Source organism: Clarias gariepinus, chromosome 17 (assembly GCF_024256425.1).
Source record: "Clarias gariepinus isolate MV-2021 ecotype Netherlands chromosome 17, CGAR_prim_01v2, whole genome shotgun sequence".
In the NCBI taxonomy this organism is placed as follows: Eukaryota; Metazoa; Chordata; class Actinopteri; order Siluriformes; family Clariidae; genus Clarias; species Clarias gariepinus.
The window spans coordinates 23,388,032-23,499,532 of NC_071116.1; the positions used below are offsets into that span (position 1 = coordinate 23,388,032).

Sequence of the window (111,501 nt, forward strand, 5' to 3'; positions counted from 1 at the left end):
AGTGAAGAAAAAAGCAGACAAGAGAAAAATTTGGTTTCTGGCAGCCTTTCCAGGGTTTAGTGTTAACCCCTTGGTCTTCTCCCTCTTCCCCTTCCCCAAAGTCTGAGGTGATAAGATTAACAGCGGAGAGGAACACAGCCCTCCTCTCAATCTTCTCTCTGGTTTTGGACTGATGGTCGACTACAGAAACAAACACAGGAAGTTTGGTTCTGATAAAGTTTGAATCAGTTTATCAGCTTAACATCTCTTACATTGTGTAGTGATATACATTAAGACATGCACTTACTGCATATGGTCTAGAGTTAAACTCGGCTATACATTTACAACTGAATCCAATGCTAGCAGTAGGCTACCTCAGGTTAACCTAGCTAGCATGCTAACGGTATAGGGGCTCAGTTAACTATTAACACACACATACTTAGAACAATGCCTTTAACACTGCATAGCAATACAATACAATAACTAGTTAGTTAACATAAAAATACATCTAATATTTCATGTTGTAAAATAATAAAAGTTTCCACTTACCACTTTACTGAATGAGGTGACAGGGACACTGGTCAGGTTTGGCTGTTGGAGTCCAACTCCACAACACACTCCCCTTCTACAGTAGTTTGTTCCGACAGTTTTCTTGGCTGATCTTTGACATGTCATCATGGTTTAATTCTGACATGCAGTGAATTTGTAACGTTTTATTAAAAATAAAGTCTATAGGAAAGTGATGTTCCATCCTGTCTGAGTCGCTCAGTTAATGCGCTGGCATTTTGGTCAGAGCGTGCAACTGTTAATGAACAAGAACCATCCCATGAATGTGCGGGCTACGCAACTGTATCACACGTTCCATAGTTCAAACTCTCACTGAGGATTATATGTGATGCTGCATATTAGTGCATATTTAAGCACTTCTCAATTTTACAATGGAAGAGTAAAAGGGGAAGACGTCCCTTCCATCTGTTTTCTCTTTGCCTGTGCCTGTAAATAAGTTAAAGCTAACACTGGCATTAATAAACCAAGAATTCAGAATCGCAAACTAAAGTTGAGCCACACATCACAACATTTTGATGAGATGGTAATAGGAAGAAACCTTAAAAGGAACCAGACTCAACAGGGAACCCATCCTCATCTGGGTGAAAACAGATAGCAGGGATTGATGTGCATAATAATATGCGGGACTGGAAGTTCAGTATAAGAGGAGATGTGTAAGATTAAAGTCCAGTTTGTTCCTGGAGGCTCAGGTAGACTGTGAGAAATTCCAGTCCTGAACTATTGAGCGACTGAAGTCACAGGTCCTTAGAGAACAGCTGTCTGCATCAGTCAAGGACAGGACCACCTTCATGGAAAAGTGGAACCAACCCCAGTCACCACTCGCATTCCAGGCAGACCACACGGGGGCATCCATGTGATGAAGTGTCCAACCAGAAACAGGACTCCAGGATTAGAGTTAGAGAGGTCCAGCGGGCAGAGGGGGTCTGGATCACTGGCAGCTCAGGAGCGACATGTATAGCTCGACAGAGAGATAGGTAGAGGAAAAAGGAGAGAGGGAGAGAAAGAGAGAGGAGAGAGCAGAAAAGGAGAGAGCAAAGAGATAGAAAAAATAACAGTTAGGTATGGTCACAGTCGAACAATGTAAAAAGTGAATGTATATTTAGTGCAGAGTGCAAGCAGAGACTCCGGCAGGACTAACTATGACAGCATAACTAAAAAGGGAGAGCCAGAAGGAAACACAAACATGAGGGCTTTCAGAGATGTAAAGCAACCAATCACCTCACCGTCAACAAACCTGAGTGATCAATGAGAGTGGGGAAGACAGCATCCAAACATACCAGTTCACCTAATACTCTATGTCCATAAGTCCCCCAGATCTGCTCCTTTACCTAAGGCAAATCTATGAATAAAAATGCTTGGCTAAATAAATAGGTTTTAGCCTGGACTTAAACACTGAGACTGTGTTTGAGTCCCGAACACTATTTGGAAGACTATTCCATAACTTTGGGGCTTTGTAAGAAAAAGCTCTGCCCCCTGCTGTAGTTTTAATAAAATGCGGTACTCACAAGCAGCCTGCATCCTTTGATCGAAGTAGGCGTGGTGGATTGTAAGACACTAGCAGTTCACTCAGATACTGCGGCGCGAGACCATTTAATGCTTTATACGTCAAGAGTAGTATTTTAAAATCGATGCGAAATTTCACAGGAAGCCAATGCAATGTAGATAAGATAGGGGTGATGTGCTCATATCTTCTGGTTCGAGTGAGGACTCTCGCTGCTGCATTCTGGACTAATTAAAGCTTGTTTAAGCACCTTCTTGAACAACCAGACAGTAAGGCGTTACAATAATCCAACCTAGACGTGATAAAAGCATGTACAAGTCTACCATACAGTAATATTACAATAACTTCAGTAAAAAAGTAAATAATAAAAACTGCTAATAACTGCTAATGTTGGTAGGCTGCTCCCATCAAGGGTTCGCCACAATGGAGCATCAATCTGCACAACAACGTGGCACAGGTTTTATACCGGATGCCCTTTCTGATGCAACCCCTCCATTTTATCTGGGCTTTGGACCAGCAGAGGCTGGGTATGGGGTGTGCCAACCCACCGACGGAGGCGCTCGAACCTGGATCCTCAGATCCCCACACCAACAAATAATAATAATAATAATAATAATAATAGAATAACCTAGTTAGGATAACAGCTATTTTAGCAATGAATTGTTCATTCATTAGCTTCATTAGTTCCTTAGCTAGCTTCTAGACAGTTTCTTCTTGTGATGTTCATCACTTAAAAAGAATTTTACTATGGTATGTACTCTAGCTTACTATGGTAAACTATAATACATACTGTACTCTAATCAGGGCTGCCAACTTTTCAAAAAGTCTTGGCATGAGATCCTGTAAATAAAGGCATACTCAGTCATTTCCTCTAAAACTAACCCTACACCTTACCCTGCATGGCTCAGGGTCTGGACATTTTAGTGTTGCATTGTTAAAGTTAAACAGGTGACTGTATTAATCAAGTCGTCAGTTACAACTGACATTTGAAATATTCACCCAAACTAATAAATGAAATATGTCCTACCCTAATCCATGTCTCTCACTTTTCTTTCCTGATCTAAAGGGGCCCTCATGTCATTGGGGCCGTTGGTAGTCAGGCCAAGGGAAAATCAAAAAATTATAAATTGTTGAATAGAAGAGAGAGAGAGAGAGAGAGAGAGCTCAGAATTATGTCACAAAATAAGAACAGAAATAAAAAGATAAAAAAATATATGCTTAACTGTGCAGTCAGAAATAAAATGAAACTAGTTATTTTACATTAGTTATGAAAACTCCTGAAAAAGAAGGAAAGTAAATGTATTATTATCATTAATAATAATAATAATAATAATAATAGCAACATAACTACTACTACTAATAATAATATTAATTGTAGAAAGTGCAGTCAAAACTCGAATTATTATTGATGCAAAAGATGGAGTGAAGAAGCGAAAAACTTTCCGAATATAAAGTTATCGCTGCATGTATGATTGTGATTTCTCTCTCTTTTTTTCGCCCACCCACAATTCTTTATTAATCATGTTTGTTAGCTTTTGAGTGTCTTATGAATATAAAAAGTGCTACATGATTAATCTTGATGCAAATATTTAAATGTTACTGTAAATATTGACATTTATTTCACTCTTTAGTTGTCTTTATACTCTGTTTCTCCTCTCAGTCACACTATAAACTTTGCTGCAGTCTGTAAATGCATTTAAATGTCAATTTATTTTATTAGCTTGTTGATCTGTTCAGCAATGTTATGATTATTATTATCTCTTCTTTTGTGTGTAATTGATGCCTTACGCAGCTAAAATGCGTGTTTATGTCAACTGGATTATTCCAATCACATGGAAAGAAAAATAGGGTTTTTTTTTCTCAGTGGCTCAGTGATACAGTAGGTGTTTTGCCTGCCATGTGGAAGGCAAGTGCCGGTCCGAAGCCCAGATAAAATTGGAGGGTTGCATCAGGCATGAAACCTGTGCCGAGCTCGTATGTGTGGGCGATGGTCCGCGGTGGTGACGCTTTGCCTGGAGCAACAAAATGTCCAACAACAAATATTAAGGCACTACAGCTTTTACTAGTGTGACTAACACACCAGTTCCTCTGAATCCGCTTAATCAATTTCTCAGCATTACAAGCGTGAAACCGAAACCTGCTCATACATACTGAGTAATTGTCTGGTTTATTTTAAAACATCTGGTAACTCTTTTCAGCCTTCAGCTGCAGTCTTCGATATTACAAAGCTTTGATAACGTGTGTGTGTGTGTGTGTGTGTTCCTGTTTTAACCTTCACTTTTTTATTTATTTGATTTCTGTGCAAGCCATTGCATGTCCAGGCAAAATGCCATGTGCAGTTTAGCAATTGTGAGATTTAAATCGAATTCCTTGAGGGTTTTGATTTATACAATCACTGAACTTGCTCCTTTATTCACATTTAGTCTTTCTTTTACTTATCGCCAGTGAGTGCATCATGCTGGTCGTGCTTTCAATCAATTTGCATCCTGTGCCGGGAAACCTGTGTGTGAAGTAGGAATTTACCCTGGACAGAAGCCCACCACTGGGAACCACCCGGAAGGAATTTAACCATGTTGTAGGTACTATGGTACTATGGTAGTATGGTAGTATGGTAGACAACTTTCAGCATTTGATTAAGATTTGTTCAAGCAAGCTGAGGCAAATGTTAGAAGGACGATAAGGAAGCCTTAACTGACACACTGGAGGGAGTTTTGTTATGGAATAGGGTATTCTACTGAGGTAGAAGAGTTATGGTGGATGATAAAGAGTGTGGGAAATTACAGCTGCACTGTTCTGGAGGATATGTATAAGAGTGCAATAACAACCAAAGAAAAGGAGGAAATGCTGGTCAAAAACTATATTAACCTAAAAGGTTCCAGTAATCTGAGTGAAGAGAAGGGAAAAGATAGAGATGGAATAAAGTCAGCAAAGATCGAGGGCCTGAGTGAAAAGGGAAGGATGCACGGTAAGCAAAATTCCCCATTTACAATAGAAAAATTAAAAAGGACACTGAGTAATCCAGGAAAGTCCTCTCCTGGTTATTGTATGATAAAGCATTAACATAAAGAAATTCTGGGTAAGTAGTTGTTGTTGTATTAGAGGATATGAGATGAGGGAAATTACCAGAACATTGGAAAGAGGCAATAATTATTTTAATAAGAAAACCAGGAAAAGATGCCAGTGTGCCAGGGAATTATAGACCAATGGTTTGTCACCACATGTCTGTGAACTGATGGAATGAAAAGTAATTAACAGGGAAGTTACTGGAGAAGAGAAGTTTAATGGTTGCATATTAAAATGGATTCAGAAAATGGTGGGACACCATGGACCCAGTAAACGGTGAGTTTCGAACAGATGAACTATTCTGGTGAAAATAGGCTCAGAAATATCAAGACAGTGTAAAATTCCAAATGGGACTCTCCAGGAAAAAATGTTAAGTCCAACTATATTCTCTATTATGATAAAATATATTTTTGAAAATATCTCCCCAGATATAGGTACTGTAAACAGCTTTTTTAATGATGATGGAGCATGTTGAAAAATGGGGAATAAAATGGGGATTTCGCATTTCAGTGAAAAAAACTACACAAGTATTGTACTTCATAAGAAAGAAAATTATGGTATATAATCTAATATGTATGGAAATAATCAAGGGGGGGGTGTATAGTATGTGTGTGTATATATATATATACAGTATATAAAACCCTCTTTATGTGCTCCCAAATAAGTCTCTGCATTGATTGTGTGAAGAAGAAGGGAGGACACCATGTGTAGCTGGATGGACAGCAGGGCAGCTCTCTCTCTCTTTATTTAGTTGATTTTCTCCACATCGGGCCTCCGTTGACAAACGCGCAATCTTCTCATAAAAATGAAACAACTGAGTCATTTTCTTTTTAATTAAACATAGAAATGTATAATGTATATATATGTAAAAGTATAACAAAATACCAAAATAAAATATTACAAATGCAACCACAGCTATATTAATTTAAATCCAACAATAAACTGTACATATCCCCAAAACAACTAATGAATTACTAAAACATACAATGTTTTCTATAATGTATAATAAAAAAAAGAAAACCCAAAATGACCAAAATAATACCACATCTCTTTCAATAAATTTTCCATAGAAAAAATAATTACTTCAAAAAATGTTGATGGTAAAATAACACAAATATACAGATTATATATCTAATATGTCAGGAAAAACAGAGCGGACACAAGTGCAGGTCTCCTTTAAGGTTTTTTTTATTTGTTGACGGGATACCTGGACTCAGACAAAGAGTAAATAAAAAAATTAATAAATAAAAAACTAAACAAAAAAAAGAAACAGACTGAACTGTTTTCCTCTGAGCCAAAGGCAGGAGCGCCAACGTCAAAAACAAACGAAACAAAAACCACTCCGTAGAGGGAAAAAGGGCCTAGACTGATGTGGCTGTAGTTCCTTTGGCAGACGGCAGAGGGCGACAGGGCCGAAGTCCGCTGGACTGCACGGCCGCGAAGAGGAGCGAGAGCAGGCCGGCCTCAGGACAGGAAACTGCGGAACAGCGCAAACAAAGGGAAAAAACAGGACCCGACCTGGATACGAGAGACAAAAACAAACACAGAGACAGAGGGAAAAATAGGGTGAAAAAATACCGGAGGATACTGACTCGGAGCCGAAAATAGGGAACAACATATACCGGGCTGGATAGTACGCGAAACGGGCAGACAGCTGGCAAACATGGAACAACGATCTGACACGGGACAACAGACCGGAGGGAATAAATAGGGTGAATGATTACAATGAAAACAAGAGGAAACAGGTGAGTGAGATTAACTTGATTGAATAGTAAAGAGGAAGTGGGAGGAATGGTGGTGATGTCACAGAGACGCAGGCACATGGCGAGGGATCAAAACAAACGCCATGTGCTTCAATAGATATGTAAACACGGAATACAAAGGGGGGGGGAAACCAAAAAGCAGAATAATTTTAGAGATCAGACTAGGGTTTGACAGTAGCCCCCCCCCCCCCTCCACTAGGCACCCCCAGGGAGGGGCTCACCTCGTCGTCGACGGAGGTCCTCGATCAGCGCCCGATCCAGAACATCCCGGGCCGGAATCCAACTCCTCTCCTCTGGGCCATAGCCCTCCCAGTCCACTAAGTACTGAAAACCCCGACCTCTGCGACGGACGTCCAGCAACCTCCTAACAGTGTATACTGGGGAGCCATCCACTAGACGAGGGGGAGGGGGCGTCGGGGCAGAAGGAACAAGAGGGGAGAAATACACAGGTTTTACCTTAGAGACATGAAATACTGGGTTTACCCGACCAAGCGTGGAGGGAAGCTTGAGCCGAATCGCCACTGGGTTCAAGACCTTTGTGATCCGGTACGGGCCACTGAACTTGGGAGCCAACTTGCGGGAGGCTACCCTGAGAGGCAAGTCCTTGGTAGAAAGCCATACTCTTTGACCACAAACATAGTTAGGGGCAGGAGTCCGGTGGCGATCGGCCGCGGCTTTGGTCCGTCTACTAGCCCGGGCCAAGGCCTCCTTAGCTGTTCTCCAAGTGCGCCGGCAACGTTGAACGAAAGCCAAGGCAGACGGGACCGCCGCTTCGGGTTCCTGTGAAGGGAACAAAGGAGGTTGGTAGCCAACAGAGCACTGAAATGGCGACATACCTGTGGCAGAAACTGGTAGAGTATTATGGACATACTCTACCCAGGACAGCTGTTGACACCAGGAAGTCGGATTATGGGATGCCAGGCAGCGGAGAGCACGTTCCAAATCCTGGTTAGCCCGCTCAGACTGCCCATTGGTCTGGGGATGGAATCCGGATGACAGACTCGTTGAGGCCCCGATCTGTCTGCAAAATTCCTTCCAAAATCTAGAGACAAACTGTGGGCCCCTATCGGAGACCACGTCAACCGGAAGACCATGAATCCGGAATACTTGGTCAACCACCACCTGAGCAGTCTCTTTGGCAGAGGGGAGCTTGGGGAGAGGGATGAAGTGGGCCGCTTTGGAGAATCGGTCCACCACCGTGAAAATGACGGTGTTGCCCCTCGACTCGGGAAGGCCAGTGACAAAATCAAGCGCTAGATGTGACCACGGGCGGGCGGGGATGGGTAAAGGCCGAAGCAGACCAACAGGAGGCGAAGATGAACTCTTGTTCTGGGCGCAAACTGAGCAAGCTGCCACGAACTGCCTGACATCCCTGGTCATGGAGGGCCACCAGAATCGCTGACGGATGGAGGCCAGCGATCTCCGAACTCCTGGGTGACAGACTAGTCTGGATGAGTGACCCGACTGGATGACCTTAGAGCGCAGTGTCAAGGGTACATACAGTTTGCCCGCTGGAACCCCTCTGCGTATGCGGCACTTACGCAGGGCCTCCTGAACCTCCCTCTCGACATCCCATAAGAGTGTGGCCACCACCATGCCTTTGGGCAGGATGGTGTCAGTAGAGGCCTCCCACTCGGGGGTCTCAAACAGGCGAGAAAGGGAGTCCGGCTTTGTGTTTTTAGACCCAGGCCTGTAGGAGAGGGTAAAGTTAAACCGGCTAAAGAAAAGGGACCAGCGGGCCTGTCTGGAATTTAGTCTCCTAGCCGAATTGATGTACTCTAGATTTTTGTCGTCGGTCCAGACCACGAATGGTTGAACTGCGCCCTCCAGCCAGTGACGCCACTCACCCAAAGCCAGTCTGACTGCCAACAGCTCCCGATTACCTATGTCATAGTTCCGCTCAGTGGGGCTCAGGCGGTGGGAGAAGAAGGCGCACGGATGCACCTTCCCATCCTGAAGAGAGTGTTGTGACAGGACCGCACCTACACCAACATCGGAAGCGTCCACCTCAACAAAAAACTGTCGTTCAGGATCTGAAGTAGACAAGACAGGAGCAGAGACGAACCGGGACTTTAAGTTGTCAAAGGCCTCCTGGGCCTCATTACCCCATTTGAACGGTACCTTAGGAGAGGTGAGCGCTGTTAAGGGTGCAGCCATCTGACTGAAGTTCCGGATGAAGCGCCGATAAAAGTTGGCGAACCCCAAGAACCGCTGCAGAGCCTTCCGAGAGTCAGGAGTGGGCCATTCCGCTACCGCCCTTATTTTAGCAGGGTCGGCTCTGATCTCACCCGCCGAAATCACGAACCCCAAGAACGAAACCGACCTAGCGTGGAAGACGCACTTCTCCGCTTTCACGAATAGTTGGTTCTCCAAAAGCCGTTGCAACACCTGGCGGACATGCTGAGTGTGTGCCTGCGAAGAGGGAGAAAATATTAGGATATCATCGAGGTACACAAAGACAAATCGGTTTACCATGTCTCTCAGCACATCATTGACCAGGGCCTGGAAGACAGCAGGGGCGTTGGTCAGACCAAACGGAAGGACTCGGTATTCAAAGTGTCCCGTGGGTGTGTTGAACGCTGTCTTCCACTCATCTCCCTCCCGAATACGGATAAGGTGGTAAGCATTGCGCAGGTCAAGCTTGGTGAAGACCTTGGCTCCCTGCAAAAGTTCGAAAGCTGAAGACATAAGAGGGAGGGGGTACCTATTCTTAACAGTAATGTCATTCAACCTACGATAATCAATACAAGGACGTAGGGAGCCATCTTTCTTCTTGACGAAGAAGAATCCTGCACCCGCAGGAGAGGAGGAGGGACGGATGAGGCCGGCTTTGAGGGACTCGTTAATATAGGTGTCCATGGCCTCTCTTTCCGGACCTAAAAGGGAATATAAGTGACCCTTGGGTGGAGAAGTGCCTGGAAGGAGCTCAATGGCACAGTCGTAAGGGCGGTGAGGAGGCAAGGACATGGCCCGGGACTTGCTGAAAACCAGACGCAGGTCGTGGTACTCCGCCGGAACCCCAGACAGATCCGCAATCTCCACCTGAAACACAGGACAAACAGAACCAGAAAAAGGGGCAGGCCCAGGACAAGAGGCAAGACATTTTTGGCTCCAAGACACGACAGAATTTCTAGACCAATCAACGTGAGGGCCATGTTGTACCAACCAGGGGTGTCCCAACAATATAGGCGCACTGGGAGACTCCAGGAGGTACAACGTGGTCTCCTCTCGGTGATTGCCTGAGACCACTAGGCTAACCTCGGAAGTCTAATGAGAGACATTAGTAATTAAAGTCCCGTTTAGGGATCGGGCAGGAATAGGTTCAGGCAGGGGAATGGCTGGAATGCCCAATCGTGCAGCTACTGAGCTGTCCATAAAATTACCCTCAGCCCCTGAATCGACCAAGGCCAAGCATGACTCTGAGGCCCCCCTGTACTGGACCAAAACAGATAGAAGGGTACGAGAGGAGGGGGATTGTGAAAAAGGAATAGTGCTCACCAGGATCCCCCGCTTCACTGGTGAGCCTTGGCTTTTGCTGGGCAGGCTGCGGCAAAGTGGCCTGGTTTTCCACAATAGAGGCACAGGCCCCTGGTCAGACGCAATTGTTTTTCCTGAGGCGTTAGACGGAGGCGTCCCACCTGCATTGGTTCAGGTTCTGGCAGGACAACAATTGGCAAGGGAGAGTGGGAACCCTCTACCCTGCTAGTGGATCGGACCATCTGGCGCTGGTGCCGGCGACAGAGACGAGCCTCGATGCGGAGTGCCAGGTCGATGAGGTCCTCCAGGTCGCGTGGCAAGTCATGAGTGGCCAGTTCATCTTGTATGTCCTCCTCAAGCCCGGCCCGGAACTTTGCCCGACAGGCCGCCTCGTTCCAGTCACAGGAGGCGGCTAAGGTCTTGAACTGGATGGCAAACTCCGTGACTGACCGACCTGCCTGACGAAGCCGTGCGAGCTTGTCCGCTGCCTCCTGTCCTTTGACAGACCGGTCAAAGAGCCTCATCATCTCCTGCCGAAGCTCGTCAAATGAGTCACAGCATGGGGCTCTGGACTCCCAGACAGATGTTCCCCATTCACGAGCTTTGCCCGTGAGGAGAGTCAGGACGAATGCCACCCTTGTCTCTTCTGCCGCGAACATGCATGGCTGGAGGGCAAACACTACCGAGCATTGTGTCAGGAAAGCTCGACAGAAGTTGGGGTCCCCATCATAGGGGGGTGGATTGTTGCAGCGGGGTTCCGGCTCATGACGTGAGAAAAGGTGGGCTGAACCTGCCTGGGGGCTCTCTCTCTGAAGTTCCTGGAGGCGAGCAGTAAGGTCTGCCACTTGGTTAGCGAGGAACTCGACCTCTCTCGTGGTGCTGGTCAACCGGGTCTCATGCTGGCCTAGAAGCACTCCCTGTTGAGCCACCGCTGATCTGATGGGGTCTGGGCCTGCTGCGTCCATGCTGGTCAGATCGTTCTGTCAGGAAAAACAGAGCGGACACAAGTGCAGGTCTCCTTCAAGGTTTTTTTTATTTGTTGACGGGATGCCTGGACTCAGACAAAGAGTAAATAAAAAAATTAATAAATAAAAAACTAAACAAAAAAAGAAACAGACTGAACTGTTTTCCTCTGAGCCAAAGGCAGGAGCGCCAACGTCAAAAACAAACGAAACAAAAACCACTTCGTAGAGGGAAAAAGGGCCTAGACTGATGTGGCTGTAGTTCCTTCAGCATACGGCAGAGGGCGACAGGGCCGAAGTCCGCTGGAAAAAACAGGACCCGACCTGGATACGAGAGACAAAAACAAACACAGAGACAGAGGGAAAAATAGAGTGAAAAATACCGGAGGATACTGACTCGGAGCCGAAAATAGGGAACAACATATACCGGGCTGAATAGTACGCGAAACGGGCAGACAGCTGGCAAACATGGAACAACGATCTGACACGGGACAACAGACCGAAGGGAATAAATAGGGTGAATGATTACAATGAAAACAAGAGGAAACAGGTGAGTGAGATTAACTTGATTTAATAGTAAAGAGGAAGTGGGAGGAATGGTGGTGATGTCACAGAGACGCAGGCACATGGCGAGGGATCAAAACAAACGCCATGTGCTTCAATAGATATGTAAACACGGAATACAAGGGGGACCAAAAAGCAATGTGTTGTCAGACCTGAAAGAGTATGTTTAGGAGCTGTTAGAACCTGCTCAGTGTGAGTTCTGAGATTCTGAGTTATCCAGGTAAGGTTATCTGGAAGTTGAGTCATAATATCAACTAGACTTCTTCCTAGACACTTTTAACTAAGAAGAAGTCCAGTTGACATGACTGAACTTTCAGATCTCTGGTTGAAGTGAGCTAAATGCCATTGTGGTTAAATATTAAATCAATCTAAGAGGGCATGAAAAAAACCACCCAGCTAAGAGAGTGCTAGAGTGTTGGGAGAAGGGGAAGGAAAGTTTTGCTTGGAAAGGAGATCAGCTGGCAATATAGATGGCTGTGGATGGTAAAGTCTTTGGTGCAACTATACTACAGTATAATGTGGCCTGTTAGACCCCTCTGTGTATTACACCCTAAAAAATACCACTGCTGGGTAAATATTGGACTAACTACATGCTGCGATAATTTAACCCAGCAAAATGGGTTATTTGTTTAACCCAGCAAAACCCAATGCTAGGTCATATTCAACTATTATGCTGGGTTAATTCTACCTTACAAATAGGTTATAATTATTTTCATGTTTTACAGTGAATCTGTAAAAAAAAACTACCCATGTATATTAAAGAGTTAAATTACAAAAAAACTTCCAAGTTTTGCAAGCCATACATACATGCAATTAACAACATCCTATTGAATTTTTAACGAAAAAACGTTTATTTTTCAAAAGCACAAGAGCAGATAATCAACAGGGCACTTACAAGGGCAGAATGTAGTAATAACACAAATAGGCTGAGGCAGCTTCTACAGAGCAAGATCTCTCAGTGACTTCAGATATCTTTTCTGCAGAACAAAACTATCCAGCCCTGGTCTCATTTTAACATACAGACACTGTCTATGACTTTTTTAAGTAGGCCTCGCTATTTTATAACAACATTACAAAAGGTTCAATAAAGGAGCACACTGCTTTGAATAGTTAATGTCAAAAATATAAAATGCCTTAAAGAAAGTAAAAATTTTGTTGAATAGCAAATATTAAACTGAATAAGACTATCAATTTAGTGTGTAGTAGTAAAAAATGACAAGGCTAGGGTATAGGTAACCTGAAACAAGGAGACAGCTAATAACAAAAATAAAACAGCAAAATAAGCTAGTTGATTTTGTGGTCTGCGTTGATTTTAAGCTAATTACTGAGAAAATGCATTGTCATAGCAGGTGACATACTGGCACATTACAATCACCCAAATATTAATACTTCCATCTATAGTTATCTGTACAGCTGTTGTACATTTTCTACATTACTAGCTAGTGAAAAACGGGAGGGTTAGCAGGTTTGCATATTTGTGAGAAGATTAGTGTTTTGTAACACCCCAGCATTTTATTCTCTCAAGCAGTGAGATCAATAAAGTTCTAATGTTAATGTGGTTGCTAACGCTAGCAAACTAACTAAATGACTGCGTCATGCTAGCACTACAGTTAACAGTTTAGCGTTCATTCATCACTTCACCATCTTCGTACACCCTGCAAACATTCTACAAAGAAAGCTAAAAAGCTCAGACATGTTAGCCATTTCTTTCATACACAGGTGGGGTTTTTGGCTAACTAGCAGCTATTATCAGCTAAATTATCATACCTCAGACCAGCCTAAAAGTTTAAATGTAACCTTAACACGGTAATAGTAATAAATGTTACATATAGTGATAATCATGTACCCTGTATCATGTATATAGTGATATGTGTTTTAGGTGAGTGAACATGTGTATACAGACCTTGTATTTAACTTCATTTTCCCTTAAATGTACAAGAAGGATGAACCGTCATCAGCGCTCAAAAGAGAAGACACGAAGCTGACAGCCGCTGAACACACCGGTGAACTTTGGTGGAGGGGCCAAGCAAACTTTAACCCAGCAGCTGGGTTACACAAAAACTACCCAACTCTCTGTAAATAACCCAGAAAAATGACCCAACAGAGGCAACCCAGCACTTGGATAGAAAAAACAACCCAGCGTTTTTAGTGTGTAGTAATGCTAAATGTTGATTTAGAAATATTAATGATCAAGCATGTTGATGGGACAACTGACCTGGCTAGTGGAGCAGTATGCATTACTGATGGAATTAGAATTGGCTCAAAAGGTAAATCACTGAAATGTAGCGATTTATAGTGACTCTTTCAGTTATAGTGACTATTTATAGTAGCAGCACTTACATGAATTAGTACAGGTACAACAAGAAGCCACCGGGATCTTGTGTATGAAATCTTGTTAGCTATCTTAAGAATAATTAGACTATCTCAATAAAAATGTTTTTCCTGTGGATCCCAGCCCATTCAGATGACCAGGGTAATGAGAGAGCAGACGAGAGCAGGGAAAAAGAATCAAACAAAAATCAACCAAGGTTAAGGTCAAAACAACAACACTGATTGGGATTAATGAACCAAACAAGAGGAAAAAAATCTGAGAAAGGAAGCATTAATTAACTGGGCTAAAAATTGGACCCAGCAACCTTATAGCACTCTATTTATATTATTAAACAACAAACGGAACTGTGTAAGGAATGCCAGGAAATTAAGATTATTGAGCATGTATTACATGGACAGGCTAGATATGGTGGCACAGCTCCAAGAACAAGGGAGAGTAAAAAGCAGTGTTAAGACACTTTTAGAATGGGGAGGTACTGATCAGGGACGTATGCATTTAATGTTGTTATTGAGGAAGACTGGAGGGAAAGTCAGCTGTAAAGGACAGGAAAGCTGAGGACAGAGAGATCTATAGGTCGTGGTGGTGTAGGCTACAGAATTTCAACTAAATGCTGAAAGGAACTGAGAGGGAAACTTGTCAAGAGAGTTCAAGACACAGAACAAGCCAAGACAAGATCAGCAAAGGACGCATTAGACATTTTAAAGAAGCCTGGTCTGGAAAATGAGGGAGAATGAGACCTACAGTTGGTGATAATGTAACCAAACTACTGGATTCCAGCTGCCGTTAAACAACAACAAAGAAGAAGAAGAAGAAGCAGAATTTATCATCGTAAACTATAATACATACAGTAACATAAGCAAATTTCTTACAGACACGCCCTTAATTACAGGTTAATGTAACTAATCCAGCAGCATGTTTTGGGAGATGAGAAAAACTAAGCCTCACAGAAAGGAAATTCGTTTGGATGCATTTAAAAGAATCATAACTCGGCACAAACAGAAACCTGAGATGAAACAGTGGAACCGGGAGCAACCAGGCTCCAAAGCTTTCCTCCAAGGCACCGCACCCCACAGCCCAAGTTTCTAAAATGTACACAAATTTCAACATATTCTTTTTCACGGCTTGCGATCCTATTCAGATTAAGCAGACCAGATATTGATCTTTACATCTGGTTGCAAATGAAAAGCTTTATCTCTGTATGTGTGTGTGACAGCTCTAAATCCCTTTGGCCGACAAGTTTGCTTACACTTTTCCCACTTTTCTCTGGAACGTGTCTGTTCTTTAAAAACTTTATGCATTACACTCAACTTTTACTACATTTACAATTAGTTTCCTTTAGCTATTTTTTTCATTCTTAACTTTTTGTTTTTTTCTTTGTTTATTCCCTTCCAATACTCATCTGTCACTAATTGAACATGTCATATACAGCATTAACTAATGCTATTTACAGTAAGTAACCAATATATAATAGCTAATGTAGAGGATTATATCAAAGCTCTGTCTGGGAACCTGGGTATCTTGGCATTCTCACTGTTGGAAGTTATAACACACACACATTCTGTCTAAGGGCTGTTTTCTCTGGTTCTTAATTAATTATGCAACTCTTGCTTCTTTCCCTGAGCAGTGCTTGACCACCATTACATGAGCTCCATTACCCATCCTACAGTACTGTAAGTTACTGAAAGTTGGCCAGAGTAATTTACACCCATGACCTGTGAATCACTTTGCATTTGCATTTTAAATGTACTAATTTTTTGGTATGTGAAAGTGTAAGTAACAAACTCTTTTCAGCCCCCACATGCCATTCCTTAATATTAGAAAGTGGAGATCAACATGCTTGTGTGTGTGTGTGTGTTCCCCTGTTTAAACCTTCACTTTTCATTTACTGCAAATTTGTGTACGAGCCTTTGCATGTCCAGGCAAAATTCAATGCGCAGCCAAGAAAGGAGAAAATTGGCCAGGGTAATCTACACCCATGACCTGTAAATCACTTTGCTTTTGAAGGGCTGGAGTGCTGGCATCTTGCATTCAGTGAAGGCCCTGGGGCAGGGGAAGTTTGGACAGAGGGCGAAGGCTCTCCAGGGCAGGTAGATGTGGGTCACCGCATTCTCTACTACTACACATTACAGTGAGTAAACTGTATTTACTCACTGTTCAAGATGAGGTCTAACACGGTTTTCGGGGAATGTACTGTAAGAGTGGTCCGCAAACAAAGTGCAACTTTATCAGACTTAGTGCCCCTCTGAATTGGATTTGGTGTCCCTTTTTAGTAAGATCAGTTAGTGGGTTGGTGATGTTCAAACAGTTCGGCACAAACCATTCGATAATAGCCAGCCAGCCCTGAAAATGTCAATCTTGGGTCAATCACTTTATAAATCTGTGGCTTCATCTGTGCATGATCCAAATGGAAGCCTCGATACCATTCTTTCACCCACCCAACTGCATGACCATTTGCAGGTGACCATCTCAAATATCTCAGAACAGCCTTTAGCTACTGTAGGTAATATGGGGGTGGAGAATTCTGCCTGGAATTTTGCTGGGACCACAACGATCTGAACAGAATGATAATAAATTGGTCTAATCTGAATCAGGTGAAAATTGAGTTTTTTTTTTTTTTTTGGAAATGGGAATCATGGGGATCTGGCCCTATCTCTTTGTGAGATCCAGTGTTGAGTAGCACTAAATCTAGACATCATTGTGTCCTGGCATAAATTCCCATAGTGGAGTGCCCCTGTGGTACTACACATCAAGCTTTGTAGTCCTTGTTGATGCTCTTGTTTGCTTTTTTTCCCAAATCTGGAAAAGGTGGTGCAAAGCCCCCTTTAGCAACATACCCAAAAAGCTGGATAAATGCGCCAGTGTTATCTTGTGACATACACATACACACCCATACTACACACCAAGGACCACATAATCTGCTAGTCTTCCACCTGTGCCTGCAGTAGGACCTGGAACTGCTCTTGATGCTGAGCACACAGTTGGTTCCTCATGTTGGCTCTGATGGATGTGTGTAGATAGGTGGGTTTACTGTGACTTGATTTAGCTTATTTTTTCATTTGCATTCATTGTACCTTTTTGTAAGTGGATCAGACAACATGCAAGCAGGAATTGTTGCTACGGTCTGAGCTCTGCTCTGCCCTGCTCTGCTCTCCCTCTCTCCCTCATTAGAGCAATAGCTCTCCCTTTATAGCCTTTGCACTCACTGCAAAAGACAGACACTAATAGCCACATTGTGGTCAGGTACCCGACTCTTGGCCCTGGTTTGAGAGTGGTACTTGACCAAATCCCTGCCACCACAATACTGCTTAGTCATACATGTGAACACAAGTGTGGTGTACAGTATGTGCTTTAGGGCTGTGTGAATTGACTCTCAAATTAAGATCAACAGTTTTTTATCCTAGTACTTTTCAGGGTCATGTTCGTTCATTGCTCATACAGTATGTGTCCCGTCATAGAGTCAGGGATTGAGTCACACAGGTTAGTAGTGCACTATCGCCAATAGAGTGCAAGTAAAATGTACTAAATCTATGAATAAATACCTTCCTAAGCCTTTAACAGAATTGAGAGTGTTTTAATCCTAAACATTGGTTTAAAACACTTACACCATCTAGGTTGGTTCATCCAAATGTAGTAGAAAAACATGCATTTTTTATATAATCTTCATAAATAGATTTCTCACTTTTTGATTTTATTCTTAATTGAATTGAATTGAATTTTTACCTTTTACATAAATGTCCATATATGGAGATGCAGTTTTTTATTTAAAGAAATGCTCCACGCGATGCTCGCTCTTGTAATATCAGTTCTGTGGAGCGGAACGCTGTTGGTTTATTAGATTAGGTGTTTAGTAACTGGCAGCATGAGTTTGTCATCTCAGAATCTGAGGCTGAAATGAATACAATAAGCCTGTGTCTGCTGCTTTCTACTTGTGTAAAAACCATGGCCAGGGCATAACTACCTGAAACTTTATATTCAGCGGTGTGTTTACAGAAGTTGGCTTGTGAATTTTGCATCTATATACTACGAACTAATCATCTCCTCTTGTGTTTAACACAGAATGTCATTGTAGTGGTTGCGGAACGAGTACTGCATGTGTGTGTGCGTGGATGTGTTTGTACATGGGTTTGGGATGTTTTAATGAACTAGAAATTACACAACAGTGACTCGCACATTAATGGGAATTTCAGAGCACCCTCGCTGCCAGGTCAAGCAACCCTTAGCACCAGCAAGGGATGAAAATCTCTGGCACAGCTCGGAATGAAGGCGTAACAGTCCCGCCTGGAACAGGTTATGTCAAACAGGCTTATCTTATCCCATCAACCTACTTTTGGAGGATGAAGGGAAACATCCACCTACCTAGAAACCTCTGTAGTACAACTAGGGAGCGTGGAGATCAATATTGATTAATGTTGTATTCATTCCTATTGACTGTGGTAGGACCTTCTGTCAACATTCACATATGCGTTCACACACTGCAGGCAATTTCTTGATGCCACTTAACGCAATCGGCAGGTTTTTGGATTGTGGGAGGAAACAAGAGTACCTGGAGAAAACCCACCAAGCATGGGAAGAACATGCAAACTCCATGCACACAAACCCAGGTTGGGAATCAAACCCAGTGCTAACCTCTACGCCATCGTGCCACCAGTATATTAACCTTTAATAAATGCTTAGCATGCTACTGGTCTTGGCTTTAGTCAAAGGTGTTTATTAAAGCCTTTTAGATTAGTTAGCCAGCTAACAAAATCAAGGAATAGATTTGGCTGCATATTAATTCGGTATCTAGTAAAATATATTGACTGGCCAATCAGTAATGATTATTATTTACAGGCCTGAACTGTTACTAGTTCAGTCTGTAAAAGAAGATTATGCTGTGACGCATTATAATAATCTTATAACCTAAAGCTTAGTGACACTGTTTTCTTATACAGACTCTGAACCTGTAGATTACTTTAGAACACAGTACATTATAAGTTCTTATACAGACTCTGAACCTGTTGATTATACTACAATACAGTACATTATTAGTTCTTATACAGACTCTGAACCTGTTGATTATTTTAGAATACAGTACATTATAAGTTCTTATACAGACTCTGAACCTGTTGATTATACTACAATACAGTACATTATTAGTTCTTATACAGACTCTGAACCTGTAGATTACTTTAGAATACAGTACATTATAAGTTCTTATATAGACTCTGAACCTGTAGATTATACTACAATACAGAACATTATAAGGTTTTATACAGACTCTGACTGCAGATCATACCCTATCACAGTATATTATTAGTTCTTATACAGACTCTGACACTGTAGATTATACTACAATACAGTACATTATTAGTTCTTATACAGACTCTGAACCTGTAGATTACTTTAGAACACAGTACATTATAAGTTCTTATACAGACTCGGAACCTGTTGATTATACTACAATACAGTATATTATTAGTTCTTATACAGACTCTGAACCTGTAGATTACTTTAGAACACAGTACATTATAAGTTCTTATACAGACTCGGAACCTGTTGATTATACTACAATACAGTACATTATTAGTTCTTATACAGACTCTGAACCTGTAGATTACTTTAGAATACAGTACATTATAAGTTCTTATACAGACTCTGAACCTGTTGATTATACTACAATACAGTACATTATTAGTTCTTATACAGACTCTGAACCTGTTGATTATTTTAGAATACAGTACATTATAAGTTCTTATACAGACTCTGAACCTGTTGATTATACTACAATACAGTACATTATTAGTTCTTATACAGACTCTGAACCTGTAGATTACTTTAGAATACAGTACATTATAAGTTCTTATATAGACTCTAAACCTGTAGATTATACTACAATACAGAACATTATAAGGTTTTATACAGACTCTGACTGCAGATCATACCCTATCACAGTATATTATTAGTTCTTATACAGACTCTGACACTGTAGATTATACTACAATACAGTACATTATTAGTTCTTATACAGACTCTGAACCTGTTGATTATTTTAGAATACAGTACATTATAAGTTCTTATACAGACTCTGAACCTGTTGATTATACTACAATACAGTACATTATTAGTTCTTATACAGACTCTGAACCTGTAGATTACTTTAAAATACAGTACATTATAAGTTCTTATATAGACTCTGAACCTGTAGATTATACTACAATACAGAACATTATAAGGTTTTATACAGACTCTGACTGCAGATCATACCCTATCACAGTATATTATTAGTTCTTATACAGACTCTGACACTGTAGATTATACTACAATACAGTACATTATTAGTTCTTATACAGACTCTGAACCTGTAGATTACTTTAGAACACAGTACATTATAAGTTCTTATACAGACTCGGAACCTGTTGATTATACTACAATACAGTATATTATTAGTTCTTATACAGACTCTGAACCTGTAGATTACTTTAGAACACAGTACATTATAAGTTCTTATACAGACTCGGAACCTGTTGATTATACTACAATACAGTACATTATTAGTTCTTATACAGACTCTGAACCTGTAGATTACTTTAGAATACAGTACATTATAAGTTCTTATACAGACTCTGAACCTGTTGATTATACTACAATACAGTACATTATTAGTTCTTATACAGACTCTGAACCTGTTGATTATTTTAGAATACAGTACATTATAAGTTCTTATACAGACTCTGAACCTGTTGATTATACTACAATACAGTACATTATTAGTTCTTATACAGACTCTGAACCTGTAGATTACTTTAGAATACAGTACATTATAAGTTCTTATATAGACTCTAAACCTGTAGATTATACTACAATACAGAACATTATAAGGTTTTATACAGACTCTGACTGCAGATCATACCCTATCACAGTATATTATTAGTTCTTATACAGACTCTGACACTGTAGATTATACTACAATACAGTACATTATTAGTTCTTATACAGACTCTGAACCTGTTGATTATTTTAGAATACAGTACATTATAAGTTCTTATACAGACTCTGAACCTGTTGATTATACTACAATACAGTACATTATTAGTTCTTATACAGACTCTGAACCTGTAGATTACTTTAGAATACAGTACATTATAAGTTCTTATATAGACTCTAAACCTGTAGATTATACTACAATACAGAACATTATAAGGTTTTATACAGACTCTGACTGCAGATCATACCCTATCACAGTATATTATTAGTTCTTATACAGACTCTGACACTGTAGATTATACTACAATACAGTACATTATTAGTTCTTATACAGACTCTGACACTGCAGATTATACTACAATACAGTAAATTATTAGTTCTTATACAGACTCTGACACTGTAGATTATACTACAATACAGTACATTATTAGTTCTTATACAGACTCTGAACCTGTAGATTACTTTAGAATACAGTACATTATAAGTTCTTATATAGACTCTGAACCTGTAGATTATACTACAATACAGAACATTATAAGGTTTTATACAGACTCTGACTGCAGATCATACCCTATCACAGTATATTATTAGTTCTTATACAGACTCTGACACTGTAGATTATACTACAATACAGTACATTATTAGTTCTTATACAGACTCTGACACTGCAGATTATACTACAATACAGTAAATTATTAGTTCTTATACAGACTCTGACACTGTAGATTATACTACAATACAGTACATTATTAGTTCTTATACAGACTCTGAACCTGTAGATTACTTTAGAACACAGTACATTATTAGTTCTTATACAGACTCTGAACCTGTAGATTACTTTAGAATACAGTACATTACAAGTTCTTACAGTATATAGACTCTGAACCTGTAGATTATATTACAATACAGAACATTGTAAGGTTTTATACAGACTCTGACTGCAGATCATACCCTATCACAGTATATTATTAGTTCTTATACAGACTCTGACACTGTAGATTATACTACAATACAGTACATTATTAGTTCTTATACAGACTCTGAACCTGTAGATTACTTTAGAATACAGTACATTATAAGTTCTTATATAGACTCTGAACCTGTAGATTATACTACAATACAGAACATTATAAGGTTTTATACAGACTCTGACTGCAGATCATACCCTATCACAGTATATTATTAGTTCTTATACAGACTCTGACACTGTAGATTATACTACAATACAGTACATTATTAGTTCTTATACAGACTCTGACACTGCAGATTATACTACAATACAGTAAATTATTAGTTCTTATACAGACTCTGACACTGTAGATTATACTACAATACAGTACATTATTAGTTCTTATACAGACTCTGAACCTGTAGATTACTTTAGAATACAGTACATTATAAGTTCTTATATAGACCCTGAACCTGTTGATTATACTACAATACAGTACATTATTAGTTCTTATACAGACTCTGAACCTGTAGATTACTTTAGAATACAGTACATTATAAGTTCTTACAGTATATAGACTCTGAACCTGTAGATTATATTACAATACAGAACATTGTAAGGTTTTATACAGACTCTGACTGCAGATCATACCCTAACACAGTATATTATTAGTTCTTATACAGACTCTGACACTGTAGATTATACTACAATACAGTACATTATTAGTTCTTATACAGACTCTGACACTGTAGATTATACTACAATACAGTAAATTATTAGTTCTTATACAGACTCTGACACTGTAGATTATACTACAATACAGTACATTATTAGTTCTTATACAGACTCTGAACCTGTAGATTACTTTAGAACACAGTACATTATTAGTTCTTATACAGACTCTGAACCTGTAGATTACTTTAGAATACAGTACATTATAAGTTCTTACAGTATATAGACTCTGAACCTGTAGATTATATTACAATACAGAACATTGTAAGGTTTTATACAGACTCTGACTGCAGATCATACCCTATCACAGTATATTATTAGTTCTTATACAGACTCTGACACTGTAGATTATACTACAATACAGTACATTATTAGTTCTTATACAGACTCTGAACCTGTAGATTACTTTAGAACACAGTACATTATTAGTTCTTATACAGACTCTGAACCTGTAGATTACTTTAGAATACAGTACATTATAAGTTCTTACAGTATATAGACTCTGAACCTGTAGATTATATTACAATACAGAACATTGTAAGGTTTTATACAGACTCTGACTGCAGATCATACCCTATCACAGTATATTATTAGTTCTTATACAGACTCTGACACTGTAGATTATACTACAATACAGTACATTATTAGTTCTTATACAGACTCTGAACCTGTAGATTACTTTAGAATACAGTACATTATAAGTTCTTATATAGACTCTGAACCTGTAGATTATACTACAATACAGAACATTATAAGGTTTTATACAGACTCTGACTGCAGATCATACCCTATCACAGTATATTATTAGTTCTTATACAGACTCTGACACTGTAGATTATACTACAATACAGTACATTATTAGTTCTTATACAGACTCTGACACTGTAGATTATACTACAATACAGTACATTATTAGTTCTTATACAGACTCTGAACCTGTAGATTACTTTAGAATACAGTACATTATAAGTTCTTATATAGACCCTGAACCTGTTGATTATACTACAATACAGTACATTATTAGTTCTTATACAGACTCTGAACCTGTAGATTACTTTAGAATACAGTACATTATAAGTTCTTACAGTATATAGACTCTGAACCTGTAGATTATATTACAATACAGAACATTGTAAGGTTTTATACAGACTCTGACTGCAGATCATACCCTAACACAGTATATTATTAGTTCTTATACAGACTCTGACACTGTAGATTATACTACAATACAGTACATTATTAGTTCTTATACAGACTCTGAACCTGTAGATTACTTTAGAATACAGTACATTATAAGTTCTTATACAGACTCTGACCCTGTAGATTATACTACAATACAGTACATTATTAGTTCTTTTTACGTCACACATGATATCCACTTGTATCCACTTTTTTCGCTCCGCATAGCTTTTAGAGTTACAGAAACGAAATGAAAGCAATAGGTTTAAACTTTATAACCTATGTAAAATAGGCATGTTCTTCCAACCAAGTCATGTTAAGTCATAATCTGACATAATAATAATAATAATAATAATAATATCAGCGCCGTTTTTGCGGTGCGCACTCACTGCGGGCATCATCACCCTTCAGTTGGCGGAGAGAGAGAGAGAGAGAGAGAGGTGCGGTTTAACCCCCCTCCCCCCCCGCCCCCCAAAACAATCATACAAACACCAGACTCCACATAGAGCGCGCGCATTTCGCCGTGCATCCTTCATCGTTTCTTCAGTGATGTCGAGGTCTTCATCGAGGCTCGCGTGCGTCTTGTGCGTGGCGCTGCTCTGCACGGCGGCGATCATCTGCGTGTGCGCGCTGCTGCTCGTGCGGATGCGCCGGTGCTGTGAGGAGGACGGGGAGTTTTCGCGCGCCGCCGTGGCCGCCGACTCTCTCATGTGTTCTAAGATGGGCAGGTAATTAATACATTCATACATTTTAACTCATTCATTAATTATTAGTAGTATTAGATTGGGATATTAGATGTTTTACATCCACTGTTTCTTACTGCTGTTTTATTATGCTTATGCAGTACACACACACACACACACACATAGCAGTGGTACTCAAATGGGTTGCCTGGTGACCCCATGGGAGTTCTTAAAGACAAGCCAGAATGACCATGTTAGATTTGTTGGAAAGTCCAACTTGCTATCATTAAAGCTGTAATGTTTATTACTGAGGTTTTTGAATTGATCTAGCACTTGAATTGCTTTAAATGTCTCTAAACTCATAAACTAATATCAGTGTATATGTATAAATATTTACCTAAATGTGTTCAATAGGCAAAAAGTTGAATAAAAAACACCTTCAAGTAATAAGCTTAAAATTTTAATAGAACAGACTGAAAAAAAAGTTTTGAGAACCTCTGATTAATTAATAAGTTCTTATAATCCTATAATAAATATGTATATTTAATATAATAAATATGTATATGTAATAAGTATAAGGTTGAATAATTTTTTCTTCTGTCCGAAAAGCAAAATCTAGTTAGGTTTATATGTTCGTACACATCTGGCTGGAAAGAACAAAATACAGTATACACAGTGCTGATTTAACACCTCGGGAGTTCAATTGTTTCCACATGGACATACAGTACCAATCACAACTCCATGGGTGTTCCTGATTTTAATTTCTGTCAACATTGTTAAGCAAAGCTGACGTCGTCCAAAATATGCACAATTTTTCGAATAGTCGATATTGAGATGAGCCTGCTACTGTACTTACTGTATACTCTTCATAAAGGCTCTAATGAGGTGCTGTTTGTTAATTGCTGATTTCTAAGGCTGGCGACTCTAAATGAACTTCTCCTCTGCAGCTGAGGTAAGTTTTGGTCTGGCTTTCCTGCGTCTTTATAAGAGCCAGTTTCATCATGGTGCTTGATGTGTCATGCAAAGGCACTTGACAATACTGTTCTCATAAGAACTGTTCCATAACAGCTGAGCTTTGTTGCTTAAAATAACATCTGCCTGAATGTTTGGGCTGTTGTTAATTAATAAAAAAATGCCATGTATGTTTTTTCAAAGCTTCGAAAATAAAAAAAATAAAAAACTTCTGTCCAAACTTTTGATTGATACGGTACAGTATATAAACATTGTTGTGTGTTAAGTCAACACTCTGGGTTTTAATTCAACAACAGGAATTTTGCTGTAGAGGTGAAATTTCAGTACTGCGGATTTTGCTTTGGACGGAAGTTTAATTTTACAGTGTTAAATTAACATTTATAGCTTTGAGCTGAAATAAGGCTCATTTATGCCCGTGGGGGTTAAAGCCTAGATCGTCTGGTCTAATCCCACAGAAAAAAACAATGCAGCAACAGTTGCAGAAAAAGAAAAGTTAATTCCGGCTATGATGTGCATCACAGCCTGTTGTGTATGATGACGAGCTGGCAAAAGTTCAAGGTTGTTGTCTTATCCACGTTGGCTTCACATCACAACCCGCAACACCCAAAGGATCATGGTGCCAGCCACCACAGCACACCCCAGAGGTCTTGTGGAGTCATGCAAGAGCTGCCCTGGTGAAATAACCTACACAATACAGGGCTTAATGTTTTGCATTTAATCAGTGTAGAGTAGCACCACATCCATAAAAATGTTTATTAAACATTGAACAAAAAGTTCACACAGTAGTTTTCATCTCATATTTCATTCACATCTTGAATGATTTTGTAATGTCTTGTTTTTCCCAACATAGCTTGTGAAAGAACAGCAACAATTAGGTCTTGTAATGTATTGTACTAGTCTGGAAACGGCTGAAAAGCTTCTGCTAAATCAAAACCAAACGGTTATCCGATAGGGATTTTCCGATTCCTTTTATACAGTAGTAGAGGCGAACTGCACAGTTTATTGTTCAGTCACTGTTTTAACTCAGTCAGGGTGGGGATGCATCCGGAGTCTTACCTGGGAACAATGAGTGTGACGTGGGACATCAGCCTGTCATAGTGCACCAATCAGAGACTTTACACCTGGTGACAGTGACAGTGCAGCGTAGGGGGGTGGGTCACCAAAGTCACCAAAACTTCTCGGAAGATGTTTGTTATAAAATGTGTAAACTCTCCCATGCTCCTATCTTCCTCTTGGTTCGGATATTAAGATGTTCACTCTCTTCCTCTTTGTCTCTCTCCCCCTTCCTTGAGCTAACAGTTCCTGATTTGCCTCTGGATGGACTTCAAAACAACTTCCACTCTTTGTTTTCCCAGATTTCACCAGGACATGTTTAAATAGCTTATTTTCTTTGAAGTAACAGATGTACATGACACCAGGCGTCTGTCCAAACATATAAAAACTCAGTCTTTTGCTGTTAATAAGTACAAAAACTTTCTGACCCCTTGCTGTGCTTGTGTGTTTGACCGCGTCTCTCCTGAAGTCAGTAAACTCATCGAAGCACAGTGGACACCTTTCTGTCAAAGTAGCTCCTCTGTGTGATCAAACAGGACAGGGTAGCCTTCACTCCCCAGCCACATCAGTGAGCTTTTGGTCGCAAAGCAGCTTTACAGAATCAAAAGAAATGAGTATGAAATGTGTAAGAAAATATGTATGCATCAAATACATTCTTGTCATAAGTTTGTGTCTCAAATTGTACGTTCATACGCTTCTAGACATTCATTGTGCACTAACACACTAACTTGTGTACCTGTCAGAGTTAGTGTCTAAATTTGAAAAAAAAAAAAAGTTTATTGTAGCCTTTAAAGCTAACAAAATACCTGTCTTGTGTAATCTTCTGAAATGTCTAATAGCTTGCGGTTTTAGATTTCAGACTCGGCTCATGACAACAGTAATGACGACAGCACAATGTTTTAGGAGAGACAGCTTGGCATTGCATTTCACATCGCTCTGCATGAAATTGCTAATCATTTAACAGTCCAGTGAACAAATTTAGCAGCATTTAATATTTAGGTCAGTGTGAACGCTAATGCAAGGTCGAGGGTTTGAGTTTTGCAGCGTGAGCATTCCATGAGTTGCATGTGTTCTCGCTCCTTGTGGATTGATTGTGTAGAAATCTGAAACCTTTCCATTTTTGTTTATTGACTTTGGTTGCACGTTATGGACAGGATAACCTCATAAAGCTATACATCTTCCCCAGTGCCCTATATGCATAGTGTGGAATGCCATTTAAAGCATCATAGTTTTTCTATTTTTACTTGAGCAATATCACATAAAGTGGAGTGTTGTTATACTGAATATCAGCATGGCAGTGATGTGATCGTGTGGACTCAGTACTGAAGATTTCGCAGCTCTGCACAAAAGCAGGACCTGGTGTGTGATATCGCTTTTAGACAGCAGTTCCACGAACACTGTTTACCATCAACAGATTATGATTTGTTTGTTTATTTAACCAGTTATTTAGCTACGCCAACACATATCCTTACGCGACACATATCCTTACGCGACACATATCCTCACGCGGCACATATCATCCTTACGTGACACGTATCCTTCCTAAAAAACAAACTTTTAAGTTGGGCTACCACTACGTGCAAGCACACAGGAGTGTGACACCTATTCATTTCAAATCAGTCACTCTCGATACACACCATCGCAAGCGCACAATCACGGCAACAGCACATGTTGATAATAGTGGAGTAATAGGAGTAACCAAGAGGTCAGTGAGCAGCTCGAGGGTAACAGTTTAACAATCGAGAACACACCTAGACTGTCAACACTCCGTGTAAGAGAGCTAGATAAAAAAACTGGCAGCTTCAATTGTTTCTTGAAGTTTGGGAGATAATTAAAGACTAGCGCTTTATACCCGAATCACAGTGTTTATCCAAATAGTTGGGTTTTTTTCGCCGCAAAAGAGATTGACACTGAAAAATTGCTGGTTATGATAAAGGGATTTTAAAAATACTTGATCAGGCTTGAAAGAAATTATTTTATAAATGCATTTGGCGCAAAGAATAAACGCCAGTGCTTGGGGACAAAAGGGGTTGGATATCTTATAAAAGCTAAATTCCAGCTCAAAACATTCTCTACGTTAGTTATGATATCAAATGTTGTGTTTTATGGTGCAATTGATCGGCTCTGAAAAAGTAAGGCACACCTGCATGTGCAAGTGAAAGTGGATGGGAATAATAATCCATGAATAATTAAATTTATGAGCTTAAACTTACTCAAGCAGAGCTGCAAATAAACTTGAAAGAGTCAGGTTATTTAATGTACAATGTTCTCAAATGCCCCGTTTCCCCCAGCATCATCTTAATCAGCCAAGATATGCTTGGCGTCTCACATGCTTGGGCTTGAGTTGTTCTGACACAGACTGATGTCATGGTTACTCAGCGTGTATGACTTAATGTGATAAGCTGATTACCAGTACACTAAACCTCAGCTCTTGGTCAGACAGTACTGATGAGAGGGTACACTCAGTGATATCCATTATTACGACTTCTCCTCCTGACCTCCAGGACACCTCCAACATGCCCAAACAGTGTTTTAAAGATCAGCTCGTCTGCAGCTGCCTTGTTAACTGTTATTTTCTTCCATTACATTACCACAGACAATATCATGTCATTCCAGTGAATGTCAAAGCAGGTACTTTTGGAGCTATAACAGGTGTTTCATTAGAGCCCTGTGCAATCCCGCAGCGTCCTGACTGCTCTTTGTGAATTACGTACACTGTCACAATGGGAGCTTTTCATCTGCATCGTTTCTCATGTACCTTATGTACCTTGCTGCAACGTCCTCTATTGCAATACATCCCAACATATATGTCATTCACCTGCCTTGTCCATTGGTGTTCATAGTCACATGGGTTGGCATTTTTGGTTACGTTCACATTACAAGCCATGTTGCACAATTCCGTTTTTCTTTTTGTTTTGTTTGTCAGCTTTGCATGCCATGACGGTTCACATTTAGAAATCCACTGATCAGCCATAACATTGACCACCAGCCTAATATTGAATAGATCCCCTCCTCTGCCACTGAAACAGTAATGATCTGTGTGTTCTGACACCTACATTTACATTTAGGCATTAGCAGATGCTCTTATCCAGAGCGACTTACAAAACGTGCTTTAAAGTTTTGAATTTACAATCAATCAATCAATCAATCTTTTTACATCCATGGACACTATGGACAAATCCACGCACATCTACACTACATGGTTACGTTTACATTCTGGACCATTGCACAAAGACAAGTTAATAATGGCACCTTAATAAGACACTTTTTTCTGTGCATATTTGCACACCATCTTTCTTCCAAAAATCTCAATTTCTTAAATGTTCTTGTACAGTATATTTCTATTTGTACAGTATATTTCTATTTTTATTTCTATTTTTATCCTAGTTCAATTTAAATTTTCTATCGTATTTCTTTTATTTATATTTATTTCTTATTATAAGCTTTAATTCTCTTTTTAAGGTCACTGGCGGTCGTATAAGCATTTCACTAAATATCGTACTGTGTATGACTGTGTATGTGACAAATAAAATTTGAATTTGATTTGAATTTGAAGTTTTCATCACTGGATATATCCTTACACTGGGTCACTACTGTAGCTTAGTAACTAAGTGCCTTCAGTCAAACACAGTTGGGAAGATTTTCAGACGTTTGGATTAGTCCAAGTATTAAAGACATCTTTCTAACACAACAAGCATTAACCTTTCCCTCAACTGGATATACACCAGCTCTTCTATTGGATCGGCCAGCCTTTGTTCCTCATGTCCATTAGTGAGCCTTGGTCATGACCCTGTCACCAGTTCACCGGTTTTCCTTTCTTCGATTACTTTTGGTATGTCCTGATCAGTGCAGACCAGGAACATCCTACCAGATCTGCAGTGTTGGAGTTGCTCTGACTCAGTTGTTTAGTCATCACAATTTGTCCCTTGTCACAGAAGTTACATTTTCAATATGTCGGCTGAAAGTAGGTGGGATACATTTGGCAGGAAATGAACCTTGTTTCCTGAAGTTGATGTGTTGAAAGCCAAAAAAATGGGCAAGCATAAGGATTTAAGTGACTTTGCCAAGGGCCAAATTGTGATGGCAGGAGGACTGGGGCAGAGCAAGTCCAAAACTGCAGTTTTGTGTGGGATGTTCCTGGTCTGCAGTGGTCAGGACCAGGCTGCTAAGGTGAACATACTGTATAGTTTGTCTTCTATCATCATGCATCTTCCTTATATTCGTGTCATGCAGTGTGCTAATCTAAAGGATGAGCATTATGAGCATCCCATATGTGGTGTAAGCTATACATACTGTAGTAAAATCTCCACTTTAAGAATTAATTTGTATAAACACTGTGTTAATTCAACACTTGGGATTCCGCCATGTAAAAGCTTTGTAGCTTCAATACACACACACAAAAGCTAAAATATGAAAACATGTCCTGGCTTATTGACTACGCTTGAGTAGGGGTGATATTGTGTAATTATTTCCCTTTTTGGCTTGATTGTTTATTTAAGGGTCAGAAAGTTATACAGTAAAAAAAAACACTAGAGCGTCATGCCTGAAGCTGTTTTTGTCCTTATCGGGGTGAGTGAGTTACTCACCATCACACGCATAGCTCAGAGGATCTCAAATCCAAGTGCGCCACACGTTCTTCAACGATTTTTAGCAGAAAGCCTTATTAGCAAAGGAACAATAAACCGGCTGTATATTACAAAAACTCCAGTAAGAGAGGTCACATTCTTTCGTTCACATTTCATTCGTCTATTTTTTGTGCCATTTCCTCAATGTGGTGCCAATTTAAAAGCACAGTGTTTCCTTGATCTTTGGGTCAAGTTTCTCTTGAGACCCATTATCAATTTTCACCCATAGTGATCTCACTCACACACACACACACACACACAGGATGTAAAGCATCTGAAATATGACCTATCACCTAATAAGAGAGGCATCCTCAATTTTTTATCTTGAGAGAGTCAAGATTCACATGGTGTCCATTTTAAAATCTTCATGCCAGGGATCATTGTGAGCGGCATTGCCAAAACTTCAGCTTGAATTTCTTATCGTTTTTATTGTCCCCTTTAGCTTATGAATTAATAATATTTAATGGAATCTATTCTTCCATCTACCTACGCAGTGTTTCCTGTGCCACTGCATGCCATAAAGCCCCAGGCACAATATATCTACCTAATGCTTAATATTTGCCAAGGTTTTTTTTTATTCTTTTTTTTTTTTTTTTTACGTTAATCCTACTTCATTTTTTCTGAACACACCTTTTGTGACTGAGGGCAAAGCATTCCATTTGTACTTCATCAAATCAGAACACAAATCTAGGTTTTGTTTCCATCTGGTGATTCCATGCATCCTTACTGTCAGTACATCAAAAGACAAAATTAGGCCAAAATGTCCACATGTTTTTTAAAAATTGAGATTTTTGTCTGCGGTTATGGGCTTTCGTCCACATGCATACACAGTTAAAAAACGAAGCTTTTGGAAAACTGAGCTTTTCAAAACAGATGTTTTGGCTTGTTGTAACGTCACCTTGTGTGCCGATGATGTCATTGTCTGTGTGTGCCAGTCTTATTGATTTGACGGCAGCTCTGTTTATGAGAATATTTTGTCTAATAGTGGACTTAGGTACAGTAAACCAGTGATGTGACAGTTGCTTACTGGACTTTTTCCATGTGTGTACATACTATAGATGCGTAGATACTCACACATTATGTTAACCAACAGAGGTGCATGAATGTACTATGAAGCTCACTGTGACAGTGGTTTTGGACGAAACCCTTCGGACTTCTATAAGCGCAACCGGTAATGACATTTTGTCCAGGCTTCTGATTGGGGTGATGATTAGGGAGGCTCCTAACAGTACGTAACAGAGCGTTTTGCATTATGTGGACAAAGATATTTTTAAAATGTAGGTTATGTGGATAGAATTATTTTTTTTTAAAAAGTAAAAAAAAAGCTCTGTTTTTAAAAATACATGTAGACATGGCCTTAGTATGGCAATATTTGACTCGAAAATTGTTTTTTTTTTAAATAATACATCTTTGCATTTCAGCTGGGCGGCACAGTGGTTTGTGGTTAGCATCGTAGCCTCGCACCTCCTAGGTATGGTTCCTGCCTTGAGCCTGTATGTGCGGTGTTTGCATGTTCTCCATGTGCTTGCTGGGTCACAAGTCAAAAGACGAGATGCCGATGAGAGTTCATTGGTGTTCCCAAATTGCAATAGTGTCTGAATATGCGTGTGTGTGCCCTACAATGGATTTGCAACCTGTCCAGTTTGTACCCCACCTTGTGCCCTAAGTCTCCTTGCATAGGCTCCAGGACCCCCCGTGACCCTACACAGGACAAATGGTATAAAAGATGAATGAACAAATGAATGAAATTGCATTTGTAGTTAAAATCTTGCAGTTCTCCAAACATCCTACAGGTGGAGTGCTTTAAACTTTTCCACTGTCAGGCAGCACAGCATCCTGTGTAGTATGTGTAACTGATTTCTGTTGTCAGTTTTAAAATTGTAACAAATCTGAAAAAAAGTCAAATTAAATTGTGATCATTATAAAATCGTGATACTTTCAGAATGGCAATACAAACCGAATCCTACACACCAAGGTATCGTTATAATATTGTATCAGCTGTTCCCTTGTGATTCCCATCCCTATTATACAATATACCCACCAACATTGTTTTTGTACTTCTCATGATGTTATAAAAGAAGCAAAAACGAATGTCCCTAAACGGTTAATAAGCCGCTGACTGCCGCAGGTTAAATGCGGAGAGTAAAGCTCTTTTTAATCTGATGCGTTTAATCAGATCATACACAAACTGCAAGTTGCTGTGCTAGAGGGATTTATGGGTCCTTGGCATGGATTTAAAACACTGGATAACCTCCGGGGGTGGTATCTCTAAATACCTTTAAACCTTCCTGTGCATGTGTTCACATATCGTTGTCAAGCAGCCATCTTTTCAAGTTCCAACTGGTTAGTTAGTTGTTCCAAGAAACCCCCTTTGGTTATTTAGTGTTCATAGAGTAGAACCATAGTCCTGTATGCCATTTTGTCATGAGGACTGATTCGTTCTTCATGCTGCGAGGAAGGGCGATTGTCAAAAATCCTAGACTATTGAATGTGACACCTGGGTGGCAGCAGAGCAGTAATGCCCGAGGGCGGGTACTCATCCCAGAGCGGTGTGTCACGGTAGGGGCAGCGTGATCGCCATGTCCTTTATTCAGTGGGCACGTCTCTGTTTAGACAGAGAATCTCCTCGTGTCTTTCCCCCAGGACAGCGGCGCATTTGATCTGACAGCTGAGTTATATAATTCCCCTCATAAACACATATCATTTTGTAGCTAAAATATCTTTTTGTCCAACCAGTGGAACCGGGGAGGTCAATGGTAACTTTTTCCCCCTAACACACATTGAATAAGTATTAATTTATTTTTTTGATAAAGCAGATATGAACACATTGCCTATTTCCAGTCTTGTAGTGTTAAACCCAGTTGTAGGATGATAGCCGTCCATTTTTAATGATAAATACAGTATATTCCTGACTTGATATGATTATTATTTTATATTCTGAAAGTTGCACTTCATTCTTATGATGGTTGATTTTTTTTATTAACATTTAATAATCATTGATCTGATACAGTGGATTAGAATAGATTAGACTGAACAATAAACATTAGAGACTCCTTGGTGTACAGTATATACTCTACAGTAGATGTGTGTTGTTGAGAGGAAACAGGAAACAGCTTTGTTCATTTTAAACTTAAGGCCCGTCCTGACCAAGGCCATATTCGCTGTGTGTCTCTAAAGGATAAGATTAGACTTTAAAGATAAGACTTTGACAGATTTCTTATACACTTTTCATCTGGTGAATTTTGTGAACAGTAAACTATCGTGCAAAGCTGAGATGATCAAGGATCACTGGTCTGAGAGCAACATGTCTCTCTCTGTGTATGGTAAAGTTGTTGTTGTAGGGATGTCCAAGCAATATCACATGAGACAGAATAATAGTGATCACAAAAAACATTTATTGTTAACAGACTATCATTTGTTTGGGTATTTTTATTATTTATTTTGCTCCGCCAACACCTACTGTATCCTCCCACGACTGGGGGAACTAACTAACCGCAACTGGTGGAACTGGCGTCTGACAATTAGTCACCAACATTAATTGCTATTTAACAGAATTAAATTTGGAGGTGATGGGCAGAGCTGTAAATCTTGTACTTTTCTCTTCACATTGCCACTTGTTCCACTTTAGAACTCGTGGGTTCTAGGGTTAAATCCCAAATAGCATTAAATAGAAAGCTAGTGCTATACATTTAGTCAAACGTCCCAACTGTGTTACTGTCTAATATCTCTACTAGTGGAACGTCTCTCGTCCAATCAGATTGCTTGGTCGGAACTAACTGTTCTAAAAATTTGGACAATATACACTGATCAGCCGTAACATTAAAACCATTAACATTAAAACTTTGCCATTGGACTACGGTTTGGAAGGTCCCAGGTTCAAAGCCCACGACCACCACGTTGTGCCTGTCGAGTCCTTAAACAACACCCTTACGCATCAACTGCTCAGATGTATAATGCGATAAAATAAAAAATAAAAATGAAGTCACTCTGGATAAGGACATCTGCCTAATGCCTGAATATGTATTGCAATTCTGTAAGTATCATGATTTTATAAATATCCAGATTTGATATTAACTTTTGTTTTTCAGAATTTGTTATAATTCTAAACAAACTTAGCAAATAAATTGGTCCTAGCATACAGTGTATCGTGTTGTGTGACAGGTATTAAGAGCACCACCCTATGAAGAAATGGTGACACTTCAAATATAAACTTAAATTATTGAAAAAAAACTTATTTAGGAGTCATGTCACGATGCATGAATTAACACACTATTGTGACATGTAACTAAATAGATTTTTCCCCCATATCTAAAAACTCCCTAGGTTTTTGGTTCCCCTTGTGCTGTCGGGGCAGGTCTTGCCCCTCGGGGTGTGACTCCACGAGGCCTCTGCGAGTGTGCTGTGGTATGTGTCACTGGGATGTTAGTGGCGGATCCTTTGGGCGTTGTGAGTTGGGGCCTCTATGAATTGGGCTCTTTCTGACCATCACATCGCATGGACACTCAACCGGATTGGAATCTGGAACATTTGGAGGCTGATGGTGCTAATGTTATGACTGATTGGTGGATGACACTAATTCTATTCTATCGCTAGGCGAGAGCTTCTTTCCAGATGAGTATTGAAAATAAAACACTCAGCATATAGAATTGTTTTGGTAGCTTGTCTTTCAAGGAGTAAATGTGTCTGAACATGGTCCTCATGCTTCCTTATTTTCAGGATAGGTTTCTACTTGCAGTTTTTTTTAATCCCTCATGGCCAGCATCTGGTAGAAACCACTGGACAGAAGCCATATATGTTCTCAGCAAAGGGAACTGTGACTGTGTGTAAATGTGTGTTTGTGCGTGAGTGAGAAATCTCATGTTTGCTCATGCAGAACCTGAAGGCAGGAATACCGCACTTATTAAAAAAAAAATCCTGCTAGTCTTTTATTCATTTATTACATGTTGAATGCATTATTTAGTGGATTTTAAATTGATGATAATTTAACATTTACTGAATCTTTGGCTTATAAGACTGGGCTTTTGGCTGGACTTGCAGTACCGAGAGATAAATAAAGAAGAAAAATGTGTGTGTGTGTGTGTGTGTGTGTGTGTGCATGACCCCTGGAATAAGTCATTGTGTCACCAGATCAGACTTGCCCTGCTCTTTTATGACAAACCAAATGGAATAGTACACCATGAACTGTCTTGAAACGAAAACATTTATTCAATACACATTATAGCCTCATTATTTGGGCTGTGTTCCAATAACACTTTTACTTGCTCTCCCTTGCAGTGTCCATAGTCATCTTAAGGGCTATTTGGTTACTGTTGCTATGTATGCTTTGATTTTGCCAAAGCTTCTTCAAAGCCGAGCACTACAATAGGTTGCCTAGCCTTCCAGAGGACAGAGGAGAGGCTCGCAGCAAACATTCAGGAACAACAAAAAGGAAGAAGTTGGTGATTTTATGTTAAACTTAAAAAAGAAAAGAAAAAAGATTGCTTTTCGTTACAATAGCATATACACTAATTACTTCTTATGCGCATAAAATACACGGTTGCCCATAATTTCCACAATTTTTAAGCAACAACCACTTAACAAGTCCACTTTGCAGGAGTAAACAAATCGCCTGGTGGCACCATTTAGTGAATGAATTTAGCCGCATATGGAATCTTCCCCAGTATAGCATCTTCCCCAATCTCACCTTATTATTATTTTAAATAAATGGTACAGCCTAGGCAGCACGGTGGCTTAGTGGTTAGCACTGCCTCATTGCATCCTCCGTGTCCGGATTTTATTCCTGCTTTGAGTCTGTGTGCATGGAGTTCGCATGATCCCACCGTGCTTAATGGGTTTCCTCCGGGTTCTCAGGTTTCCTCCCACAGTCCAAAAAACATGCAGAAAATCTGCGTGTCTTTTTTTTGGACTGTGCCTAAAATGCCTATTGTGTGTGTATGTGTCTGTATGTGTGTGTGCCCTGCGATGGATTGGCACCCTGTCCAGGATGTACCCTGCCAGTCGACTTGAATATAAGGAGAACTTGTTGTACATGATAATGGTTGTTATTTTAAAGTATTCGAAAGCTAATCTTGCACCAGTTACCATCCTTGTCCATCTTATCAACATTCGGGTGGGGCTACTGGTGCTGTGATAACGATTGCAAACAAAACTAACTCCCTTTCTTCGAATGTCTTGGACTTTATCGATGTTTTAAAATGTCTTATCAATGTCTTATAAATAGGAGCAGGGGTAATTCAGTGGTTAATGGAGTATTGATTGGAAGGTCTCAGGTTTAAACCCCACTAGTGTAGTGTTCTTGAGCAAGGACCTTAACCCTCAGGTGTGTAAGGAAAAGTTGCTCTGGATAAGGGTGTCTGCCAAATACAGTGATGTATCTTTAACTTAATGGGTACAATTACCAGATAATAGTCAAATGTTCATCTCCCGGTTGTGTTAAAAGCATTAGGTGAAGCATCTTGGTTGTTAGTTTTAACATTGAGTCTGATAACGTTTAATGTTTTATTGGCCTTACTGGTTATCTTATCTATATGGTTGGTGCATTTGAGATTTTTGCTGATTCTTAGGATTGAATACAAAGAACTTTACTTTATATCTTATCAACTTCTGAGTTTTTGAGATGGTATTTAAAAAGTGAAGGTTTACAGTATGTTGTCTAACGACATTCATGGTGAAACATCTGGATGGGTTAAAGTTCATTTTATGAATATATGTACTGTATACGTCCACATTGTTTGAGGTTGTATAAATCCTGCTGAAGGTCATATGGTTTTTAGGGTTACTTATTGGGTTATATACAACACAGTCATATGCAAGTTAATGAACTTTATTATTATGGACATATTCATGCAGGAAGGGAATCGGACCAGGGGACAGTGCCCTAGGGTACTCCTCAGTTCTTTTCAGCGTCCTCTGATGAATGCTTCTCTAATATGACTTTCTGCTTCCGGTTGCAGAACAATAACTCGATCCATATGCACACTTCCCATACATATTGCAAAGCTCTTGAGTTCATGCTATAACCTTCTGCGGCTGAAAGTGTTAAAGACCTTACAAAAGTCTATAACGATGACATCTATCTCCACCACTCTGGATGTTTTTAGAAGGTTCCTCCACAATCTGAGTGAGTGAGAGAGTGCTTATGTTAGATACTATGTAGGAGCTGTTAGATAGAACTTTATTATGTTCCTATTGAAACCACACACTGCTGTTTTTTACCTCATTAAGTTCGTTTATACAGATGTCTCTGGGGTACATCTCACTTTTATTTTCTTCGTTATTAACTCCCGAACAGTTGGGGAACTCTAGTATTGAGACCAAAATCATTTTACCCTACTAGAGCGTAAACGTTTATTTCTTTTGTAAAGCTGGACATTTTAACATCTATGAGGATTAACTTGCTTTGGGAGTCTGCCCCCAATAGACATTCGAGGAACTGCATGTTTTGGCACTTCACTCACTCACTCACTCACTCACTCATCGTCATTACCGCTTAATTTAACAAGGCAGGGTACACCCTGGACAGGATGCCAATCAATCGCATGGCACACAGACATACACACTCACACACTCATTCACACACTACAGACAATTTTAAGAACACCAATTAACCTAACCTGCATATCTTTGGACTGTGGGAGGAAACCGGAGTACCCGGAGGGAACCCACCAAGCACGGGGAGAACATGCAACCTCCATGCACACAGAGACGGGAATCGAGTCTGGCCGGGAATCGAACCCGGACCCTGGAGGTGCAAGGCAAAAGTGTTAACCACTACATCACCGTGTTTGGCACTTTAATGTTGACTTATTTTTCAGAACCAGAGGTAGCAACTTGGTTTATCCTCTGTCACGAATATGTTTTCCTTCAAACAGTGACCATTTAGATAACTGCTGAGACTGTATTTCCTTTTCCAAAAATACTGGTATATTGCATGGGAGACAGGGTTCTTGGACGTTGAGACTAGGTGTGATACTCAAGCAACTTCTTTAGAAAAGAAGATTGGTGTGGCTTAATGCTCCTAAAGAATCACCCAGGAACAGCAGTTTTTCATAGCAGATTATGTTTGATAAAATGTAAAAGAGAACTTTTTTGTACTGAGGTTGTGTTTCAGCATGTTAAACCATGTATACAGTAGTTTGTTTTTGTGTCGCCTGGCTGCGACACAAGTTATCACCATCTCTCGTCACTCCCCATAACATCTGCAACTCCCCATAAACTATTCATGGGAATTTAAACAAAACCTTCACAGGACCATTATAAGGAGTCATACGTGTGAAGTAAGGGGTCAGAATGAGTTTAGATGTGGACATTTTTGAGCCAGGGGGAATAATACCTACAGTAAATAAACATCTTAAAAAGTAAGCATCACTTCAACATATCAGGAACATTCATACAGTCATGAAGTACAGCAGCAAAGAAAATAACTATTGTGACTCTCCTTGATCTTCAGTTCATTCATTTTTCATTTCAAAAACAAAAATCAAAACATGACAAAACCACTTGTTTTATTTTCAATATTCATTTTCCAGGCCTAAAGGACCAAACTTTAAAATAAATTTTTTTGTGCTCAATTCAAAAAACAATTAACAACGACTGACTCTTTTCACAGTCATCTATCTTTCACCTGTAGCATCCATTGCTATCTAGTTAGCTAGTTGATCAGAAGCTATTTATATACAGTAGCAACTTTGTTACAGTAGATCTAAATAGCATACATGGTAAACACTTTTTTACCATCCCATAGGTCATTCCATTTCCTCCCAGTAATGCTATGTAGCTAGAAGCTAACCATATGCCTGGACAGCTAAATAAATAGCAAGTTTGCTTTTCAAAAACAATCCCAACGATGTTGATTCCTACACAGTAACGTTATCTAGTTAGCGGGAAATTCTGTTTAGTCACTATTAGATAGAACTTTATTATGTTCCCAGTGAAAGATGTCTGGGGTTTTGGTACCACACTGCGCTTAACGGCTGTGTTTTGACCCTGTTCACTTCCTTTGTGCTTCTTTATTTCTGATGTCTCTGGGGTACATTTTACTTCTCAAGTTTAGTTTCTCAGACATGAGTCAGTGTCCTTGCTCCCTTGTTTACCCCAACTTAAGATCTCTTTTGTTTCATTATAGGTCATGCAAATCATATAAGGAATTTAATCTTAACTCATAAGAGCCTGGACTCATTTCTGCCTCTAACACAGCATAGGTGACGTTTAAAAAAAAGGGCTTATATGGGAGCCTTGACCATGTATGGTAATGGCGGGGGGGGGGGGGGTTGGGGGGGGGGGACTTCAGACTTCAGACTGAGTAATAATACTGTGTACAGTTATCATTACTTTTAAAACGTGTAAATTTTACCACTTCACAATATGATAATGGCGTCGCAAACATGTAGAAAAATGTAGAACTTTTTTTGGGGGGGTCATGGCAACATTGTGCTATTTCTTTGCCTATGTAACCCTTTGCTTCGTGTGACCAAATTCCACCATTCTAACCTCACCAGCGCAGACGTCACATCCTCCGTGTGTTACCCTGGCAATACAGTATAAGCATCTCGGATACCTGTTGCTGGTGCTGTGGAAGTCTCACACTATGGAAATTAAATATTAAATATTTATTAAAACAATAAACAATACCATTGTAAAATGTATACTACTGAAATGTGAATAACTCATGAATAAATTATTTGATTCATTTACAAGATTAATCTTATTAAAAAAGATTTAACGTATTGATAAGATGAAATAAAAAATTTAATTATTGTGTCGTATTAATATTATGTTGTCTATAATAATGATAATAAATATATAACTCACTTATTAAGCTCCATTTTTTGTGCTCCAGGAAGGTGCAACGACTGACGTAAAAAAAAAAATTATGTCCATTTCCGGTGAAGTCAAGACCCATTGTTCATTTGTTCCCTTTGAACTGAGCAGTTCTGCTAAAGCCTGTGTAGCCTGTGCGGTTTAAGCTGACCGGATTGCACCGTGATTGTTACATGGCTGCACCAGGATGTTCATTAGATGTTACTTACGCAGGCACTTCGGTAGTTAAAGTCAAGGACAAAGCTAAATAAGGAAAATTCCAGATTTCCATTTAAAGGTTTAGTGTCATCATGGGTCTTTATGGGCTACAGATGTTTTTTTTACTTAGCATTTAAGGTTCTACAAAAAGGTCAAGCGATTGTTTAAAATGAGTGTGTCAAACTTCAGTTAACCCGAGTAAAGCTGTATGTAAAGCTATATGTTAAGATGTTACGGTTTGGTTAAAAGATGGTATATCATATTGTATGTCTTTTTGTGTAGGAACGTGTTTATCCTGATATAGATAGCTACTGTTACTGTGGATCCCCAAAAACTGTATGTTTTGAAATGTTATAAGGAAAGTGGTTTCTTTGCTAATGGGGGACATGGTGGTGAAGCGGGTACCATTGCTGACACATGTTCTCCTTGTGTCCTTGTTGGTTTTCTCCCACCACACAAAATCTGCTGGTAGGGGAATTCCATCCATCCATCCATCCATCCATCTAGGAACCTCTTTGGAGGCCAGTGGTGACCATTGTATTTGTTCCTGTTTTTCCAACCAGAATAGGACATTCAAACACACACTAAAGGCAATGTGGAAACTAATCTGCATGTTTTGTAATGTGGGAGGAAACCCACCAACGCATGGGGAGAACATGCAAACTCCATGCACACAGACCTCAAGGTGGGAATTGAACCCAGACCCTGGAGGTGCAAGGCAACAGCTACTGTAACCACTAAGCCACCATGCCGCATGGTAGCTTTGCTGAATTTCCAGTAAATATGGACGAGTGTATGTACAGCGCACTGTCATGGACTGGTGACCCAGTTGTGATTTATTTCCATCTCATACTTGCCATTCCTTTGATGAAATCCATTATACCCTGACTAATTTAAAGCAATTAATAAAAACAAAACAAAAAAAATGATTCAAATGTTAAAAAATGGTTTAAGCTACAGAGTTCAGCTACTTGTAGATAAAGTACAGTATAATCCATCTTTGTTTATAGCTTCCACTACTTCCATTTCCACAGTAGCTTGGGCTAGTTTCACAGAGCTGGCCACCTTTAATTCTGTCTAAAGCTGTTTTTTTTTTTTTTTTGGCTCTGCCAAGGAGTGATCCCTCGCCTCTTATCTATTATTTTACCCCCGAGACCTGACTTATTATGGTGTTCTTATTATTATAAATTGCGTTTCCCTTCCGAAAAGTACCGATGTTTATGTTCCTCAATGTCAAGTGTTTCTGCTTTGTGTTGATGTGCGTGTGTGTTTCCATTCTAGTTTAAACCATCTCTGGAAATTTTGCTGGATGTCCGCTGGGGTTTTTTAAATATTGTCTGAACATGCAGCGCGAGTTACACTGTCATTTCAGGTGTTCAGAGGGTTCTATCATTTCAGGAATAGGTTTTATATTCAAGCAACTTCTTTAAAAAAAAGATTAGAGGGACTTAATGTTCCCAAAGAATCACCCAGGAACAGCAATTTGTCATAGAAGATTATGTTTGATGAAATGAAGTGAAAGAGAATTTTGTCATGAGGTTGTTGTTTCCACATGTTAAGCCATGTTAAGCCTTTATAGTAAAAGTATTTTTATGTTGTAATATGTGTAGCCTAGAACGATGGGTTTTAATGGCTTTGCTTGTTTTTTTTATTTACAGTGCCAGGAAAAGTATTTTTCCCTTTTTTTTGGCAAAAAGATTATTAAGATTATCTAATAAATTGTAATATTACACAAAAATAACCTGAGTAAATCCAGGTTTCTACCGGGATCTCAGCATGGATGGCAGCTCATCATCTGAGGCTCAATCTGAGTAAACCCAAACTGCTGCTCATCCCTGGTCAAGACCTTGTGATCTTCCTGGACAACAGTCAGATCACTCCTTCAGCCACCGCCCGCAATCTTGGGGTAACTGTGGACAATCATCTGTCATTTTCCCCACACATTGCAACCTAACTCGCTCTTGTCAATTTCTTCTTTCGAACATTCACAGGCTACTCAAGTGCTTGTTCAGTCCCTTGTTATTTCAAGACTGGACTACTGCAACTCACTCCTGGCAGGTCTGCCTCGGTCCACCATTCGTCGTCTGCAGTCCATCCAGAATGCAGCTGCACATCTCGTTTTCAACCTTCTTAAGTCCTCCCTCTCCATCCACTTCTCTGCATGCTCCCTGCACTGGCTTCCTGTAGCGGTTCGCATCAAATTCAAAACTCTGATGCTTGCCTACAACCCTAAAAATGGCCCAGCCCCCACTTACCTTGCAGCTCTAATCACACCACGCACTGCACCATCGTAGTTCCCTACGATCCTCCAGAACCGCTCGCCTCGTCCCACCATCTGTCAGGGATTGAGGAAGACATTCATCCAGACTCTGTTCTGGCACCTGAGTGGTGGAATGAACTTTCTCTAGATGCCTGTACAGCTGAGTCTTTAAACAACAACTCAAGATGTATTTGTTTCTTAAGTACTTGGACTAATCCCATATATATAAAAATTTCCCTGTTAGTAACCTAGTAACCCAGTAGAACCCTTTCTGCATGGGCAGCACCATAAAACACGGACACGAGGCGAGGTCTTATGGGAAAAAGGGTAATGGGACCACATGCAGGTCTGGTTGGCAGTGCCCCACCAACCCGTAATATATATATATATATATATATATATATATATATATATATATATATATAATTTACTGATTATATTTAAATTGAAGCAGAATGGTCTATCCTTTTCAAGTTTACAATTTGGTATTGCGTAATTGTGTAATTACTGTTTTCTTACTTAATTGCTAACCCATCTAAAGTGAATGTGGATATTCCTGACAGTTTGATCTTGTTCCTGCTGTGATTATACTGTACCTTAAGTTTGTGCATATAAAAGAAACCATGATAATCTGAAGGGTAACTAAACTTTAAACTCTTAAAGTTTTAAAACTAAAGAAAATAATACTTCCACATTTTTCATGAGGCAAAACTCCATAATGTTGCAATGTGCAATATTTTCCGACATTCATGTTGTCCTCTTTGTCTATGGAAAGTTGTTAACGGATACTGCTATTAACACTGTCCTGTATACTGTAACACTGAGTAATCATTATAAAAATGTGTGTGTTTTTTAGGGACATTCTGTTAGAAGGTGGCTCGGCAGTAGACGCTGCTATTTCTGCACTGCTATGCACTTCACTAGTTAATCCTCAGAGCATGGGCATTGGAGGAGGTTCCATCTTTACCATCATGAGCAAAGATGGTATGTTTAATTATTGTTTTCAGTTCAAACTTATTCACGTCACCTACTTGGTTTCTGTCCTAATCAGCTCCGAGATGGCAAAAGGAAAGCAAGCAAAGAAAAGTAGAAGGGAAACTGTGATAATTAACCAACACCAGTGTGTTTCCTGTATCAGGAACTGTGACCTGGTCAAGGAACTGTTATTGTCTCTTTATGGCCTTAAACTTGGAAACCTTTTAGCTACACATTTTAGCTTTTACAGCAAAAATGTCTCAGTCTCCTGTGAATGAATGAATGTCAAAGGCATTTCTTCCTATGCACTAAAGACATTTGGCTTTGAGATTCAAAGATGGGATAATAGAATAATTCCTGATATTTACACCTACCTACAGTATTAGGCAACTTTATCTACCTATTTCCCCCAAGTGATCAAAAGTATTAGACCTGATATGCTTTTTACCCTGGTGTTTTCTGCTAGATTGATTTATTTGACAAAATACTTGCCCTGAAGCATTGTCTACTCTTTCTTTGTCCTCCTGGGTTTCAGCTGTAAAGACATCATTTGTTACAAAAAGGATAAACCAACATCAAGACCAGAGAGCTGTTTATAGGATGAAAGCAGGCCATGTTAAAGCTGAAAGAGAAAGGAAAGTCATTCAAGGCTGTTGCACAAGCATTGGGCCCAGCTAATACAACTATTTGGAATGTCCTAAAAACTCAATGTCTAAAAGGTTAGCCAAGGAAAACAACAGCAGGGGATAACAGAAACTTCTGTGAGAGTTTCTATTAGACAGATTACCAAGAACCTTCAAATGTCAGGGGTGAAGTTATCACACTAGAAATATAGAGGCGATGCAAACCACTCATCAGCTGTAAAACTCACCAATTAAGGCAAACCTTCTGACATAAGCCACAGATGTTTGGAACCAAGATTAACCTCTATTAAAAGAAATGGAAATGCTGAAATACAAAAATAGGGAGATAGGGAAAGATGGTATCTGCTTTAGGGCATACCAAAAGAGTGCATTTATCAAGCACACTGGAGGTAGTGCAATTGCTTGGGCTCGCTTGGCTGCTTTTCTTTCTTGGTGATGAAACTTGTGATGGTTGCAAGAAAATGTCAGCAGAAACATTCTTCCTGTCAATTTACAAAGAAATGCATTCCATCATTTTAAGAGGAACTTCATCAAACAGCAAGATGATGACCCAAAACATGCTGGTATCGCAACAAAGGACTTAATCATGGGGGAAAAGTGAAGGTTTTAGACTGGCCGAGTCAGTCATGCATTTCACTTTCTGAATAGGAGACTGAGAAGAGAAACCCCCAGAATAATCAAGAAGTAAAAAAAAGGCTGAAGGAAAAGCCTGAAATACTATCAAAAAAGAAGAATGCAACAGTTCGGTATAAATCCAGTGATATGCAACCAAATATTAAGTGTTATTTTCTTTACTTTAGTTCTTTCTTGGGTTTTAAGTATAGCAAAAACAAAAGAATTGGCCAACAGTCTTGGAAGGGAATGTATATGCCAGAGGGACACTGGGCATAATAATAATAATCATCATCATCATCATTATCATCATTATCATTATCTTTTTTTTAGGTGACGTGACTGTGATCAACTCAAGAGAAAGGGTCCCTAAAAGCTTCTCACCAAACCTGCTGAGCAAATGTCCCCAATCTTGGGCATTTCTAGTTGGTAGGTCAATCTGAATTCAATTACTATTTTTTATCAGTTTAGTTAGAGGTGTGATAATATACTGGATATTCAGTAAGTGATGAAAATGATTATTAAATGGATTAATAGTTTAAAATAAAAAAACAGTTATATTGTTGACATTGTTCTGTACTGGTAGAGAAACAGATAGATTGATATGTTAAATTAGCTGGAAGGTTTTTATACTGTAATTGAGACAAAGTGGTGTTTCAGAGTGTAATAGATTCGTTTTAAACATTATCAGTTATACACTTATCAGCCGTAATATCAACAGCATATGACATTAACATCAAATGATCAATTATTATATACCAGTAAACTCGTGACAGGATCATGGTCACATAGGGATCATCTACACTATGTCTATGGGGACCAAAAGCCATGTTGTCATCAATCACGTAGCACAGATTGCTGTAAAAAGTTAATGCTGGCTGTAATGGAAAGGTGTCAGAGCGCTCTGTGCATCACACCTTGTTGTGTATGAAGCCTAGCAGGCAAAGAGTTTTAGGTTGTTGATTTAGCCTCCAAATTCCCCAGATCTCAATTTAATTGATCTTTTAAAACATTGTTATGCTTGCTGTAAAGTGTCAAGATATCTCATGGGCTGATATATTTCCATACGGAAACCTGATACCCATAACACAGAATGTTTCATCCACTGAAAGACAGAAACTCTAGCTAAACTAAACACACAAGATCTAATCGTGAGATATGACATTTCTGGCAGTGGGCCAAACCCACAGATCCATACAAAGTACTTTTATGTTTCATCCATGCATCCATCTATCCATCCATCCATGAAGTATACCACTTATCCTGTGTAGGATTGCTGGGGGTCTGAAAGAACTGGAAAATGGATAGACGGTTTAGATCCACTCTCATGTTAGCCGATCAGAATACATTGTTCAGGACCTGTGTTAATATATCTTACATTCTGTGTGCATAGGTCCAGACTGGATTGGTGTTCCAGGAGAGCTGCGTGGTTATGAATTTGCTCATAAAAAGTTTGGTAAACTGCCATGGAGACGACTGTTCCTGCCCGTCATCACCCTGGCCAGAGACGGCTTTCCTGTTCCTGAATACCTTGTCAAAATTCTCAGCAACCCAAATATCAGTACACTGATGACTAAAACATCACTATGGTACAGAGAACCACATTCTGTACATACACACATACAGATAAATTCATAAACACAGATGAAAAATAAACAAGAATTTTCAGACATCAGAGGGATTCAGGCTTTGTGACCAGATTATACACAGTATATGGGTACACACTCACACGCAATCACATGCATGTACTCATACACTCAAACTTCTGTAATTATTCTAGTTCTTCTAGTTTATTCTTTCTTCTTAATTTCTACGTGTTGCTTCACTTTTCTGCTTATCTTCACTCATTTGCAAATCCAATTGACCAACCGCAGTGTCTTCTTCCACATTTCTTGCTAGTTTTCCGAACTGCCCTGGTTTCTCGTACCTGTGTCTGGTTTGATAGGTTGAGTTCCACATGGCTGACTGAAGAATTATGGCTTTGGATCATGTTAAGTGGAAATGCATGAATAAAGCAGCTTTGTTTACATTCATCGTCCATCTGTTGTGTGAGAAAATCTCATCAGCCTCATACATGTAGTCCCTGACTTACGAACATTAGCGTTACGCATTTCTGCAAAAATTAACGAACCCTGGTTCTACAAACATTCGTAGATGCAAATAAATCGCAGAAGTGTATTAACAAAAAATAGACACTGCAGTGCACCAGATACCAATATTTAAGTCCGGTATATTGTATGTGTGTGAGAGTGGGGGTGCGGGACAAATGAATGAAAACAGTTCTGAGACGAAATGGTGTCCTGATTTCCCCTCCAGATTTACAGTATGAGATTCATTTCCCTAGGCACAGTTACGTTTTTTGGCCACATGATGGCAGTGTGTGGAAATGAATAGAAATTTAGTCTAGTGGATTGGTATGTTGTACGTTGTATACTGTATTCGTGTCAGAGTTGTCACTGACTCACTTTGTCAGACTTAAGAACAAATCCGACTTACGAACATGCTACAGGAATGGAACTCCTCCGTAAGTCAGAAACTACCTGTATTAGGAAACATATACTGTTTATTTGGCTTTTTAGCCTTGAATCAGGCAGTTGATATGTATTTAATTTTTCCCTTTGTTTTCTTTGTTTGTTTCTTGTTCTTCTAGTGAACTATTTTGCCATAAGAATAAGACCGTTTTTGGCAAAGGTGATATACTACGATACCCCAAACTCGCAGAGACTCTGGAAATAATTGCGGAACATGGGGCCGAAGCTTTTTATACAGGAAAAATCGCTCAAGACTTAGTCCAAGATGTAAAAGCATCAGGTTTAGTATCAGATTTAAATGGGACATTTGACACCAAATGGAATACAAGGAAATGATATGGAAACCACTTAAGTTATTTAATTTGTGTGTGTTTCTCAGGTGGATCATTGTCACTAGAGGATCTAAAGTCTTTTAAGGTGAGAATGCCGGTGTGTGTTTTACTGGGGTCATCTTATGTTCTTTGAAATGTGTTTATTAAGTGTGCGATTGTGTGTTTTCAGGTGATTGTTGCTGAGGCATTATCGGTTCAGTTGGGTAATTTTACAATGCATTCCCCTCCCCCGCCATTCGCAGGCCCTATACTCAGCTTCATCCTCAAAGTCATGGAGGGTTAGTTTAATTAAAATTACCAAAGATGAAAAACAATTGAAAAAAATATCAATTTAAATAGCATAAGAGGAAAAATGAAACAATTTGTGTGTGTGTGTGTGTGTGTGTGTGTGTGTTGCAGGTTTTGGACTTTCACCATCGTCTGTGAAAGGTGAGGCGAGGAAACAGACACTTCATAACTACATAGAAACGCTAAAGTTTGCAAACGGACAGAGGAACAATATCAGAGACCAGCAGCACAGCCAACTCAAAGTAAGCACATTTTCTTTTAGATAGTAGATTGTTTGAGTGTGTGCATGGACTTCAGGTCACTGAAATGATTTATGGACATGCTGACACCGTACATCCTGATACATTCACCAACACACCAACATGTGGATACTCTGTCCCAGTCTGCTCCCTGTTACACCCAATACCCAGTCAGCACTGCTTTATCACACATTTCTGTTTGCTTTGTCTTTGTATTGTTTTCATTTTCCTGCTTGCCCCATTCGGAGTAAACAATTTATAAACTAATTAGCCATCTTAATGGGCAGGTTGAAGCACCAGAGTTTTTGTTTAACCAGGCTAAGTAAGAAATATTCCACTTGAGCATTTGCTAAACATGTCCCTGTGTATCAGCTGTTACTATATAAATAATATACACCAATCAGCCGGAACACCAGCGCCACCACCAAGTGAATTGAATAACGCTGATTATCAATTATATTTAGCGGTACCTCTGCGAAAGGTGAAATTACGTAATGCGAAACGCATTTTCACATAGGGAATAATGTTAATGCAGATAATCCGTTCCAGCCAACCAATAATATTATCAATATGACCAATTTCTATATTTTTTTTGCTGAAAATGCATATGTGTAAGTGGAGGGGGGGCATGGCTTGTGCCACTTGCTACAACTATTCCTCCCCCCCTGCACCTAAAACTTATAGGCACAGACAATACATTAAGCATAAACTTCAAAACCAACTGCCCTCCTGTGTTACTTTTGGTTATACAGTACCTCTGGAACTGTAGGAAATAGAGCCTAGTTTTTTGGATTGTTGAAACAGTAGGCGTTAAACATGACGGTCAAGTTTCATGTGTGTATTTCAAAAAATGGATGCAGTATGGCAGTTTCATGAATGTAGTCTGAAGGCATATTTTTTAGTATGTGTCCACTTTACAAACCCCATTAGAGTTTTTGGAGCCTCTTTTGGAAAATTCTTTGATCAGATTTCTTAAAAACTGACAGCACACCATTAATGGTGGCAATGAGGGATATAAACTACATTCGGGCTTAAAAAACAGTAGGGGCACCCCAACTAAAATGCATACAGTATTCATGCACCTTGAGCTGTCACTACTGGAGCCTTCATTAAGCTCTTTCATACATGGGACAAAGGTAAATGCAATCTTTTGCACTAATTCCTAGATAGTATCCTGTAATAGATACTACACTGCATAAATTCGTGTGAAGGTTTGTGCAGTCGCTTTTGTAGTCACGGGTATACATGTACAAAACACAGGAATCCAGGTTGCTGATCACAGGTGAGGATTTGCAAATAGTTTATAGCAAATCCTGACATGTTGTAGGTGTGACAGTCAGTAGATAGTCCTGGACAGTTCAGCGAGAGTTTGGCACATACATGGTACATTAAAAAAAATTAGTAAACCATAGACAATTCCTTAGGCCACAGATAACGAAAGTTGGTCACAAAGTTGCCCGAACAAGAACCTTAAAGACTTTCCATTCAGTACGGATTAGCATGGTCTAGTCAAAAAGTTCAGGAATGTGGTAAAGGTAAACAAGCTGGTACAGTATACTGTATGAGTTCTGCACTTAATTTTGCAATATACAATAAACCAGATTCTGCCTCGGGTGATGTTTGGCATGTACTGTAGCAAGGCTGTTGGTTTTGTAACATGTAGTGAATAGGTTTTTATAATCTGTTTTTTTAAAACCTACTTTTTGTCTGGGCAAGAACAAATAAAAAACAGCTTAGACATGAAATCTCTTTGTCCTAATGACTTATAGTTATCACCCTGTCATTTTGACCGTTTGCTATTAGCTTATTTTCAAATCTTTTTGATTATCTTGGTTACGTATTTTTGCTCTTTTTGTCTTGTATTTATTCTCCATGTAGTTTCCTGACTGTTTACTTCAGTCTCTTAATAACTTCCTACTCATGTTTCTCGCTTATTTTATTTGTTTATCCCTTAACATTTGCTTTCTGTTTCAGGCAGACCATCTGATGGATTCCAGCTTTGTTGAACGCATTAGATCGATGATCAAAAGCAGCAACTATGCACAACCGCCGTCTTACTACAACATCACCCCCGGCACTGACCGGTTTGGGACAACTCATGTTTCTGTCCTAGCGAGCGATGGCTCGGTTGTTTCTGTCACCAGCACCATCAACTACTTGTGAGTACTCCATTTACACACTAAGATTATCAGATTCTAATATATTGTAATGTTTGCCTAAATATGTGTTTTTCTGTGTTCAGTTTTGGATCAGGTGTCTATTCTCCTAAAACGGGAATCATACTTAATAACGAGCTGGCGGATTTCTGCGGAAGATCCAGTTCTTTCTCTGCAGGTACACTGCTGTCTAGTCCAACAACAATTATTATGATTATAATAACAGTAAAAGAGTAATAATCAGCACTACCTTACACATACACACCCTGTTAACTCATTTTACTCTGCAATCGATCTGCTCTTTTTGGCTTATTTTGCTTTTACAGTACCTTGCAATAGTATTCATACCACTTGAACTTTTTCACATTTTGTCACGTTACACCACAAATGTAAATGTACATTTTATTGGGATTGTATGTGATAGACTAATACAAACTGGCACATAATTGTAAAGTGGATTGAAAATAATAAATGGTTTTCAGAAATTTTTACAAACGCAAATCTGAAAAGTGTGGCATGATTTTGTATTCAGCCTCTTTTACTCTGATACCCCGAACTAAAATCCAGTGGAACCAATCGCCTTCAGAAGTCACCTAATTAGTAAATATCCACCTGTTAGTAGTTTAATCTCAGTATAAATACAGCTGTTCTCTGAAGCCCTCAGAGGTTTGTCAAACATCAAGTTAACAAACATCATCATGAAGCCCAGGAAACACACCAGACAGGTCAGGGATAAAGTTGTGGAGAAGTTTAAAGCAGGGTTAGGTTATTAAAAAAAAAATCCCAAGCTTTGAACATCTTATTAAGCACTGTTCAATCCATCATCTGAAAATGGAAAGAGCATGGCACAACTGCAAACCTACCAACAACAAGCCATGTGGGGGATACAGCAAACATGTGGAAGAAGTTTCTATGGTCAGATGAGACCAAACTTTAAGCCTATTAGGCCTCTTTGGCCTAAAATGCAAAACACTGTGTGTGGCGGAAAACTAACACTGCATGGTGGTGGCAACATCATGTTGTGGGGGTGGTTTTTTTTCAGCAGTGCCGGGGAAGCTGGTAAGAGTTGATGGGAAGATGGATAGAGCTAAATACAGGGCAATCTTAGAAAAAAACCTGCTAGAGTCTGCAGAAGACTTTGGCAGAGGTTCACTTTCCAGCAGGACAACAACCCTAAACATACAGCCAGAGTTACAATGGAATGGTGTAGATCAAAGCATATTAATGTGTTTGAATGGCCCAGTCAAAGTCCAGACCTAAATCCAATTGAGAATCTGAGGCAAATGCATGCCTTACTTTTTAGATTTATTTGAAAAAATCATTTTCCTTGTATTTCACAATAATGTGCTTTTTTGTGTTGGTCTATTACATAAAACCCCATAAAAATTATTTTACGCTCATGGTACGGACATGTAATGTGTGAATGAATGCTTTTGCAAGGTACTGTATATAGGCCTGTTGTTTCCTGGACAGTTAACCCACACACCATCACTTGGTTGCACTCTTATTTACAACATTTTATATTTCATTATAATTTCTTGTAGTAACCAGATTACAGCATTTTATATTATGCTAGGTATTATTATTTTAATGAATCTGTATCTGGGTGCCTGTAGGTGAACAGCCCCCATCCTCCATGTCTCCTGTTATCATCCACTCAAAGGACAGAGAGAAAGTCCTCATTATTGGAGGATCTGGAGGAAGTCAGATTATCACCGGCATGGCCACGGTAAACCATATGCCAAGCTCACACAGACATTATAATAATAATATTATTATTATTATTAATAATAATAATAATAATAATAAAAATAATAATATTAATAATTATAAAACAGTATACAATAAGTACAGTAAATAACAATTATAGATTATAAATTATATTATAAATATTATTATTTATAAATAATAATAACAACAGTAGAATCGTAGGATAGTCCATTCATTTCATAACAAAATGGACTTTATAGGCATTAATCAGCACACCGACAAAGTAAAAGTGTGTGTATAATTCTTAAACATGCATAAAGTTTCAATAATCTTTCAATAAAACAATTATAAGTATAAATATAATGTTTTTTGTCTTCAATAAATACTTATACATGGTCCATACATATATTGCAATATACAGTATTAATACATAAAACCGCAAGTTTTTTTATATAAAGAAATGTATTATTTAATATATTGCATTATATTTTACAATGTATTGACATATTTTTTTTTCCGTAAGGGCACAGGCTCAGGAGAGAGAGTGTATATTTTCGGAAAGTGCATGCACAATTATATAATTGTGTAAATTATTTTATAGTGATTTAATTACAAATTTTAGACTAGAGTCGTCTTTATTATCACTCTTTAAGTGACATCATAAGAGGTAGCTGATAAATGTTGTAAAAATCTTCATGTTTTTTTTCATACTTATTCTTTGTTAAATGGTAATTTCCTCTTTTTCTCACATCTGTATTTATACAGGCAATAATGAACAAACTGTGGTTTGGGATGAACCTGGAAGATGCCATTAAGGACAAAGTGGTTTATGTCAATGCAGATAATTCTGTGTCGTTTGAACACGGGTTTAATGAGGTAGGTAGGAGTTCAGCAAAGTTCCTTTGCGCTATTATACTGTACATCCAGTGCTGTGCAAAAGTCTGGAGACGTCCCTTATCTCTTTACAATTCGCCTCCAGAGAGACAGACCTTCTTGTATTTTTAATGTAGTCTTGAGGAATAGATCTTTAGGCTTCCAGAAGGACTTTTCAGCAATTTACCAAAAATAAAATTTCTTATATAAAACTTTAGCACTTATAGTTATATTTAATGTCATGAACCATCCACAAAATTAATTCATTTCTGTAATCACTTACTTTATAAACAATCATTTACTCACCATCCTCTCCATTTTTTCTTTCTTTGAAATTAATACAACTGGCTATTACAAGGCACTGCCATGAACTGGAGACTCCTTCCATAAATAAGGGCTTTAATAAAAACCAGAAGTTGTGCTGCTATAGAAAATTCATCAGCACTTTCTTACCAATAAAATTCCAGCATTTAAAAGGTAAAAATACTTCTTAAATAAAATACTTTAGAAAATAAAGAAAATTTGAGCTTTTCATGTGCGGCTCTTGTTCAGTGCAAATCTTTCACATATACCTACAATAAGATACTAAAAATAAATGAAGATAATAACACACTCTCTTGATTTTAAAGTGGATGCTGCCTAAAAATGCTGCCTAATTAGAGAGCCATCTCCTGCATGGAATTCTGGAGAAGTGAATATTTTGCCATGTCCAAAATATCCCATATTGAATATTAGCAAGACATGCTTAATTGTAATGGAACTATTTTTTAACCTAAACACCCATAAATAAGATGTTCTGTTTCAATTTTATTTCACCATTGCTGTTCTTTCTCTTTTACAGTCGATGAAGAGTGCCATGCAGAGTTTCAGACATACCGTGAAAGAACCCAGATTTTCCTTTAACGTTGTGAACGGCATCATGAAAGAAAACGGCTGCATCACTGCTTTCTCTGATAGTAGGAAACACGGAAAAGCATCAGGTTACTGATCACACTGGAGCAGATTTAACTCACACCCTAACTTACAGCTCTTTAGTGTTACTGTAGAGGATCTAGATTACAGTATACCAGGCCTATATTATAAGCTGCTCTCTGTATTGTACTGTAAATCTCTGCCCAATGCTTATTTACTATAATGGACAATTTAATGCATTGTAGCAGACTAATACAGGGATCCGGGTTAAGATTTTACTGGAACATAATAAGGCACAGATCTTTTACATGTATTTTTACTTAATCAGGTAATCAATCATGACTATTCAGTTGTAACAGAAAACTTAAGACATGAATCCAGTACAAATCTAAGTTGTACAGTAAGCGGGGCATTAATCATATGCACTTGGTAACTCCAGGAGACAAAAAAGATCAAAAGTACACTTTCAGTCACTGCAATATTCAGAAGATAATCACACAAAGAGTTGGCAAGACTTCGCAATGCTTGTTAGTTAGATGTTATGCTGTAAAAAAAGTAAAGCTCTTGCTGTACGTACTTCAAAAACTCAGGAGAGGGGGCATGGGGGGGGGTTCTTTGATGTTCTTTGGTTATGTATATCATGCTAATACATTAGGACAGTAACGGTAAAAATGACATGTTAATGCATACAGTAGTACCTAGAATCTCCGAGCTGCCAGCTGTTGCCATAGAAACAACTGGCTGTTTTATAACACAAAATGGTCACTCCTTGTGTTCTAGTGGTTTTCTTGCTTTTGTGTAATAAATAAGAAAAAAAACAAACATGGATCTGCATTTTCCAAGCAAAAAAAAGCAGGAGTGTAGCTAGGAATTCCAGACTTTCCAAAAATATATATTTCTCTTGGCACCAAACTGTTTAATTTTATATTGGGGTTTTATGACCCAAGACTTGAGCCACCCCTTATTTAGACATACTGTAGGACTAGTTGACTAGACGTGTGAAAACATTCCTTAATATTTGGTCAGGTACAAGGAATGGATTACAGATGAGAGCCAAAAAGCCTTCAGGGAGCTTCAAGACTACAGTACATTACGACTGGTTCTTTGGAAATAAAATATAAACAAATACATGGTGGCACAAGACTTTTACACAGCACTGCATTACCAACCAAAAATGCCCGGAATTTCCCTGAGAGTTTCCCGTTGTCAGTCCAGTAACAGACTAGACGTATGTAAATGTTTATAAAGAACTAGTCTTAAAATCAAGCAACAGTTTCTGTTCAGTTTATGTCTCAACTAATATACATTAATCATACAGACCTGGTTAGAAACGTTAACAATTTTACACAAAAGAAAGTTTTCTATGAAAAGCAAAAAAATCACACAGAGGAATAAATAAACCCAACTGAGCCAAAGTAGCAGACTGTGCCTTAAGTGAATGTAAATGTGATATTATTTAGACTATTTCAAGAATCGTTATCCTTAGTATGATATTTGATATATATCATATAGTATGATATATAACTGTTTTGTATATTTTTACAACAGTGATGTAACCCTATAGCTTTTGTACTGATTTTTACACTTACTATATATATATACTGTATGTATGTAATATATGTATTATGTTTTTTTTTTTTGCCATTTAGCAGGACACATTATTCATATCTTTATATTCATATCTTCATGTTTTGTGTGTGTGTGTCCAATTACATCAATGTTACTCTTGACTTAAAATAGCATTAATAGACCATTAGAGGAAAAGAATAAAGCATAAATAATGAGAACCAGAAATGAATACCAGCACTAAAATTGTTACAACCATTGTTTTATTGTAGGTTATATCTGTTATGACTTAAGTGGCATACACTGATCAGCCATAATAATAAAACCCAACACATTATACTTAATATGGTGTAGGTTTCCTTCCCTCAGGGCACGACTCCACAAGCCCCCTGGAGGTGCGCTTTGGTGTCTGGCACCAGGAAGTAGGCAGTGAGCTAACCTTCGGTCCCCACAGGTATGGGTGACGCCTGGGTGCCTATGATGTTGTCATCGGTTTACTGATGTATAATTGATAATTGGCATTATTCAGTTAACCTGGCACTGGTGTTATTATTATGGCTGATTGATGTACATGTGTGTGTTGTGTAACAGTATATGGAACAATCTGCAGACATATGTGTGTTTTTAGATGTGTAATAAAATTATCATTTTTAAAACCTGTTTTGTGCATCACATAATCTGCTTATAAATACTTTTTACAAATCAGAGATAGAATTCAATCTGTCTTAATTATTACAGGTTATAGCCAAAGGTGGAAGGTAACTGAGTACATTTCCTTTGTTAGTGTACTTAAGTACATATTGCACATATCTGTACTTTACTTAAGTGTTTTTTTTAAGGATATTTCTATTTTAACTCCACTACATTGTACAGCAAATATCTGTACTTTTACTTCTTTAACTAAATTCCTGCAAGGCATTTCTGCATGCAATTGTTTTACTATGAAAAAAGCCAGTGTAAGCTAAAACATGCCGTGTACTTTTAATTCTTAAGTAAATTCGTAGGTGAGTACTTTTGTTCTTTTATTCAAGTAGACATGTACTGTAAATAGATGACTTTTACTTGAGTAATTTTTACCAGGGTTAGATTTACGTTTACTCAAACACTGCCTTTTTGTACTTTGCCCACCATTGGTTATAACATTTATTTTTATCTTTAATTTGTTAAGTCACATGCTAAGACATGATTCAGATGTCTGGTTTAAACTTACGGTTTACAGTCTGCAACATCATAACTATGACCAATCTATGATGTCAATCTCCTTGAGGTCACATGACAGTCTGATCATTTTAATATTACTAAAGCTACAAAATCTAAACAGATAATAAGACAATTACAGATAAATAAACAGGAACAAAAGGAGGCTTGTCAGTATCCTGCAGCGTATCCTCCTTTTCGAGGGTCAGATTCAGCGTATAGACCGTTTTCCTTTTGCAGGATGGCCTGAACCACAGCGCCCATTGAGGTCAACTTCTCAATCACATGATTTTTCTTAACAAGCCCATCTGTTACAGCCTATACACGAAGACACAATTATGCACACTGAATATAGTGTTTACATATAAACAAGAAGGAAGGTCATTTATCAAGACAATATAAATGTTTACATGTATCAATGTATAAAATGTATTTTTGTTTTATTGTCTTTAAAATTCATCTTGAATTCCATTGCCATTAAATGTTTTTAAACATACTGTTAAATAGCATATGAACATTCTAAAACCTGCTATTCTTATTAAGAAATCGTCACAAAACGAATCAATAAATCTTTATTATTAAATGTTAAGTAAATCGACAAGTCAAAATAAAATCTAATCAAACAATCTAATTCCACAAAGCTCTTTATCACTCTATTTAGATGTTTAAAAAAAAAAAAAAAAAAATTTCCCCTCCATGCATGTCTGTAATACACACTTCATTAAAAGTGTATATCTATACCTGACCATCACTTCCGTATGTGGGCTTTTTCCAAACTGATGACAGAAAGGTAGAACCACACACCTGTCGAGAATGTTTTACAATTTTACTTTAGCTAACAGGCTCAGCCCAAATCTGTTCTGTATTGCCCAATTGAGGACCTTGAGGCTTCTCGTATGGTTTCCTTCTCATGCCATTTCAGGGAGTTTTTCCTTGCCACCATCCAGCTTGTTCATTAGGGATAAACGGATAAACCTTATAAATGTAAACATTTATAAATCTATGCATTTGCCAAAAAAAACACACAATATATACCCAGATTTTTTTTCTGTAAAGCTGCTTTGTGACAATCTAATTCAATTCAATTCAATTCCAGCATGACAATACCCTTGTTCACAAAGCAAAGTCTATGGGGCCAAGACATGAAATAAATGAACTGAAATGTTGACTGCATGACTGGATTCCTCATTTTTCAGCTTTACTCTACATTGTGCTTCATCGGCTTTCCTTTGAAGATGAACATGGTTCAGTTTCTTTATTTTTTTGCTATTGCTATTTTGCATTATTTTTGTTTTCTCTCTGGCAGTAATAAAAATCACACTGTAAATCATATTTATAATGTTTATTCATATTGTTATATACGTATGTGGTGTGACCTTTATGAAATGTTTATTTCCACAGTGGACATGTATAGACATAGAAAATACAGTTGCTCATTAGTGCTAGTAATAAATGTTTGATTTCACTCACCGTATCAAACCCTGGCTCTACCACAGTGAAGTTTGGGCTGAGTTGATGATGAAGTCTGGGATCGGAAATGGCTTTCTTCAGATCATATTTGAAGAACAAGGAGTTTAAAATGACCTTAAAAAAAACAAATGTGTTTCTTTACATAAATAAATAAATATCAGTTTAACTGTAAAATTGGTGACAGGTTTTTACAGTTTTAGTCCCCTTTCTTACTTCTTTCCTTCTTGATTTTCTTCCTTACTTATTAACTTACTTTTAAAACAACTTACCTTCGCAATTGATGTTGTTATTTTTGTCCCGCCTGATCCCCCAACTACCAGTTTAACCTTTTTATTTTTATCCAACAGGATTGTTGGGCACATAGACGACATGGGCCGCTTATCTAAAAATAAACATCATATGCAATAAGAAAAAAATATCCTGAAAATTTTACGTATTTTTCATTTATTCATGTCAGGTTCACTGAAGTACCATAACATCTCAAAAGTAAAATATCATTAAATATGATTCCACACTTAGTAAGGCGATCTTAAGACAAAAGTCTACTTACATGGTACAATGAAGTTATTAGGTGAAGGTGGAACACCGAATCCATTGACTATCAGAGGAGAACTGAAATCATCCATTTCATTATTTAACAACACTCCAGTAGATGGGGACATGACCTTGGAGCCAAAACTATAAAAACAAAAAGGAGGATACAGAATGTATTGTGATTTTTATTGTTATAATTATTATTGCAAAAATATATATTTTATAAAATATGAATATGAACGCAGAACAACCAAAGATAGATAGATAGATAGAAAGATAGATAGATAGATAGATAAATAGATAGAATCATGCATTCTGACCACTTACAACTGATTAATAGTGCTGGTTGCAGCAACAGCATTTCCATCAGCGTCCACTACAGAAATATGAGACGTCCCATGATTTTCTGGGAGAAAATATTGGGGTTCGTAATAACTCTCGTTATGTGTTGTGTTGTCTGTAATTTTCTGCCGGATTAAATCTGCAAAGCTTTTAGATGTGATGGTCTGGATAAACTGGAAACATAATGCGATAAAGTAAAGAAAGCATATGACTACAACATTCACTGTTGCTTTACAAAATTTTACTTTTTATTATTAATTCTGTTAGAGTGGCTCAAAATTTAATATTTTTGTATATATGTGTGTGTGTGTGTGTGTGTGTGTGTGTGTGTGTGTGTGTTTACAGTAACTATGAGCATTTTTCGAGAACTTCTGTCATAACTCACGTCAGTGATATTTAGAAATTCGGGGTCTCCCAGAACACTGCGTTTAGCATACGCAAATTTGAAAGCTTCCACTATACGATGATATGTGAGAATTTTCTTTTCTGTGTTGGAAACACTGTCTTTGTTGAGGTTATAACCTGTAGAGGGAATAAAGACAAAGACAAAAACACTGATCTAGATGTGCACATGGTTATTCTCTTGAAGCCAACAAAAATGTCACCAGATTATAGTCTACTGTGTTTTCATGCAGATTCACATGGTCATACATGTACAGTATGGGCACAGGATCTTAATATATGTGTTATTGATATTGTTTTTTTATTTCTTAGATTTATGGTCCAGGAATGACCATGAGATGGAGAAAATCAGTAAAAGTAATATTTTTACGATTGTGATTTAAGTGGCTGCTTTTGTCAGAGAGATGAGTTCTCACCGTTCAGGATGTTGAGGATGAGGGTGAGAACGGGGCCACTGGATGGAGCGTTTGGCACAAACATTGTAAATTCACCCACTGGTACTTTTAGGGGATTTTCATTCAACACTGGCGTGTAATCTAGTAAATCTTCAATCGTTATAATGCCCCCTAAACACACACACACACACACACACACACACACACACACACAATATCAGACATAAATTTCATATATTTATAAGATTCAAAAAGCTGAAAGGTGACAGATCAAAGGAGGAATCCAGCTGTTGCTTCCTGTTGTGGTGTCAGGGTTTACAGAAACCTACCTGCTTTCCTAATGTCCTTAACAAGATTTTCTGCAATTGTCCCATTGTAAAAAGCCTCTGCCCCTTCCTCTGCAATCTGCTGATAGGTTTCTGCCAGCTTATGGAAGGTGATAGTGTCATTTTCCTTTAAAATACCTCCATTTTTATTGCAGAACACAGAACTGAAACACAAAATGCAGAATTGTTACGCAAAACACAGGACTGAGACACAAAACAAGAAACTGAGATGCAAAACATGGAACAGAGACTCAAACCATAGAACCAAAATCAAACCCCGACACGAAACATGCAACTGAGACACAAAACATAAAAGTAAGACATAAAATATGGAACTGAGATACAAAAGATCAAATTGAAACATAACAGTAAAACATGCAGTTGGAGGTCAGTAAGAAAACAGAAAGTAGACACTTACCATAAATTCGCGTCATTGAGAATAATGCTTCTCCTTTGGTTAATGGCTCCAGCGAGGGCTGTACCTACAGGAAATCCAGTCCTTGCGAGTTTGATGCTCGGTGTGAACAGGTCTTTCCATGCCAGCTTTCCATGACGCTGATGAGCCAGCTCATATCCTCGAAGTTCACCAGGAACGGCGATGGAAAGGCCGCCTAATCACACAGCAACTTTACCAGAAACTGTTTACATTTATTTTTATTATTATTATTAATATTATTATTATTATTATTGACTCCACCATTTCCCTCCTACTTTGTCCTATTAAACTTGTGATGAGGCCAGTCTGTTAGCTAAATCCTGATTCTCAAGACTAGGTCCTAAATGACACAAACATTTTATAAATACCTCTCTGAGAAAGATCGGTGCTGTTCCTGAACATGTCCCGAGAAGAGTTAGCCGGCGCGATTTCACGAGCATCAATCGTTTCCACTCGTCCTATTAGAAAACAGAAAAAAAATCAGAAAGAGTCCAATTTCTGGAAGATTCTGAAAAATCCAGTTTACTGTACATGAAAATGGATTGTTTCTGCCAAAAATGTAAAAAAAAAAAAAAAAAATGATTCATGTTGTATAAGGGGACGATTAAACAGATACAGCAATAAAGGCAGTCAGTATAATGACCACTGTGTTAACTTATGGTAAAAAAAAAAATCCTTTAGACTCCTGACCCTCACTGTTTATTCAGCCTTCTTTACAATCAAGCAATATTCATATATGACTGTTACATAAGCCTAGGACCTACAACATTCACATACACAGCCAAACTCTTCGAGGTGTGGAAAAGTGAACTTTCTGTAATATGAGCTTCATGAATCTAGCGTGAGGGTTAATGAAAATTAAATATTTAAACATGAGAAGATCACAAATACCAATACATTTCGCTTGCATACAGTAGCTTTGAAACACATCATTTCGAAAACTATTTGGTCGAATCTTTTTACAATAATTTTACTGATGAAATGATGCCAACTAAACCTAAGTAGATACAATAGAAGCAATCATTTACACTAAATGGGTGGAGTTTTCTCTAATAAAATCTTCTTGTAATTGTATATTACACTGCAGCAATGTTAAATTCTCTATGCTGCTTGGTGTTGATTTATTTTCAATTACAGCAGTTTTGACAGAAGATCAAGCAGCAAATCACATCCATATGGTGTTTTTAAAAACTTCCTTGCTGTTATAATAACAGCACATCTGGGAAGGCTTTCGGATTTTGCTCTTTCACACACGAGTGCATTAGTGAGGTCAGACACTGATGTTGTTTTAGGAGATCTGGGGTGCAGCCTGAATTACACTTTATCTCAAAGGTCCAGTTGAGTGGGGGTTTGTCAGGGGTCTGTGCAGGACACTCGAGTTCTTCTACTCGAACCTTAGTTCAGAAGCAGTCCTTAATGTTCAGAGTGTACAATATATAGATGTATAAGAGGGTGAAGAGATAGTGGGTGGGTCTGACAGCATCAGTATAAGTAAAACATAAAAAAGAAATCCAGAATATCACATTGTAGGATTTTTTTAAGAATGGTGGAAAATAAGTATTTGGTCACCTACAAACAAGCAAGATTTCTTGCTCTTACAGACCTGTATCTTTTTTTTTAAGAGGCTTATCTGTCCTCCACTTGCTACCTGTATTAATGGCATCTGTTATCAGTATAAAAAACACCTGTCCACAACCTCAAACAATCACACTCCAAGCTCCATTATGGCCAAGATCTCAGAACGTGGAGTCAAAAAGATTACAAGAACTGTGAGCAAAAATCCCAGAACCACACGGGGGTACTTAGTGAATGACCTGCAGAGAGCTGGGACCAAAGTAATGAAGGCTACCATCAGTAACACACTGCGCCGCCAGGGACTCAAATCCTGCAGTTCCAGACACGTCCCCCTGCTTAAGCCAGTACATGTCCAGGCCCATCTGAAGTTTGCTAGAGAGCATTAGGCTGATCCAGAAGCGTCGGATGAAACCAAAATAGAACTTTGTGTTTGGAGGGGAAACAATGCTGTGTTGCATCCAAAGAACACTATACCTACTGTGAAGCATGGGGGTGGAAACATCATGCTTTGGGGCTCTTTTTCTGCAAAGGGACAAGGACGACTGATCCATGTAAAGGAAAGAATGAATGGAGTCATGTATCATGAGATTTTAAGTAAAAACCTCCTTCCATCAGCAAGGACATTGAAGATGAAATGTGGCTGGCCCTTTTTCTTATTTTGTCCCTCATAGTTGAGGTATACCTATGATGAAAATTACAGGCCTCTCTTATCTTTTTAAGTGGGAGAACTTGCACTATTGATGGCTGACTAAATACTTTTTTGCCCCACTGTAGTGCTTATCCTGTACAGGGTCACAAGTTGCCTGAAACCTATCCCAGGAGACTTTAGGCACAAGATGAGTTACACCCTGGACAGTGTGCCAAACCACTGCAGGGCAAACACTACAGGCAATTTGGAAATGCCAATTAACCTAATCCGAATGTCTTGGACTGTCAAGGGGAAACTGGAATGCCTGGAGGAAACCCCCCAAGCTGGGCAGACGGCAGACTATGTAAACTCCATGCACGGACACATACTCAAGGTGACAATTGAACCACGGCTAACCACTATGCCACTGTGCCAATACTTTTTATTTTACTGCATGTCTATACAGTGGAACCTCGGATTGCAAATTATGTGGTTTGCAAGTGTTCCGCAGGACGAGCAAAGATTTTTAATAAATTTTGACTTGAAAAACGAGCAAGTCCTGGTTTACGAGTACCGAGTATCATGTATCACAGATGCGCTTCTTCTTTTGACGCCAAGCATCACGTGATCACAACTGAGCCAACGGTTTTTCTCTCTCTAGTGCTGCGGAATTGTGGTTAAATCGTCTCCCCTGCTTAGTGTGTATCTCTCACTGATATGATCAACATCCGTGCACACGTGTACTGTTTACCATAACACTGTGACCACGTGTGTGTGTGTAAAACATATTTTATTTTGTGTTTATAAGCGCGTGTGTACAGCACGCATGTACTGTTTCTTATAACACGTGTGTGCGCACGTGTAAAGCAAAAGAAAGTCTCATTACAGAGGTTAAAAAAACATTTTCTCCCTCTTTGTTGTTATGTGTGTGTGCGCGTAATTTGACACCGTGCCAGGTCACACACTCTCTCTGCTCACAGAAACACTGCTCTGTCACGCTTCTTTTCAAAGGTAAGGTGCTGGGTCATTTGTTTGTTTGTTTTACTTTACAGCAGTGATTCCGTTAGTATGCGCTCACACGAGTGTCATTAGCGATGACCTGGTTTGGGAACAGCAGTGACCAATCAGTTGAGTGTATCCTCCACACTGACCTCCCTGACCTACACTTTATTCACAGCAAGCGCTGCTGGACCAAAGCCAGCAAGATAGTAAAGGACCTCAGCCATCCACACAATGGACTCTTTTCTCTGTTGCTGTCAGGGAAGCGCCTCGGCTTCCTGAACGCCAGTAACGAGAGAATGAGACTAATCAATCGTAACTGCTCACATGACACACGTACGTACATACACACACACACACACTGTACCTACTGTATACTGTACCTTCCTGTTAATACACCACTTCAGGCCATGGACAACACACTGCTGTTGAAACACTTTTACAGTTCCATGCTTTATATTTATATGTTTTATATTTTTATAATTAAATATATTTTGAATAATTACATTTTTTCTTTACATTTTGTTTATATATTTAACTACTAACAATCTTAATGTATACTGTATATTTTATTCTTTACATTTTATAACTTAATTTAGATTTTTTTTATAGCTAAATTGTATTGTTAGTGTAATATTTTATTTTATTGTATTTTAACTCCATTTTCAGTGGACATTTTCCATTTCACTTTGTTCAAGCATTTTATTATCATATTGTCTATGATTGTGTATTTGACGTTACATAATTTGTAGCTGTCTATGTGCAGTTGAAGTCTAACTTCCTGTCTGGGAGGCATTATCATTTAAATGAGGGATGTTTTAGTGTGAGTATGGTGTTGTGTAAGATGTGAGGTCAGTGGAAAAGAGGATTATTTATTCTCTGTGTTTGTGTGTGTATATGTACCTTTTTTAGCGTCGTAGATAGTGAGGAACAGGCCACCTCCAATCCCCATACTGTGAGCATTCATCAAACCTACACACAACAGTCCAGCAATTGCTGCATCTACAGCAGAACCACCCATTTGGAGTATGTCTCTAAAGCGTACACACACACACACACACACACACACACACACACACACACACATATTTTAATATTAATAACTACTATAATAATACTTTTCTTCCTTGGGGTTGGGTTAGCATTAAAAAACTACAGACACCGAAGAAACAGTCAAATAATCATGTTATGATGTAAAGACCGAACAGTTAAACATGGCATTGGTGTTAAAAAGTGTCGCACCTACTCTACTGTACTGTAGGTGAAAAAGTGAATTTTCAGACAGGATTATATAAACACCATTTTTCATAATATTTAATGCTTCTTATTTCCCGATTTATGCTTAATTTTTTGTAAATATGCGTACACTTTTTTATTTTTATCAGCTAAAAAAAAACACTTTTGCCAAATACAATTTCATCTCTTTTACTGTATGTAGTGTCTGTTTTTTGAAATTCAAATCTTTTTTTAATGATCTAAAATGTCATTCAGAAAAAACAGAAGGCCAATTTAGATTTCACATGAAAAGACACGAACCTGAAAAAGTTGATTATTCCAAAATTAAAAGATGTTGAGATATCGCAAAATGATTTGAGGGTTGCGGTTACAGACACTACAGATTCGCTTTTTAAGCTTTTAACCAAGGCTGGAATGCTTTAATTTAAGTAACCATTTTTACAGGTTATATTCTTCTAAAAGCTAACACCAATTTTAGTATCAATACTTATAAAGAAATATGAATAATTTGCATTAAATTTTTTTTTTTTTTTAAAGCAAGACAGTATAATGTTGAAAAATAGCCAGTTTTGGTTACCATAAAAAAATCATCTCTCGAAAATTACATTTAGGCATTTGGCAGACGCTCTTATCCAGAGCGACTTACATTTTTATCTCATTATAAATCTGAGCAGTTGTGGGTTAAGGGCCTTGCTCAAGGGCCCAACAGTGGCAACTTGGTGGTTGTGGGGTTTGAACCTGGGATCTTCCGAACCGTAGTCCAATGCCTTAACCACTGAGCTCGAGATGACTAAAGTTAGCATCTTGAAATTTTTAGCCAAGCAAGATTGGTCACTTCCATGTTGCATAAACTTCAGAAGTAGCTTCTTTGACATATTTTCTGTACTATATGTATAACATAAAGTAAAATAACATGTTTGGATGACATATGTGAATGAAAAGTGATAAAAAAATAAGAAAAATTTAAGGAAAAATGCTTATTCTATATGTATCACTTCTGCTTTCCAGTCCACACTCCTCCCCTTAAGCCCTTCGTGTGACATAATGGATAAGAACATGTTGGAGAGAATCCATTTACAGGACTTCTTGTTATTTAATCTGTGTACTATACAGTATGTGTATATGTTTAGCTCTCACCTGCCAACTTCAGAGCACGGCCCGGCGTCGGCTGCTACAGCGGCATGTTTGTACAATTTCTCACTGACGACAGGTGAAAATTTACCCCTATATCCAAAGAAAACACCCAAAAATACCCCAACTGCAGCAATTAGCAGCACCGCCAAACCCACCACCACTGACTTCTGCACCATCCTGAATGTAACGAGTGTCACAGAAGCCTGAAAAACCCGAGACCGTAGCACTGACCACATTTGTACTTCACTCTGTTAAAGTGAAGTTAAACTTTAACCCAAGACTAGAAAGCTAATCCCCGAGTTATGGCGCTTTTTATCATAGTTACAGGCTGCTGCATCATTATATGTTTCACCTTTGAACGCTTCACACCTTACACACATTAGGAAACTAAAATGGATTAAATGTTAAAATGACTTGAGCTGTTTTTCTCCAGTCACGATGGAAGATTAACTTAGGACAGGTTTGTGCGCCTGCTGAAGTCTAAACAATACAATGTCATTTGCTCATGTTTCAGTCGATATAAAAAAAATATCCAATTTATAATCGATGTGAATTTAAGTTTTTTAGTTATTCTGTACTTTATAATTTGGGTTATTGCTTTCTGTCTTCTGGCTAAATGAGCTTTATCCACAGGAAATTTAATAAAAATCTACTTTCCAAAATGTATTGCCTTTTATTAATTTTTCCTATTTTCCTAATTGGATGAGTACCTGTAACTTACACAATGTTTTGTTTAGGGAGTTTTGCCAAGCACATTTTCACACTTTTCTTTTTATCTTATTTTACCTTTCATATGTTGTTAAAATTTCAGTGTTCATTGACGTTAATAATTATATGCAATCGGCACACAGCGTCTCTGTACTGTTAGTCAGCCAGAACAAGAGAGGAGTAAAGCAACCAAGGCAAATAAATTATTTAAAAAAATAGATTACGACCATCTAATTCCAGGTCAGACGGCATGGTGGCCCCCTTCCCCACTGTGGATTTCCCTTCGGATGGCGTGATCCCCCCTCTCTTCCCCACTGTGGATTTCCCTTCGGATGGCGTGATCCCCCCTCTCTTCCCCACTGTGGATTTCCCTTTGGATGGCTTGATCCCCCTCTCTTCCCCACTGTGGATTTCCCTTTGGATGGCGTGATCCCCCCTCTCTTCCCCACTGTGGATTTTCCTTCGGATGGCGTGATCCCCCCTCTCTTCCCCACTGTGGATTTCCCTTTGGGTGGTGTGATCCCCCCTCTCTTACCACTGTGGATTTCCCTTTGGATGGCGTAATCCCACCTCTCTTCCCCACTGTGGATTTCCCTTTGGATGGCGTGATCCCACCTCTCTTCCCCACTGTGGATTTCCCTTTGGATGGCGTGATCCCCCCTCTCTTCCCCACTGTGGATTTCCCTTTGGATGGCATGATCCCCCCTCTCTTCCCCACTGTGGATTTCCCTTTGGATGGCGTGATCCCCCTCTCTTCCCCACTGTGGATTTTCCTTTCAGATGGCGTGATCCCCCCTCTCTTCCCCACTGTGGATTTCCTTTTGGATGGCGTGATCCCGCCTCTCTTCCCCACTGTGGATTTGCCTTCGGATGGCGTGATCCCCCCTCTTTTCCCCAATGTGGATTTCTTTTCAGATGGCGTGATCCCCTTCTCTTCCCCACTGTGGATTTCCCTTCGGATGGCGTGATCCCGCCTCTCTTTCCCACTGTGGATTTTCCTTCGGATGACGTGATCCCCCCTCTCTTCCCCACTGTGGATTTCCCTTTGGATGGCGTGATCAACGTCTCTTCCCCACTGTGGATTTCCCTTTGGATGGCGTGATCCCCCCTCTCTTCCCCACTGTGGATTTTCCTTCGGATGGCGTGATCCCCCCTCTTTTCCCCAATGTGGATTTCCCTTTGGATGGCGTGATCCCCCCTCTCTTCCCCACTGTGGATTTCCCTTTGGATGGCGTGATCCCCCCTCTCTTCCCCACTGTGGATTTCCCTTTGGATGGCGTGATCCCCTTCTCTTCCCCACTGTGGATTTTCCTTTCAGATGGCGTGATCCCCCCTCTCTTCCCCACTGTGGATTTCCTTTTGGATGGCGTGATCCCGCCTCTCTTCCCCACTGTGGATTTGCCTTCGGATGGCGTGATCCCCCCTCTTTTCCCCAATGTGGATTTCTTTTCAGATGGCGTGATCCCCTTCTCTTCCCCACTGTGGATTTCCCTTCGGATGGCGTGATCCCCCCTCTCTTTCCCACTGTGGATTTTCCTTCGGATGACGTGATCCCCCCCTCTCTTCCCCACTGTGGATTTCCCTTTGGATGGCGTGATCAACGTCTCTTCCCCACTGTGGATTTTCCTTCGGATGGCGTGATCCCCCCTCTTTACCCCAATGTGGATTTCCCTTCGGATGGCGTGATCCCCTTCTCTTCCTCACTGTGGATTTCCCTTCGGATGGCGTGATCCCCCCTCTCTTCCCCACTGTGGATTTTCCTTCGGATGGCGTGATCCCCCCTCTCTTCCCCACTGTGGATTTCCCTTTGGATGGCGTGATCCCCCCTCTCTTCCCCACTGTGGATTTCCCTTTGGATGGCGTGATCCCCCCTCTCTTCCCCACTGTGGATTTCCCTTTGGATGGCGTGATCCCCCCTCTCTTCCCCACTGTGGATTTCCCTTTGGATGGCGTGATCCCCCTCTCTTCCCCACTGTGGATTTTCCTTTCAGATGGCGTGATCCCCCCTCTCTTCCCCACTGTGGATTTCCTTTTGGATGGCGTGATCCCGCCTCTCTTCCCCACTGTGGATTTGCCTTCGGATGGCGTGATCCCCCCTCTTTTCCCCAATGTGGATTTCTTTTCAGATGGCGTGATCCCCTTCTCTTCCCCACTGTGGATTTCCCTTCGGATGGCGTGATCCCCCCTCTCTTTCCCACTGTGGATTTTCCTTCGGATGACGTGATCCCCCCCTCTCTTCCCCACTGTGGATTTCCCTTTGGATGGCGTGATCAACGTCTCTTCCCCACTGTGGATTTTCCTTCGGATGGCGTGATCCCCCCTCTTTACCCCAATGTGGATTTCCCTTCGGATGGCGTGATCCCCTTCTCTTCCTCACTGTGGATTTCCCTTCGGATGGCGTGATCCCCCCTCTCTTCCCCACTGTGGATTTTCCTTCGGATGGCGTGATCCCCCCTCTCTTCCCCACTGTGGATTTCCCTTTGGATGGCGTGATCCCCCCTCTCTTCCCCACTGTGGATTTCCCTTTGGATGGCGTGATCCCCCCTCTCTTCCCCACTGTGGATTTCCCTTTGGATGGCGTGATCCCCCCTCTTTTCCCCACTGTGGATTTTCCTTTGGATGGCGTGATCCCCCCCTCCCTCACCTGCTGTTGACTTGAGATCCTACCAAAGTTGTAAAATGGGAATAAATACAAGGGTAATTACCAGAGGCGTCCACGGTACTTAGTTGGACTACACAGGCTCCTAGATGAAGGAGGGAAGTGTAAAGAAACATGATACAGAAAGTGTATGTTATTAATATAAATGGTTACAGGCTCAAGCTAAGAATCTAAATTAAGTTGTCATAACTGGCAACATGCCTTCTCTCACAACCTTTAGAAGTGCCTCTATTATAGCTTTTCTCAAAAATGCCTACCTTCTGGTCATTCTTGTATGGAGCCTAGATCTGTAAAGAGTTGATGACATCATTGATAGTTTCACAGGTTTTTTCCTGTTTCAGGTAGTGAAGCTCAGTAACTTCTGGAGCTGTGTCAGTCCCAGCAAGAACTCTAATGTTGGATGATATCATCATATACATTAGGTGTAATTAGGATACAACATTAAAATTGATTTTAATAAAAATGACATCATATAATATTGATTAAGTAATCCATAGCCTTTAAAACTTTTAAGCAATTTTTTTTCTTTAAATAAACATATATAGGGCTCAGGATTGTGCAGTATAGAGTTACATAACCTTTTTTCAATATGATGAAATTTTTTTTATTTAATTTTACCCAAATATACAAACATGTTACATAGGCAAGAAATAGCATACATACACATGATCAGTTGTTTCGATGACCAAAAAATTATAAAAAAAAATATTTTGAGTGTTGCACATTTCATGACATTACCATATTTTGATTGTAGTCAAATTTACACATTATAAACATACCTGGAAATCCTCTCTGTTAACACACTCCAGAAAGGCTTCCATATACAGTAAGCACTTTTTTCCTTTATTTTTTTGATGGTTATTGCCCTATGCTGTGTTGCTGGCACAGATCTGTGCTGCTGGGGTTTTAAACCATGTTGCAAATACAACCTCAAAACAACAGAATCTCAAAATTTTATTTAGAACATTACTAGCACTTAATTTCCGCTCTGCATCTACATCTGACTGCATTTATGAGGTCACGAACAATATGTGCATTTACTGTAAATGCATCTATTGTACAGTACAGTATGTGCTTTTGCTCTCCTCATTAACAGGTTTTCCTGGTGGCTTAGTGGAACGACCTCAGTGCTCTCACCACCTAGACCGGAGTGGTGACTTTCCATTCATTTTCATTGCAGAAAGAATGGAATAATGAACACATTCGACAGCAGCATTTTATAAACATGAGATTTTAAAAAAATACTATTATTGTATATTCTTTTAAAGTCGTATTTGCAACATTTAAATAATTAAAAGTATTAAAACACTAAATTAAAGGGTGTTTCCACTTTGTTTGATAGTCTATATCATTATAAACAACCTGACGGGACATAGAGTAGAACATCATAACGTTTTCAAGCTTGTGAAACTTCAGTATATACTGTACAGTGTTGTTTTTTTCATTAGCCAGCCATTGACATAAACAAATTAGTAAAGGGGTTAGACTGCATTTCTCACACATAAAATATTTCAAATCACAGCACAGCTTTTATTGACTGCGATATCAGTTCTATATGTAATGCGTCATTATTTTCCATTATATTTTATGCAATTTCTCTTGCAACTACTGTAACTGGAGATTAAAGGTATAACCTTATACAGATAACTTACCTTTGTTCAACTGATTGTTCCATTACAGTTTATAAATATAACAGGTGGTTTGTCTATATGATCCACCTTGATAACGAAAAAATCTTTTATTTCTAGACAGAGGCATTGGTGATTCTGTAGAAGGTTCCTCGTCTGCCATGTGGAAGGACCGGATTCAATTTCCACCCAATGCACAAACCCCAGTCTCCGGATGCAGTACTTGTCCCAATCCTAGGAGGGTTGCATCAGGAAGGGCATCCGGTGTAAAAAGTGTTATAAGTCGGATGGACTGCTGTTGTGACGCCTTAATGGGAGCAGTCAAAAGACTGATATATTTCCTAATCACTAGTTCAACAGGTTTACGAATTAATGACATGTAAAAACAAGTAAAAAAACATTAGAGTTGACTCATGAGTTTGAATTTGCTTGTAAAAGTCATGGTAGAGATAACCACAGGTAAGAGAACCTTGAAGTATTGTTTTTTCCAGATTACTACTTTCTCCTGAGTGTAAAATCTTATGTCTTGGTCGTAGCCTGTAATTGCTTAGACAGAGCAATACTTTGTTAATCCTGCAATATTTATGCTGATACAGTAACATGAAAAAAACACTTAACACTAACATAGACATGCTTCACTACTGTATATTAATATCACTAGAAAATCATATTATACAGGAAATATGAGGCAAATGAGAAAAAAACATGTGAAGTAGATGAACACATGTTATGCATTTTTACTATCAGAACATTATATAATCCATTATCAGCAGAGATCTATGACCCGCTGTCAATATTTCAATGCATTCAAACACTGCAATAAAGATAACGCTGTAAACCCTGGTTATAAAACAGCATGGTTTTAATTAGTTAAAAATCGGGTTTGGATGTTTTAAAAATTTAATATTGAGTTATCAAGTGTACATATCAAAAAAGATACAAATGTATAACCTCCAAGACATTGGTTCAATTCCCGTCTTTGATCTGTGTGCATGGAATTTGCATGTTCTCCCTGTGTTCCCAGGTACTCCGGTTTCCTCGCACAGCCTAAAGACATGCAGGTTAGGCTCATTTCTGTTCCCAAATCGCCTGTATTGTGTGAATAAAATCAGGGGTAAGGCTGGCAACACAACCCCTTGTGACCAATGTACTTCTATAAAGACAAACCCATTACGAATGTAAGATACTGTAGACATTACAAGTAGACAAATTTACACAAATATAAAATTGACCTGCTTTGGGTCAGTTTAATGAGCTGTGTTTAATTTTCTGGCAATCTGGAAACCACTGTGTGGGAAACAGTAGGCTAGGTTATAGCACGGCTGACACACACCATGTGGTGGTCAACAACAACAAAAAGCACATTAAGAAATGCGTGTGTTTTTAACGTGGGGTGTGTGAATGGTTCCGCTCTCATGACTTTTTTTTTAACATCTTTCTTCTTTTTTTCCAGAAATTCATTTGCACAAATCCAATTTGTACTCCAGTGGGGGGATTTTCTGGACTAAATCAATAAACCACTTAAAAAAAAGATGAAACTCAACTTCTGGGAATTGAAAATTTGTTCGAATGAATGCAGCCATTTGGAGTGTGCTCCAGGTTAATGCACTGTGCCTTTGACTCGGGACAGTTTCCAGGCTCTCTCATGGGTTCATTGGGTTTCCTGTTTACTTCACCTCCCATTTTAGGTTATATGTAAAGTTCACAAAGACCTTGTAATGCATAGTGATGCTGGAGAATGCTCAGTGTTAGATCTGCTGGGTCTCAGTGCCGTGTTCAATAGCGTCGACCACCGTATCTTAATTAGTCAAAGGGATAAAATCTCTTGTTCTGCTCTAGAGTGGCTTTCCTCCTACCTCACTGACAGGAATATTTTTTTACAAAGGGCAGTCAAGTCAAACTGATGAAATTTCTTGTGAATGAAGGATTGACATTGACTTATTGACATTTATAAATGACTTCAACAGTGATAAATCTCATACAGTGATGAGATTCTTAGCTGCAGTAAAACATTCCAATGATGCGAATGTTTTAAAGGAGGCTGTGAAAGACGATTACAGCCAAGGTGGCCCAACACAGTCGTTCCCATAAACAAATACAGCGAATGTAAGACCTGATCCTTGAAAACTGACAAATAACTTGTTGCCAATTTGGAAGAGACGTATCTGTCTGTGGGAACTGTACACAACAGGATCTCGCGTGAGAGTTACTGCTGCATCCCAGGACAGTAGAAGTACTGTCCTGACCTTGCTCCAAGCCATTTCCACATCTTTGGACCATTAAAGGAATTCCTGGGAGGCCAGTATTTCAGACCTGAAGCAGGCAGTCTGGTCATGTCTCTGGCATACTGAAAATGTTTTAATACCTTGATGGTATCGAAGCACTAGTAAAAAACTCACATAAGTGCATTAGTGTAGCAGGGGATTATTTAGAGAAATGAATATCTATCTATCTATCTATCTATCTATCTATCTATCTATCTATCTATCTATCTATCTATCTATCTATTTAATGATTCTATTTGTATTCTCACATAGCTTTATTGAGCAAATTTTGTCTTATCCTTAGCTAAGCTTAGACTTTTCCTCTCTGTCCCTGGAAAGGTCTCCTTTTTCAGACTATATTTGGACAACTGGTTAATGTTCTCTCATTCACTCCTTACAGATTAATCTGTCAGTATGACATCTAACATTCATTAGTTTGGTCGAAGTTTCCTGTCCTCCATAGTAGTGGTACACGTTTTTCGTTAAACATACTTCCTATTTTATAATAAATGATAAATAAAGTAAAATGTAGATTCCTAAAAACCGAATAAACGATAGCTAAACGTAATAATGTTTAGGTACAGAAGATGACCACCACAATACAACATCCAGTTTAGTTTAAAAGACTTACACAGCATAAAAGAGCAGACTTACTGTAGTGTAACTACAAAAGCACATCTACAGTCCCACTGTTAAACAGTAAGGGGCATAGACGGTCTGTATGACCGGGATCCCAAAGTAAGTACTTCAGCTCTTTTTTAAAACCTGTAACAGCCTGATCAGAAAGACACACAAAGCTCGTTTAAGGACTTGAAAGGAAACAACAGACTAAAGAATGCAGTTCACTCAGCTAAACCCTGATTCGGACAGGATTGTCATGGTTTCCCTGAGTGGTCTCGTGTTTGTATTCAGTAGGACTCTTATGTTGGGATTTGTCCTGGAGTTTAGTTCCCAGTATCCATTGCACATCACCTGTCACAGTAACATTGTCTCAGTTGTATACACATACACTTTGCTTACTTTGATTAGTTTGTCTATTTATAGTTCATGTTTCAGGTGGTTTCAGACTCCATGGATGGATGGAACCATATTAATCCCAAAGAGAGCCAGTTCACAGATTATGCAACAAGTAAGCGACAAGACAACAAAAATCACTTTTTGATTTCAAAAAGACACAATAAAGACAGACATGATCTTGGAAATTTTTTATTAATCATTTTAACTCATCACCCAAGTTCCAGAATTTTTCCATTTTAATGAAAAAAACTTTAATGACAAATCCAAAAGATACATAAATAAGTTAACAAAATAAGTACTGGGACAATTGAAAACTTTTTATTTACCATAAACATAATCAATTAACTTAGACATGTCTGGTGCATGAAATTAACTTTTGGTGTGTTTTTTCGTTTTTTAGGTTTGCAGTGGTGCTACAAGGTTAGAAAGCAAGGAACGCTTAAAGCTTCTAGTTTAGCAGCATGTCGTCTACATAACTAAAATGATCATGTGTGATAGTGTCTGGTTCAGGTAGGATAATCGTCTAATTAAATAATCAAATGTAATTTTAATACACAAAGAAAATGATCAAAAGACCTGACATAAGCGTTCGTCTGCTACATGGCTGTTTTTGGTATTGAGTGATACTAAAGTATGTGTTGAGAAAGACCAAGATGGACAATACTATAGGTTTTAGCTCATCCCCTTTTTGTTAGTCATCTATAAATATCACACTGGCCAAAAGTCCGTTTGATGTAAACGTGTAATGGTTTCAGTAAGCATTTTGGATACTATGAGCTTTGATCACTTGTTAGCTTGTTCCTAGTCAAGTCATAACATCCTGCTAATTGAGGTACTTCATATTTCCTGAAATGTAAAAAAAAAAAGAAAGAAAGAAAAAAAAAGTGTCCTTGTACACCTTCTTCTTGGCAGTGTAGAAAGATTTCCACAAACAGACAAACAAAAAAACTAAAGTTTATGGTGGGCTAGTTCATGGGAGGTGGGCCAGTTCATGGGAGGTGGGCCAGTTCATGGGAGGAAAAAGCCCCAGAACACTGCACTCAGTCACTTACTGGTGTTACTGGTGTGAAGTGTGTCTTGAAATTTAATGCTGGTGTATTGGATGTGAAATCCTTTTTTACTGATGGTATCGTCTGTGTGGAACTTGATGACGATGCCATCACCAGCTGAGTAAATCTCATCTGGAGGCTGCAGTGACAAAATATATAAAGTATATCGTTAACGTATATTTCTTTCAGTGAAGTGTAGGAAAGTCAACACTCTTTACGTTATGAAGCACAAATAATCACAGTCAGTTATTACAGACTGCTTGGCCTGATTGCACAGCTTTAACCTCTGTTATGTGTCTTGACTTTTGCTGTAATTTTTGCTCTAGTGCTGTGCTACATGATTTTACCCCCTCAGGCAGCGACTCTATGTGTACAGCGCCCTGGCAGGTTAGACATAAATTAGACTGGCTTGTATTTTGCCAAGTACATAAAATTAATAAATAAAGAGATAACAACCGCATGCTTTGATCTGTTTTTGATCTGCTTTACTTTCTTTTTTTTTCTTCTTCTAAGAATGTGATCCTGATGGCATTAATCTTTTTATTCATTCATTTTTTTTGTTACATAGGTGTATAAAGTTAGATTAGTAAGCAACTAGTAAGTTCACTGTTGTATTTGTCTTGTGTTTTATTTAGTGCGCTATCTTGTACCAGGATGCTATGCTAATGCTAAGTTTTGGGTAAATGCTGACTGCTAGTTAAAAGTTTTAGCATTAGCATGAGTTTCCAACATTGTTCCTGTCCTTATATCGAGTTCTATAAAGATATGTTTAATAAATCCATGGCCTCATTTGCATCCTTACCTCCATCATCTTCTAACAGCTCGGGAGTTTTGTGAGGATTTACGTTATAGGATCAGTGTTTTTAGCTGGATGTTACGAGAGAATTAGATCAGAAGTATTAAGGAGATAGACGTCATTGGGGAATTTATTGGACTTTTTTAAAGAGAGTTTCAGGTGACTTGGGTAAGCCTGTTGAGGGGGGTTGATGGTGAAACTAATGTTTTACTATTTTTATAGAAATTAAAAGGTTTTAGAGGGATATTGGTGGAAGACAGAGATGAATAAAATCCTCACCCCAGATCCACAGTATCGCCCAAGGCATGGCGCTTTAGTGTCAGCTCCATCAAACAGCTCCAGGTAATCATAGGTGCACTCTGCCTCATCCTCCAAATCAAAGATGATGAAGATGAGCTTAACTCCAAATCCTTTCTCGGCTGAAATTACCCACTCGCACTCCTCGGCTGGGCTGTAGTTATTATCACCAAACTGAGCGTGTGAGTACAGATCTCCCGGCTCCACCTCAGCCTTCAGAGCTCCACCACACTCTTCAGAGAAGAACAGAAGAAAAAAAAAGACAGATTACTAAAAAATAATGCAAGATGTTGAATTTGTTACATGTGAGATTTCTTTTGGGTTCTTGTACGCAAAAGAAATGAGGTCAAAGGTTATATTGGTATCATTAATAAATTATAAGCTTATCTTTTTTTCTTTTATTTATAAGCCATATAAATAAATATAAACAAATATAAATGTGATGATCTGTTTATCTGTTATAAAAATAAAAACAATAAAAAAAATAAAGTTACAGTATATTGCATAATTCTATGGTGCTGCTAAGAAAAGGTTTGTTTCGCAATTTTGTGCCAAATACTGTATGTAACTGAAGGCCATGAGTTAAGTAAGACATTTCCAAATCATAATGGGCTAAAGTTACCTAATTCATGGCTACAATATACTTAGCTTATGGTTTTAATATATTTACTTGTGGTTCTAATGTATTCACTTAATAATATATAATAATAACATAATAATAATAATAATAATAATAATAATAATAATAACAATAACAATTTACATTTTGGTTAAGCTAGCATTTAGTAGTTGTACACACCCAAAAATGTCACCATTTGCAATAAAAAGTTTAGACACATCGTCTAATTTCATGGTCTTTCCTGATTTTCATTTCTTTCTACACTGTAAAACAATGCTGAAGGCATCCAAAATATATAATAATCTCTTTTAAACAGTTGATATTGAGATGCATCTGCTACTTATTCTCTGTAAAGCCTTTACAACGGCTCTAATCTGAGGTACTGTTTGTTAATTAATGATTTCTGAGGCTGGTAACTCTAAATGAACTTTTTTGGTCTTGTTTCCCTCAGATGGTCTTCATGAGAGCCAATTCCATGGGAGAGCCAGACAAATGGATATTACATTCTAAACTAAACCCATTTAGTAATGTAATAAAGTGTCATTTTAAAACAAACTTTAACAGTGATTTGAAGGACTTTGCTCCTTGGAAACATTTTGGTTTAAGAAATCATATACCTGTTGTAAAAGACACCTCGAAGCCTCGTTTCTGTACTGAATTATCAGAGAAAAACTGAAGAAACATCTTATTGGCACTGGAAATAACAGGTGGTGGTTTTTTGCTTCCACAAAAACGGCCCAATCTGGGTGAGGCATCGTCAGGGCCGTTATAAACATCCAGATGATCGTAGGAACATTCAAGATGGCTCTCCATGTCGATCTCATTAAAGGCCTAAATCAAGAAAATCCATATTTAGTAAAAAGCTAGACTATATTTTCAGAACCTGCTTAAAGTTATACGAGGGGTGTTCAAGTCAAATCAGGACTTAATTGATAATTGTGCAGAATAACAAAACTCATTTAAAGAGACTTTATAATCTCCTGCTACACTAATGCACTTATCCCAGTGTTTCACTAGTGCTCGGATACCATCAAGGTAGAAAGTTTTACTCAGTACGCCGGAGCCATGTTCAGACTGCTCGCTTCATGTCTGAAAAGCTGGCCTCCAGGAACTTCATGGCCCAAGCATGTTGAAATGGCTTGGAGCAAAGTCAGGACTGTTTGATGATGTGGAAATATTTTCCACCCAAGTTTGTGTATTGTGTTAATGAAAATTATGAATGACACTTCCCACAGAGAGATGTGTTTCTTCTGCAAGTTTGCAACAAGTTATCCAATAATTTTCAATGGTCAGATGTTCCACTGGCTGAACGTTCACAAGATGTGGGCTCTGAGCCCCATCATTCAGGATCATCATTCACGGGTGTTTAAAGTTCTTTAAAACGTTTGCACCATTTAAATGTTTTTGCTTAAAGTCTTCTGTTAGTGTCAATTGATTTCACGCCTTCACTGACAAGAAATTCCCAGCTGTAAGTCCCAGTTTGACTTGAACATCCATCATATTATGGTTTATAACTACATCATGACACTTCCTGTTGTCAAAAATCACATGACAGAAAAGGCTAGGGTTCTTTTGTTCAGTCTTTGGCAGAAATGAAACTAAGCCACGTTCCCACTACATTTGCAAAAAATTTGGTGAATGCAGTAATAACTTGTACAATTTGGCAGAAACATGCCAGCTATGACTGCATTAAGTTCATGTTACATTCTTCTAGTGCCTACTAGGGTTATGGCGCGCATGCAGCGGGTTATCAGTGCGAACATGTCATGTTCTGAGAAATGAGTATAAATACTGATCCAATTTCTCACACCATGACTTCCTGATGAAAAGCACTGTGCATGTCCTGGTATTTATACCAACCCGACAAAGGCAGTGACAATGTAGTCAGCAGGTGATATCTGTGCAATCTGATCGAACAAAGTAATAAATCTCACTGGATCTAGTGAGTGAGTGATCATGTGCATGATAGGAAATTAGTGCTATATGCACATTTGGAAAATTTTTCCTTCCCGCTGGATTCTTTGATATTTTTAAGACTTCATGGTCTTTGACAGAGAGTGTCATCTGGCTTAGGAGTTACAACACTAGTAGGAAAATGAACAGGAAACATGGACCTACCAGTTTGATCCGGTGGCCTGGTGTAGTGGTTAGGGCCCAAGTGCACACCTTCTTATTGGGATATTTATCTGGCCAGTTGGGGCTCATAATGGATACAGGCATGCTGGAAATCACATGGTCACAACCGGCTGAACTCGCCATCACAACCAAACAATGAAAAAACAAACAGAAAAAAATAATTATAAATCAGATAATTATGTCTGATAAAAATATCAGAAATGCTAAGTCTTAAATAGTGCTTGTTGGTCCCCTTACTTTATTTAAACAAAAACAAAAATTATCCCACTCATGCAAAATGTTCTTGTTTTTATGTTTCATCATTACTGTTAATATTCCAGTGGTTGCATTTGTATTCAATGTTTATGATTGCTTGTGTGCACTAACTGAATATTAGTTTCATTATAATGACAGTATACAGTAGTAAATGTTAAATGGTGCAGTGCTGCAGTTATAGGCTTCAGTAGAATTCAAATGTTAAATGGATAACATCAGTGTACTGTTAATATAGTGTTAATATTGTTCAGTGTTAAGCAGAAGAAGCCAGTAGAAAAAAGAAAAAAAAAAAAAAACATATTTAATCATTATATATTTATTACTACCAGAGGTGGGGAGTAACGAGTTACATTTACTTGAGTAACTTTTTGAAAAAAAATTACTTCTGTGAGTAGTTCTAATGCACCATACTTTTTACTTTTACTTGAGTAGGTTTGTGAAGAAGAAACGCTACTCTTACTCCGCTACATCCGGCTACACTCGACTCATTACTTTTCAGCCGCAGTCACAATAACCACATGTGGTCACATGACCACACACAAACTGGTGGCATAGCAGGAAAAAAACGAATGAAAATATAAAATTAGCAGAGGGATCTGTCTCCAATTCTACAACAGAAGAGGATGAACACCCCATATACAAAGCAATGTTTCGCTTACTGTACACAATACATACTGTGGTGTCAGTATTAATGTAAAAACTCGACTTCTAACCTGAGGAAACATGTCGCAGTAAGTTTAGCTGTTTCATTGAATGTTACAATGTAAGCATATATAATTATTATAAATATATATATAATATAATATACTGTGTGTATATACTGTGTGTATATGTATTTTATTATAATGAAAAAAAACGGACATTACGATTAAAACAGTTATTCAGTACTTTTTTTTTTTTTTTCCTAAAAGCTTTAACTTCATCTCCCACAGTTTTGGTAGATTTTTATTAAAATAATAAACTAGACACTTTAAAACTTTTTTATGTTTATAATGCTTTGTGGTTTTATAATGAGTCACAAGGAAATTAGTGGCAGCAAATTTAATAAAGAAGAGATGTGTTGAATTTGGTTGCACCCATACAGTACTGTACAAAACCTTTCTGATAACAAAGATTGTTGAAGATCATAAGACACATTATAAATTATATAAAAACTTTTAAATAAGGCACTATCCCAGTTTTAGTTTTACTTTATACCTGAAGACAGCTTGCTATTATAGTATTAGTATGCCTCATTTAACTTTAGTTCATGCATGAACCCACAGTTGTACTCTAAGATTATAGCATGAATAGCGGATAAATCCTGACAAAGCAAATGCAACAGCGCATGTATCTCATGTCTCATTAACACACAATCACTCGTGTGTTTTTTAGCGTTGTATCTACAAGCCAACTCCATCACAAGTTCTTACACTACAGTATTCCACATAGCTAAGTGTATAACATGGTATTTATGGCACAACATCCAAATCGTATAACAGTACTATTACCCAGATACATACCTGTCGTTACAGTAATTACTCCCGGAGTGACTACAATAGAAAATTTGAAAATTTTGTTTGGAAACAAAAAACCTAATGTACACTCCTGGGATTTGTATAAAAATAGAAAGGAGCGTGTGTGACAAAGTTACCAGAAGAACTCATATTCTCCAGCAAGTTCAGTAAAACCTAACAACTGTTTTCTTATAAAACTGCACAAATCTGTGTTTAAAACTCTTGATATTAAGCAATGAGTTTTCACTCCAAATATTGACTGTTTATTTTATTGCTCTTTATAAAAGTTTTTTATGCAGAAATGTTTTCAAAAGCATCTTTTTCTTATGCCATAATTTTGTATGTGCCCTAGACTTTTACACAGTACTATAAGTAAAACAGTTGTTAGGTTTTACTGAGCTTGCTGCAGAATATGAGTTCTTCTGGTAACTTTGTCACACTCGCTCCTTTCTTTTTGCGTTTTTTTATGCAAATCCCAGGAGCGTACATTAGGGTTTTTTTTTCCATTTTGTTTCCTGTAATGTTATTTATTTATTTATTTTCAAGTTATATATAGAAATACTAAATGATTTTGTACATAATTATGCAGACATGATAAACATATATAACAAAATTGGTACAGCATATAATATGGTGCCTAAGACTTTTGCACTGGTACACAGTACTGGACACACTCACATATACACACGCACACACACACTCATAGACATATACATATAAAAGTCTGTGTGTGCATGAGGTGCCAACCTATCACAGGACACAAGCATAAACACTCATACAATGAATTTGTTGCCTGCTTTAGAGGCTGCTTTAATGAGTTCCACCCTGGGATGTGCTGAAAGAAAATATGCACACTAATGTGTAAAGTCAAAGCTTGTCTGAGAGCGTACCTTCCTTGCAGTCATGCATGTTGGTGTGCAAGATGAATCCGCTGTGGCACTGACAAGTGTAACTCCCATACGTGTTCACACAATCATGCTGGCACCCACCATTCTGTCGAGAGCACTCGTCAACATCTACAGAGGAAAAATCATAAACATGGTGTTGTATGTACTAATATACAATTTTAAATTATTATATTATTGATTTTTTTTCCTTATCCGTCTCTCTGTCTGTCTTAGTTAGTTAAATGAGTAGTCACCAATATATTGTTTAGTTTGATTAGTCTGTCCATTAATATTCAGGGTTTCAGTGGGTCTTTGCTGTGCATCTCATTATCCTGTTTAGTTTATGGTGTTTGTAAGAGGTGGCCCTAATTGGTTTCTGGATGTGTTTGCTCTGTAAGCTAGCAGTAACTTTAGCATTAGCATTAGCCTTAGATTCTAGCCTAGCCATAGTCATAGTTTTTATGTTGCTGTTGGTTTTTCATGTGTGTGTCTTTACTTACATCCTGCATCAGCTCTTATCCTAACAGATGGATGGAGGGATGGATGGATGGATAGATAGACAGATAGACTAATGGATAGATGAATAGATCACTGGGTAAACCAATAAATAGATAGAGTGATGAAGATGGATGGATGGATATAAAGATAGATTGATAGATGGATGGATAAATACATGAATTGATTGATGAATTAATGGATATATAGATGGATATATTTATGAATAAATGGATGGATGGATGGATGGATGGATGGATCAATAGATGGATAGAGTGATGGATGGATGGTTGGTTGATGGACAGATGCATATATAAAGTGATAGATGGATGGATAGATACATGAATAAACTGATAAATGAATGGATAGATAGATGGATGGATGGATGGATGGATGGATGGATGGACAGATAGACTAATGCATAGATGAATAGATCACTGGATAAATCAACAAATTAATAGAGTGATGAAGATGTATGTGTGGATGGATGGTTTAATGGATGGATGTAAAGATAGATTAATAGATGGATCAATAGATGGATAGAGTGGTGGATGGATGGATGGATGGATGGATGATAGGTTGATGGACAAATGCATATAAACAGTGATAGATGGATGGATATATACATTAATAAACTGATAAATAAATTGATAGATAGATGGATATATTGATTGATGGATGGATGGATGGATGGAGGACAGATAGACTAATGGATAGATAAATAGATCACTGGATAGATCAATAGATGGATAGAGTGATCGATTGATGGATGGATAATAGAATGATTGATGGATGGATAAATGGATCTCTGCTTCATGTATTGATAGATTGATAGATGAATGGATTAAGTGATAGAGGTACAGATCGATCAATAGATAGAAGGATAGATGGATCGAGAGATCGATGGATCACCAGAGAAGAAGGTCGCTGTGAAGCCCCTGCGCGACACGGTGTTGTCGGATTTAAACTCCACGTACAGGATGTTGGAGTCGGAGGTGATCGGCTCTGGCGTTGTCGCTCCGCAGAATCTCCCATGGAGCCTGGAGTCACTGCGAACTTCCACATAATCATATTTACACACCTAAAAATCATCCAGAGGGAGAGCATGAAATATTTTACTGCAATGTTTTCTCTCACGATTTCTAATTTACATAAGATAATGACATATTAAAAAAGTAAAGACATAAAATAAAATAAAAAACACGGATACACAGTATGGATAAATAAAAACATATTCAGTTATAAATCATTAATATTATCACAACAGTTTTAAATGTTGCATTTGTTTCAGCAGGTGTTAAAGCTTTAAGCTTGAAAATTATGGGGACACACACACACACACACACACACACTGACATCATTGCCCTCTGTGTCGAAGTTGTGGAACTGCAGTGTGATGGTGTAGTGTTGAGGAGCGATGAGCTGCCACACACAATGTTTATTATGGGGGTACTCATGAGGCCAGCCAGGACTGAACACCGTGCCATTTAATGCAGTGAGGAAACCTCCGCACGCAGCTGCTAAACACACACACACATACACACGTGGAATTAATCTTAAAAGAGATGGAAAACAGAGCCAGATCAAATTTTGAAATACGTAACTCTGTGTATTGCTCTCACCCTCACAGCTGTGTCGGTCCGTCGCAAGTTCATATCCTGGGTCACATGCACACCGATAACTACCCAGCGTATTGATACACCTCTGAACACACTGACCGTTACCAGGTCTGGAACACTCGTCCACCTCTACAGAGAAAATGTCATCATACATGATTAACAAATTGTGTACATCATTGTGCTTTAACAATAGACCCTCAACCTAGTGCAGCTTTAGTAACTGCTTCTGATTGTCTGATTATAACCATTATAACTTTTTTATGCATTGACTTACCAGAAAAAAAAAATAGCCCTGTTTCAGAAGGGGCCGCACCAAGCAAAGAAAACAATTAATGAGATTGTTGAAATGACTGGAACTGTGTTTAAGAAATGTCCACTGTCAAATTTGTGGAGCAAATGTGGTCAGGAAAAGCACTAATTAACGTAATGGTTGTCAGTGGCGGCCCTGTTTGGTTTCCTGATGTGTTTTGCTTATTAGCTCTGTTTGCTTGATCATTAACTTTAGCATTAGCCTTAGATTTTAGCCAGGCATAGTCATAGTTTTCATGTTGCTGTGGGGATTTTATTTTTGTGTCTTATAATGTTAAAACTTCACTGTATTCATTTGCATCTTGCATCAGGATCATCCTCATCCTAACAGATAAATAGATGGATAGATGGCTGGATTGATGGATAAGTTAATGGATGCATGTATAGATGGATGATGGACGGATGGATAGATGGATGGATGGATGGATGGATGGATGGATACATGAATAGACTGATACAGTAAATGAATGGTTAGATAGATGAATGTAATGTGGTCAGACAAAAATCATAAAGTACCATAAGTACCATAACTTAAACACTTGATGAAGTTGCATTGTTAAAAACAAGAGCTATGTTAAATAGTAAAAGTACTGCAAGTGCATTTCCACACACAATACGAAATAAGAAAACCACTCGTTAGTAAGACTAATCCGACAAAATTCAGGTTACAAAATGGCTAACGAGCATAAAGATGGTCTTTGGAGTCCAATCAGTCAAAAGTCAACAGCAATGTTATGTGGCAATAAAACAAAGTCAGCTGATGACCTGAACGTACTGAATGACCAGGTTACCACATCTGTAGAGTTTTTCTTCCCTGATGGCATGGCCATATTCCAGGACTCTGTGAAAGAGTGGTTCTGGGAGCATGAGGAATCATTTTCACAAATGACCTGGACATCACATTGTGTGTCGTTATTGAAACCAGAATCGCTTTTACTTACAATAAAGCTTACAGCCTGGAGATTTAGTATTTTTCATTATTGAAATTTCCTTCTTTGCTTATTGTAGCAAAGATAATATTAACATTTAATTGCAAATCATATATTTTTGAAATATTCATGCACAAATCTCTACAGGCACATTTCAAAGATTATTATATTAGAGATTATTATAATAGCAAAGTAGTAATGTTTGTATGTTAGTATAATGGTAACATTTGACCATATACTATTTATACTCTTATAAGTATGGTAATAGATGAACTTATCCAACCAAACAAACAAAAATGAAATATATCAATAAACTACTAGTGTCTAGATACTGTCTGTACAAAAAATCCAATAAATATACCAAGATTAAGGAATTTTAATGATTCATCGGGGGTAGGATAAAAAAAATAAAGACAAGTATCAATAATAGAGCCCCAACAACAACAAAAAAATGAAAAACTTTAGGTGTTTAATATGAATATTTTAAAAATCAAAATACCTTTAAAGAAGTTCGCGGCAAATCCAGCTTTATTAATAGAACCATCTGAAACAAACTTTATCCAGAGTTGGTTGGAGCTGCTTTTAAAGTCTGGGGGATTTTGACTGCCGCAGAATCGCCCCAGGAGCGGGTCACTCTCCGAGCTACCATCACGCACTTCAACATAATCATATGCACACCGGTCGTGTCTCTCCAGCTAGGCAACGGAAACAAAATGACAATCCACGTAAAACGGTACAATCATACCTTTAGTCAAAGACAGACAACAGAAAAGAAATGTGATCTTTATTGGAGCTGATATTCCTGTCTTACATCATCATGCATGGCGTCGAAAGGTTACATACCTCAGAACAGTCACAGTGTGTACAGCAGCAGGTATTTACATACTGATCAATATTTTATGAACGGTTTTCTCACCTCAAATGCCTGGAAGCAAAGTGCCACCTGAAAGCCTTCAGTCACTGTCACCTTCCACACACACACTTTACTAGGCTGATAATCATCAGGGTAGTTGGGTGACTGAATCTGTCCACTGTCAGCATCCATTTCCCCACCACACACTGCTGCAGATAATAACACGTAAATCGAATGCACACACTGTTCCCTGTATGAATCTGTACAAACCAAAAGAACAAGGAATAAATGTGTGGAAGATTGTAGAACGCATGGGATTACGGAAGGCCTAGGGGAAAGTGTGATGAAGCTAGATAGAGTATGGCATATACAATGTGGGCGCAATGCAATGACCATTAAAGCCTATTGAATGGGGAATTAGACTACTGACTATAAGGTTGGGAGTTCAAGCCCCACCATTGGTAAGTTTTGTTCTGACTTGGATAGTATAATATAATCTTCTTCCATATCCTTGTACTGTATGTATTGCTCTATTAACTTCTGGTTCAATCTCATTCTTTTTACCAAATACCCTTTAATGGATCCTGATTTTGGGCTGCAGTATCTACCGCGGACTGAAGTCTACAATCTTAGGACCTGAGGTTTCTTAGGGAGACCTAGGACAATGGCCTAGTGTGTCTGTTTACACTAGCAATATACAATTTATACTCTGGAAACCTGGAAGCCAGCTGTGGATATCCAGGATAATGCACTGCGGGGGGTTGTTATGCCGAAATGTTCCACATCACCACAGATTGGTAAATGTCTTCTTTTTGGTGGTGACAGTAAATTAGTGCAAATGAAGAAATGAAGTTATTTTGCGTCTAAATAGTTACTATGACTTGCATTTTTGAGGCATGTGTGTGATGCATTTGGCTAAACACATTGTACTCTGTACAGAAATCAAACAAATGTACCTTCATACATGGCAGAGAATCCTTTTCCTACCCAGTTACTGCTGCTGTGAAATTCAATCCATAAACGACTGTTGGTGGAAACGAGAGACTCTGGCACCTGATCTCCACAAAAGCGACCTGAATAGCATAGTTATTTTAGCTTGATTTTAAATGTTATTTTATTCATGTTTATCTACAAATCTAAAATTATCCCGACTTTTACATTGTACAGTTACCAACAGTAGTTTAGTGCTATACAGTAGCAGGCTAGTGATCATGTAACATGTTCAAGTTACATAATAGCTAATCACATTTACCTTAAAATCATGCATTTGATTGTCCAGTGTCTCAACAAATTTTTTTTAGATGTGTGTTAAGAGTGTGCATGTATGTTATCACAGTTTTAAGGGTTTGATTAATAAGGAAAAGCTGCAAAGATTACAGTAAGGTGAAATACCAATTAACGGAGATTTCCTCCAGTATCCATCTCGTACCTCCACATAATCATACCGGCAAAGATTACTTTGGTAGAGTTCCATGGAGGTGAAGTTAAGGATGATCTAGGAAAGACAAAGAGACACAACAGGGACAAAAAAAGAGAAACTGGAGGAATTTAGAGATGAAGAACAGAAAGGATTAGGCTTTTGTTATACAGTTCTTATGAAACCAGCAACTATCACTATTTTCACAATGCTGTAGGTTAGAATTTACTAACATGAAGAACACGTTATAGGAAAGTCTGTTACAGAATATGGCATATACTGTATTTTAATTACATCATCTCTTATGTGTGCCATGCTTAACTGAACACATTTGCATCAAATGGTATTCATGAGCATTTCATATTTTGTCCAAATGTTGGTCTCCACCTATTGAACAAAAACAAAATTAGGCTAAAAACTCACTCACTTACCGTCTATACCGCTTTATCCTGAATTCACGGTTGCAGGGGGCCTGGAGCCTATCCCAGATACTTAGGGCACAAGGCGGGGTACACCCTGGACAATGTGCCAATCCATTATAGAGCACACACTCATTAGCCTAATCTGCATGTCTTTGGACTGTGGGAGGAAACCGGAGAACCCGGAGGAAACCCAACAAGCACAAGGAGAACATACAAACTCCATGCACACAGATATGGGAATCGAGCCTAGACCCGGGAAGTACAAGGCGATAATGCCAAACACTACACCACCGTGCCGTACTGACATAACTATAAAGTTCTGGTTCACCTCCTTTCTAATCTTTCCAAAAGGCAACAACAATCCTGCTGCTCATCACACAATCATGCCTTTTACCTTCTCTCCAGGTGTAACAGAGATGCTCCATATGCAGTGCGTATAAGCAGCATATTCATTCGGAAATCCGGGCGAAGAGAAATTTCCAAAGCTGTCCTGCAGACTCTCACCACACTCTGCTCACAAAACATAATTATTTTATATTTATCAGCAGATGAAAGTCATCACTGTTTTCATTATTCCTATGGCATTATTGTATAAAGTGTTATGTTATATGAACTCTTGTCATCATTTTATGGGACCACAGACATAACTAACACATATTTGGTTGATTAATGCCCAATCTGCACATACAGTACCTGTACAATGATATGTTGTTCCCATAAACCACTGAAGTAAAAACTGGAACTAGTAATAAAGGAGACTAATTATATGTTGTAAACTGATTTTCAACACTTATTAAACTAATAAAAAGGTATTATATTAAGGTATTATTTTGCGCATGTTATTGATACTTAATCGTATATTTGCATTGTCGCAAACACAACTGCAGATTCATTTAAACAAATACATTTGTATTTATTTGTGTTTTTACCACAATATCTCTTGCTTCTTTTAACGCACTCTTCTGTCTAAACTGTCTAAAATCTTCTTATTTTTCAGTCAAACTGTTAATAAAACATATGTATACTGTTGCAGAGTGATGAGGATATCTACGACTCACACATTAAAATCAGCTGATGGTTTTACAACCAACCAAAATGACCATGTATTCAGAATCAAAGGAAAGTGATGCGGTCTCTCCAAGATGTTCGAGTTCGCCATGTGGAGGCATGAAAACAACTTGACATTGCTTGGCCATAATACCCCAATGCCAGCGGAAAGTTTACATTGGAATTGAGAAACCCATTTAGTGCCTTGGCCGACACAGCTGATGAGAACCATGACATCATGACTAAATGATATGCCCTTAAGAACATCACTAATAAAAACAACTTTAAAATGTTATGCTCCAAAAAGAACAAGACAAAGGAGTGTTTAACACCTGGAAACCAATACAGGCAATATGTTGAGCAATAGATCACCAAGGCTCTGGAAGCAGGTCCAGACAAATATGTAATCGGAAGATATGGAGGTCAGAGGGAGTGCCATAAAAGAAAGGATATCTTTTGTAATGAAGTTCAGCCAAAAAAGCCAAAAAATGCCACTGGAGAAAGTAAAATGAGTCTTTGTACAGGATCGCGGTCAAAGATAAGAACAGCAAACCCTACACAACAGAATACATGATGGCAGAAGGTTGGGAACAACATTTCTGTAATGTTCTCAAACGCCCTGCAAATCCTTCATCAGTAGATTTTTTTATTGACACTGATATTACTCCTCCAGTTGATGTAGAACTTCGGTATGCCATTAAATCCATGTAGAGTGGGGAAGGGTTCTCGCTTTGATTTTGTTTATGCCAAGTTCTTGAAAGTCGACCGTAACACTTCAAAAAAGCTCTTCCAGGAGATACTGTTCATCACTGTCAAACTCTCAATAAAAGGCAACCTGAAGGTCTGTGAAATCACTGTTTTTTACATAAAATTTTTTCCCAGAGTTTTTATTTCACAACAGATGCATTCATTGACACACCAGGCCGAGGCAGAAGCCAGCAGAATTCAGAAAAGTAAGAGGATGCATGGATCAGATTTTTTTTGCTTGAACATTATTGAGTGGTGTTTGGAATGGAATGAAATTTTGCACTGAACATGACCTTCATCAACTAACGGAAAGCTCTTGATAGCCCACATCGTTATACCTCATGGAAGATTTTGTAATCATACTGTATGAAGCTCACGCTGATTGGAATGTTTTACCAGCAATTTGCATGGAGTGACATTAGGGACAGTGGAGCCATGATCAGTCTGCATGCTTCATGTCCAAATCGCTGGCCTCCCAGGAGCTCCTTTAATGGCCCAAAGATGTGGAAATAGCTTTGAGCAAGGTCTCTACCAGCCTGTACTGTGCAAGTGGTGTTTGTGGCTGTGGGTGTACAGTTCCCACAGACGGATGGACATATCTCTTTCACGAGTTGGCGACAAGTTTTCCGTTGTTTTTCAAGGATCAGGCCAAATGTTTATGCAAAGTACTGCAGTGGGCTCTTGTATATTAAATGGCTATAATTAATAAAGCACTTTCCCACAATCCCGAATTTGATTCTGAAAATTTCAAGATCGTCAGGAATTTTATCAGATTTTGGTTGGCTCATCACGGTTATGGAGAAATTGTAGCCGCCAAAATAAAACTCTCACCATGGTCAAAATAATTTAAACAAACATTGTAGCAACTTGTAAGTTATTTCAAAGTGGTAAGTAGTGTAGATTGAGCTTTTTTGTAATGACTTGTAAAGTCCATAAATTTGCAGATTTGCCAAATTTGAACTGGACAATCTAAATAATGCTAAAATGGCTAAATCCAACCCTGAAAACTATACTAATAAATTGTATGTCCCAGAAATAATAAATAAATTCATACTACACTCTGTATGGTGATATGTATAAACAAAAGAAGGTTTTGTCTGTACATTAACACAATATTTCAATTATATCTTTACGTTTCACACATTGGCGGACCCGAAACCAGACTCGAAAAAATTCTAAGTCTAAGAAAATATTCTGTCTGTCCGTCCGTCCGTCCGTCCGTCTGTTGGTCTGTCAAGCCAGATTTTGTCACAGCTTCACACAAAACTGGCTAGACAGAATTTAATGAAACTTTGGCAGTACTTAGGTATTTGCCTGAAGCTAAACCTTCACAATAAATCTACTTTAACAAAAGGTACTAATAAGCTACTTATTTTTATTACCTAGTAACGCAGATGTGCAGTAGTTCTTGACAGTTAATAGCAAATCTTGATATGTTGTGTAAATTGTAGACAATCATGTAAGTTTGTAGACAGTTCATAAAAGGTTGACTTGTATGCAGGGTCTGTAGGCAACTCTTACAATTCTTAGTTTGTAAACTTAGATTTTTATATTGTTTATATACATGTGGTCCATATATACAGTATGTTTCATGTTTGCAGTTTTTTTTTTTACCAACTAATTAGAAGTAGATTTGTTCCTAGTAAATAATGACACACTTACTAGGACACTTGTAGAGCTTTCGTGCTTGACTGATGTCGCCTTTGCTCAGTTTCGTCCTCTGACCAATAGTGGGTCTGATTCCATTCACATTATACCGAGGCAGAATCGTATCCAGGAGGGTGCTTCTGTAATACACGTGTAGTGTTTATTAAAAACAAAGGGAAAATAATAATTTGAACAGAAGGGTGTACAAGGGTGATAAGATTAACATTATAATTAATACTTGTATTCTTTTGGAGATGGCGTTTTCATCTATGTTCCAATTAATTGTCATTAGGACATTTGGAGCAGGACACTTGGATAATTTGATTTGTAGAAGTTGCCTAAAACTATGTAATTATATTTATACATTTTATACATTATCTTATGTTTTACTTTTATTACATAATATTCTTTATTTACACTGCCTGGCCAAAAACAAGTCACACATTCTATTATCTCATTGGACCGCCTTTTGCTTTGATAACGCCATGCGTTCGCCATGCACTCCTTTTGATAAGCTTATGTATTGATAATGGGAGAGTTGGACCACTACGTAAAGTCTTCCCAAGAATATCCCAAAGATTCTCAATGGGGTTAAGGTCTGGACTCTGTGATGGCCAATACATGTGTGAATATGATGTCTCATGCTTCCTGAGCTATTCTTTTACAATTTAAGCCTGATGAATCCTGGCCCTGTCATCCTGGAATATGCCAGCAAGAAAGAAAAAATCCATTCATGAAAAAACCTGGTCATTCAGCATAGTCAGTTAGTCAGCCTACCTCATATTTGAGTCTAGACCTGAACAACGGAAGTAACCCAGATCATAAAATTACCACCACAGGCTTGTATTGGGCCAGGGGTAGCTTAGTGATTAAGGCATTGGGCTACGGTTTGGAAGATCCCAGGTTCAAACACCAAGTTGCCACTGTTGGGCCCTTGAGCAAGGCCCTTAACCCTCAACTGCTCAGATGTATAATGAGATAAAAATGTAAGTCGCTCTGGATAAGAGCGTCTGCTAAATGTATAGATGCATGATGAGTGCATCATCTCATTCACCTCCATCTTACCATGATGTGCACTCTACAGCGTAACAGGGTCAATCTGGACTCATCAGACCACATGACCTTTTTCCAACAATCCACAATCTATTCTTTATGCTCCCTAGCAAATGTAAGTGCATTTTTAATAAGCCTCATTGATAAATTGTTACACAGCTGTTTAGTCCCAATCCCTTGGGCTATGTTCACATTGTGTGTGTGGAAATGTTCTTACTTTAATTATTAAACATTAAGCATTGAGTTCTACTGTTGGTTTTTTATTATTTGGTTTTTGACAAACGTCTGTCAGGGATAACCCCTAAAGGGCGCCGTGCGCCAAGAGACTCTTTTTGTGTCTTTTGTGTTTTGGTTAGTGTTGAACTGCATATCCCAGAATGCACCTCAGTCAGGTGGTGGGAGCGCTCACCTGAACCGAGGTAGCTCATTAGTTTCGATATACATAACGGTGTGTTTAGTTGGTCCTTGGTCTTGCATCTGTTTTTGTAAGGTTGATGTTGTGTTTAAACAGTATTTTTGCGTCAATTTAATTACCATAGTCCCTGTTTTGCTAATCTGATAAATTACTGCTGTTTTGGTATTGTCATAGTTCCATAGTTAGAGTTTTTGTTTATCTTCTGTTTTCATTATTAAAGAATTTCACAGCTTCACCTCTGCGATTGTGCCTCGCCTACAGCCCACACACAACACACGTGACAACGTCGTAGTGCTCTCCCATCATGCACATTCAATTCTTCTTCAAAGATGATGGTTCACCACTATCCTCAACTGATTTAAAAAAAATTATAATAAAAATTTAATTAGTTACAGCAATCTCCGTAGTTTTCTTTTCTTGATGCGGGACAATAATTTGACCCTTCTGAAACAGAGTTACATCCACAGGAAATGTCTTCTGACATGGTTGTTTAAGAAATGAGGAACTACTCACTGCATCAGTCAGGGTTAAATAACTTGTTATTAATCACTGCAGTAATTATCCAATGGAAGGCTCTTACCTAATTGCTTAGTTAAATCCTGGTGGTCACTTTTTTTTGCTCGGGCCATGCATTTTAAAACTTTAATATATCAATTTAATTTAAATCACTGTATTTACCCCATTTTTCTCAATATCTCCCTGCCCCATCCTTTCTCTTCATCCCCCTCTGTCTCCCTTTGGAGGTCATGAAGGTGGTGAGATTACTGCCTCTGGCTTGATTTTGCAGATTTCTTTATTCATTAATTTTTTTATATAACGCTGCTGGGTGTTATTTTAATTTATTACAGTAGGGTCATATTTCAGTATGAAACAGCTTTGTAGCTTTATAATCCATTTACTCCTGGGTCGGTTTAGCTAAATCTTTTTTAGCTCACTATTACATAATAATGAATCTCTTATTAATCATTCGAATGAATTCTCAGAGCGGTATGTAGTAGTGATGTCTCCACTTGTACACCTTTTATAGTTATTCCTTTATTTTGTTAAAAATCGAGGTCAATGCGTTTACTCTTGTAGTGTAACTTAATAACATACGTAACACTTCCATATTAATCTCTTTTTCAGCATCTGAAATGTTCCTAGCCAAAAATACTGATACAGGTATTTTCCTATTAGTTATGTGTCCAAGGCAGGAAGATTTCATGAAACCATTAGACACGATATAAGGTTGTCACACCTGGAGAATGTGTTTGTGGCATAGTGCATGATGCTGTCGAAGTCGTACGTCTCTCCTAAGGAGTTCACCTCATCCGGCTCCATCTTCAGGAAATTATACTCCTGGCCTATAAACATTACATGGCAGCTGATATGTATTCAATTCAATTCAGTTCTGTTTTATTTGTATTTGTATATACAGTGTAATGATGCAGCTTAATAGGTATTTGGAGGTAGATTTATGCATCCTAGTGAGGAACCCAGGTATGATAGTGAGAGATAGATAAACTAGTCCCAAAAGGAACACTGGATCATTACTCTTCTACAAATACTGGTACAAATATTTCATTGTACTACACTACAACAACAACAACAACAACAACAATGATACGTTATGTATAATAAAGGTACCTTATCTTAAATAAAATCTTATTTATCATGTTGTATCCATGCTACAGTTAAGTACACCTGAGTCACAGACAGAGTGTTACCTGGTTGTATGTTCTCTCTAATAATGCTGACGTGTGTATCTCGGTCGGGCCGTGTGTGCTCGTGCCAGAAACCGATCACATGACCCAGCTCGTGAACCACAATGCCGAATTTATCGCAGTTCTTGCCAATGGAGATAGCCTGGGGTCCATCACCCCTCCGACCCACATAAGAACAACACCTACAAAAAAATTGATACTGAAAAACTCCTTTGATAATGAAATTAAAGCCGGTGGTGTTGCTCAGAAGGATGCTAAAAAAGTTTGCTTACATCTAACATCAAGTGTAATTTTCTATTAAGACTATTCGATAATTCTGTTCGCCACACGAAAATATGACAATGTGGTATAAAAAAGAATGAATAATATTGGTACATGCATAAAGCTTGTGCTCTTACCCACATGGACGGTAGGTGAAGATGATGTAGCTGTCCTCAGTCGTTCTTTCTACAAAGGTTACACAGACGTGTCGCTCCCAGTGCCGCATGGCCTGTTTGAAGATGGCTCTCTGACTGCCTGGGAAGAGGAATTCTTTCTATCGTTACATAATTCATGTTTTCAGCCTCAGACACTTGGTTTATACAAGCCTCTAGCCACATCAGAGCACCTCAATTCACACTTCGAAGACTGAATGTACAATTTTCTCGCTAATTTATTTGAATCCAATTCCTCCCCGTCACTAGGGGGCTCCCACATTAAGGGCACTACTACCACTCAGTCGGGAGGGCCGAAGACTATCACATGTTTCCTTCGAACCACGTGACGCCAGCCGATCGCATCTTTTCAAACTGCTTACTCACGCACCATTGGGGGCCGCGTAACACACTCGGAGGACAGCGCTATCCGCTCCTTCTGCGTGCACGAGCTCACTGACTCCCCTGATTGGCTGTAGAGCTGTGATTAATGTGGGAGCACAAAGTACCTCTCATCCCTCCCCTCTGAGAGAGGCCAACCTGCTCTCTCTAGACCTCCGGCTGCAGGAGGTTACATCATCACCCAGGATTTCAACTCGCGATCTCCAGACATTTGAAGACTCTTCGAAACAACTTTCAAACATTGCATCACAATAGGATTTTATTTTTTATCTTCTATACCGCTTATCGTGTGTACAGGGTTACGGGGGGCCTGGAACCAAACCACGGTAAGTCCTGGACAGGGTGCCAATGCTTCGCAGGACAAACACACACACACACACACACACTATAGGCAATTTGGAAACACCAATGAGCCGTTTATACTGTACCTGAAGGAAACTCCCACAATGCATGGGAAGAAAATGCAAATGCACGTAGACCCAAGGTGGGGATCGAACCCTCGATCCTGGAGGAGCCAGGCCAAAGTGCTAATCACTAAGTAATTTTGTCGCCACCATTTGTACAACTCAGTTAAGAGTTTTTATAGATAACTTTTAATGAAGTAATAATGTTTATAAAAGCCCTTACGCAGGCCCTTTGGGGGGGTCATTGAAATAGTAGGGTGTAAGAGTGCTTGTGACATGCACGGAAAGACATTCTCGCTCAAGAATGGTATGGCTTTATTATTCATATTATTTACATTTGTTATTTATCTGCCATCTACTCGAGACTGGACGGGGCTCTGAAAACTACAAATATGCTTTCTTTAAAACCATCTCGTTTTTTTTAGAACGCCGGCTGCTTGTATGAAGACCTAAGCTGTGTCTTTGTTTTTGTCTTGACTTGCAGGTGCAGAGCATTCACATTGATTTTGCTTACGGCGCCGTCGCCTGGCAACCACGCATTTGGGTGACCGCGGATCTGCCTGTTTAGAACTCCTTAGCGTAGCCGCCTATGGATCTGTCTGTTCTGAACAGAGCAGAGTGGCATCTCGTGGATTTGCCCCTTGCGAGACTTGCATCGTTACAATAACCTTGTGTGTTTGCTTTGATTAAAAAGATGCCCATCTGACAAGTGAAATCTGGCAGTTCTTAACCATATTTACTAATGAAACTTACCAGACTTCATAGTGAAGCAAGGCCTAGCAAGCAAAAGCATGTTAAAAGTTGTGAGAGTAACTAAAATTAGCTTTTGCATGTATCGTCTAGTATATTGTTGCCTATGATGCCTTATTTATTCTATTTTTGAATATAAGCCTTTAACATATAACTACTTTTAAAGTTACATTTTAACATTCCTCATGTTTTGTGCAGTTGAGAGCTTTGTTCGCTAGATTTTGACTTTGACAGACAATATGATGAAATGTTTTCTATGGCGGTGGTATAATGAGTGAAGGTCTCACCGCTGAAATTGGCACTGATGATGTAAGGAATGACACCATCAGGCCAGATCCTCTCGATCTTCGCCGTAGCGGCTCTCTTCCTACGAGAAATTTTCACACTGTCCCAGAATTCGCTGGTCCGTCTGCTCCTATTAGTTGCTGCATCCGTCACTCTGTTTCCATTGGCTGATAGATGGATAGAAAAGGAAGGAGGAAAACATCTGACTGGTTTTTGGACAATCAGGGCAAAAATGATGGTTAGTAAATAATAACATACTGTAGTCCATACACACATGCACACCTGTGACAGTGTTATTAGAGTGTGAGGTGCTATGTGGAAGCTCTTTCCCAATCCAGTCTCGTCTGAAGAAGAACAGGTCATCCTTGTCCAAAGCGATGTCTCCCATAAACGCCACTGAAATACAACCACATGCACCGGCTAATGTTAGAAACAAGCTAATAGTATCCCCAAGCACTATTTTCTCACAAAAAAAAATCCTTTTGCTTGGAAGTGAATTTCTTAATGTGACCATAAAACAGACAATTACTCAAAGATTGCACAAGAAACATAATGTGTTTAATATATTTTAAATGTTACAAAATGTTGGGCTTTCCGGACAGATTCACCGTGCTTGGTCAGTGATCTGTGTGACGCTAATGCCTTTTGCCATTAACAGATCGAGCTTCCCAGTGTAAGCAAGCGATTATAATAAAATACTTCTGGGGTTTTATTACCAAAGCTTACTAATAATAAATGTTCGGTTCTTAAGTAGATCATTTTTAAATAAATCTTTAGCAGATGTCAGAACAAAGCCAAGCATCAGTCCATTTCGGAAGACAGGAAACAAAAACAGGGATAGCTCAGTGGTTAAGGCATTGGACTACGGTTCAGAAGATCCCAGGTTCAAACCCCACAACCACCAAGTTGCCACTGTTGGGCCCTTGAGCAAGGCCCTTAACCCTCAACTGCTCAGATGTGTAATGAGATAAAAATGTAAGTCGCTCTGGATAAGAGCGTCTGCCAAATGCCAAAATGTAAAACAAGTTCCTTTCGTAAGTTCAGCTGCTGACCAGAACATATTTGATGCATGTGTCAGCCCTCACCTCTGCCCTACTATTTCCCATTTCTACCTTTATTTCTCTGACTCCATCTCTTTGTAGTTCCCTGTCCTTTGTTACGTCTCCGTCTGTATCTTAACTTCTGTCTCTCTTTTCCTCCAGCACTATCCATATCAGACAGTGAGGAAAGCTATGTTGTCCCCACTGTCTGCTGCTTGACCTCTTTCCTGTGAACAACCACCTTTGAAATTTTAAGGGTGGAAGCAACCCAACACTCATTGGATCACTGTGCCAGTGATACCAGAATTGAACCCTTCTTCCATTCTTTCACCATAGTCATTGGTTATTTCTAGAATTCCAATTACCTTTAAGGAACTACAAGCAATGGTTTTGCCATCCAGGGCATCACATTGCAAGAGCAGAGTGGTGATCACAGCAGTGTTTTTTATACTTTTTCCTCATTAAATAAGATTTGATTCAGGTGTTCGCCTAATCAGTAGCTCGTAAAGTAAAATGAGGTGTTTGTGTTGGAATTCAACAGACACTGGAATGGAATAGTTGGCATATTTGTAGAGATGCTGATCGAAGAAAAAAACTGCAGTGGTCTCTTTCTTATTCTCTCTTCATCTCACACACACACACACACACACACACACACACACACACACTGTGTTCAATTAAAGCACTGAAATTTTAAATCCTGCTGCTAAGGGATTTAGAAAACCCACCACTGGTTCGACTCAAACTGTGAGAGTAAAGCAGGAGGGCTTGGCGGTTTCAGATCTCTGCATGTTTTAAGAGATTATGCTTTTAGCTAGATTCAGCTCAGAGGTAATGAAATGTACTACGCTTCAAACTAAGCTGCTGAAGAGAAACATTGTTGCATGCAGCAGTCTAAAATATCTAACGCAAAAATGTTATCACAAAGTTATTGCTAAATAAAATGTAGACCAATCTAGCTGAATTTTTATTATTATTTATGAAAACACGACCAAAACTGGTCAAAAAATTTGATACCCGCTTTTAATTTTATGGTTAGTTTTTCGTATAAAAACAATAAAAATCACTTGATCGAAGCAGGTCTTAGTATCGGGCAAATAAAACCTCAGACAAACAACACTATATAACAATTTTTTCCCTGTGCCATTATTTATTTAAGAAAAAAGAAGCCTGTGTGCAATAATAAGTACCCCCCTCATTGATTCAACAGGATTCCAAAGGGGTAAAGTTGCAGCTTGGTGTCTCTAATCATCGGCCCTCGATTAATTGATCAGCAGCAGGAGTACAGACCTCTATAAAAGCAATTTGCTGGCCTGGAGCATTTTGGTTAACACAATGCCAGGAAGGAAAGACATAAGCAGTGATCTTAGAGAAGCAACTGATTGCTGCACATCAGTCTGGTAAGGGTTATAAATCCATTTCTAAACAATTTAGAGTTTAACATGGACTGTCAGTAAAAAGTATTATTTACAAGTGGAAAGCATTCAAGATAGTTGCCAATCTTGCCAGGAGATGACGTCCCAGCACATTCACCACAATATCAGGCTCAGAAAAATACAATCAAATCCAAGTGCTTAATCTCAGACCCTACAGGCCTCACTGAGCATGTTAAATGTTAAAGTAAATGACGGCACAATTAGAAGAAGACTGAACAGTACAGTTTGTTTGGAAGGGTTGCCAGGAGAAACCGTCTTCTGTCTAAAAAAAAACATAGAAGCAAACTGAGGTTCGCAAAACTGCATCTGAAAAAAAGCACAAGGCTTCTGGAACAATGTCCTCTGGACAGATAACACCAAAGTGAAGTTGTTTGACCTTAATGCGCAGCAGTATGTTTGGGAAAAGCCAAACAGCATTTCAGCAGAAACGCCCCCTAAAATACCTACTGTCAAGCATGGCGGTGGAGAGGTGATGTTTGGCCTTGTTTTACAGCCACAGAACCTGGACACCTTGCAGTCATTGAGTCGATCATGAACTACTCTGTATACCCGAGGCGAATGTGAGGCCATTTGTCTGACAGCTAAGGAAGGCTTGGTTAAAATGGGACAATGTTCTGAAGCACACTAGTAAATCTACATCAAAATCAAGGTTTTGGAATGGCCTGGTCAAAGTCCAGACCTCAATCCAACTAAAATGCTGTGATGAGAACATGAAAGAGCTGTGCATAAGCGAATACTTAAAAACCTCAATGAACTGGAGCAATGCTGTGAAGAAGAATGGACCAAACAATAAAGTGAGAGACTGATACAGTCATACAGGAAACAATTGCTTTAAATTATTGCTGTTAAAGGTGGATCTACAAGCAATTAAATTATGGGGATACATCACAGGGATATGTTTTTTTTCTTTCATTTTGGCTTTATTTTTGTTAAATGAATAAAAGCATGGTGAAAAAGGTTTGCCTAAGGTTGTATTTGCCTAATACTGAGACCTGCTATGATCAGATGATTTTTATTATGTTTTTACATTAAAAAAAAAAAAAGCTGGTAAGCTATTTCTCAGCTTTAGTATGAACTAGTACTAGTAGAGGCCATTCAGAAATTGTCACATCTGCTAGGCAAAATAGTCTCCGAGTCTGACCTGATCTCAGCAAGACCAAGCTGATCTTTTTTTCTTGAATGAAAGCTGCAATCTGCAGTACATCTGGACAATAAAAATAAAGGCTTGATTTATTTATTGCTTTCAAGTTCTTTCTTTCTTTGGCACGGCACATCAACATGAAGGGATAAAGCAATCAGGACATACATAACATTAAATCCATCTGCTTAAGATTATGTCGATAGTCCTTGTGCTGCTAAACATTTAGTTGCATGGCGTTAAGCATGTGTGCCATTTGTCTAAACATAATACACACCTCTTCAAGATGCAAGTGATTATAACCCTCGTTTGTGCCAAAGAGAAAAATAAAAAATTGTATGATATGATTAAAATTATGCATAAAATTGGCTGCAGTTGTTTGTTCAGGCAACACTTTAGTAATAAGATAGTGTAGCCAAAATCATTTTCACACACAGATGCAGGTAGATATGTGTTTTTCCTGTAAATGGAGCTTAGTGATTGTTCGATGGGATATCTTGGCTTAAGGTAGCAGGGGAAAGTTGTAAACTCAGCTTATTCGATGTCTGAATAAAGGTCTAGGCAGAGTGTATGCAGGCTGTATCTGTGTTTGCTATTCACAAACAAAACTGGGTTTTTTGTTAAAACTCTTGTCTAACCTGCATGTAAGTTATTGAATTTCATTCATCCGAAGAGAGAACTGATTGCCCAAGCTCTATCAGCAGGGTGGGATGGGAGGCACTCAGTGCTCTCATATCAATCACGGCTATACAGCTGTGTCGTGTGTGTCTGTGAGCTTACGCAAGTGGAAAGAGCGGCCAGCGCTGGCTGCCGTGTGTGTTACGCTGCCCCCAACGTTGCGTGAGAAAGCAGTTCAAACAGATGCGCTCGGAGTGCGTACTCACAATAGTAAGTTGCTAAATTTAGTTACACAAGAATTGCTTGGCGATGTCAATTCAAGAGACTGCACATGGAATTTGGGTCTCTGCCACCCATATGGTTTCCATGTTTGCTATCTCTGCAATATAATTTATGAATGCTTCTGATTTGGTAATAGAGAGGTGCTGGTGCCACAGTGGAGGGATTGTTGGAGGCCACTGGTGCAGGTTTAAGGGGTCTCTGGGAGGACACTACAGTGGGTGTAGGCTAGACTAGGAATATACAGAACACGTGTTGTGGAGCTACTCATACTTATCACTTCATGGCTTGGTTTTCAGTGAGAGAAAGGAAATATATAGGATTGCATGGAGACATGGCACCTCATTAAACTCATGATACTCAAAGTGAGGTGACTGTGGAGGTCAGATGTGCAAAGAAAATTGTGTTCATGGACTGTTTCCTGGTCAACAGCTTATTAGCTGCTTTAGAGTCAATCAGTGCTTAAAGTAAGATGACGTGTTCTGAGTGCCACATTTGTGCATACTGGACAAGTAAATTCATGACTTCATGTTTTGTGATTAGATCCTCCCTTTGTCATATAAAGTGCACTGAGCAATGTGGGGATTGAGATTGCCACAGTAGAAACAGTCCACCTTTCCTCCATCTTTCCCATTTTTTTTTTTTTTTAGATCATTAGGATGTTCCTTTAAGGTTTCAGGGTGATTAGGGAGAATCTTTACGAGTGAATCCAAAGTGGTGTGGTCACTTTAGTGGTGAGTATTATGAGGGATGGGGAGATTTTCTGTTGCTTAGTCAATCCTGCCTGGTTGGACTAATAGTGGCATGATTCTGCATCACCTGCATCCTTCTCAGGGCGGGCAGTGAGGTTATTGGCCATAACGCCCTGGTGAATATGGAGTGAGGAGCAGTGAGCAGATGCATTGGTGAGGACATCAATAATCAGTTGGTCTCCCATAAACTTTCTATGGTCGGCCACAACAACACCTCAGTGACATCTTCTGCTGTATCCAAGAAGGAATAGTGAAGCAACCTGTCAGAAAAGGAGGCTGGAGCAAACATGTGGGCAAGACAGGGGTTCGAGGTCAAAAACCAGTATCACAAACCAGCATATATTTTTTTTGTAGTGTGAATAACATATAATAATGGATACATATACAAATAAAATAGAGGCTGGTGAGGGAATTATAATTACATCTGCTATGATGTACAGTAGATAATAAATGAACATAACCTGCTTTATCATAAAATAAATGATTTGCAGCACTTGTTTAAAAATCAATTTAACAATATCTTTGTTATGCTTTAAAAGAACTTTAATAAAATGGAGCTTCTAACAGGATAGATTTCAGTTTCTTCAGTTTCTTTCTCTCATCCTCTGAAATATTTTGCTGTATCACCCATGATTTGTTTTATATTGTGTCATGATATTAAATGTCTTACTTACTGAAACATTAAGTAAGACAATGAAAACCAATTTCTCTTTAAATACTTTTGTGCTTTTTTGTCTGTAGCCAATAGTAATTTGTAGAAAAAGGCTCCTGGAAGATAAGCTTACCATCAAATAAAAGGAAAAAAATTCCCACAACCACTATTAACATCTGTTACATTAACATCACATCTGTTACATTAACATCTGGTACATTAACATCTGGTACATTAACATCTGGTACAACCACAACTTGCATCTGTTCAGGGCATGCCTGATCTGTACAATTAAATAGAATTATGAATGTTTAAAAACTACAATGTACTATCATTTGTTAATGAAGCTGTGCTGTAAATCTGTCCATCATTCCATATCACACCACGCTGGCATGAGCTTCATACTCTGCTGAAATATAATCACTTTGCATTTGACAGATTTTTTGGCAGAAGTTCTCGTCTTGTAGGAAAGTTCTCTTACAGGAATATCTGTCTTTTTTCCCTTTCTTCTCTCAAATCCGCCACCACCCCCCCCCCCCACCCCCTTCTCCCCCACCTCTCTCTCTCTCCCTAATTTTCCCTTTCAGAGTAAAACAGCACGAGGAATGTCAGGAGTCGAGGGTTCATTAGTCAGTCCGTTCAGTTCAGAGAGTTTACAAAGACCACATGAAGTGGTGCATTTTTTTCAACACTTCAATTTGAAGATTTTTTTTATAATATAATATAATATAATATAATATAATATAATATAATATAATATAATATAATATAATATAATATAATATAATATAATATAATATAATATAGTGTAGCATAATATATAGATTTTTACTAGATGTTAATGCTGTTCGCCCCGTATATGTCTCCTCTCTGGGTTCTCCAGTTTCCTCCCACCTCCCAAAAACATGCACATACATGGATTAGCCACACAATCGAATGAGCATGTGAACATGTGTGGGTATGATGCCCTGGCATCCAGAGTGTGTTCCTGCCACACACACACACACACACACACACGCACACACAGTGCTCCTGGTACAGTCTCCACAGCCACTGTGACCCTAAACAGGATAAAGTGCTTACTGAAGATGAATGGATGAATATATTACATTCTACTATATATTACATTATGCTATGCATGGGTGCTTGTATTTGACCAGATATGTTTTTCGGACATAAGTTTAAACCAATTGCCATTTATAAAGAAAATGTTAGAGGTTATTACAGCCACCTAATTATTTATTATTTACATCTAAGCCCTAGCCTTGAAGAGGATTTCACAGTAATTTAATCAGTATCACCCCCAGAGAGAGATTTCAACTGTGAAGTAGAAACGCCATTTAAACCACATTCATGCAAATATGAATATTTATGCTTTATTTACCTGCTTTGCATGGATCCAAGTAGTTGACAGCATCTGTTTCAGGATAATATTTAACCTCCAAATCTAAGCCGATGGCCAGCAGTGAACAAGAATGCAGAAGCCAAAATGTCCACTGGGACTTCATGATGAGTTTTGACTGGATGTGCAAAGCAATAGATTACAACACAAGCTTAGCTCTCTTCTGGGTCTTTATTCTGGACCAGTGAGTCGCTAAAACACACCCGGGCAACGAGCCATACACAGAGATTGCAAGCTTTCCTATCTCCCTCTCTCTCTCTCGCATACACACACACACACACACACACACACACACACACACACACACACACACACACACACACACAGCGCCTCACTTCATTAACCGATGAATAAGTTATGCATACCACACGACACATCAGCTGAATAACAGTTCCCACAACTACATAACCAATGCTAAATATGAATTTTAGTCATGTGACCATCAACTGTTTTCATTTTTTTTATTAACCAGTGATTATATTTATGTTCTGAAATAAAATATCTTGTATATTATTGAAAGCCAATAAATTTCAGGATTAAGAGAAGGCAAGGATGCAGTTGCAGACTATAACATTGCCAGTTCTGGCAATGGATAACACAATTAATTGCAACTTATAAAAAGGTGTAAAACAGAACTTATATAGACTAACGAGAACATATGATTAGTATGATTAGGGACATGTGATTCGTAGTGGCCAGTGGGTAGTATAACTAAGTGCATCTTCCAGGGCATGAACCACAGTCATGAGAAACTGGTGTACCCATCTCGGCTACACAAGCAGAAGAAGCAATGTTGCAAGGCAAGAGGAGGAAATGGACATAGATGGCCTGCTGTTTATTCTCTGGATTGAAAGTTGTCACTTTTGGCTCTGGCCAACACACCGTTTATAGAGAGGCTGCCACTTTGGCCTCCTGACTGGGCAGTGCTGAATAGTTACTGTTGGTGTTTGGCTCTGTTATAGTCCCAGGTGGACTTTCTACATGGGTGCATGACACATTCAGTGGGCCACCATCAGTAGTAAATAATGATACACATTTAAGTAAATGTGCATTAGCAATGCATCCCTAATAATATTCTGTTAAAATACAGTAGAAGACGGTGTGGCATTGCTACCTCTACTCAACCCAGAGTCTAATGGGGAGGCCTCTCCAGTGTCATCTGAGTCAAATGGTGAGCAGAAGTTCTCGAACCCCAATTCAGACAAAGAGGTCTTTGCCCCCTGACCCTGTGCAACTGGAGATCTTCTTCTGTCTACCGAGGATGCCACCTGGTCGAGGATGTCAACCGGTCTTCCTGCCCTGCCCTTAGCATTTATCTCTGCTCCGTTCCTTGATGCCACCACGGATGTCACCTCATCTCCCTGGACCACGTCCGATTCTGCTGCATCACTGCACTGGTACTCCTGAGAACATTGCTCTGCCTCCCTGTCCCACTTTTGATGTCTCTGCATCACCTGTTGCTGCTGAGAACTTTCCTCTGCCTCACTCCCCACCTCTTGAGTAGAGTGATGTGTTGGGAGTGAATGCTGTCATGGCAGTGCCTACACCCCCTGTGAGTCACATGAATTTAATTACCTGCACCACCTGGTTTGTGTTTGTGTCAGTGTGTTTAAGTTCTGAGTTTTTATAATGTCTCCTTTCTGTCAAGACAAAGTTCATGTTCCTAGTCTAGTTCCAGCTATTGACAAGTTCAAAGGGAGTCACTATGCGATTTAAACACAGTGCAACTGCTGGATGTGACATTCAATATAATATTTATCAATATTTTTTCATTCAGGATCAAGCTCTTTATCCATTTTTAATTTACTCCACAAAGGCACTGGTTACGTGTCACCCCTATGGAGCTGGAAGTGGAATTTGCTGTTAAGTTGGTGCACATCCCACTATGTTCTGTCCCAGCATTTCTTGAGACTTTATTTGCATATTATCTGTAATGAAAAACAAGTGATTCCATGAACAGGAGACAGCTGGTAAGGAAGTTAATCTCCAGGACATCCATCTCCAAATAGTCAATCAACAGCATGAGTGTCCAGAGCAGGATCCAAGCACCATGAACAACACCACGATGAGCATCTTTAATCCTTATCCCTTTTAGACTGCTACTGTTCTGGTGCAGTTCTCCTGAGACTTTGAATGTGATGCAGCTGTAAGTGATGATGATTAGCACCAGGGCAGAATGTTCACATGGGCAAAGATGCCAATGGTTTAGTTGCACCCATGCCAGAGTGAGGTTAGTCATCAAAGCGCATAAAAGAAAGAATTAGTCTTGCAACTTATTAATGTGACAGTGACAAAGAGCTAGGAATCAAGATATTAATAAAGTAATAATAATAATGTATTTTATAGGTGCTAAACCGTACTTGCTTGGTGTATACATTTTATCGTAAAACTATTGGTATACCTACTGTATATACTATTGCCGTGAAAAAAAGTATTTGCCCCATTCTCTCTTGTTTGTTTGTTTGTTTTTGCATATTCATTACAAATTAAATGATTATTTCATTTATTAAGGAAAAAAAGCTGTCCAAACTTGCCTGGCTCTATGTGAAAAAAATAAGTGCCCTCTAAACCTAATAAGTGGTTGTGCCACGCATTTCAACAGCAGCAATGAAGCGTTTGTGAAAGCTGGCAATAAATCTTTCACATTGCTGTGAAGGTATTTTGGCCGACTCTTCTTTGCAGAATTTCTTTTATTCAGCCACATTGAAAGGTTTTCGAGCATAAACGCCTGTTCAAGGTATTCACATCAAATTTCACCTCTAATTTTTTTTTTTTTTTTTTTTTGAGCTATTAAGTGGTAGACTTGCTGGCATGTTTTGGATCATTATCCTGTTGCATAACCCAAATGCCATTGAGCTTGACTTTACAATCTGATGGCCAGATACCATGTTGGACTGTTGGTATGATGTGCTTTTTTATGAAATGATGTGTTAATTTGTAACAGGATTCCAAAAAGTTCCAAAAGTCCAAAAACACACCTTCCAAAAAGTTCAACTTTTGTCTCACCAGTCCACATAATATTTGCCCAAAAGTCTTGGGGATAATCAAGAGATTTTTGGCAAATATGAGATAACCCTTTGTCTTCGTTTGTCTCGGAACTCCCCCATGGATGACATTTTTGCCCAGTCTCTTGCTGGCATTGTTAAATCATGAACACTGACCCTCATTGAGGCAAGTATGTTCTGCCTGCAGTTCTTTAGATGTTGTTCTGGACTCTTTTATGAGCTCCTGGATGAGTGCTTTTTGTGCTCTTGGAGTAATCTGTGGTAGGCCGGCTACTCTTAGGAAGGTTCCCCACTGGTCCAAGGTTTCTTCATTTGTGGATAATGGTTTGCGGAAGTCACACAGCTTTAGAAATGGATTTGTACCTTTTTTCACGACAGATGGAAGTTAGTTAATTTGTTTCTCATCTGTTCTTGAATTTGCCTGGATCGTGTTGCTTTTGGAGATTTTTGAGCTTGTTTGATATTGTCAGACAGGTTTTATTTAAGCAACGTCTTGATTTAACACTTCTGGCAGTAATCATGCCTGGATGTGATAAGTGAAATTTAACTCGGCTTTTCGAAAACTTTTATCTAATAACAGTTCATTAATGGGAAAAGGGGGACAATTATTCGGCCAAAATTACTCCACAGAGATGTGAAAGACACATTTGGTTTAGAGGACAATTACTTTTTTCACAATGGGGCCAGGCAGGTGTGACAGATTTTTTTCCTTAATAAATAAAATCATCATTTAAAAACTGCAGTTCATATTTACTCGTGTTATCTTTGTGTAATATGAACTTTTTTGATGACCTTAATCATTTAAGTGCGAGAAATATGCCAAAAGAAAGGGTGTGGAAGTGAAGGGGGCAAATACTTTTTTTTTTTTACAGGACTGTATTAACTTCCTGCATGTCAGTGTAAATCCTGTTCTTAGAAAGAGTTGGACATCAAGGAAATCTTTGACTTAAAGTAATACGAACAATGACCACAATGAGTTGAATGACCACAGACCCAATATTCTGACAAGACCACACCAGTCTCCTGACCCAAATCCCATAAAACCTGTCCAGACCACGAACTAGAAGGATCAACAGAAGAACAGAAACTGAAAGAAACCGACAGACAGATCAGCATCCTGATGTGGTCCCTATAAAGATAAAGCCTTGTTGATCCACAGATGGAGATGTTGGGGATAAGGAGGTTTGTGGACTGAGCACATGTTCCCATTGGTAAGCACTCCAGTGTGTTTGCGCCAGGACAAACCACATACTAAAGTGTGTCTGCCAATACAGCTGAGTCAATGCACAAGGGACGTTTAAGTCAAACTGGGACTTTTAATTGTGCAGAATAACAGAGCACACTCACGACAGAAACCTCCCTTTATTTCTTTACTGTATATAATCCTCTGCTACACTAACGCACTGATCTAATGTGTTTCACTTGTGCTCACATACCATCAAGATACTAAGTTTTCTTAGCACGCCGGAGCCATGATCAGACTGTCTGCTTCACATCTGAAACTCTGGCCTTCCAGGAACTCCTTTAAAGGTCCAAACATGTGGAAACGGCTTGGAGTGAGATCAGGGCCGTACGGAGGATGCGACAATAACTCCCAGCCAAGTTCCTGTAATGCGCTAATGGTGTTCCTGAATGGTCTTTTGTGAAAGTCAACATGCCTGACATTTACAAAAGTCCCGGTTTGTCTTGAACGCCCCTCGTAGTATGATAACAGCATCACATTGGACAAAGACTCCACTGTCTCGTTCGCATCACAGCTGTTGAAGATATAACACAGTGGTTATATAACACAAAGGCTACTATTACAATAAAAACAGTCATATTAAAGTAAATTATCATTAGAGAGAGAAAGAAAAGTCCTAGAAAGGAAGTTGAAAAGAAGAACACAGATCTAATCAATTTCAAAAGAGAGACAGACAAACATGTCAAAGTTCTCGAAAGAAGCTTGAAAGTCTGCTTGGCTCTGGCGCCACATAGTGGTAATAAGCTGTAACTCAGACTGTAAATATTTACTGTTAAGATAATATAGTAGATTACATAGTGCTACCTTAATGGCTGTAAGATCCACTTACGAGTGAGTCACATTTATGTTGTGCAGATGGATATATTAGGTGGATTAGATTGGCCACTTTAATAAGAATAAGAACTGTACGTCTGTTTATTCATGTGATCTTCGAATCGGTCAATCATGTGTCGGCACTGTCGCCTTGCACCTTTATGGTCCAGGTTCGATTCCCGCCTTGGGTCTGCGTGCATGGAGTTCTCCCCATGCTTGATGGGTTTCCTCAGTGTACTCCGGTTTTCTCTCACAGTCCAAAAACAGGCTGATTAGGCTACCTGGTATTCCCATTTGAGTGAGTGTGTATGCGTGTGTGTGTGTATGCATGTGTGTGCCCCTCCTCGTGTCTCCTGGGATAGTAAGCAATGGTGAATCAAATGAACACCTTTTACAACAATGGCAGGCAGAAAAGTAGTCTCTGCTTGCACTCTGCACTAAATATACATTCGCATTAAACATTATGTGACTACGACCATACCTAACTGTTATCTCTCCTCTCTCTCTCTCTTCCCTCTCTCTGTCGAGCTACACATGTCGTTCCTGAGCTGCCAGTGATACAGACTCCCTCTGCCCTCCGGACCTGTCTGACCCATCCTGGTGCCCCGCTTCTGGTTGGAGATCTTGTCGCATGGATGCCCCGTGTGTCTCTTTGGGATGCGTCTGGTGTCTGGGGACGGTTTCACTCTACCATAAAGACGGTTCTGGCTTCGACTGGTGTTAACAGCTGTTTTTCCTAGGACTTGGCTGCGGTTGCTTGATAGTTCAAGATTGCAATTGTCTCCAGTAGCTACCTGGACTCCATATTTACATCAATTAACATCAACGGTTATAGCTGAACTGCCTGCCAACTAACACACTGTATAAATGCAGATCATTTACTGCTTTCTGTTTCACCCAGATGAGGATGGGTTCCCTGTTGAGTCTGGTTCCTCTCAAGGTTTCTCCCTATTACCATCTCAGAGAGTTTTTCCTTGCCACTTTCGCCCTCGGCTTGCTCACCAGGGACTATTTGCTCATCTTGATTCATGCACACTTACATTCCATACAGACTTAAATAATTATTTTGTGACAATTGTTAAAAGCGCTATATAAATAAAATTAAATTGAATTGAATTAAAAAGTATCTTATTTGATGAGGCTTTTTCCAACTGTACAGATAATTGCATGAACAGGCACGTGTACAGGTAAGGTACACAATGGATGGGGTGCCAACCCTACACTGGGCCCAAGCACACACACAATTAAT

The 111,501-nt window shown here is 38.8% G+C and overlaps 3 protein-coding genes and 1 long non-coding RNA gene across 6 annotated transcripts; 1 reads left to right on the forward strand and 3 right to left on the reverse strand.

Annotated features, from left to right (window-relative positions):
* The first annotated feature begins 24,528 nt into the window (after positions 1–24,528).
* ggt5b (gamma-glutamyltransferase 5b) lies at positions 24,529–57,135 on the forward strand. Its single transcript, XM_053516373.1, has 13 exons — positions 24,529–24,759; positions 44,498–44,625; positions 46,206–46,301; positions 47,266–47,461; positions 48,523–48,683; positions 48,783–48,820; positions 48,905–49,013; positions 49,135–49,265; positions 51,237–51,421; positions 51,505–51,596; positions 53,035–53,147; positions 53,894–54,004; positions 54,843–57,135. The coding sequence occupies exons 1-13, from the start codon at positions 24,581–24,583 to the stop codon at positions 54,987–54,989; spliced, it is 1,686 nt and encodes a 561-aa protein (XP_053372348.1). The 5' UTR covers positions 24,529–24,580; the 3' UTR covers positions 54,990–57,135.
* An 86-nt stretch (positions 57,136–57,221) lies between these two features.
* Positions 57,222–67,607, reverse strand: ggt1b (gamma-glutamyltransferase 1b). The gene is made up of 12 exons (XM_053516372.1): positions 67,157–67,607; positions 65,687–65,817; positions 61,950–62,039; positions 61,564–61,756; positions 61,149–61,309; positions 60,841–60,990; positions 60,408–60,544; positions 60,008–60,195; positions 59,697–59,824; positions 59,416–59,528; positions 59,147–59,260; positions 57,222–57,994 (listed from the first exon to the last, which is right to left on the reverse strand). Exons 1-12 carry the CDS (start codon positions 67,387–67,389, stop codon positions 57,848–57,850), a joined length of 1,785 nt encoding a protein of 594 aa, XP_053372347.1. The 5' UTR covers positions 67,390–67,607; the 3' UTR covers positions 57,222–57,847.
* A 2,934-nt stretch (positions 67,608–70,541) lies between these two features.
* Positions 70,542–72,366, reverse strand: LOC128545517 (uncharacterized). Its single transcript, XR_008365868.1, has 3 exons — positions 72,173–72,366; positions 70,778–70,910; positions 70,542–70,605 (listed from the first exon to the last, which is right to left on the reverse strand). It is a non-coding gene; the product is annotated as an uncharacterized LOC128545517 (long non-coding RNA).
* A 3,287-nt stretch (positions 72,367–75,653) lies between these two features.
* bmp1b (bone morphogenetic protein 1b) lies at positions 75,654–105,331 on the reverse strand. Of its 3 annotated transcripts, none has more exons than XM_053516382.1 (21): positions 105,174–105,331; positions 98,157–98,270; positions 97,877–98,041; positions 96,019–96,136; positions 95,624–95,802; positions 95,155–95,260; positions 92,465–92,589; positions 89,403–89,518; positions 88,562–88,664; positions 88,126–88,242; positions 87,233–87,378; positions 86,816–87,011; positions 85,082–85,207; positions 84,816–84,976; positions 84,372–84,540; positions 82,968–83,093; positions 80,309–80,436; positions 78,808–79,021; positions 77,554–77,804; positions 76,428–76,617; positions 75,654–76,389 (listed from the first exon to the last, which is right to left on the reverse strand). In XM_053516382.1, the coding sequence occupies exons 1-20, from the start codon at positions 105,295–105,297 to the stop codon at positions 76,474–76,476; spliced, it is 2,928 nt and encodes a 975-aa protein (XP_053372357.1). In that variant the 5' UTR covers positions 105,298–105,331; the 3' UTR covers positions 75,654–76,389; positions 76,428–76,473. The 3 variants fall into 3 exon arrangements, with proteins under 3 accessions (XP_053372357.1, XP_053372356.1, XP_053372358.1); XM_053516381.1 differs by having other exon boundaries at positions 84,816–84,979; XM_053516383.1 differs by lacking the exons at positions 97,877–98,041; positions 98,157–98,270; positions 105,174–105,331 and having other exon boundaries at positions 84,816–84,979; positions 96,023–96,116.
* Positions 105,332–111,501: the final 6,170 nt, after the last annotated feature.

Excerpts from the sequence above, each read along its gene's own strand:
- ggt5b (XM_053516373.1), top strand. The coding sequence starts at position 24,581 with ATGTCGAGGTCTTCATCGAGGCTCGCGTGCGTCTTGTGCGTGGCGCTG. Across the intron at positions 24,760-44,497 it reads ATGTGTTCTAAGATGGGCAG|GGACATTCTGTTAGAAGGTG; the intron begins GTAATTAATACA and ends TGTGTTTTTTAG. Across the intron at positions 53,148-53,893 it reads TTATCACCGGCATGGCCACG|GCAATAATGAACAAACTGTG; the intron begins GTAAACCATATG and ends GTATTTATACAG.
- ggt1b (XM_053516372.1), bottom strand. The coding sequence starts at position 67,389 with ATGTGGTCAGTGCTACGGTCTCGGGTTTTTCAGGCTTCTGTGACACTC. Across the intron at positions 65,818-67,156 it reads CCGTGCTCTGAAGTTGGCAG|AGACATACTCCAAATGGGTG; the intron begins GTGAGAGCTAAA and ends TGTACGCTTTAG. Across the intron at positions 60,991-61,148 it reads TAAGGACATTAGGAAAGCAG|GGGGCATTATAACGATTGAA; the intron begins GTAGGTTTCTGT and ends GTGTGTGTTTAG.
- bmp1b (XM_053516381.1), bottom strand. The coding sequence starts at position 105,297 with ATGAAGTCCCAGTGGACATTTTGGCTTCTGCATTCTTGTTCACTGCTG. Across the intron at positions 87,012-87,232 it reads TTTGCTTCCAGGCATTTGAG|CTGGAGAGACACGACCGGTG; the intron begins GTGAGAAAACCG and ends TCCGTTGCCTAG. Across the intron at positions 83,094-84,371 it reads CACAGCGACCTTCTTCTCTG|ATGTTGACGAGTGCTCTCGA; the intron begins GTGATCCATCGA and ends TTTCCTCTGTAG.